Below are 140,267 nucleotides of genomic sequence, written 5' to 3' on the forward strand. Positions count from 1 at the left end.
GGTGTGCTGTGTGCTGTGTGCGGTGTGCTGTGTGCGGTGCCCGGTGTGCTGTGTGCTGTGTGCTGTGTGCTGTGTGCGGGGGACAGTGTGCGGTGTGCTGTGTGCTGTGTGCTGTGTGCTGTGTGCGGGGGACAGTGTGCGGTGTGCTGTGTGCGGGGGACAGTGTGCGGTGTGCTGTGTGCGGTGTGCGGTGCCCGGTGTGCGGTGTGCGGTGCGCGGGGGGCGGTCGCGGGGGTGCGGGGGGGCGGTCGGGGGGCGGTGGCGGGGCCATGCGGAGCGCGGGCTGAGCGCGGCGGCCGCCCCTCGCCATGAAGCGGCAGAACCTGCGCACGGCCGCGCTCATCCTCTGCATCTTCTCCTACCTGCTGGTGGGCGCCGCCGTCTTCGATGCGCTGGAGTCGGAGGCGGAGAGCGGCCGCAAGCGGCTGCTGGAGCAGAAGCGCGGGGAGCTGCGGAGGAAGTACCGCTTCTCCGCCGACGACTACCGGGAGCTGGAGCGGCTGGTGCTGCAGGCCGAGCCGCACCGCGCCGGCCGCCAGTGGAAGTTCGCCGGCTCCTTCTACTTCGCCATCACGGTCATCACAACCATCGGTGAGTGCGGGCAGCCCGGCCATCCCTCCATCCCCAACCCGCTGCACGCCGTGTCCCTCCATCCCCACATCCCGATACCCCGTGTCCCTCCATCCCCGTCTCCCATCTTCCTCTATCCCCACGCCCCTGCATCCCATATCCCTCCATTGCCACCTCCCTGCACCCCACCCTCCTCCATCCCCGCAGTACCCCCTCCAGTACCGCCGGGAGCTCCAGGACAGCCTGGGGGATGCCCACATGGCAGAGGCAGGTCTCCTCCTTGCAAGGCTTCCATCTCTTTAGACATCTCTTTAGCCCCCGCCCCGAGCTGACCCTGTGAGACCCCCAGTGCCCAGCGCTGGGGAAGGCAAGGCATGGGCAGGCTGGGGCCACCCCGGTGCCAGGGATGCTGCTGTGGCTGGGGCCACGAGACACGGTGTTGTCCCAGGGAGGCAGCACCTCGTGGAGCTTCTGCAGGAACCTTCGGGGCAGGCAGCTGCCCAAGCTGGCAGTGATGTGGGAGGGCAGAGGTGGGGACCACGTCTGCCCCTGCTCAGGGCTGTGTCCAGCGAGCCGAGCGAAGAGCTGGGCAAGAACTGTTGGCTTCTTTGCCAGCTCAAAACTCCAGAGGTTTGGCTGTGTGAGACCTGCTTCAGGGAGCCAAGAGAGCCACCAGCCACTGCCCCTTGTTCTACCTGCATGGGAACCTGCAGAGAGATGGGTGTCAGCTTGGAGGGGAATGATTGAATCACATGAAACTCCCACACAGACACATTCACCCACACTAGAGCCCAGTGCCTTCAATTTTGCAAGAGAATGAAACTAAATTGTTTGAGGGTTCCCTTAATTCTAGGTGAGATTAGCCACATGGGAGTTTAGCACTGTTTAATTAATCCATTTTGATTAATCCATGCACCCTGAGCATCCCATGGGGGTGGACAGGCTGGGATCCTGTGCTTTGCTTGTGCTGGGATTTCAGTCAGCAGATGTGTTTTGGAGGCAGGAATTCTGAGGCCAGATCCTGCCCTGCCACAGCCAGCAGCCACCTCCTCATCTGCAGGACAGGACTCAGCCTTACCAAAGGGCTTGGGATGTTTGAAACACCTCTGGTAGCTGAAAGCATCATCCCCCAGGACAAGGGCTGATGGGATCACTGCACCTTGTTACCAGAGGACAAGAGGTGGCAGAGGGGCAGGAACCCTGCAGGCCCTGCCTGGGGTCTCCATGTGTTCCCATGGGATGGGGGCCGTGCAGCTGGGAACACATGTGGCCAGCAAACAGCAGCGGGCTCAGGGCACAGTTCAGGTGAGGCCCCAGCAGGAGGGAAGGGTGAATGGCTTCAGCAAAAATCTCCATCACTGCCTGACAGGTTATAGCTTCATTTACATGATTTTCCTGTCAGCTGTGACAAACAATGGCTACGCTTCTCACACGCCCTGTGCGATAAATAATTGCAGCCCAGGTGCCATATTTCTGAAACACTGGCATGTCAGATCTCTTTATGTTGGGCTGTGCTCCAAATCTCAGTTTTAACGTTAATGTAGCTGTGTTTACTCTTTCTAATTCCCTTTGTCATTTTGAAAGCATCAGTCAAACGCTCTTTCAACAGTCTCTCAGGGTGTAACAACTGTTTTTCCACTTACTGCTCTTCTGGATCATTATATTTACCTCCTCATTGCTGTCATTGTATTATCTGGTAGCCTGGGATCTGGTAATTGCACTTGGTTATTAAGCTTGGATCTGACAGGGGTTTTTTGCCACTGCAGTCTCCCGTCTGCTCTGTATTCTGTGAAATGTGGCATGAAGGCATTAAGTTCATAATTTTTGATTGTGTGGGTTTGTGAACAGACAGAGCAATTAGAAGCTGGTGCCTTCCTGCCTGCTCACAGCTCAGAGCACAGCATGGTGCAGGATGCTGTCCTCAGCCCCTCAACCCTGTCCCAAGCAGGAGTTTCCTGGAGTGGGAGGTGTGTTCCAGAGCCCAGGATAACATGGTTATTCTCCTCTGGTCACCCCATCACTGTGTGCTGTCAGCTTCCACAAGAGTCCTGGGAACCCACTGGCAGCAAGGACAGAGGTGAAGCCAAGGCACAGCTTAGAGTAAGACAGAAATAAACAAGAGGGTTTCTTCTCCACGCAAAAGTCACACAAATTCCTGCAAAAACTGAAAATATAAGTAGCTGTTTGTGAAAGGCCCTGGCAGCAGCATGGGAAGGAGCCAGTGCTGTTCTGTGGGCACCTTCAGAAGGGAAGTTTCTGGCCCTGGTAGTTTCTTATAAAAGAAACTCAGAAGAAAGGCTTGGATGCCTTTGGATGCCTTTGGATGCTGTTACTCCCCATGCCACGTGACTCCCTGGCACTGAGTTTGTTACTCATCTGCTGAGGGCAGGGGCCACTGGTTTCTGTTAAGCTGCTGTAATTGAGGTGGGCACAGAATCACTGGAGTCTGGAAGATTGCAGCGAATACCTCGTTATGCCTCATGGTGTAATCGTGTGTGTCCTTGAGTCACAGCTCTGAAACTTGGACCAAGGTGGGGAAATTAAATCTCAGAAGGCATTCAAGGCAAACCTTGTCCTCCTTGAGCTCCTTGTCTGCGGGACAAGGTCTGACAGGGCTTCAATGGCATGAATACTCACTTCCCTGCATCTAAAACAGCACAACCCCTCCTCCCCAACAGTCTGGCCGTGATTTAGGTCTGAGTCTTGGTGACACTGGAGTAAATCCGGACTGGCTCTGCAGAAGTCCTCCCATACTTAGATGCTTCTGCAGGGACTGGCTCTATAACTCCTGTCCAACAAGGTCACACAGCGGGTGCTCATATAGCCGAGAGTCAAAGGTTCCTGTGACACTGGAGTGCTCAGGGGGAGCAGAAGCAGGTGCCAGGGGAGGTCTCAGTGCCCCTGGACAGTCCTGGCCGGGTGTGTTCCCTCCCACAGGGTGACCCTGGCACTGTTGTCTCAGCATCCTGTGGAACCCTCATCCTCCCTAAGGTTACCCTGCACACCTGGCACTGCACTGGCATAGCCTCTGAATTGTTTGTGAGCTGCAAGAGGCTTGTCCAGCTCTAGACCCCCGTCCAGCTCTAGGGCTCCTTGTGGCCTCTGCGACAAGCTTAGGGTCTGTCAGGAGGGGACCTTCTCTCTTTAGAGGCCAAGTGAGGTTCCACCTACATAAAAGTGCGATTTTATGGATGTGGCCTCACGTGGCCCCATTAGCACTGCCTGCAGATCTGTTACTGAGTCATTTCCCATTTTCCCTACTGCTCCTGTGGTCCCAGGGCAGCCTTGCTGGAAACCCTAGTGAGGGCTTGACACCACTTTTCCTCTTTCCTTCACAGGCTATGGACACGCTGCCCCGGGCACGGATGCCGGCAAAGTTTTCTGCATGTTCTACGCCATCCTGGGCATCCCCCTGACGCTGGTCATGTTCCAGAGCCTGGGGGAGCGCATGAACACCGTGGTGCGGCTGCTGCTCAAGAAAATCAAGAAGTGTCTGGGCATGAGGACAACCCATGTCTCCATGGAGAACATGGTCCTTGTGGGCTTTCTGTCCTGCATGGGCACCCTGTGCATCGGCGCCGCAGCCTTCTCTTACTTCGAGGGCTGGACTTTCTTTCATGCCTATTACTACTGCTTCATCACCTTGACCACTATTGGCTTTGGAGACTTTGTGGCTCTGCAGAAGAACGAGGCTCTGCAGAAGAAGCCCCCGTACGTGGCTTTCAGCTTCATGTACATCCTGGTGGGCCTGACCGTCATCGGCGCCTTCCTCAACCTGGTGGTGCTGCGGTTCCTGACGATGAACTCGGAGGACGAGCGGCGGGACGCCGAGGAGCGAGCGTCGCTGAGGAGAGCCCGGAACAACATCCACCTCAAGCCAAAAGAGGACAGCCGGAGCAGCAACGCCATTTTTCTCCCCGTGGAGGACAGGACGAGCCAGATGAACCTGATCCCGCTGGTCCAGGACGTGGAGAGGCAGCGGCGCCAGTCGGCCAACTCTGCGGCCGCGGTGCCCTCCTTCTGCACGTGCCTGTGCTACAGACCCCAGGTGTGCGGCAGCCCCGTGCCCTCCCACCCCGAGACCCTGAGCTGCCACACCAACCCCGTGTACTACAACTCCATCTCCTACAAAATCGACGAGGTGTCCCTGAGCACGCGGGGTCAGACCGGCTCTTCCCCAGGGAGCACTTTGTCATCCAACAGCCCTCGCTGCCGGCAGCACCCCCGGCTGCGCAGGAAATCCATCTAGGAGCGTGTGCCCAGCTGCACTCAGTGCTCGAGTCTTACCATGATGATAAATTAAGAACAGAGATGCCAGGTTCTTCTTACTCTCTCATTTCTTCTGTTCCTCTCCCCTTTCAGCTGGCAGCCAGCCCCACGCAGGGTCCAGCAGGAGCCTTTAAACCCTGTCTAGAAATAAGTACTCCTTTTTTTGCAGGCACCGAATGACACTGTCAGTTTTTATTTGCTTTTTCCTCCCAGGTAGGTTCAGGCATTTGGGTCTGGCAAGAGCCCCCCTGGTGTGAAGCCCGGCGAGCTGTAGGTTTGCTTTCCCACCTCCCTGCTCCCCAAAGGGTGCATTGCTGCTTTCCCACCCTGCCAAACCTTGGCTGTGGCTGCTGCCAGCACATGGCTCCTGCTCCGTGGGGTGGGTTGCACTTGCTGAGACTACCAAATCCAGGGCCCATGTGAGTGAGCCCTGCAGGGTTGGGGACCTTTAAGTTGTCCCCTGACACTGGGTGCAGGTAAGTCAGTGCCATGCAGTAGGTTTGCAGCTGGTGATGGGCAGGGGGGAATGGGCTCAGCACATGGGGATGGCTTCATGGAGCTGCATCTCCCAATCCTTTAGGCTGGCTCAGTGCTTCTGGAAGATGGAGGCCCATGCACTCACCCACTTGCCCATCAGCACACTGTACCTCTTACACCTTACTGCCACTGGGAGGTCCTGAGGTGGCTGATGGGATCTGTGTCCCACTCACAGGGGAAGCTGAACTCCTGCAGTCCAGTCCAGTCCAGTCCAGTCCAGCCCTCCTCTGCTGAGCCCACACTGTGCTAAGGGCAGCCCCAGGGAGAGCCTTCCTCAACCACACAAAGTCACTTGAAAAGGGCTTGCCTTGAGGAGACTTTTTTTTTAGCTAAAATCACCCCTCCCTTCCCCACCTTTCCTCCAGCTGGAAGCCCAGCAGGAGTGCCAGCTCCTCACCCCCTCACGGTCCCCACGAGCCCCTGGGTCTGTGTTTATTGCTGCTGGGATTACCTGAGGGGGCTGATCCCATCCCCACGTGCCCCCCACACCTGGGAGGCTCTTTCCAGCTGGTGGCCTTTGTCCATCCTGTCTCATCTGCAGGAAAGCAGGACTAGGCTCTGACAGCGGTAGGAGCCCTGTTTCACTTTTTTTTTCCCCAATGAAGGGACATTTTCACTACTGGCTCTATCTAAATACACTCTGAGGGGGTTTTTCTGAAGGAAAATCCACTTTTCTTGATGTGAAGGCACGGAGAGTGCCGGTGTTGGAAAGGTCTCAGGGCAGGCTTTGCTCTCTCCCCTTTTGTTCCGGGTGGCAGCTTAATAAAAGATGAATCCAGCTGGTGGTGGTTGGTTATTTGTCAGGAGGAGGAGGAGCAGAGGGATGTGTCCAAGCCCCAAACCCCAGAGACTGCAGTTCCCCCCAGGGGCCCAGCAACTGCCTCACTTTGCACCAGTGGCCCCAGATCTGGACCAGCTGGGTGAGCCTTGGTTTTAAAGAGAAAGGGGGTGGGGAAGCAGAAAGCAAGCTGTGAGCGTGTAAAACAGGCTTAAAAACGAGACTTTCATTGGCTTCTGATCTCCTCAGTGGTGCCACTTCATGCTGATCCCACCAGCTCAGCCCCTTTGTTGCCATCTCCCATCTCCCCCACCCTCCCCAAGGCTGTCAGCCCAAGGCTTGGCTGCAATGTGATGCCTTTGCCATCAGAGCTGGGCAGCAGATGGAAATCTCTCCCTCTTTCCCTGTTAAACCTGGGACACCTTCCCAGAGGACAAGATGGAGATGGCACCTCTCACCCTCATCCACCCTCATGGAAAGAGGCAGGTCTTGAGTTCCTGCCCAAAGCAGAGCCTGCACAGCATTGCCCTGGTGAAACCCACCTCTCACGGAGTTGGAAGCAGGAGAACATCCCCAGTGCAGAGGCTGAGCCAGCTTTGCACTCTCCCTCTGGATTCAGGCTGGCATTACCCGTGCTCAGGTCACAGAGCCCACCATGCACAGGCAGAGTGGGCAGAGGCAGCGGGGTTGTGCTGTGACATCTGCCCCGGGGAGGACAGTGCTGCTGAGGAGGTGATGGTGCAGAAAGTGGGGGACACACTTAGGGTTATTGCTGCTCCCATGTGGCCTGAGCTTCCAGGCAGCACTGCTGGGGAGCTTGGCTGCTCAGGGACCGCCTGAGCCCTGCTTTGGAAGCTGGTGATGGTCTGAGGGTGGGAGATGCTGTTCACCCCCAGGTGCCCCCAGACACTCTCACTGCTAAAGAAACTCTCCCCCTCCTCCCTCCACCACTGCTCCCTGGGGGCTGTAGCTGGGGCGGGTGAGAAGCTGCCCCTTGGTCCTGCCCCAATGACCAGCAGAGGGATGTGGAGGCACGAGAAAAACCTTTAAGAAAATTCCCCATGAACTATGACTTGTGATCCCTCATTGCTCCCATATGGGAAAAGGGCTTGTGCTGGCTCCCCAGGGAATGCTGCCTGTTCTCACCACCTCCTCACACAGATGCCTGCAGCAGAGCCCCCTAACACTTCCCACCCCAGGGCTGACAAAGGTCACCCAGGAGCAGGCAGCAGCTGCACACCCAGTGACATCCGAGGGTCTCCTTCCCCAGGGATCCCCAGGCTCCCCTGCACCCACACTCACTCAGTATTCCCAACAGCCTGGGGCAGGGGTACTTTCTTCTGCCAGCAGTCTTCACCTTCAGGGTTTCAAAATCACCCTTGAATGGCCAGGACTGGGCATGAAGGATCTTGGGAAGAAAACAGCAGGAGCAGAAGGCTTTGGACTGGGGTGGTGAGCGGAATACAGCTGGGAGCAAGCTGAGCTCTGTGTCTGGGGAGGCCCATGGCCCAATTTCATTCAGAAGTGTCACAGGGAAATGCAGGTTTGAAGCTGGGGCTGATTGAGGGAGCTGGAGTGAGGGCACTTCCACAAAGAGCACTGGCAAGGAGCCTGGGACAGAACCAGGACACACCAGGATGAGTTGCTCTCACTCCCCACAGGCACAAGAAGAAGGGAGGGCCCAGTTGAAATCAGGCTGAAGATCAGGGTGGTGGCAACAGAGAGGGCACAGACACTCCGCAAAAAAACCTCCAACACACCATAGGAAAAAAAAAGGTTTTATTATCACCATTATCAACGTTTTCATTAGCTTAACACTGAATTGTAAATCACTCAATCATTACATATTGTCTGAATAAAACCTACAGACAGGAAAAAAGTATAGCAGAATCCTCTCCTGACTACAGACGAGGGCCGGTGTCCCACCGGCGCTGCAGGGACGTGTCCCACCTTCCACCCAAGGCAGCCCACGCACCTCGCAAGCCCCTCACCCCGGGGCAAAGGCTGCCCAGCTCCATTGCCTGTGTTCCCTCCGGCTCCACGGAGATTACATCTCACCACACGATGTTAAAAAACCTCCAATAAGTTTTGGAGAGGGTTACCAGAGGCCGAAAAGAGGCAGATCAGCTGCCCCCACTCCTGCAGAAAGGCAAGAGGAGTGCAGTGCCCCTGCAAAGCTGTTGGGGTTTGTGAAGCGATTAATGAAGTAAAAAGGGTTAACCCATGAAAGCAGATTTCCCTATACTGGCCAGGCCCTGGCACGAGAGGAACAAGGCAGAGCACCTGCATGCTGGAGTGGGGAGGTGAGGGTGTGGATGGGCTGGGGGTGGCCCCATCCTCGAGCAGAGGCCAGCTCTGCTGGATCGCCCCGGGGCTCCCGGCGGGCAGCCTGGGAGGGACACGTCAGTGAAAGAGATGCCCTGGGCAGCTTCAGTCCCCTCGGGCTGGAATAAGGCCTTGTATGGAGAGGGAAGGGGGAACCCCTGAAGGGAGCAGAAGATGCTGGGGAAAGCAAAGGGAACCTGGAAGAAAGCTAGCTGGGAGCTCCCCTTCTCCCCGGGCAGCACAGGGGCAGATCCCGGTCTGTCCTCTCCCGGCTGTCAGTGTGGCACATCCCACCTGCCTGCGCCGTGCAGCCCCTGCAGAAGACCCCTTGCTCCTTCCAAGGATGGGAAAAGAAGGACCCCCTGTGGTTTGAATCTGGGACTGCCACGAAACGTGGGCAGGACACGGGCATCCCTGGTGGGTGGCAGGCCATGGCAGTGCTGCATGAGGGGGTCTTGGGGGAGGCACTGCATCCCCGGGATGCCCTTTGCTGTTTCCTGGTGCAGGGAACAGCCTGCAGGGAGCAGGAGAAAGGCATGCCCAGCGTGGTGAGGCTGTGGGATCGTGCCTTGGACTCGCTCTCCAAACCTCACTTTCCTTTGTTCCAAAGCCAAAAACAGCTCCAGGTTGAGGAGACGAAATCACCAAAGCAGAAACCAGTGTGCAGCACTGGGTAAGGAGCAACAGCCACAAAGAAAAAACTGTTGCGGGATTTCGAGCTCCAGGCTGGCTGTTAGTGGACCTGGAGCAGCTATCCCAATGTGTGATGCCCAAGCAACTACAAAAACCAACTCCTGGAGAGCCTGTGGGATGGCTTCAGCATCCTGGATCCTTCCCTCGGGTTGCTTCTGCCCCCATCCCGCTCAGGGAGTGGAGCTCACAGCTGTGCCCTCACGGCCTCTCTGCCAGACACAGCCCTTCCCTGCCCAGCATGGGGGTCTTGAGCCCACCTGAGGTGCCCAGCATAAATGCCAAGGCTGTCTGCTGACCTGGCTGAGCAGGGCTGAACAACACAGCTTTGGGTGCTGTTTTAGCTACAGGGATGTCACAAAGGGAAAGTCGATGGGTTGTTGCCTCTGTTTGCTGGTGCTCTGGAAAGGGCTGGTGCAGGGCCCTTCTGTTACAGCCTCTTAAGTGCAAAGAACCAAACGCTACAAGAAACTCTCCCTGGTTCCTCCCCTCTAAAAGAGTAAGAGCAGCTACCATGGGGGAGGAGGGCAGAGGGTGTCTACACTTTGAGAAGAGCCTGAGGTTCCCCAAGAATGACTGTGATGCTGCTGTCGTGGGTGAGCAGCTGGGGCTGGACGTGTGGCTGCTTGGTCACGGGGATGTGGCCACTGAGCAGAGGAGCCTGGCAGTGTGAGTGGAAAACTCGTCAGCCACGTTTTGAGAACACCTAATCACTTGCAAACTCCCTGGGGAATTAACTTGTTCTCAGACACACACCTTGGCTGGTGTGCACTGGGGTAAACATGAAAAGGCTCTCACTGATCATCCCCTTTTCTAAATGTTTGGCTCAAATTTGGTAGCTGCAATTTCATTTTAGATGCTCCCTCCAGGTTTCAATATGCCCTGGGCTCCTCTACTGACGGCGCTTTGCATTTACATCTTTCTCTCTCCTCAAAGCGTTTCACAAAAACCAGGAATTCTTCCATCATTCCTCCAGGCTCCCAGCACCACTGGGACTTGCTGCCTGCACAGCCAGCAGTCTGGCAGTCTTGAGAACAACACAGAGACCTGTCCTATGGGAAATGCTGCAAGGAATCCACAGGCAATGAACTGGGACACTGTTCTGAGGCTGTTTTATTCTGTGCACTGCACCAAGTCCAATATCCTGATCCTGCCACTTTGGAAAAATCTTCAGGTGAGCCCAGCACTAGCAAACTTGTGGAGAATGGCACAGAACTGTGCCTTTGTTACCCCCCAGTCCCCCGTGATCCTCTGCGAAGGTGCAATCTCTCTGCCTTGGGTGGAATTTTCTAACAAAATGGACAAACACCACCTATGAAATGGACAAAATAACCCACAAAGCCTTTAAAGAAGAGCAGCCCAACCTGCTGCTCTGAAAAAAACCTCCCTTTAGCTTGCCCCTGGTATCTCGAGGAAAATAGGCAGCTGTCAGGCAGAACTGATGTGGCCCCAGAGTGCAAAGGCTTTTTTGCTTTATCAGGGCTAAGGTGGCAGTGGGAACCATTCTCGTCGAGTTACAAACACTAGATAGCCTAAGAAAAACCAGGAGATTGAAACAGTCGTGAAGTTTATACTGAAACTATTTTTTAACCTCTGTATTATGAAGTCACCTACAGCTCTTTCATTCCTCACCTAAGAGAGATCTCATGTCGATGGGCACAGACACTCACAGAGAAGTCTATAGGATGAATATATCTCACAGGGCAACAGCCCAGTCTTTGTTTTTTACAGTCAAAGTTAATATGGATCTTTTTCGAAAGTGATGTCGTTGAGATTGAAGACAATTATAAACTGTATCAACAATATGTACTACAGCCTGCAAGTCACAATCTGTGCACACCAAATGGAATATATTATTGCTTGGTAGCCTATTAGACTTTCTTTATAAAAAGATTTTTATACAGAGTACAGGATTATGACAAAACTAGCTAAGTAGTTCTCATCTTGAAAATACAACATCAATTCTTTCAACAAAGTAGCTGAGAGTTAATGAATGATAACAAATACTTACTAATAATTTTATGGCCAGTTTGAACAGAATTTCTTATAGGACTCTTTTCTGGTGTTTATTTACATATGCCTCTTTTCTTTTGGAAAAAAGTTGATAAAATATAACAAGGAACATAGAAATCAAAAGAATGAGTAAACTTCATACCAAGAACATCAAACATTTCTGAAAACACTAAATTATGTTACCTGTTAAAAAACGTACATATCATTTTGTCTTTAAAGAAAAATATTCTTCCTGTTTTAAAATATTACCAACAGCATGTAATAAACTAACTTAAAATGAGTTTCATAAAAAAGTTGTCTTGCTGTCTAAACGTTACTAAACATGCTTAGGTTGAGATTCTGTTAACTGCCTCAACATCTTAAAAACAGCTCCTTTACAGGAACTTGTGATATTCATACTCCAGAAGACCTGCAAATTTAGAACAGTACATTGATAAAGGATCTGGTAGCTAGGAACAATAAATATATATTTTCATTCAAAGCAAATAATGCTGCAATGTCCTTTGAAACAACCCATGCCCAAGAAGTGGGGATGCACTCGACTGAACAATAAAGTCACCTGGCCCTTACCCTGCCCAAGGACACAAGTGCCCGCATGGCTCCGACTGCACGATGAGGACCCATGGATTGAACTGCAGACTGAGGACCTTGTGCTGGCTCTGTGCCACCCCAGCTGTGTTGGGGCAAAGGGAAAAAACCACCAAGAGACTGGGAAAATACCTTTTTTTTTTTTTTTCCTGAACAAACCAGGACCAGCCACGGTCACGGCTGCAAATTTTTGCTCAGAGCACAAAGAGGACAAAGCCACATGTGAGGCTGCTCTCCCTGTGTGCAGGGGATTCCCACTGGGGAGAGATTATTCTGCTCTCAGCATCAAGATTTGTTTTCCATGGGAATAGTAATGCAGGTAACATTTAGGGATTGGCTCTCCATGGTTTTTTTGGCCAGCAATCCTCCTATTACCATTACAACATAGTAGTTCATGCCCAACCCTGAGCTGGGCAGGCATTTATCTCTCCTCAGTCTCATCCCTCATCACGCTCACAGACCAAAAAATACTATAATGCCTTTTTTTCTTTTATTTAAGTCTCCTGCTCTTCCTCTCTCCCTTGTCTCTGACTAGAACTAACAGCAAGACTCAGGCACAGGAAAAGGCTCAGCCAGGACTTGCAAAGGGAACCAAAGTTGAGTTTCCAGTTGCTCATCACTCTGGCAAATGTCTGCTTTGTACACAACCAAGTCTGAGACTTGTCTTGGATGCTATAGTGGGAGTATTTAAATTGATGGATAACTAGAAGAGTTCTTTTTTTTACTACAATACGCCATGGTCAGTGCAGGAATCATGGGTATGAGCAAAGCAAGAATTTAGACTTTGGGGTACTATGCAACTCTCCTGGTCTCACTCTGTATCCCATGAGCACACTCAGGAGGGCCCCTGGGAGTCTGCTTTAAGAGGGAAGGTCACCTGCACTTGCCAGTTCAGTGGCTGTGCAGCGTGTGGCAGCCAGGGATGGCAACGCTCACTCACTGGGGAGAAACAGGACTGGGAAGTGAGTAAAACAAAAGCAAGAGCCACTGGACCACAGTCAACCACGTAAAAAATGCAGAAGAAAACAGGACAGAGCAGACTGTTAAACTGCCTCCGAATCACAGAACTGGAGACCTTAACAAAGATAACACAACCAGAACTGTAACTTCTGTGTTTTACCCTGACAGTGACCTTTTCCTGTGATTAAAACCAGACGGAAGATGGTCCTCAGTGCTATGGAGTCCTGTGGTAACTAAACTGATCATCACTGAGCCTGCAGAGCTTTTGGAGGGGCAGGATACAGAGACACGTCGTGTCTGCCAGGGAAACAGGAACTGAGCTTTTTGACAGACAGTCATTAAACAAAGTTTTCTGGGGGAATGTTTTTGGCATGTATAGTCTCCTACTCCCTGTTAAAGACTGCAAAAATGCTGCATTCATCTTCCTGGACACAGGAAACCCAGGATTAACTTAGCTCTTACTGGTAGATAATGTCCAAACTAAGTACCCATACAAAGGTTTCAGCATAACCTAAGACAGAAGCCCTGTTACTCAGCTGCCAGGTCTGGCATGTACCTGGAGCTCCCCACAGTCCTTTTAAAGTCATAGTTATTAAAAGATCCAGTGCTACAAACCACTAAATCTACCTTATCTATTCTAGTTCATACACATATTGTACAATATTGCCTAGTACTCACTACATACCAAGAGGAAAAGATGCTGACTTGAATTACAAGTAAATGTGCTTTTTTAAAAAAAATAAAAATAAGAGAGAGCGCCACAACATAGTTTGACCAGCATGCAACAAACTTTCTTCAGCTAATATATAGAAATTGTCTAATACAATTAGAAAAAATAATTAGTGAGAGGCCCGAGACATATTTGATCAAGGAAATAAGGAGATTTATCTGAAATGTTGAGGCTTTTGCCACTGAAGACTCAAAAAACTAGACATTCTATGTCCCTTGTCCTCCTTCCCTCTCCTTTATATTATATAATTTCTTATAGATTATTGTAAGGCCTATAATTTTTGCATCTATCATGTAATTTACCTCAAAATAATTTAAAATGCCATAGACAAGCTAGGACCAAAAGCAACTGCTTTTACCATCCACTCAACACTCATGCTTTTATTCTAACAAAGCTGAGGTCCACATGCAGAAATAAATGCTCAGTATTTCTCTATGACAGCTCAAGAATCTGCTCATTCCTACACGTGACATGGGACCTTCACTTTTAAATCACAAAGCAAAACATCTCCAAAAGCTTATTTATTCTGGGATAGCAGTCATCAAATCCTCATTAGGAACTAAGACAAAACCTAGCCAAAACAGAGCTATCAACAGAAAACCTTCGGAGGTTCTCTGTGATTTTGGGTAATTTCATTGTTGGGAGGATCTAGTGCACTTCCTCCAGCACCTGGCTCTGCTGGCAACAGCTGCCACAGCTCAGCAGCTCCAAGAATGTGCTTGACTGGATCTACAAGACTTGTTTACAGTCAGAGTTGCACTTTAATGAACAGAATATACACGCTGTGACCACCGTGTGTCACATTCCTCACTCACTACCTCTCTGTACTTCAGGGGTCACATCTCCTCTTGCAGGACACTTGACAATGTCTGTGTACTACTGACACTGCCTAAAGCTCCCCTCTCTCCACAGGGAAGGTTATGTGCTCTCCAGCATCTTCTTGTCAGATGACAAACTGAGGTTTCTTTATTCTGCACCCCCAGAAACCCCAATCTCCTCTCCCATGGCTGAACAAAACAGTCCTGTTTCAGGTCAGTCCACAGCACAACAGGAAGGGCAGCATCTCCAGCAGATATGTACCAGTACAAGGGAGACGGAGGCAAAGCAGGAGACAGAAGACATCATGACTGAAGGATGCACAGCAACAAGGTAAGGGGGTCAGTAAACTGCAGAACGTTGTATCTGACAATACAAAACATGTCAAGTTGCAACTCTGATGTTCAGCTCCCACTTCCAGTGGGGTTTTTTTCTGAGCAAAACTGCAGTTAATTATCCTGCTAAACTCGAACTCTGTTTAAACTGTCTGGTCTAAGTAGGTGCTACTTGTTCTCCCACCAAGTTTGCTTCATCAGCAGCGTCAGACACGTAATGCAGTAAAGACACTTGCTGGTAATTTGGCACAGTTTGAAAACACAGCTACGACAGTGTTACAGCTAACATGACTCAGTGACAGGGAACTGATTCTGAGGAAAGAGTTGCAGGTTTCTTTCTTTTTCTTCTTTTCAAAAAAAAAGACCTTATAAAACCCTAATGCTTCCTCCTAAACTTTCTGCTCCTGCTCTTTTCAGGCCAGATGTTGACCTCTGAATTTTTCGGGTACCTTCTCGTGAAAGAATCCGTATTAGAAATTTCTAATATGCACAGTTAAGAAAAACTCCTTCCTTACCCCCCCTCAAATTCTTTCAAACGCTGCAACTTTTCAGGGTTAATATTGATCTGAAACAAGGGTCCAAGAATGACAGTGAGAGAAGTGAAACAAGAGGTGTATGTCTAATTTGACAACTAGGACTCATGCCCCACGGCACCTCCTCCTCGGACGGAGAGGGCACAGTGCCCTCCCCCTCGTCTTCTGTCTAAGGTCACTGGTTTATCCTCCTCTTCCAGCTCCACAAGAACTGATTGAACATGCATTGCGCTTGAGGTCAGAGTTCCAGCAAACAAAACCTTTGACAGCATGTTTAAAAAACAAAAGCAGTTCCCCCTTCCTTACTCACTAAGACCTGTCACAGCAGGGTCCCACTGTGCTCTCCAGGGAAAGCTGTGAGGACTGACGCAGGAGCGGGCCTGTAGTGGGATCTACCATGGAGGAAGTTGGGAAGAGCTTGTACCAGCCGATTGCTAAAGTTGACAAATCCAGTTCTTCCAGGAGGACCCTGGCGACTCCCATGAAGTGCTTGCGCTCCATGCGCCCATAGTTTCCCCAGACTATCACCTTAGGAACAAGAAGGGGGAGCACAGTTAATCCTTCAACTGGCACACTTGCTTGGGAAGCACAAGTCTGACCAATCCTTTCTACTCATCCAACTTCTTGGAGCTTTACTGCAGCCCAAGAAGACCAGAAAAATTTACTATACCAACAGGTAACGTGAAGCTCTGGCTGATGATATTGCTGATTTTTTTAAGCACGTGTTTACAAATTCTAATGTTATCAGATACTTATTCCCCCATGGAAAAGAGGTAAATGTGCATGTGGATAAGACACCAATCTGCCATTCTACCTGCTGGGCAGGGACAGCACCTGCACAAAATATCCCTGGAGCTGCAGTCCAACACCTGCAGGTAAAACCTGTTCCTGGCACATGACAGGCCTTGGATACACCAAAAGGTGGCCTGGGGGGAAAGTGCAGGAAGAGCTCCTTATGTGGGAAAATAAACCAACAAAAAAAAAAAAAAGGTGGGCAACAGCTTGGGTCAAAAGCCAACAGTCTGAAGAAAAGAGCATGTTTTAACTTCTGCACTTGGAGCTTGTGGCACAGGGCAGATGGAGACGAGGCACAGCCACTCACCTGGAGGAAGGGCAGGAGCCCAGTGACACAGGGGACACGTGGGGTGGCACGAGGGGAAGCAGAACAGACGGCCGAGATCGGCTCGCAGACGCAGAGAAGGGCTAATGACAGAGCTGGCAGGCGAGCAGGGAAGGCTGAATCACACTTACGACATGATGGAGACCAGTGGGTGGAACAACAGATGCAGTGAGGGTCATGGAATTAGGCATGCTGGAGGCCTGCACGTGGGCAAGGGGCCCTACGTGGCTCCAGACAAAGGAGACGACTGACTCCAGAGCGAGTCCGTGTTCTGAAGAGGAGAGGATGAGTTGGGTGGGTTATGACAATGACCAGTGATCTCTGGCTAATCCTCACAACCTCCTTCCCACCACATTACAAATTTCTGTAAAATGAGGTAGGAGAGACAACGAATGTCAAGTAAAACACAAAAATTCACACTCTAGGCCAGCAGGAGATGGAGCAAGCCACTGCACAAAGTTGGTTTGGTGACATGGCAATCAGCAGAGAGCCAAGCTCCTCATTTTATTCTCTTGTGCTATCATTTTACTGCCTTTCCTGGCAGCAAGGCAGCAGGTAAGGAAATCCACGCAAGGCAAGAGCAGACCAAGCCAGGTTCTACCCCAGTTCAGTCAAAAATGTGCAGCCTCGTTGCATCAGGGGAAAATGCTTCTAATCAAGGTAGATGAGAAAGAAGTCACTAATGAGAAGGGTCCAGCAGGTTATCTGGCAATTCATATGCCAGTTGAGGTAAACAATAGAAACTCACAGATGAATTACATTAAGTATTACAAATGGATTTTAGTCAGGCTTTATTAGATGGAAATGATTTTTATATGAATCAACAATGCAAATCATTCTTTGCTCTGGAAACTGAGGTGAAAATATGAGTATGATAGAAAATGTATGGCAGTAACAGAAAAGAGGTTAGAAAAGGGTAGGATATGTGACTGGGTGATGGCCAAAGCAGAGTGTTCTGTATGTCTATAAACACAGAAGATAACCAATGCTGCAGATTGTTTAGCAGCTATAGGTACCGCCTATCTCCTAATTGGGTGGGGAAAAAAACCAATTAAAAAAACAAAAATCAACCTCTTCTTGGTAGGTATTCATGATAATTGGCAGAGGATGAAATAATCATCAGTTTGAGTGTGAAAAAAAAAGGGGTTCCTTTCCATTTGCTACGTTCAGATGGAGTGCATTTGGTTCAAGAAAAACATTGGCTTTTTCTCATCCCTGTTAATTATCCAGGTCCCTTGCCAGACTTATTATCTTCCCTAAGAGGTGGAAGAGAGAGATGGGCAGCCTTGAGATTTGCTCATCTTACCTGTAATACTTTGCCCTGGGGGCTCTCAGCAAACAGTAACACCTGATTGTACAAAGGGTCTAATGATTTGCGAGCCACTTTTGTCTTCTTTTTCGCGATGCACACGCCGTTCTCTAGCAGGTAAGCTTTGATGTAAGCAGCTGGAAAAAACAAACATGGTCAAATATGAAAACAAATCTTCATGCTCACTTTAGAAAAGACAGAGTGCCATGTCTCAGGTATTTCTGAAGAAGGCATTTACAGCAGGGAAAAGATTTGTTCAAGCAGCCTTTTTTTCAATGCTGCACACAGATTGCTTAGTCCTGCTGAAGCCCAGTGAAATTAAAATTTCTCCTATTCACAAGCATCACGGGAGGCTGGGGCTCAGGGAATTACTTTAGGAGATCAAAGCATACTACCTGGCAGTGTTTTGGAGCCGGGTTTTGGTGTCAGTCCTCGAGCCTGAATGATATCCACTTCTAGCTGCCCATTTCGCTCTTGCAAGCCAATTTCCACGTCCCCTAAACCAAAATGTCAAAATAAACAGAAGGCTTTTGAAACAATGTATCCCTGGGCTATTAAAATGTTTAAAAACAATCCTCATGTCCTGCCTGCTACAAGCTGCAAAAAACTGTATGTGCCTGATCTCCTCCTGTGTTACTCTGGAGCAGCTCTACAGTGATTCCAGCCCACACTTTCAAAAGCAAATTCGACTGCCAGCCCTCTAATATGGCTTTGGGGGCTCAGTCTCCTACTCTTTGTGGCAACAAGACTCTCACCTTTCCCAAACAAAAGCACCTAGGATTGCAGGCTGCTTTGGAAAATGCAATTATGGTGGATCATAAAATCCTTACAGAGCACGGTGGGCCTTAGAGAGAAAGAAAAACCCCAAGATGCACAGGATGCATTTTCAGGACTTTTGCTGTGTTTTTCTTAGTCTGTGCCTTTCAGAGCTGAGGGAGGAAAGTACAAAGCTGCTGCTCTCCTGCTAATGCCACATGTGCTACAGTCAGCAAAACCTTTCAGCCAAGCACACTTGATTTAACAGAGAAATGGAGCAGGACAGTGGTAGATCAGCAGACACTGGACACGTTATTAGTGGCCTGTAGGAGCGGTTCAAAACTAAATTAAAGCCACCCAACACTTTTGTGTTCCTTACCCATCGAGGTGGTGGCCAAGGTCTGACGCCCAACAAACTGTGCAGGGCCCATGCTCCCCAGGAAGTCACTGAACTGCCCAGCAGATGCCAGATGGACTCCACTGAAATTCAAGCTGCAAAAGAAAATTATTTTGGTAAGTGGTTAATTTGCATTTTAAAGCAACCCATTAATTAAAGAACCAGATTTCATACACCTTTGCAATGAATGGCATCGAGAGAAACCTTCTTCTCTTGCAAAAGTCATTGATTTCCACACAGTTTAGTTTCACAGAATCCATTCAAAATCTATTTCCTTGCACAGAAAAAAACAATAGTGTCTGAAGTCACCAACTGGTCAATGTTTGTTTAACTACAACTCATTGTAAAATCTCTGCCATCTCAGGCTCATATGCAGCCTGTCACCTCTTCTAGGTAGCAGATTCCTAGAGTAGCTTATGGGATCCTCTTGATCCCTGATTGACTCTTCCCAACCCTCATTTCTGGGGAGGAAATAATGCATCTAGAGCAGTGGTTAAAAGTGAGATGAGGGGGTGAGCATCAATCCCCTTGGGACTCAAGTCCCAATTACTTATCACATTTACATATCACATACACAGAGAGCAATACATCTCCTTTTTGACCAGAGGGTCCCATTTCCTACTGCTCAACACCAGAAGCATCCATCCCATCCCCTCTATGGTGTTCATACCTGCTTCCCAGCTAGTCACAAAAAGGACTGAACACTGTGCAAGGCTAAAGAGGCAACGTCCTCAAACCCCAGCAATATCTCTGCCGCAGTCATCGCAGCAAAACAAAAGCTGTTGGGAGGACAGAGCCTCCAAATCTAGTCACCAGGTACTGAGGCTGGTCCATGGCATGGCTACAGGTGCTGGTCACTGCACTTGGACATGTGTGAAGCAACACAAAAGCGTCAGACGCTGAGGCACTCTGATACCAACCAAGATTTACTCAGTTGCGCCCTGATTTACGCAGCTGTTTTCGAGGTTGTAGAAAAACTTGCTGCAAATGGTGAGGAGGCTCGAGGCCAGCATTTGACACCTACACTTGTCCTGCAGGCATCTGCCAGCCCATGACACAGCTGCTGAGACACACGTCAGGAGCTCTGTGCCGGGGTACCCACGCTGCCGCGCCGGGTGTTGCACTCTGCCTCCGGGGAAGCTGCTGCGTGCCAAAGCCAGGCACAATTACAAACCTCCTCCACTTTTCCAAACGTCCTTGGAGGGGGGCAATTACCCACGTAATGATGCAGCTCCCTGCTTCCCCAAATTCGTTTCTCAGGATGCTGTGAGGAGGCTGCACACTGGGTACAAGTGATGGCAGATCGGAGCCCTGCCTGCGGGGCGGGCTGGGGACCACAGGCTCTCACACAGCTGACTCAGCCACAAAGACTCACTGATGCCCCCCCTGCAAGCCAGTTACATTTTAAAAGACATTAAAAAGAAAAAAAAGAAATTATTTTTAAACCCCATTCAGCCGGCAGAATGTTAATTTCAGGTTAGGATTTCAGCTCTCATTAGCTATTTTCAGACCCGGTCTCAGCCCCACGAGAATATTTATTTATTCTGACAAGGAATTAGAAAGGCAGCACACACACCTCAGCATCTCGCCATGCATGGGCTGAAGAGAATGTGTCCCCAGCTCGTGTCCTCACGACAGGTTCACTGGGTGGCTCAGCCCCCCGTGACAGGGACACTGCATTAAATGGCCCGACTCTTCCACGGAGCACTGCACCTCCCTCTGTGCTGACCTGGCTCTTTGAGAAACCTGGTTACTGCTGCTACACAGGGAGCTGCTGAGCCATCAGCATGGAAAACCCTGCCCTTGAGCTCTTTATGAATGTCACCTCTGTGAAAAGGGAGGAAGGTGTCTCGGCATCCTGGCAGACAGGCTTGGAAGGGACGGGCTCTCCACTGGTGGATTTTCCCCCCTTCAGTGTTTTTTTACCCCACCTTCACTGTTTGTTGCATAAACACTCAGGGTGATATTTTGAGATACAACAGGAACAGCGGGATTTATTGTTGGCATTAATTGCAGAGAAGGTTTAACATTTTTCTTGTCTTTCAGTGTCACCAACTCCTCAGTGGCACAAGGTGCATCCCCAGTGCCAAGATCTGTCCCGGGAGCAGGGGTGGCACAGGGCCACACTTTGCTCCCTCTGGGTAGGGGACTCCTGCCCCACCACCCACCTGGCATCTGCTGGCCCTGCTGGGGCAGTCCTCTCTGTGGAGCAGCACCCTGGGCACAGGAGCTGGATTTGTGGCCAGGCTCCAAGATGAACTGTGCACAGAGAGAGAGAGAGAGAGAGACATCCCCAGGGCTGGTAAATCTGCAGGGACACAGGATGGGGGAGGCAGGGGAAGAGGGAGTCTGGAGCCAGGCAGTCTTTATCAGGCTCATGATTTGCCCATACAAGGAGGGAAGAAGAGAGCCCTGGTGCTCACGAGGACCAGCAACACTCAGTAAGCCTGCTGGCTCAGGCGTTTGGAGCTGCACACAGAGAGTCAAAAAAGGATGAAAACTAGCGCTTAGAGAACTCAAAATAGTTCAAGAGAAAGGAGACCTGACAGAGAAAGACATAAGATTCAGCAGGAGATGAATGGACCATCAGCCAGAAGGTAAATGTTTTCTTTATTTTTCTCAGCTCATGGAAGATAAATGGGGCCAGGGTCTCGCTCCTGCCCTGGGGAGTGTGTGACCTGAACAAGCACGTAAATAACAGGCTGGCAAGACAACTCACAACTGTTCAGGGAAATGTTCACTGCTGTGCTCAGAACAGATGCTCGGGCTAATTAACAAGATGCTGAGGACCAGGAGAGAGGAGGGGAGGCCTAAGATTGAGTGAAGCTGGGGGCTATGAGAGTGCACAGCACACCCAGAACCAGATTTCAGAGCCATTTTTCTCTGGGATGAACTCCAGTCACATTACTGCAGTGGGGACACAAAGCTGGGAGAAGACCACCCACAGAGATTTGGAATGCTGCAGGACAACAAAAAAGAAAAACTCTTCTGGCCCCTGGATCCTCAAAATAATTCATTAAACCTGTCACAGAAAACCACTTTTTACCTGCCGGGAGGGAGAATCACGTCAAAGGCCGATGCCAAGTATTTGTCTGCACTTTATACATGTGGGGAGAGAAGCCACCCGTGCTCTCACACACCAGCTCACCCCTCCTCTGGTCTGGTGGAAGGTGTCCCTGCCCATGGCAGCAGGGCTGGCACTAGGTGATATTTAAGGCCCCTTCCAACCCAAGCCATTCTGTGATGCTGTGAATGCTGTCAGCAAAGGCTCTGCCAGCAGCTGGGCAGCTCAGGAGAAACTCAAAGCACCTGCTAAGGGAGCAGCCTATGCTGCAGCCTTCATCAGTGATATAGAGAAAAACAGCAGGAGAGCATGAAGGAAAATGTTAAAAAGCACAGGAACAAGAGCTATTGGGCTAAAGGTGAACCAACAGCAACTGGAAGTGTTTACAGCAAAGCAAAGGTTGCTGTTAGCTCCACACAGATTCAGGAGTCAGAGGGCTGTGGATGACCTCAAAATGGTGAACACTCCTCAGAGCACACTACAGCCAGGGCTGGCCCACACAGACCCTCACAAGGAGCTGAGCCCTTGTGTTTGAATGAAGCTGCTGCTGGTTTGTAACTCTAAGGCTGATCCCAAGAGGAATGGCAAAGCCCATTTAGAAACACGGGCCAAGGTCAAGACTCCATCAGTCTGGATAACTGCCCTAGTTAATAGGTTTACTAGCACTATTTGAAACTCAGTATTAGGTTAGACAGTTAATGTTCCCTGCTGTTGTTATATTTGACTGGGAAAACGTACTGAATTAATTCTTTAATAGATTATGCCATTAGCTAGTGGGACTGGCTGCTTCATTGCACAGAGGCTGACCTTTTGGAGTGCTGCTTTATGAGACATTAGAAGAAGCAGCTCTAAATCAGGCTCCTTGGCTTTGACCAATTCCTGGACATATATTTGGGTATTGCCAATAACCCTGGAGTGGAAACAATTTCTGTCTGGAAAACTCATAAGCTACCTCCAAGAAAGCCATTGCTTCTCCCCTGAGAGGAGAGGGAAGAGGAAAATAAAATTGCAGAAATTTAGTACGAATGTGAATTAAAACCAGCAGGAACCATTTCGTTGCATCAACTAAATTTAGGATGCTCAAATCCAGCTCAGTGAGCTCTGTCTGTCAAGTGCTCAGAGAGAAGCTGGGATGCTGAGGTGAGGGGGATGTGTATAATGAGATTGGTGGGACAGACCTTCCCCATTCACTCACTTGCTTTTCCTGAAGCTAAAGCAGGGAGAAAAAGAGCTCCAAGGACCACTGTGACTTCTTCCAGCTTTTTAAACACAGCCCTGGTGCTTGTAAGAGCCCTCCCCTACCACACTGCCACACACCCAGAGGACTTTTCTTGCCTGACCTCTGATGAAACTGAGCCGTTCTGACCTGCCCTTGATTCAGCAACCAGCTCTCCAGCTGCATCACCACAGGCTGGATGTGCTGGCAAAGAGACATGCTCCTGAAGGGATCTGCCACAGGTGACAGTGCTGGCTCCACCCTGGGTGACAGCCAGCAGATGTGTTTCACACACACTGGAGCAATCCTGGAGAGCCCTTCCTTCCCATTGCCAAACATGCCTCTTCCTTAAGGGGAGAAATCACTATGACCCGGTTATCGAATTGTCTTTGCAATCTAAAGAGAAATGCTAAAAATAGCCAGAGGAATAAAGAGGGAGCATTTTTCAGCTGACTTGCAAATAGCAGCTGTCACAGCCAGCAGGGCCCTGGGGACAGGGGCTGCAGCAGGACCACCTCATGCTGCAAAGGGCTGCACACAGAGAAGATTAACAGGTGACACTCCTCAGCCTTTTGTCTAAAGGGCACAGATCCTCCCCTGAGCCAGGGCAGCACAGCCTTTGAACAGCAAAGAGAAATTAATTCTCTCTTCTCTGGCCCTTTGCTCTCACTAATCGTGATTCACGGGCTCTGCTTCGCCGCAGCGGAAGGAGGATGGGTTTAACGAAGTTAAAGATCGTGGGTTTGCTGGGGAATTGGTCCCAAGTTGAATGTGACTCGTTATTGACCTGAAGGCAGAGAGAGAGCACGGGGAGGTCAGTGATGCCTCCAGGGTGTCAAGGACAAATGACGGACATTTGGCTGGAGGATGCTCAGGTCCTGTCCCTCGGCTGTAGGTAAGGAGGCAGGGCAGGGACAGCAGAGAGACGACACTCTGGACACTATCGACCCTGGGATCTCCAAGCCCACCAATCCAGCAGAAACCTGCATGAACATTAACAGTGTTTGCACAGGTAGCAGCTCCCCCTAAGGCTCAGCACAGGCTGCAAACCCCATTTCAGCCACATGGCTAAAACAGCCATTTCTAAGCCTGAGCTGTCCCTGGCACAGCAGGCAGAGAGCACAGCTCCCTGCACACCACGCTGCAGGCACGGCAGCAGGGACACACCTTGGGACAGCAGGGACAGCAGCTCCCGCTGCAGCCGTGCAGACACCCACGAGAGGGAGACAAGACCCCGCAGGCAGCGCAGGCAGCAGCGCCCGGGCTGGCAGCTCCTGCCCGATCCCAAGGCCCACACACGGCCCCCAGGCAGAGCAGGTACCAACCACCACCCCGGCTTATGGCACAGATGGCCCAACACATAAAACATCTCTGTCTTTTGTGACACGTTTATATGCAGAACAAAACCGCGCCTTCACTCGATCTCAGGAGCCGTGTGCTCCGACTGGGGCTGAGATTGCCTGGACCTTCTTCTTTTAAACACAACACTCCTAATCCTGATCATTTAGGAAATCAGTGCAGCAGTCTCTGATGACTGTGCTCCCGCACTGCATGCTGTAGGTCAGGGCGTATGGATTCTCTCCTCTGTAGTGTAATTTAAGAGTGGTTTAAAGGCTCTTTGCCAGCCGCTTGCTTCTCTGCTCTTTCAAGGCAGCAGCATTTCCTGACCTACCCCTTGCAAAAAGATCCATGTCCTTCCTCTCCTCATGCAAAGCATCGTGCAGTCGCTTCCTTAACGGCACAGTAGCTGCTCTTTATCCATGACTGCAGGGAGGACCAGCTTTTCAGAGTCTGCCTGTAAACTGATCAGGATTTGAATGCCTAGATGGACAACACTGATTTCAATGCAAAATGCTATAAAGCAAATGCAGAGCAGCTGTGCTGATCCCTCTCACAGGGTGTGTGTGGCTCTGCACCATTAGCATGCGGAGTGTGCAACGGCACAGACACATCTCGGGAAAATGTATCATTAATTTCTTTTCCTGTCCGTGTGGAGTTTGTCTGACCTCTTTTCTAAATCTATTTTTAAATTGCCCCTGGGACTCTATATGCCAGGTATCCATTATGCTGTTGCAAGCATCTGCAGAATCAACTTGTCAAAATCTTGTAAAACTCTCAGGAAACATGGTACGAATGCATCTCCACAGGTCAGACAGTCCACATCCAGGTCCCAAGGCCAGAGCAGCCTTATTTACACCATCCATGACAGCTGCTTGTCTAACCTGTTCTTAAAATCCTTCCCTGAGAGTTTATTCCTGTGCTCTGCTTTTGCTTTTCCCTTCTGAATCTTCTTCCAGCCCTTTCTCTTTACATATCAGTCCTGAACACCATTTGTGAGTTACCAGTTCACAAGACAGACCAACATATTCCATTTCTTTTCCTCATGATACTGTACTTTTTAATTCTATCTCACAAGACTTTGAGACTGATCTTGATTGTACCAACTTGTAATGGCCACACACTGGCTGATGTGTCTGTGCAGAAGAAATGCAGAATGGATTCACTGCTCCCTTCACAGGCTGGCTGTAACACCTTTTTTTTTTCCAGAAGCTCTGTCAAGAGAAGAGAATTTCGTGTCCTCCCCCTTGGACAAAATCTCTATTCCTGCCTCTCTACTACACAAGTTGCACACCTTGACTCCTGCAGAGCTGCACTGCTCCACTGCTGTGGGTTCAGCCAGCTGGGGTGGTGGTGAAGCCAGACAGCTTCAACACAGCCAGCCCCTGGCACACCTAAACACAGCCATGCACCTGAGTGGTTTGACTTGCACAGCTGAACCAACAGATTGACTACACATCTACATCTAGCACAGAGCTAAAGTTCTCCAGCTCTGTCTCTAAAAACCAAGGGACAGCAACACACTCCTTCAGCCAGGAGCAATGGGGAGGGGGAAGTCTCCTCTGAGACTGATAACATACTTGACAGTTATTTTATTTGAGCATTAAAAAAAACCCATCAAAACTCCAATTTCAGGGAGCTGTAATGTTCTGTGTAACAATCACACTCATCCATATTGCATGTTAACGTCTTTTAAATCGCATCTTACACCCAGAGGCCAAGTAGAGATCTATCAGCTAAGGAGGAAGGCAGAACTTGTTCATGTCTGTTGCCCCGATCTTTAAAATATTTATGATGCACATGAGGAATTATTAATGGAACACGCATCGACTGCAGCCCCTCACCCTGTCAAAGTCGATGGGAATGCTGCAGGAGCCTTCACTTTGGCTCAGAAGGTTTTCCACGAGCATCTATCCCTGCAGGACCCAACCCCACCCTAACCCCTCCACTGACTGCACACCTCTCCTCTGCCAGGCAATATCTCTGTCTCTGCCTCTCAACAAGCTCTGCTCCTCTCCTGGCCACTCCACTTTTCTGTAACATTTTTAGCACTGTGACGTGCTGTCTTATGTGCTATAACACATTGTACTCTGCTCCCGTATCCGATTCCTTCTGCTGTATGAATTCTGCCACCGAAACAGTGCTATAAAAACTATGCAGTGAATTCTGTACAAAGACCTCCCCCATTCCCTTCCCCACCTTGCCAGGCGAGCTCCATTTTTAGCAATCACTAGTCATCTCAGACTCACTGAATAAAAGATAGCTACCTGTCTTCAGAGAGCAATTCTGTCTGTTCCCAAGAGGTTGCTGAAGGTGGGATACACAGCATTTACCGCTGCAACTACAGCTCTCAAGGTCACACCCTTTCCAAGCTGTGCTGGTCAAGCTTTACCAGCACAAAAGGATATGCTGTTGCTCAACAGGCTGATGAATTTCTTGATGTATTACAGAAACAATCTCTATTCCTTTCCTGGTTACCATCTCGAAAGGCATCGATTTCTTATAGCCTGAACTGTATTAACAATACCTTTCATTACATTTTTAAAAGGACTTGGATAAAAGAAGAGTCCCAAAGATAATCTGCTGTAAAAGAGTCTAGAAGTCCCCTGGCTTTGGCTGTCAAAGAAGAAACATTCCGTGAATAGCTGCAGTGAGAATTTGTTGAATGGTGTGTTTAGGAATCAGGTCTTTTGATCATTCTTGAATGGCAGTGGATAATTTTTGGTGAAGGAAAGTGAAGTTAGAAGCCAGGTCACTATTTCCTCCAGCTTCCTTGTACTTATTGCTCCACAGTGAAGCAGAGAAGGGCAGGCAGTTCTCCCAGCCTAAGTCCCAGCTTTGCTTCACACCAGCCCCATATGCCCAGTGGGAGAACTGGTACAAGCCTGCAGGAACAGCACGAGACAGGAGAAAGCTGAGGGGCTTAAGATTCCCATGCCAACAGCACACATGCCAGGCTGTCCTCTCCCTCCTGTCTTTGTCACAACAGGGCCTTCAGACAGGGCTCAGGTTGGTGCTGCCCTCCCCGTGGAAGAGAGAGATGATATGGCTGACAAGATGCCTCCTTGCTGGACAGGTACATTCATCTCAGATAGTACAAGAACAATCCTCTAAGGCCTTGCCAGTCACCCCCTGCTGTGCTTTTCTAAGGTAAAAATCACCTGAGCTCTCCATAACTTAATCATCTCAGCAGTAGCCAGCAAGAACAAAAACACTATGAGTACAACTCACTAGGCACTATGGCAGCTAGCAGGCTTTTGTTCCAGGTCCATTTTTGTCTTTCTGCTCCATTTTCAGACAGAAAAGTGGTTGGCAGGAGCAAGTTACACGCAAGTCCAGAATCTATTGCTCTCTGAATGCTGTACATGGTGTCGTGCAGCTGCAGCAAAACCCAGCCAAAACAAGATGTAGATCGTGCAAGAGCCAGGATGGAGCTGAGATCTCTGCTGAATCTCAGGGGGTTGTTTGTGAGTTATTCCTATATTCGGAATTGTATCCTTGCAGTAATCTTGGTGTCCTGAAACTACCCGATAGGAACTTGCTACAGCGCACAACTGTTCTCTCAAGCAAATTTTTAGATATATACTCACTGAAGAAAATACTCACTGCTGTAGAGATTTGTAACCAGTGCTAAGATTGGTCTGGATGAACTATGAATGGAAACATCTGTGTGTGTGTGAAAGCACAATCAACCTGTCGGCAGCAGATCTGTCCTTCAATGACAGGAGAAGGACAACCAGGTTAGATAGAGAGCACATCACTTCCACAGCCTGTCTGAGGGCAGACTGTAGCCATAAAAATCCCCCAAACAAGGGAACAAAAAGGTGTCAGTGCTGCTTGAGATCAAAAAGAGCAAGACCCCGAGGTGAAAGATCACTCTGAAATAGCAGGTAAGTCCTAGAAAGTGTAAGAAAAAAAACAGTCCAAGAACCAGTCTGTTGTGAAGAACAACTCAGCAGACACAGCAAGGGCTTGACAGATGGTGCTCCTGGTCCTCCCTGCAGCACACAATCCATCCTGGCTACAGCCCTGGATGCACGAGGCTTGGTGCCTGCATGGGGCGGTGAGAGCGGGAGCCAGTGAAACCCAGACAAGGGAATGACTGAAAACAGTTGTGTTTAGAATAAATAAATACCTACTTTCCCTTCCACAAAAACCTGCGTTGAGTTTTATTATACTAATTTCCTATGCTAGTGCAGAACCACTATGCAATGTAAAACCTGGGTAATAAGGTTGGTAAAAAATTACATGAAGCAGTGTGTTCACACTGTGAGCACTTACTGGCATGTTGTATGAGCTTAAATTCCAGGAGATGCATCTTTCATACCAGCTAATCTTCTATATACTTCATCTACAGGTAAAGGGATTATTTTGTTGAAGGAGGGCCTAGCATACCTGAGAGGTATACCCCTACATAATATGCTCTCCATAAAAAAAAACCAAACCAAAACAAAAAAACCCTGGATTTCATGTGCTCTGGTGTTCACATGAAATAAGCATTGCTTAAAATTATGCATTTCAGAAAATTCTTTGACTGTGATGCCTTGCACTGGCACAGAGCAGCTGTAGCAGCTGCAACAAACATGAAAGCAGTCAGTCAGCATCGCTTTCTAAAAGCATTTTGTGTGGCTGAGGGCAGGTATTGGGGCCTCCTGCAGCACAGATACACCAGATCTTTGCTTATTTCAGTGTGCCACCTTTGGAAGTTGTCCTTTTAGTCCTTAAATTGAAAGGGATTATAAAAACATACAGAAGTAGAGAAACAAGCCCTCTTGGAAGATGAGGCACTGAATCCATCTTCTTCCAGGTGCAAACACACCGAAGGGATGTTCAGGTGGGAAGAACCAGGGCAGGCTTGTCTTCCTGAAAACCAGACTTTCGACACTAACTGGTGAAAACTGTCTCTGACCTGGGAGTACCTGCATCAGTCAGAAACCCAGCTTTTATTAGAAAGAAAGTAAACTTGCCACAGCTAACCAAGATATATGACCCTTCATTTTGCCTCCCCGGGAAGACAGCTACAGCAAATGAGAGAGGTCAAGAGAAATCTGATTTAGGAGAACACATTTCTGTTCCTCAAAGCTATTCCCCAAACAATTCCATTCTTTGCTGCAGGAAAAGAAAGTAGAGAAACTCCCCTCCCACCATGTTTCAAGAGAATTGAGTCCTCTTAGTTCTTTGTATTCTCAGCCCTGTTTGCTTATCACTCGTGGCTCAGACAGATAGCTGCAATTCCCACCGGCTTCCCAGAAGAGATTAATTATCCCACCTAGGAACAAAGCATCCAGGAACCACTTAATCACACTTTTCAGAGAAGAGAAGAAACTATCCCATCCCTGGCAGAGGCGCTGGCAAGGATGTTCTGGCAGCGTTTCGAGGCTGGAATACCAAATGTTGGGCTTGTTCTAATAAAGACATTTGGACAGCAAGGCAGGGCTTCCCTTTCTCTGCTGAGCTGACAGCGACATGTCACCTGCCTTCAGGGTGAGGCAGCATTTGTACGGGTGCAATAGTTTGTTGGCAGAGATACTCTCCCCCCCAGGAAAGCCCAGTGAAAGCAGCCAGCATGTGCAATGACAGGACACAGACCATGCAAGGAATTAAACCCTTTCCCAGGAGGGGAAGCTGTGTAAACAGAAAAAGGAAAGAATTCTGCTCTGCATGAAGACAGATTCTTGCCCCGCATTGCCAAGGGACTGAACTTAATCACTAATCCCCTGCAACAAGTAGCAGAGGCAGAACTCCAAGCCACGGGACTGTACTGGTGTAGCAGGAATATTTCCCTGGAGACAGCAGCTCGCAGAAGAGATAAGGTACATCACAGCTTTGGAGTGACAAGATTGCTATCACAGCTTGTGCCTCATTACTATTTTGAACCTTCAGCACAGATCTATGATGCCTTTCCAGGATTAGCCTACTTCCAAAGCTAAAGAAAGTCTCTCTTAATTTACAGGCTGTTACTTATTTAACATCAGAATCACATTAATTGAGAGTGCCTTTGGACTATCCCAGCATTTTAGCTGTACAGTGTACTTGGAATACCACACAGGACTCCAGTGTACAGAGCAATGCCAAGTGTGAAACTTGGCCTGAACAGAGCACGTTTTAGGTATACAAACATTTTGTATACATCTAGAAGCACAGACTCTGATGGTATATTTTGCCTTCTTTTTTAAATACTGTGGGTTTTTTTGCTTCCAAACATTCCCATGAATGGTCATCTTAATAAAATTAATAAATCTCCATATATGGCCTCAAATAATGCAAATACAAAAACCAGAATTGGAGACAAGTCAGCTCCCAAAGTTCTGGCCTAAAGACTCCTGCTTTGCATTCTGGTATAAAGCCTAAATGCAACAAAGTGTGTCTTAACTTTTTACGGGGTCAAAAATGTTTTCTGCAACACGTTCTTTTAGGACATGAACTCAAATGAAATAAAATAAAGCTTGTTACCAAAGTATACACAGGCTTCTAAATATGTATTTTGATATGATTTTGCTATGTGCTATAATGCATTGTTACTCTGACCCTTTTCAGCACCTTGACACCTCCCCCTGCCCCAAACCAAAGGGCTATTTTGAAACAGAGGAAATGTATAACTATTGTGCAATATTAGAAACCACTGGCTTATAATTTATGACCAGTAATGAGCCTCAGCTATTCACCCTGAATCATTCTTCCAAAGGCAAAGTGGTTAAAAGTAATGGGTATCTGCTTCAGCCAGAATAATGAGGATACTAAAAAAAGTATATAAACAGCTAAAGGACGTGCCAGCTCTGCAGAGAGATCTGCTCTAATTGAACGGGCAGTACACCTGCAGCATAAGCAAGTCAGAAGAACACACCATCCATCATGCTGCAAGGAAATTAATAGGTGTAGGGACAGTGCATCCCACGAGTGATTACCCAGCTAGCTCCCTTTTGATGACTTACTTTCCCTCTGATCCATAGCTGTTCATGCTGTCCTCGATGGACTCGTGGCTGGCCTGGCGGACGGTCCTGCTGGGCATTTCCACAGCCAGCCCGGTCTCTGTGCTCCTCTGGATGGCTCCCTTCAGCCTCCGACCATCGCCATCTAGGAACACACGGGGAGAAAAGGCAGTCAGCCTCTATTCCTAGAGCCTTTTGCAATGACACAGCCAAGGAGAAGCAGAGAAGGTCTTTCAAAAGACCAGCCTGGCATCTGGCAGTACTTTGCTGTCAGACAGTGTTTCCTTACTCAGTCCTGCTTCTTCAGCAGCTCCCAGTCACATCTGGAACAGGCTCAGTGCTCCACCAAGCCAGGGCCCAGAAGATACTCAAAGCATACACTCCACCTTACCTGCTCCAACCATTTGTACCAAACAATTATCCATGGAGCAGGCATGCACTCCAGCTGGCTGCACACAGAGCTGCCCAGGCAGGGAATGCAGCAGTGGTAACCACGGGCACAGCTGAGGTGCACAGCCTGACCCTGCCTCAAAGCCTTTCCCAAATCCCCTGTTGCTGCCAACAAAGACTGGCAGGTGCTGGTGTTCATCAAAGGAGCAGAGGGGAGGAAAAGGCCAGGCAGCACCAGAGGTGCTGTGAAGGCAGCAGCCCTTCCAGACGGGCTACAGGGGAATAGTTGGGCACAGGCAAAATGTTCCCTGGTGGCACCAGAAAGCCACCAGCAGTGGAAAACCCTGGAGAGAACTATTCCCCTTGGTAGACGCCCTCAGCTACAGCATAAAGGGAATTAAGTAGGTTCTGGTTCCTCCTGGGTGCAGTCTTCAGAGGCTCAGCCCTCTGAAATTAACAGCTGCTATTTTCATCCTCCATCTCTAGCAGTCTGTTTCTCAGAACAAACCAAGTTATGTAATGAATATGTAATGAATACCATTACTATTAATTGCTGTAGCTGGTGTTAGGAAGCTCCAGATTTCATCCTACGTAGAGCACTCATCCTGAAACACATCTGCTACAAGTTTTCTGAACAAAGCAGAATTATCTAAATCCTCTAAAGATGCCTGGCCATTAATGTGGATTCAGGAAACAAACCTCTGGCCCACACTGCTCTCCCAAACCCACCAGCTGTTCAAGGACCACCCCTGGAGAAGAAATGGCCCAGCTACTGAGCCTAGAGAACTCAGGGTCCCCAGATATTAAATAAAACAAGTCTTTCACAGAATCACAGGCTGGGTAAGGTTAGATGGGACCACAGCGGGTCATCTGGTCCAACCTCCCTGGTCAAGCAGGATCATCTTAGACCACAGGATCGTGTCCAGATGGTTCTTGAATATCTCCAGTGACCAAGACTCCACAACTGCTCTGGGCAACCTGATCCAATGCTGGGTCACCCACACAGTAAAGAAGTTCTTCCTCATATTCAGGTAGAACTTCTTGGGTATCACTTTCCAAACTACTTTGGAAATACAGGGTATCTGTAAGAACCTGTCTAAAATACACAGAACTCTGTTATTTGTGTAGCAGTCTGCTTGACCTAAAATACTTTTCTTTAGATCTTGGTGTGAACAGGCACTTTCAGTAAGATACCAGAAATGCTTCCTACCCTACTTCTCAAATTATATCTACACTGAAATGCAAAGACAGAAATTCTCCTATAAATACAGCTATAAAGTACCTTTTCCTCTGGTATCATTAGGTTTCCAACTGGGTAAATGTGTTGGCCCCAGGGCTCTGCACCAGCTGCTGTCCCCACATATGGTGCAGCACGTGCATGCATGTCCCTATGGGCTAAGGGGATGGAATGTGCATGTTCTGGGTTAACATTAACTACAGTTTGTATTGTTTGTGTGCCCTGAGCAATTACAAAGCACATTGTATAAATCAGGAAGTCACACAAACATAAAACATATTTTTCATGTGCTTTCAAAACCCAGACCTTCAGGCAAGAGTAACAACATGGGCATCAACAAAAGCAAAGCCCTGTGAAATGGTTGTGCCTATTCCCCCAACCATTGCAGAGCAGCTCCCTCTGATGCACCTTCTAAAGCCTTGTGCAGCTCACTGGAGCCTCTGATGGGGTCTGTAGGTTCCTTTCTGGGAGCATCCCACAGCCTTGCGGGCACAATTGATGGTCCATTGAATTTGTCTCTCACATTCACCTCCACAAACAATCTTTTAGTCATCTGCACGTGCCCCCCCTTCACGTGTGCACTCAGAACACTCATCCTCCTGCCCCTCCAGGTCAGTCCTGCTGGTAGCCAGTGTCAGACAGCAAATGACACAAATGCAGGAAACAAATTTAAGATGCCCCGTTGCCCAGCTATGCAACATCTGCTTAAAAAAAAAAAATCTCTTATTTCCCCAATCTACCGAGACGTGCCTGGAGGCATTCCAACTTAAAGGACTATTCATCCACAGCTGGCAACAAATGAGAGGCTTGGGACAGAGCAAGGTTTTGGAACAATCCAAGGTGCTTGCTGCTTTCTACCAGCCATCTCCAGATTCAAAGCCAGGGGCTTAAAGCAGAAGGGCCCAAAACCAAGGGCAGCACCTGAGCACTGTGCCAGAGACGATTCAACTGGCATGGGGCAAGTTCAGTTTTTCACTGCTGGCTGTCTATGAGTGGGTGGTTTTCTAGCACACCTGATTGCTTTTACAGCTATGGCACATGGATATTCTTATTTAAAAAAAAAAAAAAAGTATAATGGAGAAACTCTGGAAGACAAGACAACAGGAACAGATGACAAGAATCCTTTGTTCCTCCCTCTTTTTCCTGAAATGCACAGCAACTCCTGCATCCATTATTCTGGAGAAAGGTTTCTTCAACCTTTCATCCCCCTGTAGTCTCTTTTTGCCACAAGTTTTCCTTTAGCAGAAGGGGAGAAATTTGTTTTGCCAAAAAGGCAAGGCCCCAAACCACTGCAGCCAGAGGCAAGACTGAAACATGGTAACAGATCAGCATAAGCCCCAGAGATGCCATCAGATGTAGATTCCTGAACTACCCACATAAACGCTTTTGTCAAACTTTTTTTTTTTTTTTTTTACACCCCTGAGCTGGGAGAGGAGGGCACATCAGGAGTAGCACACCTGGAAAGGGTCCATGCAGAAGGGAAAGAAATATGGACCAAGTAGCATCTTCAGGCCAAAAAATATTTCACAAGCAACAGTCACCTACCAGCAATCTTCTCTGGTCAGTGTGGAGCATCATATCGGGGCTGTGCCTCCTCCCTTACCTCAAATCTTTGTGCTCTGACACCTTTGCAAATCAGAGGGTAAATGAGATGCATCTACGTGGGTGTTGCCTGGCAAAATCATTTGTCTTAATTAGCTGGCAGTATCTGAACAAATAAGAGTAGTATTGACGTTTTCTGCAGCATCACCAGATTTATTCCCTGCACCTTTTCCAGTTCAGCAGTAAACAACAAAGGTTAAGCAGTCAATCAAGCCTGCAGTGCAACACATCACCGAAGAGCAGATTGTCCTTCGGGATGACCTTGGGAAGGAGAAATTTTTTGGTCAAAGATCCAGGATGAAGAGACACAGCACCTCGCTGATGCCAAGAGCCAGAAGGGCCCAGCAGTCATTTGCCAAGTTCTCAGTGTTGACAGGAGCTTAGATTTTGCTCCGTTCAGCCAAACAGTTTACATTTGGCTGGAGAAAATCTTCTACAGCACTATCCATTCCGGATCTGAAGATACCGAGAGATGAAGAATCTGCCATTTGCCTGCACAGTTTATTTTACTACCTGACATTTAGAGATGTGACTTAAGTTTGCCTGATTTCAGCTTTCACCCATCAGTTTTTTTAGTGCCCTTCTCCTCTGTGCTTTGTGTTCTCACCACAGAGACTTTTCTGCAGTGCAGTTGAGTTCTCTCTCAATCTTATTTTGACAAGTTAAACACACTGAGATCTTTATGTCTCTCATACTCTGGCTTTTTTTTTCTCCTGGCCTTGAGCCTTTTTTATGACCTCCCCAGGTTTTAAACGACCTTTTGAGAACTTGCACAGCAGAACCAGAGTCTGCATTTCAGTGTAGAAATGTGTACACAAGGTAAAAATCAGCTTGTACTCTCGTCTTCACTGCTTCTGCTGGCATGTCCCAAGGCCACATCAAGCTCTTGGTCACATCACACCTCACCTGGAGGCTGTGCAGTCTCTACCTGTCCTGCTGGTATGACCTTGTAGAACATTATATTAAGAAATATGTAAGCAAATTTCTCTTATTTGAAGAGAAAGCAAGCCGAACTCCAGACAGCTCTATACAGCTCTCCCACTCCCAATACATTCACCTCTAATGTGCATATTGCCTGTGAATTTAGTGAGGTTTAAGCTCATGCTTGCTCCAAATCAAATGAAAACACTGAACAGCACCAGGCCTTCAAAGGAGCCTCCTGCCTTTGAGGCTTTTCCTTGACAACTGCTTTTTGAAATGTGAAATGTAGTTTTAATCTATTTATCACGATCACATTTTTTAGGGTCACGTTGTTCTAGGACAAAACCCCTACATACTTATCACATTTACCCAGATACCTGCTTCTTCAAAAACTTGGGAGAAAAAAATTTTTTCACAAGACCCATTTTCCCTAAATTCTTTTTGACTGCTATTAATTATATTCCATCCTCTTGTTCATTATTAATTAGATCTTATTATCATGTTTCCCCTAATTCTGTCTGTGAGTGACATCAGACCAACTAAGCCAAAGTTCTCCTCCTGGTTCACTACTGGGTTGTGTGGAGGGCAAGGTGCCCTGTGCAGAGCAGAGCATCCTTTGGAGACTTCCCTTCCTTAACTAAACTTTCAGCTGTCAACCACACCGAGGGCAGCTCCTCTCAAGGCTGATGCCACCCCTGCAGCAGAACCAACTGCCAACTACAACTGTATTTGCCTTAAATCAAGGGGGAGGGAAACGTAAGAGTGGGATTGTCCCCTTCTCTCCCCCCACGGAAAGAGTCACCACTTCTGCCCACTCCAACACATGACTCTTGGAAGACCTTCCCCTCTGCTGCTGACAGGGCTCTCCATGCTCAGAGACCGTCAGGTCTTGAAAAATCTTCATGAGTTCTGCAATTGCTCATCACAAGGTCATGTTTATATAATTATTACTTCTACACAGAATTTCTCTACAGTGGTTGTTTATTAATGACATTCTGAGGGCAGCATGTCCCTCCCACTTATCTTACACTATCTCCACTCATCACTTCCTTTTCCCCACCCAGGTACTTGGTACCATTCTTCTCTTTTTCACTTTGTTTTCAATTTTCTCCTCCATGTTCGTGCAGTTCACTGGATCCTACCAGAACAAAATGAAACCAGCATGATGCATGTGCTCCAGACCCTCCCGTACTTTAGAATTAATTGATATTGATTTAACCCTGAGATTAGGAATTGACTGGATTTTTAACTCAATCAGCTTTGCTCCTAAATTACCCAGTTGCTTCCAAGCAGTGAACACAGTGGCGTGCAAAGCACGTGGCCATGTGGCACCAACAAAGGCCACCCAAAACATACCAAGGGTCTGGCCAAACAGCATGGTTAGCTTTTATCCCTTCCCAAACTTCACAGTGAGACACAAGGGGAAAAAAATCAGGAAGGGAAATCAGTTGGATGTTTACTTCCATTTGTTCCTATTGCAAAGCTTTGGAAAATATAACATTTCATATTTTCCAGGAAAGAATACTCCAAGCCTGAGCTTGGGAGACTGCATTCCTGCTGCTTTTCTTGCCCAAGCCAAGCAGTGTGCAGTGATTCCCATCTGTACGTGCTGCAGGGCATCGACCTGGGCAGACTCTGCTCTTTGCTTCACACCTGGGTTTCTCAGCATGTGGAAAGACAGAGAAACCTCCGAAATACAGACCTGCACTTATGAAACACGAAGAACTGACAACCCCAGCAAGGGAACACAGAAAAACCCATCTAGCAGAGTCAGTGCAGCCTTCAGAGCATGTTGCAGATCACACAGAAAGCAAAAGCAGAGACAGGACAGGACCTGAGTGCCTGCAGAGATCTGCCCTGAGCTGACTCCCCTGGGCTCACACTGAACCTGCCTGCTCTATCCTTGGCTCAAACAGACTCACAAACCCTTCCATCTTCCACAGCTACTAACTTCATTCTTAGGGTCAAAGAGTTGATTCTTTCTTCCTTCCCCATGAAGATCTGCCCCTGAAAAAAGATGACCCAGGTCAGTTTGGGGCTGAAAAACAAAGAAGGGAAAACACCAAACGCCCATCTTGATATTATCACCTGCTGAGATAAGGAAGAAGGTCCCCAGGTCAAACAGCTGGTCTTTGTCATGTCTGGGGGCAAAAAGCAGCAGTGGGAGCCTCAGCTCAGCACCCCACGAGACTGCTGAAGCACTGACCATTTTACCTCCTACTCATTTTCAGATACTGTGAGAAAAGAGCCAACACTTTCACTTCTCCACTTCAAACTTTGTTCCTAAAGGGTTTAAAAATAAAGAGTTGGGTTGTTTTTTTTTTCTGTTTAGTCAGATGCTGACTCCCTATGACACACACTAAGATTTGTGTGCCATGAATCAACTCCAACGTGAATAAAAGAATTCCATTGTTCAGCTTCACAGGGGGATAAAAAAAAAAAAAAAAAGGAAAAATCTCCCCACACAGGTGCATGTGCCAGGTTGGCACAGGTGTTGGATGTTCACGCAAGGCTGTGGGAGTGGGCAGCACAGGCCCTTGGACAGGGGCATCTCTGTTCAGAGCAAGCCATGCTGCTCTCCTAAAGGGGCTGCTGCTGCTGCAGAAAAAAAAAAAAAATATAAATACTGGATTGTCACTTCAGAATGCAGTTTAATGAGATGAACTCAATCTCATCATGCCCGGCAAGCTCTGACATCCTGCCAAGCATTCCCTACATCAACATCCTAATGGAGTGTGAATTATGAGCACCTAAAGAGAGGCAGTTTGTACTGTGCTCCAGAACATGCCAGGCTATCATCACAGCCTGAGTAATCCACCAGAATGACAGAAAATGGCTGGGGATAAGCAGGGGCACTAATCAGGCTGTTTGCTTCATTCCCCTTGTCCCAGTTTCAGACACCAATAAAATCACACCCTTTCTTTCCAAATTAAGCACAGAATCTTCTGTGGGATAGAAAAAAAAAAAAAAAGTGTTTCAACATGTCAATTCTTAATCTGTGCAGCTTAAGTACATTCACAGGGTTAGAAAAGTTCAATTGACTCTTCTTGTGACAGCCAGAAAACAGTAAAATTCACAACTATCTGCATTGCTGTTACAGCTACCAACCCCAGCTGAATGCAGAGCAGGACCAGGACACCCAGTCTGCATGGGCAGCCTATGAAGATGCCAGTGGGACAGCACTGAATTCCCACTGTAGCACAGTCACCAACATGTCCCACTGCTCCTGGGCCACAAAAAACCCCATTCTCTCATCCCAGAGTTCAACCTGGCCTGTCCTCACCCACACCAACAGTGGTGACACTCATGTGGACGTCAAACCATCTCCCCCTGAACCCAGAATTTTTTGTTCTTCCCCTTCACCATTAGAAGAGGACCAAAAATCATTCACAGGGTTATTTTTATTATGCTGGCACCTGGCAGCAGCCTCCAAGGCTGCCTTCCCTTCCTTCCGTCACAATCCAGCCCAGATCCCAACTCCTCAACCCCTTTAAACCAGCGCTGTCTCCTCCAAGCTGGTCTGAGCTGCAGTTTGGTTTTAAATCCAGCTGTATTTAAGCAAGTCTCCACCCCCAGTAGATGTTACCACCTCTTGGAGCTTGGCTGGGTACTGGTAAAGCATCAGTTTTGCTTCCTTTCTTCACAGGCTCCACTTTCATATTTTAAATGAGGAAAATGTGGTATATTTTTTCTGCTCCTTTTGAGGTTAAAACCAAATAGTTCCCATGGTACTATTTTTAATTTTGACCTTTTTGACAATTCATCTACATAAAAAAAAAAATTCAATGGTCAAATTTTTTTGTTTAAAAACGTCTAAAGAAAAAGTTCTGCAACAAACATCTAGCCAGGAAAATCACTTTGAGATTTTTTTTTCCCTCCATCAACAAAAGAGAGAAAGCAAACAGCCAAAAGGTAAACACATAATATTCCACTGTCAGGGACTTTCAAACAGTTTCTGACTACCATAAAAAATTGTTTAGCTTTTCACTATAAAAAAGTTACAGTACCATAACACTAACAAAAATGTTCATTTCTTTCAAGTATTTCATGGGAACTACTTTGCAGCTAGATCCAGCTCTTCAGAATTCTTTCCATGTCTCTATTTTGTTTGCAGCAGCAGGATCCAAATAGCTTCATCTGATGGCTGCTCTGCATTTTTATTTTTATAAGGAGTGGAACACACTGCCCCTTTCTCTTCCCCCAATCTGCCAGGCTTTGCAGGAGAATCTGATTAAGTGAAGTGTCCACATCCATCCAGAAAATTCACTGCTGTAACATTTCTCCAGCAGCCCAGCAATGAAACCTGAGCAGACCTGCCCTGTCTGCAGCCCAGGTCTCCAGGGACAGACAGGCACAGAACTGGTGATGCTGCACCAGTTTTCCCTGGAATGGCCACATGTCTGGGACAGACACACATCCCAGGTTCTTCATCTTCTGCTGCTTTTGTGCCTGGGCAACTGGTGATGATTTAAACATATAATCTTACTATGATATTTATAAGGCAATTAACCACATATATATATATATATACACCCACACACTGAGACTGTACAGCAAGGAGTGGATTCAATGTTTCTGCTTCTTGGATTTTGTGGTTTAAGCCTCACCAAGAGTTTAACTGCACTCTGCCATCTGCCCACCTGCAAGGCCCAGGGGTCTGCAGCCTGAGTACAGACACCAAATCAAGGAAAGTGTAGCTGATGTACTCAGAGAAGAGGTACATTTGGCACAGCAATAGCAATTAATGTATTTAAACTACTACACTGTAATATTTATTCCCTAGAAAGCAGAGGGAAATGCCAGACAGCACCAACAACCAGCAGTGGTTTACATGTTCTCAGCTCCAGACTCTTAGAACTTTGCCAGCTATGAAGGCATCAGGAAAATATGGAAGTAGAAAGGTGGGGGACTGGTTTGTCTGCTGGGGCCATCCCAGGGCTTTCTTCTTGTTAATTCACAAGGTCAACTGGAGGTTGAACCGACTCATGTCCCTGTGGCTGGAAGTCCTCCAGCTAACCAATAAAAGGAGTGAAGGCCAGGTGAGGATGTCTACTTAATTACAAGTGAGTTGAACCAGAGCACTCTGATGTTCTAATTCTACCATCCATCTCATGCTATTAATAACTCTGAGGGTGTTGCTTAAGTCCAGGTTGTGAAATATGAATGAGCCCGAGCTGCAGAAAACCTCTCAATTTAGAAAAGGATCACAAAAATGAGGTGAATTCACAAAAATAAATCAACTGGACAGAGCCATTGTAGAGGAGGATGGCATGAGATGAAAGAGCTGCTCTGCCTACACTTGGCTGTGTCCTTCCTGAGCCTGTGCAACCCGCCTGCTCACAGACTGTACCTCCTGGCAAAGTACTCAATAACTCCTGGGAAGCAAGCAGTGGGCAAAATAACTTCAGCAGCCTGTTTGCAAGCTGTGCTCTCCTGTTGCAGAAGAGGATTCAGGTCATGAGCCTCCTGAAGCCACCAAAACTTCTCTGAGGAGCTGACACACCTTTCCATCCCCTGGATGCTCAGCTCCAGGGGTTTGCTTTCACTCAAAGGTTAATTTTAAGCTGAGATTATATATCAGACCTTTTTTTCCAAAGGCACTAGTTTGTGTCTTTCTACTCTCTGCCATCTTTTCCAGTTTTTAGAGTCTGCACATCTTGCACTTCTCTCCCAAATTTGGCTCAAACTAGAAAGTACACGCGACATAGTAATGATGGGGAAAGGGTCAGGACAGAGGCTTAAGTATTGAAGAAATATTTGCCTCCCTGAAATTCACAGCTAAGGCAAGCAAAATTTAGTTTTGGTACTGACAAAATTCAGAGGGTAGGAACTGACAAGGCCATATTTATTAATGAGATTTTTCCATTTTCTTCTGTCCCACGGACGCTCTTTTAGGAGCGAGCGGCTTTGTTGGGACCACGTGTGTGTGAGCACAGAGAGCAACAGTTTTGGCACAGTGAGTGAGTCATGCAACCTTTTGTTCACTCGTTATAAACACAATTAAAAATACAGCCACATTTCCCTAACAGGCACAAAGCCACAGAACCCTGGAGTCATTCATAAACTAGAATCATGGTGCAGAATCACGCTTAGAATAGCATTTGATTTGTGTTTAGCTTGGGTTGTAATTACTTCATCATATTTTCCTTAAGGAAATGAATGATCAAATTCACAAGGAGTTGACTTTAATTACACACACTGCCTAATAACTTGTGTCCATTTGGAAGCAATTATTTCATCCACTGTGGAAGCAGAGAGGGGGAGCCGATGGTCTGGTTTCCAGAGAAGTCAAACAATTTCAGGCACTCGGTTCCTAATTCCAGAAAATTTCACAGATGCTACAACTACGTGTGTCAGGCTTCACCAAAGGTGCTTTCATGAAATACCTGTAGCAAATGTTAAAGGAAGCAAGCCAGCATGTCTTTCCCCTCTAATTCTACACATTGCTTTGCCTCACCCAGAAACATCCTTTGACAGGCCATGAAGTGCCTGTTGTACCAGGCAACTACTGCATCCCACTACAGCTGCACTAAAGGGACCATTTTCTTCCCAAGTGGTACAAAGAACAGTACAAACATCTCTGCTTGTAGCACACCTGGGGTGAGCCCAGAGGGTGGCTGCATTTCCAAAAAGCAGCCTGGGGAAGAGCCTGGCTCAAAAGCTCTTCAGGTCCATGAACATGAGCTCTGCTTTTGCAAATGTCTCCATTGCACTCATACTGGTTCTCACACAGATCCCTTTCCAGGACCAAGGTTCTGTTTGAATGGAGTGAAAAGGGAGCACTCTGCCCTTCATGACCATGGTAATTTGGCTGCAAACATCTCTGGACAGCTGCTAGAGAGGGTCAGGCTTCAGTGCCCAGAAGCAGGACAGGAGCAACAGTTGCTTATGATGTGAAGTGATTCATGGTGACTAAGAAATCAAAGTGAGTTTGTCTCATTGCAAACAATTCTGCCAATCATACATCATAAATGTCTTCAAATGGTGACAAGTCGAGCCGTTACACATGGAAAACACCATCCAATACCAAAAAGAGAGGCACTGAAATTTAACTAGCAGACACCTAAGAAAAAAAAAAAAAATTCAAGCAAAATTTTCACAGCCCAAACCCCAAGGAGACACATGCAAACTCATCTGAGTGACACACTCTCCCACAGACGAACATGGCAGACACATATCTGCCTCCTACATCTGCTTCCTGCATGCACAAAAGCAGCACTCAGATATAAAAGCATCCCAGGTTATTTGAAGCCCATTGGGAAATTCAGCTCACCGTTTGTCTAAGCAGAGTATTGAGCTTCCAATAAAGGGAAAAAAAAAGCCCTTTGGCCAGAGCTGAAAAACAGACATAGTGTGTTCATCTCTGCTGAAATATACTGCAGAATGTGGGAAACCAACCAAAATATCATGCCTGGCTGCAGATTACTGAGGATTAGAGAAAAAAAAGCCATCAATGCAGTAGATTAATACATTTTCGGAACAATACCAAAATCCACTTTTCTCAATTACCAACCACTAGAAGCAGGAAGAATCAGTCCTTTGTGAAGAAGAGACATGCCACAGTGTTCAGTATTGTACTGAATGGAGTTTGTGTTAATCACTCAAGGGGTAACACAGCCACCAGCACAGCGTTGTGAGAAGAGATGGCTGTTTGCAGCACGGCTGCCCCGTGACGTGGGCATGGCAGAAAGTTCACCAAAATCCCATGATTTGTGCCACATGTTTCTAAATACATTTTGGAGAGGGAGCAAGGATAGAGCACCCTGCTGATCTGTCTCTACTATGAGAGCAGAAAAGAGAACAGATGAAGAAATTGTGATACAGCCAGCATCAGTCTTGCAGGCAACTCTGCCAGCTCAGGGAGATCAAACACGCATTAAAGAGCAGTGTGTGTATTTAGGAGTGAAAAATAGTTTTAATGTAACTACAAAAAAAAAACAAAAAAAACAAAAAAAACAAAAAACCACGTTTGACGGGAATCTCTTTACAAAATGTGCAGGCAAAGACTGTTCAACAGTAAAGACACAAGGTCAGGAGAGGACAACGTGCTTATGAAGCACCTGTCTGCGTCACTCGCTGCCTTCTTATTCCTGCAGGTAACTGTCTTGCTTCTGTTCTCACATTTAACAATGGGGCTGAAAGAAGGAGGTCTTGGGATTTCTCGAGATGGTACTGGCAAGGTCAGAGAAGTACAATCCCCTTCCATCACTGAGTGTGCTCCAGTTTCACTCTGGGTAACCGTGCCAGCGATGGGTGTGTGAACAGCCACCCACCCCACTTCACCAGAGCAAGGGAGGGGCATTTCAACACAAAAAACGTAGGGAGGTAGGACACACAATTTGGAAAGTAAACTTGAGAGTGAGACCCTCAGCCTCAATCCATTCACAGTCCCTGATCCCACGTCAAAATTACAAATTGAGCTCAGGAGTGAAATAACGTCCTTTCCTCCTCCTCCTGCTGCCTGCAGAGACAGGAGTTCAGGGCTCTGTTTCCTTGGCAACAAAAAAGAGCATCACAACAGCCTCCTCGCTAGCAAACAACACACCAAAATGTGTCATTTTTTTCTCTCTGGTGTCTTTTATCACTAGGGAATAAGTCTGAACTGAGAAGTCTCCACTCAGCAAGAATGGAAATAGATATCCATTATTGCTATTTAAAATGTAAGTCTCTTTTCTTTGGAGCCTTTAAGCTTGTCCAAAGGCAGGTAGCGAGTAAGGGATTTTCATTTATTAAGTTAAGCAAAAAAAGCCTCCCCCCCCCCCAAAAAAAAAAAAAAAAAAAAAAAAATCAACCTTGCTGAAGTTCACCTTTGAAGACAAATTATAGAACTTGAGGAGTTTGGGTTAAAAAAAAAATGCAGCTTATGAATTTAAGATCTGCATTTTAGATTCTGTTAATATTCACTTTTGAAAAGCATTAGAAATGAAGATTACAAATTTAATAATGTAACACATGGGAGGAATTTATCCTCCTCCCCATATAAAAAGGCAATTTGCTCTTGCCTATAAATTGACTTTCTATTACTGTCATTAAACCAGCATAATGTGCTAAAATTAGGGTCTGCCCCACCACAGCTCTGTGGCAACCCACAGCCAAGAATTTAGCAGATATTCTCATGAGGCGAGAGGGGCAGCAGCACTGCCCCCTGCCCAGGGGTGGGTATGTCCTCACTGCAGGACTTTGGGGTGCTGCTGGACACTAAAAAGGGCTCAAAAAGCAACTGGGTGAAATCACTGAGAAAAAAAAAAAAGTCAGGCAGCACCTCAAGAAATCTGGGCAGCAATCACTTGCTGGGTTATGAGGTGGGTACTCATAAAAGTCACCAAACTCGTGACTGGCTGAAGTGGGACTTCCATCTCCCATTCAGCTGTGCATTACTCAGGGATGGGGTAAGCCCAGACTGTTGGTGCTCAGGTCAGGCTGGTATCTTGTCCCAGCACTCACCTCCTTCATGAGTTTCCTCCACAGTCTCGGACTCTCGCCATCTCCCTGTCTCCAAATACCTCAGCAAACATGAAAACCTCTTACTCCTTCCATTTTGCCTACACATTAATTATATCATTTGCCTTTTTTTTTTTTTGAACCTGTTTCACCCATACTTTATGCAGTTGGGAGACTTGTTCACATCTCAGCTTCTTCTAGAAGAAATCTGAGCAACCAGCACTGAGGGACTGAGTTGATAGCATCTGTCCATGGTTCTTGCCCTTCCTTTGCTCATGAACTGCCCTGAATTTTAGAAGAAAAGCAGTTGGTATTTGTTCACAATTACCAAAGACTATCATTGGTCACTGCACCCCCCCAGCAGGTGCTCTGTAACCCAGGGAGCAGGTTGATGTGACAGGCCAGCACGGGGCCTTCAGCCCTGCTGCCTGGCTCTGAGGAGATGTGCTCCTTGCTCCACAACAGCTCAGTTCCTAAGACAGCTGGGTGACTCTCAGTCAGCTGAAAAACCTCCCATTTACCAAAACATTCACTCGAAGGAGCTTAATGGTTTGAAATGAACATGAAAGGGACTTGTGATAATCAAAGCGAATCCATTTGCAAGTCTGACACACGCACAGAAAGCACTTTGCAGCCTCCACCAAAGCCTGGTTTAGTCTCCCTGCTGAAGCAATTTCTAGGTCATAACGTGTGCAGATGTTTGGAGGTCTGTGCTTTGTCCTTGGCCTAATTTGGAGAAAGACATTATGTTTTGCTTCTGCTCCGACTGCACATTTCAGAGAAACTCTAAGGCCACACTTGATTTTGAAGTCACTACTAAATTTTACTCTTCTGGATCCATGAATGACTAGTACTCCTCTTTGTATCCTGTAAGCCATATTCCTGATTGAATTGTCCTCCTGTTGTATCCATTCTCCTTAGAAATTCCACTTTATGAAGCATGACTTGGCCCTTATGCAATGTTTGTCTTCTTCATGTATTTTCTGCTACAGATATGTGACTTTTCCCCCTGTGTTTTACTGTCATATAGAACAGCTTTCCCTTTCAATAGTCACAGCTGCTTAATGAATTTAAAGTGTGACATTTTGTTTTCCACGGTGAGGTGTAAGAGAAATGTAAACCATCACTGTGAGATGAACTAGAAAACAGAGAGGGTAGCAAGCCCTTTCCATCAGCCAGCCATAGCCCTCTCAACAGCACCCACCACACCCTGCAAGGCTCAGTCTTACTCAATTCATTGACAAACTTCACTAAACAAACCAAAATGTCAACTTTAGGAAGTATATACAGGCTTCTATACACAATAGAGTTTCACAAGCCCCAGAGAGTTTCTCTCATGTCTGAGACTCAATGTGCTATCCCACCCAGCTACTCGGATGCTTTGCTCAAACAACAGTCCCACAATCCAAGGGGAGTTAAAGCCTCAAAAGACTTTCCAGAGCACTGCACAAATTCCTCTGATGTCGCCCACACGGGAGGCTACAAATTGGCACCAGTAGTTGTCAACATTTTGTTTTGATCTTTCGGCAAACAAATCCACCCTCTGAAATGTTTGCAGGATGCTGAGATAAAAAGAAGTAATGAATAAACCCCAAAGAAGTTTGAAGGGTTTATTTTTACCAAGTAATCAATACCTTCTGGCAGTCTTCCTCCAGCTCTAATAATACCAGTGAGGACAGTGACCCTTGGCAGGTTTTGTACACTGCTCTGCAAACATTATCTAATTAACCATCACAATCCACTCCTGGAAAAAAGAAAGCATGATATGAAGTTCTTCTACAGCAAGAAGACAAGAGAGAGGACGAGAGTTGGGAAGGGATACTGATGGACAGAAAAAGGTTAAAGTTTACGAGCTCCAGCCCTTGCACATCCAATCTCACCACACTCTCCCTCCGGGACCAGCTCCAGGGAAATGGTGTGTTTTTCACACAATCTGTGAGAGTCTTAGTGCAACTCTTGGTTTCACTGTGCTGTGATAAAGTCCAAGTCAACTCATTAATAAATCAAGTGACAATAAAGCAGTTGGAGGGAGATGAATTATTGAACTCAAACAATTTAGTGCTCAGAGACAAAACTAAATCTATATGCTGGGAGCTACTGAACAGGGAGCCTGATTTTCCTCAGAACAGCTTTGCTGACACGCTGCAGACTGACAGTCCAGTCCACTTGGACCACAGTTCAGGTGGAAGTTCTCACAGTATTTCAGTGGGGTACCTGCTATTTTGATGTTGATCATTAATGTTTAAGATTGGAGACAAATCTCAGGTCATCAAGGCAATCAGGAAAGCATCTCAGGGGATGCTCACCTTGACCTAAGCCAAGTCTAAGAATCAGGTCTAAAACCAGAGTCAGCATATGTGTAGATACAAATTGAGTTCCAGAGTGTTTCAAACAAACTATTTTCTACTACTTTGGGGCAGCCATTACAGAGTCACAATATTTAGTCAACCTTTTCCTTCTACAGTCATTAATAATGCACCATTTAACTACCGGTTTGTCATTTACTCTCCTAATCCTTTTCAAACCTTTGTGCTTATTTTCACATCTTTTTTCAATCCTGCTCTATGTGTCTTGCTAATTACACTCCTTACCTGTCGTAGGCTGTTTCCACAGACACGTTGAGCCAAGGTTTGATCACTTGGTGGGTATGTGGCCAATGAACCCTTTACTATTGCGACATTTAAAATATGAACAGGGGTGTATTTAATTATCTGGACAGCTGCTTGTAACTCTAGGAAGGAAGGGTGAATGACCATTTAATGATGTACTCAAGAAACAAGGTTTCTAACCTTGTAAAAAAGAACAATGAAAAAGGTGGGAAAATGCCTACGGTTTCCATCTTCTCAAAATAAGGAATTTTGCTTCCTTGGCAGACAGTACTGTTTTCAAAGGACTGTTATTTGCAATTTTGTTGCATCCTGAGCCAACCATTCCTGCCAGTCTCAGGAGACTCTCCATCTCCCAAAGTCAGCACACCAGGCCAGCAAAAGCAAGGTCACATCCAAATAACAGATGCCAAAAGCCAGTAACAGATGAACAAGATAGAGCAGAGATTACCTGAAAACTTTAGGACAATGGAATTATTCATGGCCAAGAGGAAGAGAAGAGGCACTGTGATGCATGTGGGAAGGAAGGAACCACGGGAAGTAGATGGCTGACCAAGATGGACCAGGTCTGAGAGGCACCCAGAGCACTGGAAATCTCAGCCCAAAGGCACACATCCACAGAATCACTGCCAGCAACAAGCCTGACTACACAACTTGGCACAGGGCCAATGCCATCCTGAACACTTCCTCTCTCAAATCTCAGTTTCCATTTCACTTCCATAACCATGTTCTGACCAATCAAGCCGGGGATGCAAACCTTAAACCCGCACGAGCTGGAGAGAGCAACCAACTCATTCACCCCAGTTAACAGAGGCTGGAGAGGACCAGTTATAGGTCACCATTCAGTATCTTCTAAGATGGTAGGAGGTAATGAACACTTCCTTCTCTTCCGTGCCCATCTCCTCGGGCATGGCTACCAGCCCACCCTGAGGAAAGCACGCAAGGCTCAGAGGGGAGCGGAACTCGATGCGCTTGGTGCACCTTGGAGAGTTCTGTCTAGGCACAGTTTGTCACAGCCATTGAAGCCAAAATGTTCAGCTAAAACAAGTGAAGGACCAAATACCTCCCCTCAAAAAAATCAGCACCACGCAGGAAGGTTGTGCAGCTTCCACTTGCCGAGAAAAATGCCGTGGACACTGTAATCCCCAAATATACTCACGTTGTGTAACCCCACTAGAGCAGCAGCTCCTAATTAATTTAGTGTGTGGATAAGTCCTCAAACACCTTTTGCTATCAGTAAGACCTGCTGAAAGTGATGAAGAGGAATCATTATGCATAACACCCGCAAGAACTTGCTGTAAACACATTTGGCAGCACGGGGAGGTTCCTTTATGGCATAATCCATTTTTATATGCACCTAATATTTTCAGGTTTTCAACTGATTGTCAAGAGTGTTTGTAGAGGCTGTTAATGAATCTCACTGCTAAAAGCAGTTACAATTCTGTAGCTATTAATACAACGTGACATCAGTTATATCAGCTTCCGAATGAATCACAGTTGCAAACTTGTAGGTGTTCGATAGCTGTTGTCACATTGAAATGGAGCATTGTTAAATATACTCCAAGTCTGTCCTAGTTTTGCAGCTCTTTCCCCCTTTCTGCACTGCAGCCTTAGTGGACTGAACACTTGCAGGTCTGAAGAAATCAGCACAGGAATGTCAAGGGGAAAAAACAGGTTGACTGTTAGACCACTTGGATCAGCAAGTTTTAAAATGTTCACTTTTGACTGCAATTTCCTCTCAAATCTGATGAATACAAGAGCTTACAAGAGCAGGTCACTAAACCTTTTACAGTGTCTAACCCTTGTAAGATGTACTCATACCAAGCTTTTCTTCCCCTCCTTGCAAACTGAAATAAAAGGCTGAGAATTTTTCCTGACACAGTAATTTAGCATTAAAGCCAAATGCAGTTTCCAAACCATTTACTGAGCATCAGAGGCCAAATTCTGCTTTAACCTGCATTATTGACCCTCACAGAACACGTCTGTATTGGTCAACTTGTGTGTAAAAGTGCATTCTGGACAAAACAGAGAAATCTGGGAAGTTATTAACGAATATTTTGGTCAGCAAAACATTTTCAGACCATCACGGTGTCACTGTTTCAGGATTCAATCCCCCCCACCAACATATTTCACACAGGTAATACCCTGTGCAGGTGATCTTTGGAAACCCAGCTTTAGGGATCCAGGGAAAGGTGTTATAGAAATAAACAGCTTTCTAGATTTCAGGAAATTAAAAAGAATTATGGCCTGAAATAAGACTTCCTGATTTTTTACAGCCAATCTGTCCTACAAGCTTGCTGCCTCTCTGCAGCAGACGGCTGCAGTGAACAGGCTGTGAAAACAGTCACATTCACCAACTAAAATGGACTGTGGATAATTTGCCTGGTATTATTCCTAGAGCAGCAAGCCAGATTTTGCCTCAACCAGCCATGGAATATTTCATAGAGTGCCTAAGTAGGTAAGCCAGGCAGTACTGAGACAGAAATAGAAAAACATTGAAATAGGAGCAACACGCTGCCAGGTTTAGGGGCACTTGGCTTGGACTGGGTCTTGGGAAAAACTGAGTTTAGGACATAGCAGAGTCTCCTGTGCAGGAGCAGTAAAAGTGTTTCCAGGAGCAGTAAAAGTGTCTCTGCAGAGACAGAGCAGCCAGGCCACAGGAACAGACCTACTCCTGTTACTAGGCAGAAGCCAGGAATTCAGTGAAAACAGATGAAAAACAAGTTTATAGAAAGATAACTTGGGATTTTGGCATGACTCAAAGCAGAGCCCTGGGCAAAATAGGAGAGTTGAGAATTGTTTTGAAACGGTGCAGAAGTGGGTCCTGAGGAGCAGATATGATTGAAAAAACAAGTTCTGCTCCTTCCCCTTGCCTCAACCTGTACGTTCTCAAGCCTCACATTCACCCTCTCAGACCCTTTATGTGAAACACTTTAGACCAGATGTGAAGATCACAAGCTCTGAGTTTCATCATACATGGTCCCTTCATGCTACAGTAACACTGTGTGAGAAATAGTCCTGTCATGCACCCACAGACCTCAACTGAACATCCACAGCTTATGCTGTGGACATGGTTACTGCAGAGGTAGCAGCAGAAACTGAAATATTTTCAGGCACACCCAAACCATTGAGGAGAGCCATGGATGAAACCAGGAGGAGAGCCATGGATGAAACTCTACCCAAAAGCATCAGGCTGCTGTCCAAAACCAGCCCCGTGGCCAGCAGTGCCCAGAGCAGCTGATGGCTCCTACAAAGGAAGGGCAGGAGGGAGCAGATGGACATCAGCAACACACTCCCTGGGCTGAAAGGATCAGACCCAGGACACGACAGGAGTGCCTTCCCAAATTGAGCCATCTCAGAGCTGTCCAAAGATCTGCATGATAAGTGTGCAGGTACCTCTGAGGCCAGGTATGACCATCCGAGAGGGGAAAATACTCTCCCAGTGCAGCAGAATGCAAAACCAGGTGCTTTGGAGCTGAATGATGTGAGAGTTGCTCTGCTAAAAGAAGGAATACCTGCCTTACTTAAGGCACCCAAAAGCCTGGAAGGAGCATTTCTTCCACCTTCAGCCCCAAGACTATGAGCAGTCCCTGAAGAAACCCAGACAATCAGTAGCAGAGTGTTCCTGAAGGCCCCAGATGGAGCAAGGAAGTGCAGGGACGGCAGCATGTGCTGACGCCGCAGTACGGGAACGGTGTCATGGGATGCTGACGTTGCCATGGAAATGTCCTCGTACCACGTAACATTTTGACACTGTCTGTTCTCTGAGCAGCAGCACCAGCGGGGCAGCCTGCAAAGCCTCTGTGAAACGGCTGCTCGAGTTTTGCCACGGTCGTCCCTGCACCCGGCAGCCAATTCAAACTGTCTGGGCATTGGAGTTTGACCAATCTGGCAGCTCCGCTTCCTAAAGTGCACGAGGAAGCTTTTAACAGAAACTGTTCCATAAATCACCCTGATTTAGCAGGCACTGTCTGCCAGGCTGAGCGCTGCCCTGCACGCCCACTTTCGACACTGCCTGCCCCGCTTTCCACACCAGAGTTTTCAGCGTTCCCTCCCCAGCTTCCCTGAATTCCCAGAATCCCGGGGGGAGTCTGCTCCTCTGCTCCAGATGGCTTTGCACGACCAGAGCAGCAGTGTCAGCCCCACACTTGCAGGGCTGTGGGGTGATTTTCTGAACTGTTGAAAGCAGGTACAGCCCCAAAGCCCATTCACTTTCAACAAATGCCAGAGATCAAAAAACTCACAGGCATTTTTGAAAAAGCCCTACTTTGCACATTTAATATTTAAAACAGGCACTGACTCTTCTAAAAACTATGCTCATGGCACAAAGCTTGGTTTTATCCCAAGGCACATCAGGTAATGCTATCTTTCCTGTTTACTCACATTGAAACAAAAATCTCAAATCTGGAGGGGGTGCAACTGTAGACTATGTGATCCATAAAGGCAGATGCGTGGGGATAAACCCACACAAAAATGTCTGGGTTTTTGACAAACACACCAAATCCACCACTGAAATGTAACACTGGGCTGCAAGAGCAACTCCTGTAATTCCTTATAGTTTGGGGGAACTGGGGGAAAGGAGAATACTGACAAGCTTCAAGAGTCAGTCTGGAGCTGTCTAGCTTTATTGTAAATTTAATTCAAGTTACTATAAAGGTGGAGGGGCTCTGCAGAACTGCTGCAGAGCAGTTGCTCTAATCCCACCAGCCACTGGTGAGGTCTCACAGCAGGGCTTCAGCCACAGGGATGGCAGCACAACCCTAATGAAGGGACAAGGAAAGCTACTGGGTCTGAGTTGTCATGATACTGCCATCCAGAAATGAATCGACTACAACAGCTGGAATTCCAACTGCCATCAGAAAGGAAAAGCCTTCTTTTTTTTTTCCCCTGACAATCTGATTAAAACACAAATATGGATATAAAGCAGCCAGCTTAAAAATCTTGAATCAAGTTTTCCTAAGTTTTCACTAGTGCTGTGATGTCACACATTACATACAAGAAAGGAAAGGTAAATAGTAAAAATAAAACAAAAAAACCCCACCCACCCACACAATCCTCCCAGGATGCTGAGAAGTGCTAAACGAGGAGCTGGATTTACAACAACAACAACAAAAAAAAAAATCTTAATCTTCTTAGACATCTTGGCTGCAACACAATTTACATGTTTTCTATCCACATGGCAGGATACATTCCCTGCTAAGTGTAAATATGCATACTGCTGGTGGGCAGCTGGCAAAAGTCCCACACCACTGGGAAGCTGTCACCACTGGGAAATGTCAGCCTCATGCAGAGTGCCCAGGGAGCTGAGTGAGGGGAGGCTGTGCCCACACTGCTGTCTCCTGGTGACGCTGCTGCTCCCTCACCAAGGCGGGTCATTCTGCAGGTCTGGCCCCACCAACAGCTGAGCTGTTGCACCCAAGAGGTTGGCCAGCTCCAGAGAGGGACACAACCATGTGTTCCCTGGGGAGGGAGACTATAGCCTCTTAAATCTGATCTGTCACCAGTGTGAAGTACCATTAACCACAATTATCTTCACTGCAGCTACTAAGGGTGAGTGACACCTCGGCAGTGCCTCGACTCCAGCACTGCAGAATGAGGCGATGAGAAGGTGCCTGAGAAAACAGGGCACTCCAGCTGCACTGAAAGCAAAGGTTTTCAAGGATGCTGCACTTTGCCCATGGATCCTCAGTTACAGAGGATCTCCGGCTGCCAAAATCATCCACAAACAGGGCACTATTCCTGAAGCCCAAAAGATAAAGCACATTTTTATCCCAGCTCTCAATCCCACAAACATCCCAGCATCACGGGCCTTGCTAAACAACAGATAGAGAATTCAGACCTATACCAATGGGATCAAACAGCTCAACCCTCCAAACCAATGCAAGAAAATTCACTAAAGGCACATGTAACTTCAGAGCACTGGAAAAAAAAAAAATCAAAGGCACAAATGCCAGAAAGGGACTGAGTAGCCAGGGAGCAGCTGTGCAGAGAATGATCTGGAAAGAAGCAGGGATCATACCCCAGTTCTGAGTTAGGAGTGGTGAAACTCTTGCAAAAGCACTGTATTTACAAGAATACTGCACACAAAGTGTAGGAGACAGTTCCTCCTCCCTGCTGGGGGCCAGAGAGCAGCCACACTGCCCACGCTGCTCCTCCTGCACCATCCTGGGGACACCAACGAGGCCAACACGGCGCTTGGGAAACTGCTCCATGCAAGAAGAAACTATCAACCAGGTTTCTGTGGTCCAAAATGCAAAAGGAGGGAGAGGGGTGCCAGGCACTCATTGTTGTTTTTACAGTCACTTCCTGGCTTGGGATTATCGGCTCAGGGAAGAACAGTTTTGTGATGTGAAGAGCTGCAGTGACCAACTGCCTCCCATGTTGCTGGGAACAATACAATAGCAATCTGCCTAATTTCCACACAGATTTAAACTGAATTTTAGGGTAAACTCTCCTTCTAATTAGGAATAGATTAGTTACTTGGGGAACAGATACAAATGACTCCTCAGAACCCTTTCTACCTCTACATTTGTAAGAGTAAGGACACAGACAATAGCATAAATTCCTCTTAGTCATAAAACAGTTTTGAGAAAAATGTGACATTTACCTCTGTACACACTGTTCTCTGCAAATTGTTGAGCATTCAAACACCTTAGACTGGCTTCTGCAAGGCTGTATGAGTTCTTTGTGTATTGGACAAAGGTGATATAACACCCTGATTGCATGAAGCTGGAACAGTATCCATCTCAGTGATTTAACTGTCTGGATTTGGTTAAAAGGTAGGGTTGCAGAGATTTGCTGTACTCCCGTGGGAAGTTAGGCTGTACCAGGGCTTCCCAGTCTTTACATGTGTGCTGTTTTGCAAAAGCAAAGCCAAAAATATAACTCAAATGCAGATTTCAAGGCAAGAATGGTTTGACAGCAAAAGCAGAGAATGCCTAATTTGTGTGTGTCATCAGCAGATGATTTAAGCAGTGGCACCACTGACGGATCATTGTGTTGCAGAATCTCTATCGTGACACATGTTGCCATACAGTGTAGCATTCTCCCAGAAAATAAAACCAACCCTCAGGGGAACGTCATTTGGATAGATGGATATTCAAACTGTGTTGAACACTTCCTTAGAGGAGCAGAAATCCTTATTCAAATATGTTAATGGTGCTTCACAACAGATGTCTGTGGGGAAGAGGAGGAGACAACAAGGGTGAGAAGTCTTGTAGGAGCCAGGTCTCACTGCCCCAATAAAACACATCAGCAACTTGCAGACTGCATCCTAAATTAAATTGTTCACATTTCTAATCTAACTTAAGGTAATCATATATGAGCAGATAGTGCTTCAGAAAATAATTGCACAGATAAATTATTCCTCAAAACAACTACTCCAGTCAAACTTAATTCTTCCCTACACAAAGCAGATACACTTTCTGTCAAACAGAAATGTTGAAGCAAAGTAGTTACAGCGTTTCACAACTTGTCCTGATGTAGGAATCTGACAGAGTAAAGATAATTTTTTTAGTCTGAAGAACAGAGTGCTTTTGAATTAATAAATGTTGCATTAGAATTAACTGCATATAAAATAGAAGCAGTAAGGAAACAGTGTCTCCTAGATAGAATGCTTTCCAGGGACAGGCTCTTCTATTTGGAAATCAGTAGACAGCAAAATGAGAGAGAGCTATCCTTTCCCTGGGGTTGGCAGTGGTCACCTACAACCTGCCCTCACCAACTCCTGCCCACGTGGCTGGAGCCCAGCACCATCTCCTGAACACCTCTAACGCCCGTCAGGCTGGGCACAGTCACCTCCGAGGGAAGGAGACAGCACTGTGCTTTCCATGACAGCAAGTGTGCTGCAAAAGCAGGCTGAGGGGACAGCACAGAGCCACCATCACAACCTGTGACCTCATCCACGTCCCCTCTCCCCTGTAAATCCACACCCAGATGATCACCAAAGAAATGCTTACGCAGCACTTCGTGGCACAGTGCTTGAGATCCCGGACTAGCTGTTCCCCCTCTTCTCCCAGCCTTACATCATTGTTTAAAACAATTCCTCAGCCAACACCCAGCACGGGGCACAGGTGGAGGCTCCAGGTTGGGGCATGCAGGACAGCTCTGCGGGACAGCCCACGGGAGACAGGAGCGGGGAGCAGCTGGTGGCCTGGGAGGGCTGCCCGGCACGCTGAGCACTGACCGATGTCACGTCACCCTCCCCTGCGCTCTCCCATCTGTCCAACCCTCCCCATCTGTTGGGTTCTGCCACAGACCGTCAGCGCCCTGGGACTCGCGCTGACATTTTGCTTCGCTTTTCTACAGGCGCAGCATGAACTTGGCCGGGGACCACAGCTCTCACGTGCTGCCACAACACCACAAACAAGGACAAGGTTTCAAACCCCTCGATCCTAGTGCTGACTCATGACAGGGTTCCTGCTCTGCCCCACTCTCACAGGGCCACAGGAGAAGACAAAACCCGCCATCTGTAACTGCAGTGCCCTGGTCACACACAGAGCAGCAGGCCCAGGGAGCTGTCTCCAGTGCACAGGGCAGGGAAGGGACAGCACAGTTTGTTCAGCTCTGCCCCGACCAGGTGCATCTGTGGTGTAAGAATCAGTCACTGTATTTAGGATTTGGATTAACCTGTAACTGGGTCTGAGACCACCAATTTCTGCAGGTATTATCAGCAGAATCTTCTTCCAGGCCGCTGGTCCCTTTCATACACCTCCCTCTGATGAAAGACTGATTTGACAGCAGCTCTTCTAAAACTGTTCTCATTTTTCATTTCAAGTTAATTCATTCACGAAACAAACACGTTTACCTAGAGCCAGAAAGTGCCCAGCAGGGAGAGAGGCATTTCTTTCAGTCACTAGGATAACCCACGGCCAAGGATGTGCTCCTTACTGTGCAAGGAGGGGGGAAAAGCCCTGGATTTTGCTGCCTCCTGCACCAGCCAAGAGAGCTGGCACCCCTGGGGTAATGCATCATCAGGTGAGCTCTGGGGTCTCTGTCTTTGCAGGGTTACAGGGTTGAACTGTCACTTCATTTGTAAAAGATTGATAAGAAAAACAGCTAACATTGCAGGTGTACAGCTAATTTCCCTTGTTCCCTATGTTTCCCATGTGAGCATGGTTACCCACCTAACAAACAACTAACAAAACCAGTTAGAGGCTGACCGAGCTTCAGAGGTAACTTCAGATGAAGCAAAACCAGACTAAACATCAAAAGGACTTCGCATGCTTGATCTGCATTTAAAAAAAAACACATACAAATGGACTAGTAAAGACTTGAATCATCATTTTCTTTAAAAATATGTACCCCAATGCAGTGCTGCAACTGAGAAATATCCATGGCAACATGAAAACACATATAAGAGCTCTCTCTATTTAATAACTTCGTGACACCCTAATGTTTTAAATTATAGAGAAGGCCAGTATTTAAAATTATAGAGAAGTTCAACAGATAAAACCCAAACAAGAGTACTCTAAACTAATCTAAGTGTCCACAGCATGTTCTCCCACCCCAATGTTTTAAATGTTTTTATCAATCCATTAAATTAATATTTCACATACTTTCTCTTTAAAGAATTGATCGTAACACAGGGGCCCTGCCAGTACTTGATAGTGTGTGAAAGCAGCAGCCTGGGCTGAATATTTATCTCTAATTCAACTCTTTCCTGAATTAGCAGCTGACACAAGGAAGGCTTACTGTCAGTATCTAGGAGACATTTTGACTTTGGAAACCATTTTCTCTCTGCCAGACACTTGGTTCCAGCTGGCTGAGACACGATTTGATTCTGCTGTGTTGCTGCCAGGGCAAGAGGTCTGCCCAGCTGGACAGTCCTTGTGCTGGGGTCGTGATCCAGGGGACCCTTACACGTCCCTCACAGCTGTTCTGTACCTTCTGCTTCCCGATGGCAGCAGCCCTGCCCTTCACACCTGGGTGTGTAAGGAACAGGAGTTTCCCCTTGTGCAGATGTTCATACTGGATCTGGATTCCAGGCAGCTGCATTTGCAATGTGACCAATGGCTACAGTCCCAAACATCCAAATCTGCATCCCTATCAAGGCATGCATCAGATGCCTTTTGCCAGTACAAACAGGTGTCCTTCCTGGGAAAACCAAGATGCAGGATCAAAGGTGCTGGTGCATTACTGTGTCTTACCCACTTAAGCCACAGCACAGCTGGAGCACACATCCAGACCTGAGAACTGCTCCTGGATCCTGCAGTTTAGGCACAGAGGCTTAAGGAAACTCCATTCCCTCTAGTGATTTTTGGCATTTCCCTACCTTTGCTTCTTTAGGTGTAGTCCTTGTCCTCTGTAGTACACGGGGTCCTTGGCTGGATGCCCTCACCTCCTCAGAGCTGAGGACTGCTTCTGGCTTCCCAACTTCCAGCAGGTCCACCACCATTACACCAACTGTCCTGCTACTCAAACCACCTCCTTTCCCCTGCCCAAAGCTTGCTCCTTTTTCATGTGCAGCTCCAAGTCAGTTGGCATTGCTCTCTACCAAATCCTCACTTTTTGTTCCACTTTAGCCAGCTTTCCAAACTCTGTGTTCTGCACAAGGAGCAAGTTGGTTCTCCTCCACACCAGCAAACACATTCCCATTAACCTTAAGGATGCCCTTCACCTCGGACTGGGCTGGGCTCTGCTAAGGCCACTGTCAGCAAAGAGGGATTTCATACACCCCAGTCCCTCAGTTTTAGTTGTGAGCTGCACCCAGGACTCACCAGCTGCCTACAAGGCAGGTGCCCACAGTCATCATGGATCCTCAACAGTCTGTTGTTAACCCACATGCACTTGGCAGTTCAGTCCTCAGCAGTTTGGTCCCTTCCAACATGTTCCCACGGGAGTACCAGCATCCTGAATGGTTGATTCCAGCCAAGACCAAGAGTGTGGCAGGTCCACAGGACAGCTAAGATTTTGTTCACACTGTTAGAAGAGGTATTCTAAAAATGTGCCCACAAAGAGTGCATGATTGATTTTTACCTCCTTAGTCCACCACTCCACAACTGAAATGGAAGATAGACATTTACATAAGTAAAATCAACAATTATTCTGATAATAACTGCAGCTTAAAAGTCCTTGACTTCACTGACATTGCTGGGGACCTCCGTGGAGCAAGGACAGTGGCACTCAGCCAGCAGGAAGGGCAGCAGCATTACCCTGCTGAGATCAAGAGAGTTATTAACCCAGAGTCCTTCCACTGCTGAGTGCAGATGGTCACTTCAGCTATTTCAAAGCCCCACTGCAACTTCCTGGCGAACAGAGCTCAAGTGTTTGCATGGCTGAGGAACAAAAAGGGTATCAGAACATTAGAGTGCAAGTCCACATCCATCTCTGGAGAGACAGGCACACGGCCCCATGTGCCACAGGACACATCTGAATCTCCATGACCCTCACGCTCTGGAAATATTCAAATGGGATCCTGTTTCTTGCTCCAAGTCCCGTTGCTTTCCCCTGCCTACGCTGTCTGCCTGCTTCTGCACACTAAGACATCATCTGCACCTGGTTCATTGCCCAGAACTCAGCCCAGACACACTGGAGGAAGAGATGAGGAAGATGAGAAGAGTCTTCTTGCCTAGTGTCCAGCAGGTAAAGAAAAACAAAAGCAAAGAAAAACAAAAGGACTTTGGCAGAAAATGAAATACTCCATAAGTACAGTAACAATAGATTGTACATTTTTCAAAAGCAGAGCCATTTTTCCAGAATTAAAGGGGGAAACACTGGAACCCAGAGGTATCATTAGCACCGCTCAGATACGGCCAGACATGTTTCCACATTGCCAGGGCCCTCAGCACTTCTGTAAATTTCCTTTTACACTCCTTTGATACGACCCTCCCATAGTAACTTCAGTGAAACACCTGAAGAATTTTTATTGTTTGTAGATTTAAGCTCTCATTAGGCTGTTCTCCTATTTCAGAGGAAAATGTCAAGTTTCCTTTAAGCTTGCCATTTATCAGCTCCTCTCCTTTTTCTGTAGGATGACTATTCCATTAAAGACGTGGTCCTCAGCCTGAGACAAAATGGATGATGTGTCTGTTTGAAATAGGATTGTTTACTTTGTCAATGCTCCTGGGATCAATTTCATTTTTTTCCCCACCATCTCCTATGGAGAACATCTTGCCAAGTGCAGTATTCATCTCCCTGAATGAGCTATCAAGATCCATTTTTTTTTTTTAGAGAAATCATGCTGCAACCCAAACTGGTCAGAACCTCCCACAGTTTCAGGACCATGCACGGGTACGAATAACACAGAACCTTATCTGGCACAATTTCAGTATTTCTTTCACAATTTCTCAAGAAAATAGATGCCGTGAAAGAGAAAATTATACGCTTGTAGTTTTAACACCAGAAATAGAAAGCGGCGCACGTTCTCCCTCGCTGGATGCTCAGACGTGTCTGAACACCCTCTCACAGGCACAAAATACAGGAGCAACACTGCAACATCCCCGTTGCACTGAACCCACCCCGAGCAGCTTCACCAGCGAGACAACTCACAGGCGAGATCCGCTAATAAGCTGCTGGCAAATGAGATCTTAATTGTAGATTTATTTAATTCAGAGACAAGCGCTCGTGTTGCATTAAGAGCAGCCTATTAACATTCATGCGTGAGCATCCACTAAGTGTGAACAGATACAATTCAGCGCAAAACCGCATTTCTAAGCGCTGGAAGAGGGAGTAATCACCTAAACCATCACCCTGCTCTGAGCGGGAGGGGCCAGCCACCAGGGAACGAAACGCTGTTCCAGGCATTGTGTCGGGTTCTCGTACTCAAGCATGTCTCACTATCAATCATTTCTGAAGCAACAGCGCCGAGACTTCCCAAAGCTCCCATTATTGTCTTGTACACTCCCCAGCATTCAAACCAAATAGGAAGTGCAAAAAAAAAATCAGCAGAATTTTGAGACAAAAAAATTCAGAAGCTACATCTGTTGGAGGATACAGTGTTCTGCCTGACACCCCTGCACGATGCTGATGACAAGTCTAGGTTAATCACACAGATGATGATTTGATCCTTACGTCAACTCCTTTAAAAACAACAACGTTACAGGTGTAGCAGCCAGGGGGCTGATGTATTCCTGCCGGCACCTGCACTTCTTGGGATGAGCCACTAGACAAAGGAGCACGCCGGCATTTTGAAGGATGCGACCATGACAGCATCAAAATATACCTTAGTTACCAACTTTCATTATTTGCCCCTCACAAGATTCACTTATAGGTTCAGTCTCTGGGACAGTGTGTACTGGGGAAAACACCCCTCAATGGCCAGTGAGCCACCGGCAATGGACAAAGCGCTCACCGACCGCTCTCCATCCACTCCCGTACACGCCCTCCCTACCCACGGCTGTGCTGCCCTCTACTCCTGGCACCTTCTCCAGCACCCACTGCCCTTCCTCTCCCATTCAACCCAATTCCTTTTTACTATGCCCTACCAATGCCCCTCTTTTGGAAGCCTGGTCTCATTTTATGACTACTGCCAACTCTTTGAGGCCAGAAGGGTCTTTCTGACATGGGGAAAAAAATAAATAATAATAATAAAAAAATCACTGCATCTGTTCTGAAAGGCTTTTGTTTTGGGATTTACTTCGCCCCCATTTAAACTGAATCCCTTTATTCCTCTCTCCAAAGGCAGCATGGTGTACAGTGCTAACAACCCCTCGGCCCCAGAGCTCACGATGTATAAATCAGGGTGGACACACCACCCAGCAGAAGGGACGCCTCTTCCCCGAGCGCTGCCCTTCATTCGCACAGAGGATGGAGCATGAGCCGCTCCATTTGCAAACACCCTGGGCTCCTTATCGATCAGAAGCAGGAGCGCGTTTCGCCGCCGGAGCGCATCCCCAGTTTTAACCTCCGCAGGAACACACTGCCCTGCACCAAGCCCGGCACCCTGCGCACACACCCGGCCAGGCTGAGCCCCCTCCGGGCGGCCGAGGGACCCCCGGCACCCCAGCGGGGCCGGGGACAGCGCCCGACAGGGCGCACACCCGGGGATGGGCACAGGGACACCGGGAACCACCGACCCCCGCGCCCCCATACCCGCATCCTCCTCGTCGAAGCTGTTCATGCAGGGGAAGTAGATGGCGAGGGCCTCGAAGGATGCGGAGAGGCTGAGTCGGCTCTGCGAGCGCTCCATGAAGAGCCCCTGTCCGGGGGCGCCGCCGGGGGTCTCGCCCGCGGCCGCGGGCGGCTTGGCGAGCTTGGCCGCCCCATTCTTCACTCGGAGCACGGCCCGCGGCGTCTTGGCGGCGGCGGGGCCGCGCTGAGGCGGCGGGCGAGGCGAGGCGGGAGCGCGGAGCGGAGCGAGCGCAGCCACCTGCTGCCCGCCGGCTCTGGGCGCCGCCGCCGCCCCCCGCCCGCCCCGGCAGCGCCGCCGCCAATGCTGAGGGAGGGGCGGGCCCGCCGCGCTCCCCGCCCGCCCCGGGGGAACCGGACCGGCCGAGCCTCCCCCGCCCGGGGAGAGCCCAGGGGCTCTGGTCGCCCCGAGGGGCTCTGCTCGCCCTGCCCCGGCCGCGGAGGGTCCGTCACGTCCCTGTCACAGAGGCAGTGCCGCTGTAGGTTTGCCTGTCGTTTGATCTGAGACTGACTGGGAAGTAACCAGACGGAGCGCGGCTCTGGAGTTGATCTCACTCAATTAATTATTTCTTGCTGTTTACGTTGAGGGAATGTTGCAGGCTGAAGCCCCGAAGAACCAGGCAAAGTATAAACACAGAGTGAAAGCCTTTCTCTTCCCCAAGTCCTCACTGTCTAAGTAGCCAAGACAAAGAACAGAAGGCAGGACAATTTTTCTTACACAAATTCAGGGTATGAAGCATGGGAGTTTAGCTTGGCTTGTCCCAACACTGCATGAGGAAAGTCTCCCTTCGAGCTAGGAACTGAATGCAGATTTCCTGCCTTAATCTCAAGACTACTGTCTCAAACAGCGATGAACAACCTTGAGGCTTTAAGGAGGTTTCTTTCAAAAGAGGGGGAAGATAAGCAACACCAATAGGATTGAAGGCACAGCCCCATAGACACCGATGCCGGGACAAGGATGGCCCCAGAGAGCAGAGCCCGCAGCAACAGGGAGGGGGATCCATCTCTCCCATTTGTAAAGGGATGTTTCAGTCATTGCCTCTGTCAGAGGTCCCTCTGTCTCCCCAGGTAAGCTGTTCACAACAGCATTTAACTCCATGCATTAAACTCTCTCCTTTCCTCCACCCACATCCCTAAAGTCATCATCACCCACCAACAGAACAGTCATTTCCAAGGTACCTCTCTCAGACACCAGAAAAAAAACCCTCCCCAAAATATAAAAGCCAGTGTTTGGATGTATCCAAGCTCCCAGGGGGAAAGCATATAAACCAGGGTGTTTTCCTTGGTGGATTACATTAAATGGAAGGCAGCTGCCTGTGGTAGCTCAGCATTAAGCCCATTTTGCAACACAGTGCAACAAAACTGGGGTGGGGTGACACAGGATGTGTTTTCCAACAGCAGCTTGGTCTGCCCAGCAAGGTTACTGTCCCCTCAGGGCACAAAAGGAGGATGTTCCTCATGTGCTTGGTCTGTCCACCCATCATGATAACCAAATGCCATCCCACTGAACACATGAAGCCACAGACCTATTTGTGCTATTCCAAAAATGCAGATTACAGCCCAGCATCTCTGTAAGATAAACTGTGGCTAAAACTACTATATACTGAGTGCTGCAGAACAAGAGCCTGAAGTGAAAAAGTGTTTTCCCTCTCTAGTACTTGGGCCCAGCTACAGACAACCAGAAGACAAGCAGACTGGGCCTCCTGGGTCAGGCATTCCCAGTGATCTGCTCAACCCCACTTGAGCTTTAAAGCTGTGATTGGCCCAGAGATCTCCAACTTTCAAACACTGCTTTTTTTTACTTCCGTGCACAGTAAGCAACATAAGAATTATAGCCCATAATATTACCTGCAGTCTTCTCTCAAACAGTTAATAAATCAATACATTAAAACTCTTCTAATCTGCTAAAAAACCTACCAGAGCTGTATAATTTTTGTGGCTGCCAGTATCAGGAAGCAAGAGCAGGGAAGGGATGCCAGGAAGAACCTGGAATGACCCCATGCCATGGGAGGTAGAGCAAGGCAGGGGGGGAATGGGGTCCAGTAAACACACCAACTGCAAGGCCATCTGTGAAAAGCCAAACAGCAGTTTAAGAGCAGATCTCTAAGACAGACTCACCTACAGCACAGCCCAGGCACAAACTGAAGGCCCCTGGGGTTGGAGGTTTAATAGAGCTCCTGGCTGAAGGTGTGAATGCGAGCCCCAGATTAGGCTTGTTGGGGCAATTAAGGCCAATTAGTGCACTCCTGGCCCTGGCATCCAGAGTCTTCATTACCAGTGATGCATCCAGAATGGCAGAGGTCATATGAATATCATATGCCAAGCTGAGTTTGCAGGGCTTCCCAATAGAAAATACGGTATTTAATTCAAAATCTAATCAAAATTTACTCTGGAGTTAGTGAGTTATATGAATTACTTCATCAAAGCTAGGCCAGGCAGGCAGTAAAGCAGAAGGAACAGAATGAACTTATTACAGACAATGATGACTCCAGGTCTGAGTTTTGAAAGGCAGGGGAATCAGTGAGGAATGTATTACCATATGTTTAAGATGAGATTTCAATAGCACCAATCAAGGCATTAGCAACAGCTATAGGGACAAATCTAAGTGCATTAAAGCTGTTAAGTCAACTCCTATCTACCAGTCCTGCCAGCACATTTGATCAGAGGAGCAAGAGGCATCTGTGAATCAAACTCTGCTTCCAGGTTGCCAGGCACAGGATCTACCTAAAATTGCTGAGAGCTGCTTTCTTTTCATTTAAAAAATGCAAGGAAAAACTTAAATGGGGAATAGAAATTTAATCTCAACTTCGTGCTGTGGTCATCTAAATGTCTCTTGTTTCCCTACATCTCGAAAGCACAGTGATGGCAGACACTGTGGGTTGGAGAGCAGATCTGTTCCCACAACACTCTTCTCTGTCCTTTGTTTTCTTCACCAGCACACCAGGACTGGAGACCCTTCTGCTTTTAGTGCTTTGAGATCTACCTTTGACGTGCTGAGGAAGACTATCATCACCCCCACATCGCCTCTGTGCACCTTTCTCCGTGCTCATCCATATTCCAGCTTCCTCTCAGACAGTGTGAACCCCTTGTACCTGCACAGCTCAGCACCACTTGGAGGTCACATCCCCTCAAGGCTCCTTTTGTGCAGTTTGTTCCAGGCTGTGTCCCACCTCCCTCTTTACCATAGCTGTGGGATCAACCATGCTCAAGTCCTCCCCTGCTCCTCTCTGCCACAGAGGGTCTTGGGCTGAGTGCTCTCAGCATCATCCCTTGCCTTTGGTGTCATCTGCCTCTCGTTTGCCTGCTACATTTTGCTCCTCAGGGCAGGGACAGATCTGTGTCCTGCAGGGCTCTTTGATTGTTGGTTGGGCCAGAACATCCTAAACTAAAACCATCTGCCTTAAAGTGAGACAAAATGCATTGACAGCTGGAAATCAAAGGGACAGTTAAAGGCATAATGCCCTCCAGATGCCTGGAGGAAACTGTTTATTTTGGCTGCCTGTTTAAGGGAAATACGAATTTGCAGTGAAGCTGGAAATTGTTAGTCTGTAAGTGTTCTTCTTCACTGATCAACATAGACAGAAAGATCCTTGGGAGGGACTCAGAGAAGTGAAGATAAGCAAGGAGGAGGGTTCCTGTGATGTTGTAAATAAGATGGGAGTGCAATTGGGAACGAATAAACTCAAAGATTTAGTACCTCCAGAACAGCACGTCTGCGGCTGCTCTGGTGGAAGTGGTTAATTGATTGTTTCCCCAGTGAAGCAGGCTCTGACTGATTGAACCATGGAAAGCTCTCATAGATTTTTCCTGCTGGCTCTTTCTCTTCCCACTAGTCACGTAGCTTATATTTTTGCCTTCACTCTTAGGTGTCTGGATCAGCCTAGGAAGTTAGCCTTTATATACTGGAGCAAGGATATGCTGCCCTCTCCCTCTTGTACTCCCTACCGTTCTGTGTGTTCCTGTTTGGAAATAAAACCAAACTACCTGATTTGTGTGTGTTTCTCTTTCTGCTCTGTCTGCCCACTGCTTGCTCAAAACAGAGTCCACGTGCTGGGAGCTCAAATGCAGCAGGGAAAAAAGCCCTGCTAGTGAGAACACATCTCGTGCATAAATCTGCTCAGGGTAAATACAGCAAGGGTGAAGAGCTGATCTCCTCCCTGTCTCATAGGACCCCTTCCCTGAGTGAAGCCAGGCAGTTCATAGCTGGCAGTACACGACTTTATCATCCCTGTTCTCCAGGGCTCTAGTTGATTCCCTTACAAGTTCCTCTTGGTCGTTCTGGGCAGGCTGGAGGGCAGGATGTGAGATGTGCTGAGCATGGATACACAGAACCAGGGAATAAACACCACAGGAGGGCCGTGGTCTTGTGGCATTGCATCAACATGGGGTGATGCTCAGAGATACTGGCTCACGTGCCCAACCACACCAAGCACCACAGGTTCACTGGGCTTGGTTGTTGTACACTTACAAAGCAAGACACATTTTAAGTTATTTAATATTTCTTGCTATTTGTGTTGAGGGAATGTTGCAGGCTGAAGCCCCGAAGAACCAGTCACAGTATAAACACAGAGTGAAAGCCTTTCTCTTCCCCAAGTCCTCACTGTCTAAGTAGCCAAGACAAAGAACAGAAGGCAGGACAATTTTTCTTACACAAGTTCAGGGTATGAAGCATGGGAGTTTAGCTTGGCTCGTCCAACACTGCATAAGGAAAGTCTCCCTTCGAGCTAGGAACTGAATGCAGATTTCCTGCCTTAATCTCAAGACTACCTTCTGCTTTTCACTAATAATAGAAGCAATATTCTAACCTTAGAAAAATTAAATTTTAAGCCAGACAGACTTTTACAACATCCTGTGTTGGTTGGGATCCAGGCAAGCCAGGAGTGCTCTGGTCCCTGCATAGCCCAACCACATCCATGCCCTGGAGCTACACTGTGTGCAGTGTCAGGTCACAGTGCTCTGCCTTTACTCAAACCTGAAACCCCATCTAGAAGCTGATATCCTGTTGTTTTAAGTCACATCTCTCCTACACCCTCTTTAGCTATCAAAACCAAGCCCACAAAGGTGCTAAAGGACTAGTGAGACAGAGCTGAGAGGATGAGTAATGAGACGCTGAGCTGTCAGCCCTGGGTCCCTTGCTAGCCTTGCTTTTTCTCACATTTGTGTAGCCAGCATTTTCCTGAGTCCAGAGAACTCAAGGCTTCACAGCACATGCTGCACTCTGGCTTTACTGTTGGCATCTACTAAAACTGGATGGGTTCAGCCCATATTCAGTGGCTTCCAGCCTCTGGGAGCAGGAGTGTGGGAATGGGCTTGGCACTGCCGTGGGGTATAACTCAGCAGACCATCTTCTGCTCCACTGTGTCCTCCCAAATATTGGGTTTGGGGTCAGGCTCTTTTCATTTCAGCCAGCCAGGATGGGTAAATGGATGTTAAATCAGGCTGATTCTTTTCTGATGACTGAAATATGAACCCAGACTGATGAAGTGCAGGGTAGTGGTGATTTGCAGACATGTTTTCTGTTGCAATATTCAGTCATGAGCAAAAGGAAAGAGAAAGTACCTGCACGAGAAAGTGCTGTTAAGAGCAAGTACTTGCTTACCCACTTCCCTGATTTATCATAAAACACACCAGATCCCCAGGGGCTGTGCTATTCCCCAGCTCTCCAGGCTGGGAAATGCTAGGCACAGTGAGGGAAAGCTTGAGAGATCTGGGGAAAAGAGAATGGAAGATCAAAAGCAAGAAGAAGGCTAAAAATGCTGAAGTGTGGGAGGCACAAAAGGAGCAGGAAAGGACTGGGGAGTTTAACCAGTCAAAAGAAGTTTTGCAGCCAGAGGCAAGTTTAAGAGAGCTGCAGAAATGGACTTGGGCACATCCTATGGCCTGGAGAAAAAGAGGCACAAAGTAGGAGCTCACATACATGAACAGTCCATCTAGCTCCTCTGAAAGGATTCACAAGAGAAAAGCCCACCTGGAAACTCCATCAAGAGTCATGAGCATCAATGTATGAAAGCACCAGGTTGACAGGCCACCCATGACAGAGGGTGCAGCTCAGGCAGGTGGGTGTGTGTCCTGCATGGGTGTGAAAACACAGGGGCTGCTTTGGAAACCTGCACTGTGGTTTCTTCATTCTACAAAACACTCAGTGCTGCAGGCATTTTGTGGCAAATATCCCAAGGGTTTGGGAGCGGGGTCCAGCAGATTGTGGCAGAATGAAAGGATGGAGCTGTGCAGACAAACCACTCCCTTCAGTCTTTTCATTCATACCCACTCGTGGCGTTGGCATTGCCACAACAGAGGCAATGCTGGGGATGACAGGTGGAATTTAGTGCGTTTGAATTTTAATCAGCAATTATTGTTAAACACAATAATGCGTCAAGTGGTGGGTAATTTAGCTCCAATTCCAAAAATACAGACTCATCCACTCCAGCTCTAAATGTCCAATCTCTTTGCTCCAAGCAGACTAGCATATAGAAATGTATGAATGATAACCAAGCAAAGTAATGATGGCTGGAGAATTAAGATGGCTCGGAACCATCCAGCCAAATTACATATTAATAGTATGGCAGCCATCCCAGGCCATGCTTGGAGAGACTCAGACTTACTTCTCTCACTGACACTCAAAGGGCTGTGTCTCCATCTGATTCCCCTGTGCACTCACACAGACATATGTTTGTGTCTGTGAAAGGAGAGGAAATGTTTAAATTCTGTTGTAATGTCAATATTCAGTGCCAAGACCGGCAAGTTCTGCTACCTGTGCGACTGGAGCAGTTCCTGGAAGGAATACAGAAAAGAGAATCAGAGACATCTCATCTTTCTGATATTCTGAGTTTGATAATGTAAAGTTAAGTTTTTTAGCTCATCTAGTTCCACCTCCCTGCCATGAGCAGGGACACCTTTCTCTAGACATCTCAGCATCCCTGTTTCCCTGCAGGAGTGGCCCATCGGGGCCAAAGTCAGTGGCTTTCAGACTAATGGCCCCTTTGCACACACACACTCTCAGCCTGGGAGGCAACAGGTTTGTGAAATATCTCTTTTAAATGAGTCTGCTGAGTCTGTAATAAGAAGAGGACAGAAATAATCCTGTCTGTGGCTTCCCACAGATGGGCTTTAGCACTTGTAAAAGTTGTAGCAAATGGATTTGCTCCGGCCTCAGATAGACACTGACAGATTTATAGGAGGAGGTGATGTGGCTGCAGCACAACTGCAGCTTGGGGGGAGAAATCCCTGCAGGCCCTTGTGGGTACCTCAGACGTGTTGCCATCCTGTGCCTGTGCTGAGGCTGGGCTCAGTCAAAAGGGTTTTTGTGTCCTGCAGTGCTGGGCAAGGCACTAGAAGCCAATGGAGAAGGGGAAAAATGCTTTCTCTTCATCTCAAAAGCCAACAACAGTTTGGCAAAACGTGTTTGTATGTTTATGGTGCTGCCACAAAAGCCACTTTCACCCTTTCTCTTGGTCTGCCTTGCGTTTTCCCTCCCTTCTTCCTCCAGGCTGCGATAACCATGTCCCAAAATGAAGGGAAGATTCACTTGTCTGCAGTTAGCAGAGGGGCTAAATTTGTTGTACATTATGCACATTCTTCACGATGCAGCATTTTTTGCTGAACTTGAGAGGAATAATGTTACATAAGAAGCCCCGAACAGATTGTCTAAGAACACTACACAAGACAAATAATTGGAAGCTGTGACTCAAACTGTGTAACTACAAACTGAAGGCAAGACCAGTTTTTTATCAACCAAGTGATAACACAAGTTTTATCATAATACCCTCAACGTTGCATCAGCTTGAAAATAAACAGAGATCTCAATAGCCTGCTGTAGTTATCACCAGCAAACTCACATTTAGCTTCACAACTCCATTCTGTCTGCTGACATAACCAGTCCCCAAACCAAAAATAATGTGCTCTACCTTTCAAAATGCCTTATCTATATATGCTATCAACAGACTGCTCCTTCAAGTGTTGTAACTCCTCTCTTAAATCTCTAAGTATAGAAAACTATAGGAGGAAATGAAGGGGATTCTGTACTGGGAAGAATGTGTATCTTCTGGAAGTTTAAAATTAAAGCAGCATATGATAAAATTCACTACAAGCATGTCTTGGAAATATATTTTTATATTGATTGGTTTAGTACTCTCAGAGTTATTATATTTCTTATCTTCTGCCTATAAAGATATACTGGAAGTACCAGTGAAAATCCAGATAATGTTTTCATGTTTTTACAGACACTATATTTCACACCAAGTACTGGAATATATCACTGCATTTCTTATCTCACTAGTCTTGTTTTTATTCCCCTCTTCACATTTAATTTCAAGTCTTTTTTTTTACATTTGCAGCCTCATGAAATCATTCACCTTTGTCAATCTGTTTGAGGCCATGGTTGCCAGCATTCCCACTGCAATTCAGGCTGGGTTTTCATGCTTTTTGCCAAGGAGAATTCTTCAAGTTCATCCAGATTGCTTTCAATCTTCAAAATATTAGGCCCACTCATTCAAATACTTAGTAAAAGTACTGTAAAACAGTTTACCATATTTTACTTTTGCTGCCAAAAAGCCTCCCTCACTTCAGAGTTCAGCTATTAAAGTGTTTATCATCATTGCCCGAAAACCTGCCCTTTTTTACTTCAATTCTTGTCATTAAAGGCTTGATCTCACAAAGGTTCTGTGCTCAGTTGCCTTGACTCCAGTGCAAAACATCTTCAGTTTGCCCCTGACAAAATGGAGTTGCAGCAGTGATTCAGGACTGCCGAGAAACTGCTTCAATAAAGCAGGACACTTGTCATATGAAAGGAAATATGGTTTGAATGCATCTCAGGGGTCAATAAATCTGCTGCTGGCTGGCTGGAGAGATAACTACCTTGTCTTACAAGGTCCAAGATTGCTTTTAGTTTGTTTCAATAAAATTGTGGGGGATGTAGAAATATGGTCAGGAGGCATTCACTGCTGCTGATGGATCAGCACAGACTGTACCAGCTCCTCGTGGGATCCCTGAGGGACTGGGGGGACAGTGCAATCCCCAGCCTGGAGGTTCGGGTTTAGGGTTTTTTTTAGTTTTGTAAACACCGTGTTAGTTTCCTTCACTCCTGTCTCTCTAAAATTCCCATCACTAAAGGACACAGGGATTTTGTTTATCCAGCAGCACCTGCCCAAGGTCTTAGTGCACTGATGACACATTCCTCAGCATTTGCACAACCTCACTGGGGGAGTCCAGTGGGTCGAATCCGCTTCCATTTTTTCATGAACAAAGGGCCGAATTTAATTCGTATGTTTTGTGATCACAAGTTTCAGCTCTGGCAGAGATGTACCCTGGTCACGCAGCCCCAGGAGATCTCCTGTTTCCCAGGGCAGTTGGGACTGTGCTCTGTTCCCAGCACCACTGACTGCTCCACTTTTACCTGGAGCACAGATGTGCTCTGTCTCCAGCAGATGCATTGCTGCCCTGGGGCAGATCACTTATTGGAGCAGATGCTGATTCTTGCTTTTCATGGCAAACTACACGTGATGCTGCAGCCCTGGACAGACTCTGGAGGAGGTGCTCCCCCTGCACACGCTTCCCCCAGTCCCCAGCTGATGGCTCTGCAGGCATCTGCCCAGCTTCCCTGTGCCAGGGGCTCTACTTCCTAACAAAGGCACTTTCCATAATGCCAGAGAGTGTTAGAGTGGCCTACACGTGCAAGTATTTGAAGGAAATGTGAAATACTGACATATAAAGACATGTTTGGGTAACTGATGACCAGGCTTAAGGCCAGAACCGTGAATTCCCTGCAACCTCTCCTACAGTGGGTTTTGCAGCAGAAACCTGTGCACCCTGTGAGCTGTACCCCAGCTCAGGGGGGGGTTGCTCCCATCACAGGGTGCTGCAGCACTCAGCCCTGCTGTCCCCACCTCGCTGGGATGGGATCCTGGCACGGGCAGTGTGGGAGCTCTCCTGTCCCCAGGTGCCTGCCCTGGGTGTTATGTGCATTGATCCAGTGGAAGAGCCTGCCCAGTTCTTCCTCAAGCAGGAGACACAGGCAGGGGTTGTCTGAACACCTCTAAGGCATCTGCTCTTGTCACATCTTGGGTTCTCTTTGTCCCTCTCCAGTGCACAACTTTATCCTGGAGGGTGGTCCTTGATGGGAGGAGGAGCAGCTCCTCACTGATGTCAGGGTTTCCCTGATTTTGCCAGGTTTGCCCATGTTTTAGTTATCCCTGGGTCACCTCCCTGCTCTTCTCTGTCCACTCACAAGGAGCCAGAGGAGAGCACTGCTGTACCAGCACTGCCCCAGTGGGATGTCTGAGGGGCACTGCTCCTCTTGGCTGCCAGTCGGAGAAAAATCTGGAAACTGGATCCATCTCCAAGAGACTTTGATTTTTTTAATTTGCTTTCTGCTTGATTTAGCTATTTTCTGAAACAATCTCAGCAGTGAAAAGCCTTTTCAGAATAGAACAGGAAGATTTTCTTTCTTCTGAAAACGCTGAAACAAGATGTTTTGATTCTGCCAGATTTTTTGTTTGTTTGTTTCATTTCAAAACAAAATTCCAGTGAAACGCAGTCAGTTTTCTGAAGCACTTTGATTTTGATGGGCCCATGTCTCTGCTGGCTTAGATATTTTCCCGGCTATCTGCATTTGGGAGAAGCGGGAGGGAAGGCAGAGCAGATGTCACACCATGCTTTGCAGAGCTGGAGATCTGGCACCCATCCGACAAACAGCCTCAGGAAGAGTGGGAACATGGTGTGGGTGCAGCTGGGGCTCGGCAAGGGACAAGCTGAGGAAGAGGGAGAGTCATGGAAACCTTTCTGATGACAGGGCCATGTAAACCACTGCTGGCCTGGCTCTGGTGCCAACCTCTGCTCCTGATTTCCAAGGGACCTCAAGCAAATGTCTGTGGCTCTGTGACCTGTAAAGGAGGCAATAACAGAGTGACCCTTTGGGCCACTGTGTCTACTGAGGATTTAGGCTTTTTAGGGCTGCAACACCCTTTTTAGGGCTGCAAACCCCCTCTAAGATCACTGAGCCCAACCTTTAACCCAGCACTGCCAACCCCACCACTGAACCATGTCCCCAAGTGCCACATCTGCATGTTTTTTGCATCCCTCCAGGGATGGTGACTCAACATAACTTTTGTGTTGTTATTTTGAACACCACAGCCCTCATCTAGGCTGTGGGCTCTTTACTGTGTGCAAAGCAAGCAAGAGCAGTAATTCCCTGGACCTGTGAATTTTCGTTAAGACAGGCAGTGGCAGAAGAATTTAAATGCACATCCCAGCATTCTGTCGACACAAAAAGAAATCCAGGCTTTGCAAAGTCAAAGAGAAGCAATTTTGCCCTCCTGGGAGCTACAAAATAGGTTGGGATGCCAAAAATAACCTGTTACTAGTTATAGATGCTCCAGCTCTTTTACTGAGACATGAAAACTTGAGCTGGGTTTAATACAAGACACTTGTTTGGTGTCACTGTGACCTTCTGCAGATTTCCCACCCCAGCTTTAACCAAGTTACAAACAAATCCACCCTGTCACTTCATTGCTTTATTCTTGCACAAAGCTCCCTCAGTGAGATTCAACTCATTTTTGTAATGCCTTCGTTTTCTTCATGAATGCATTTGCATGAAAACCTGGTCCCCAAATAGTCGGTCCAGGTTGTCAGGAAACAGAGAGGAGGTCAGGCACCAGTTCTCAGAAGAACCCAAGTGAAGTGGGAGCTCTCACGGGTGGTTTTGGGGCTTGGGGTTGCTGCCCCCATCAATTTAGGGTCAGAGACCCAGCTGGCTTGGGATGTTTAACAGTTTCACACCTGCATTGAGAGAGCAGCAAGTCATGCCAAATGCTGAGAGAAAATATTTGGCCCTCCTAAGAGAGTTATGGCCCAAGGATTTTTCTATGGGAAATTATCTAAACCACAAATCAAGCTGGCAAGTTCCTGCTCTAGAGACCATTCTGTTGGACACAGGGAAATCATTTGAGCAGGGCCACAGAGGTGGTCTCCCCCTGGGGGCACTCAGGTGCCCATAGTGCTGGGTCTCAGGGTGCTGGAGTGACTCAGGGAGCACCCACACAGAGTCTTGCAGCCAGTTCCAAGCTCAGCTCTTCTCACCCTGTGCCCAGTCCCACCAGCAGCAAACAAATGTGTCAAAAGCCTGATTCAGTCCCACCAGAGTCTGCCTGAGCCAAGCCAGGCTGGAGCATCCGTGTGTCCCTCTATCCCAGGTCACCCCTGACACTGAGTGTGGTGCCTCCACAGCCCCATCCCCAAGCACACACAGATCCTCCTGTGCAAGCACAGGGAACACCCCAAGCTCTTCCCAGGGAAGAGGATATCGGAGGCAGGAGATGAAGGGAGGCTGGGGTGAGATGTGGAGGTTGGTCCTTCTCCTCCCCACCTTTCTCATTCCAGCTATTACGTATTTCTTGTGCTCCTTTCTAGTCTCAGGAGTGCCAGACCCTGCTCTGTGTTTTAGAGAAACCAGGAGCTGGGCAAGAGGCAGGATTTTAGCTGGGAATGGGATGGCTTGGAGGAAAGGTCAACAGCCTGATATTCAGGGCTCACATCTCCTGCTCCCTCTGCTCTCGCTCCTGCAGCGCCCAAGCAGAGGGCAGAGGAGAGGCAGCAAAGAGGGTCACTGGAACAGAGATAAGCAAAGGATAATCTTTCAGGCAAAAATTCATCATTTAAAGCCAAAGCAGAGAAGCAATTTTGCAGCTAGCACAGCATTAAACAGTTGGGCTAAACCACTTCAGCAGCAAGCAGGTGTCTCAGGGCTCAGAAAACCCATCCATCCATGGCCACAGGGTGATTATCCTGCATAGCTCAGATGTTTCCAAGACCAGAAGGCCAAATTCCTTGCTGTAGCCACTGCTTTTATTGATTTATTTATTTGCACAAAGTACCAGTGATGTCTCTGGAGGATGCCTGCAGTGGTACAACCCCTGCCTGAGGAACAGATGCTCCTGGAGGATCATTTCCATTTGCAAGACCTCAGATCAAGAGAGCAAACATGAGCCATTCGTGCTGCCTTCGCCCCAGCCTCCCCTTCCCCATCATCAGCTCTGCCCTGCCCTTACCATGGCCAGAGCTGCTGTATTGTTTCAGTGCCAAAGCATGAGAGAACAGGTTTAGTCTGTCTTGGTTTGCCTGGTGTGTTCAGGCAGAGCTCTGGCTTTGTCCAGGTCATGCTGGAGGTGGCACAGAACCCTCCAAGGAGGGTGGGAAGGCCCAGGGGCTGGTTAGTGTTGCAGTCTGGCACTCAGCACAGTCATGAACTTCCTGAAGCCAGAGAAGGAGAGTGGAGCACTTCAGTAGGTAAAGCCCTGGGTGAGGTTTGGAAGAGTGCAAGGGGTTTGTGAAGTGCAAAGCCAGACCCTGCTCTGTCTCAGTGCTACTGCAAGCACCTCAGCTCCCCTCCCAGCTGCAGACTGAGCTGAGCCTGCCCCAGCCCATGGAGATCAGGGAGAGGGAGGTGGCACTGGGGGCACTGCCCTGCCTGTACCAGGATGTCTCCATCACGGGGTACCACAGCTCTGGGGCCATGTGGCAACCAGGAATCATCTTTCCTTTCCTCCACCACCTGGGAGTTCCACAGGCAGCAGGCAGGTCAGTGCTGGGGCAGCCTGCTCGTCTGCTCTGAAACCCAGGTGAGGAGGAGGAGGAGGAGGAGGAGAAGGAGAGCTCAGAGCTGCCCAGAGGAGCTGCTGCTGCTGTTGCCGTTGGCAAGCTGTCCCCTCCACACCTCGCTGCAGAGCTCTGACGTCAGACGCCTCTGACAACTTTGCTGTCAGTCAAAAGCCTTTTCACAAACAGACAGTGACAGTTTGCAGTGCAACCACCAGTCCTCGCTGGCTTCTTTCCCTTCTTTCTTTTTTAAGCACATGGATTTAAATTTTAAATTGCTGATCCATTACTGGCCTCCTGAGCAAACGAACCTTCCCATGGTCCCTAGTGCTGTGTCGTCTCCTCTGCCTGCTCTCCACCTGCTGCCACAGCCCTCAGGACCAACCCTGACCCCAGGAGTCTCCCTGCAGCGAGCAAGAGCACAAATCCTTGGCTCCACAAACACCATGAAGCTCTCAGGAGCCAGGAATGTGGGCCATGGCAATTGGAAAAAATCCTCCATCTCCTGGGGCTGGTCGTGTTTAGCAGGTGGTTGAGACCCTTCAAAGGCTCATTTCACCCCTTCCCCTCCCATTTATCTTTGTTTCCTTTTCTTCCTTTCCTCCTTGCAGGAGGAAGCAAGGCTGGTCCCTGCTTTGATCTTGGGTCCTCCAGCCTGAGGCTCTGAGAGAAGACAGAGATCACACTGGGGTTTAGGTGCCTGCACAGGGAGGCAGCTGGCCAGTACCCTTTTCTCCTTTATCCTGAGCTGTGCTGGATCCTAGGAAGTGTAATATTTGTTTGTACATGTCAGTAAATCCCCCCTGTGCTACAGGAGGTCACCTTCCCTAATCTACGATGTCCAATTGCGTAAGTGAGATACTGAACAAATAGCTTAAATTTAATCTGTGTTTGCTTCCATCTCAAGCATGGCAAATCAATTCCTGGGCAAGCACAGCTTTGGTGCAGGGCTGGGAACGCACACTGGTCATGGTAACCTCCCAAAGAGCAAAAAAATATGAGACAAATAAACCAAGTGATGCTTTCCTGCCTGTTGCAGCACCTCTCCCTGTCAAACATCAGTCCAGGGCTGGAGTTTCGATGCCTTCAGCAGAGGCCAAGACTTGCTGTGTCCAGGTGAGGTCCTGGGACAAAGGACAATGCTCTGGGTCTCAGCAGGTGGGTGCAGTTTTGAGCAGCCTCGTGTCCGTGTTATGAGGCACCAGCTCTCATTTTCCCTGAAACCCTCCCAGCCCATCCAGCACCAACAGGAGCATCTCCCTCTGGCAGATTAAAGACAGGAGAGGAAGCCACAGGACAAGGGGCAACAGGGCTGCAGCAGGGCTTGGAAGGTGTCCTGGTAACACCGTGGGCGAGAGGAGGCAGAGAGGGATCCAGTTCTCTTGTTTCCCTCCCCAGTCATTTTTCTTTGGTTCATTAATGACCTTTCATTCAACAGCAGAGATATTAATAGGATGCTTCAATTCCACATGTCCCTATCTCCCCTCCCTGCTCCCCCTCTCTTCACACTTTCTGGCACTCTAACAGTTTCCTTCACATTAATTAAAACAAATAACAAGCTTATACATCTCATCAGGGTAATTCAGAAACTAAACACATCAGCCATCTATTTGACCCAATCACTGCAGATGGAGCAAAACCAGCTCTTTCCTCTCTGCCACAGTTTCTCCCTCTCCCTGTTGGAATAAGGATGTGCTTTAAATGTCCATCCTCAGCCAGACACCGTGGTGGGTAGGAAATGCTGTGCCTCTGAGCACCCACTGCATCCTGCCTGCTCTGCTGGTGTCAAGCCCATGTCACGAGCTGTCACTGTCCTGTGCATGGCACGGATGTCCCAGGTGCTCTGAACCCTGGTGAGCACTGCCCCACTCCCTCCAGCAGCTCAGGGCTGCAGCTACCCCAGCTCTGCAGCCACTTACTGCCTCTGGCTTCCATTTCCCAGGCTCAGGGAGGGATAAACAGTCCCTGGCATGCTGTGGTTTGGAGCTGGCCCTTAAGTGCAGCCTCCTGCTGAGCCCCTCTGCATTCTGGGCTGCAGCTCAGCCCTTCACAAAGCAAACACAGCACCGGTCTAGTGCTGCTTACAGCTTATTTCAGGCACCAAAATTCAGGAGCAAACTCATGTTGCCTGTTCCCTGAGTAGTCTTTGTGTGGGATCCCATCAGGCAGTGGGAGGGGACCAGCACAGGGGTGTCTGGGGGCTCACACCACTCCTGGGGATGGGAAATAATTCTGCACATGGATCCCAAGCAGCTGGGGTTTGTGTGGGCAGGAAAATGCCTCCATGGCTCCAAGCCTGGCACTACCAGGAGGCAACAAGAGTGGCCAGCATGGGTTTCCAAGGGAAAGACAACAGAAATGAGGTGAGGAGGAGCACATACTCCTCTTTTCAGGGCTGCAAGGAAGCACCAAATCTCTGCCCCTAGAGGCAGCCAGGGAGAGGAGACTGCTGCCCACCCCACAGAGCTTCTTCTGTACATGGAAAGAGTTAGCTTCAAATCTCCTAATTTACCCTGAGTTCTTCTCTTTAATAGTATTCATAGTGGGAGCCATCTGGACCTGGTACTTTATTAGCTTCGAATAATTCAGCTGCTTTGTTAATCTCATCCCATTTCATAGGGTTCATTCCAGTTTCCTCACGGTGCAACCCGGGACAGGGCACTGCTGCTGCCCTCGCTCTCCTGGCTGACAACTGTCCCATCACCCAGAGACAGGGGCAGCCACCTCTCTGCAGGCCTTGTCCCTCCAAACATGGCCCCACAGATTTCTTTAATGTCTCTGACTCTCTTAGCAGGCAGTTGAAGGCTGCTAAATCCACTGGGGTTCCCCCCTGGCAACTGGGGACTGCAGCGAGTCCCTGTGGCCCCTCACAAAACCTCCCAAACCCCTGGTAGGGGCAGAACTTCGTACTCCCCAATGGCCCAGCCTTCCAGTCCCACATCCCGTATCAAGGGACCTCCTCAGCCTCCCAGGAGCCCAGTAAGCATCACTGCTCCTCAGCCACAGCAGCCACGTGCTGCCCCAAACTCTGGCCTTGTTACAAAGCCATAATTGAGCTCTTATCATCCTGAATGATTAAGTTGCCCTCTATTGAGAGAAACTAATTTGCCAGCAAATTTTCTTCTGCTCTGCCTGTAGCTCTGTACCACTAAGTGGTCGTCAGGCTGGTGCTGAGCTTCCCGAGAATGTACAGAGAGACGAATCTTATGGACATTGTGATCCCCTCCTCTCCCTCTCCATCTCCCCTCTTCGCCCTCCTCTCCCTCTCCATCTCCCTTCTTCACCCTCCTCTCCCTCTCCATCTCCCTTCTTCCCTCTCCCTTTACTTCTCCTCTCCTCTCCACTGGAGAAATAGCAGGAACCACGTGAATGAGATCATCTGCTCCAAAATTACTCACAGTGAATTAATCACCCAGAGCAGCAGCAACTGCAGTGGGAGTGAGCAGGGGTCACTGGGAAGGAGCTGGTGGCTCAGGCAGGGGAGGCAGCCCCACGGCAGGGATGGTGCTGGAGGAAGGGGCCCTCGCTCTTCCTTGGCTGCTGCCGAGCTGGTGCTGGTGGAAGACGTGCTGTGGCAGGAGTGTGCAGAGCAGAGAGGGCACAGCAGCGTGCACAGGAGAGCATGGGGAGTGCCAGGAGGTGTGCAAGGTGGCAGTGCATCCCTGCACATGTCATATTGCAGGGAAACAGCACCAAGTACCTGGGAGCTAACATGGAGCCTGCTGTGTCCTGATGCAGAGCCTGGCTGCAGCCTCAGTGGGACCATTTCCCACTAGGGAGCCTCATCTGCTGGCTCCCTCCACACAGAGCCAGCACTCTGCACCACGGGGAGCAGGTTAAGGCTGATAGAGGAGTGCAGCTGCCAGAAAACATCACATTACTTCCCTCTGTCACCATAAATTAGAAGTGCTCATCCTGCCAAGATTGCCAGGCTTCTCCCCAAAAAGGAAGCCAGCCCTGAACTAGCTGAATATTTTCCTGCCCATTTCCTTCCTGCTGCCTGGAAGAGCAGTGGGCATGGGCTGGGAGGATGGTGCTGCCCTGGAAGGATGCTGCAGGCCAGACCAGCTGGCCCAGGGGTAGCAGCCAGTGTTTGAGAAGCTGTTGGACAGAAAGAGGCCTTTTCCTGGATCGGTCTGCAGCGGCAGGTGACCAGAGCCACGGTGGCAAGGACACTTTCAATGTCCACACTGGTCCTCGAATCACATTTAACACAAATGCCCATGGTGCCCGTGATGCTCTCAGAAATGCAGCTCCCTGGTACCCACCTCAGCTTTCCCTCCTCCTCTCCAAAGAGAAAGTGCAAAGGTGAAAAGGTCTTTGGGACCAGGCGCCAGCTGGAATTGCCCAGACTGAGCCAACTTAGGAAACCATGTGAATCCCAGCAGGAATAAAGTAATTGTGTTGGGCTGGAAAGGGCAAAGCAGCAAATGGAGATGGGGAGAGCGAGCCATTACAGAGCAGTGGGTGAGCCAGCAGCACCTCAGCATGGGGTGACAGGGAACAGACTGTGTCTCCTGCTGCCCTGTCAGCTGTGGCCGTGCCCAGCCCTGGTGGGTCCTGGCAGCCTGCATGGGAGCTGTGCCCATGGGGAGGGGGCACAGATCCGGCCCAGAGACACAGCAGAGAAGTGTTCCTGGTGCTGTGGATCCGACCTGCACACACCTCAGTGTGTGCTTGGTGTTTTGCTCCCTGTCTCAGACTGCTCCGTCCTCCTCCCAGCTCCCGGCCTCTGTGGTTTGTTTAATGACATGGGATCTATATCCATGTTCACCTGGCATGCACCTGCATTCCTGGCAGATTAAATGATGTTCATGTGCTCAGGTCCAGTGACAGGAATGAGTTATTTCCCACAGAGGACCTCAAAGCACTTTGCATCTGTCATCCCACTCACAGAGGTGCAGAGACATGAGTGGGTTTGTTCAATGTCACCCAGTGAGATGAGCACTCACCCCTCAGTGATGGCACTGGGGACGAGCTGCAGGGATCTGCTGGATGGGGAAACAGAGACCAGCACTGTCTGCATCAAGCCTGGGACACTTTTTGTGCTTCCCCAAGTACTTTTGCAGAGAGTGTTGTTTTAGTAACATGACATTGCCCATCACACAGCCAGAGAGGGATGCCACGCTGCTGCTGGGCACAGCCAGCTCCATCCATCTCTGGGCTCAGCTCAGGGTCCCAGAGTTGGCTGCCAGCTGCAAAAAGCCACTTAATTGGAGACATCAACGGGGAAAAGTGTTTGTCCCTGCTCCTGCCCCCTCCCCTACAGCAATGATGCTCACTCCAAACCAAACCTTTGTCTTGCACAGATACATCCCTTGCACACCAAGACGTGATGTCGGTGATTTTGGATTAATTTGTCAGGTGGAAGATGGGTAGATGTGGACCCAGTCTCAGGGGTGAGCACCCTGCAGCCCCCAGATCCCCTGCTGCCACCCCCCCCCAAAGCCACCAGGGCATCAAGGCACCAGTAGAGCCTCGTACAGTGCATTAATGCCCACCCATTACCCCACTGGAGGAGCTGGGCTGGGGCCCCACAAGCTCCAAGATAACCAAGTGAATGTTTCCGTGGTGTGTTAATGCCGGGATCAGTTCAGAACAGGGATGCTCAGACATGCACTGAGTGTGCCTGTAGAACAGGAGGGCTCCCAGTGAGGGAGGGGGGGTGTGCTCAGGGCTTCTTTGGGGTTTTAAGAATACCAGGGAAATTAGTTTGGGGTTTTTTTGTTGTTTTGTGTTTTTTGGGGTTTTTTTTTGCTTTTGGTGCTGTCTGAAGAATTGCATGCCTTAATGAAATGCCAGTGTGTGAGCTCTAAGCCATCAGCAGCCCAGATAAGGTCCAAATCCATTTTGTTCATGTTTTGCCTGTTTCGGAGAATCCAAACTATTTTTTGGGGATTTATGCCCATCACAAAATCAAGCTCCTGTCCCAAAACAGCCATAAGAAGGTAGGGCTGAAAATACAGAGGTTTAATAAAAACTTGTGGAGTAATTTGGCTCTTAATCCCAAACACAATCTCTCCCCTCAAATAACTGCAGTCTCTGCAAGATTAAATTCTCCCTACGTATTGTTTTTAAGTCTGATACCTTCTATCAAGCTTAGCTGGGTTTTAAGTTCTTAAATCATGGCTCTGTAATTGCACATCTTATTCAGTTTGTCATGCAAAGAGTTCCCAAGGAAGCTTTTATAAAGATTTCTTCATATCTGGCAGTAGGGTGTGACACATGTCTGTATGTTGAAGCTGCACAGTGCAGGGAATGCAAGAGGTTGATGTTTTTGAAAAGCAAGAGGAGACTGTGGCTCGTGTTCTCATTTTACCACAGAGCAGCAGGTCCCAGAAAAATCAGGACAACTGCAAACTGTTGTTGAACTGAGTGCTTCATAAATGGTGGGGAACGTGTTCCTGAGGCAGCAAGGGCTTGGGGAAAGGCAGGACTAGTCACCCCCTTTGCCCTGAGCTTCCTTTTCTGCCAATAATTAGCAAAATCCCAATTCACAATGGATAACAGAACAGAAGTTTTAAGCGTGGGCTACAAGAAGAAACAGGCAGTGATGAAAAGAGGCCTGAAACTCAGGAGACCTGGTGCAGCACCAGACCCTCCCAGATGACCTCCAGCAAGTCCTTTGATCCTGGAAACACCAATAAGGAAGGAGCTGTCCCTCTCCCCTGCTCTCACCATCCTGAACTGCAGCCCTCAGGGTTGCATCCGCTCCGGATGATGGTCCCCATCCAGCTGGAGCTGTGGAGCAAAGGACACAGGGCTTGTGGGGTGGGATGTCCACACTGCCTTTCTTTTTTGGGCTTCCTTAGGCCAGGAATGCACAGTGCTCCCTTCCCAGGGCTCAGAAAATATCCCTCAGCTTTATTGCAGTTTGCCTGGACAAAAGCAGGATCCTGCAAAGGACCGGCTGTGTTGGTTCTGTCCGTGCAAAGGTCTCCAAAATACCTGCTTCACCTGCATCCCTGGGACTTGCTGGAGAGATGCCCTGAAAACTGTGCCACTGCAACAGGCAGGTCCTGTCTGCATCTCGCTCACTCAGCAAAACGTCACTGCCTGGTTATATTTAAGTCCTCAGCTTGAATATCATTGTCGTAACCTCCCCTGCGATCTGCCTGGGCAGTGTCGTAATTAATAGTGCCCTTGCTCAGAGTACAAGTGGAACATGTGATGGCTCAGCGAGCTATAAATCACGACAGAGTTTCCATCTGGTCCAGCATCTATTTATACCTCACCAGCCCCAATTAACTTTGAAACTTGGGGCTGGTGATTAAGGAGAAAAATTGTTCTTGAAAAGCGTGATGGGATGCGCGGCCCTATGGATGGGAAGGAGGAGATGGTGGTGGCTGCTCACTTCTCTGCAAAGGGAGCTGCATAGCCCAGTGCTCCAGAGGATGCTGAAATGCAGCTCACAAGACCAGGCTGGCCTTTGAATCAGTTCAACAGCAGCTGTGAGATCCCCCGGGAGACACAGAATTTCAGGGCTGACAGTAAGTCCTGGAGCCTGACACACGTTCCCTACAGCCGGCCCAGGCACTGGCAGCCATGGCTCTGGTCCTACATCTCAGCCAAGGCCAGTGGCTCCAGTGGGCCAAGGGGGTGGTAGAGCAGGTCCAGCAGCACCAAGCAAAATGAACTCTTTGGAAAAGCAACTACAGGTGCTGGGACCAGGCTCTGTGGGGTGAGGGTCTCCTCCATGAAGGAGCCTGGTCCACCAGGCTGATTGCACTTCACCATCAATCACAGCAGGTCACCCCCTGTATTGAGACTGGGGAACTGAAGCACAGCATGAGCCAGCCAAGGAACCCAGCAGAGTCCTGAGAAAATGGCACATAATCATCCTGTGTGCATCCAGGTCCCTTCAACAGGGGCGCAAAACTGAGCTAGGAGAGTTTGGCCCAGCCTGAGAAAGCTCCTCAGCAAAGACTCTGGCACTGCCTCCCTCAGAAAGCTTGGAGGTTTTCACCCTGGTTTAGAGCCCAGCAGAACCACTTCCCTGATGTGTCAGCCCAGCATCAAGCCCACAGCTGCCAGCCACTGACTTAGAGAGCACAGCCTGGCCTGGTGCCTGACAGCCCTGGAGCTCCTGGAGAAGTCTGAATTCAGCAGCTATGGATGCAAAAACTTACCTTGGGCCTGGCACAGGGTATAACATGGCCCAGTGCACCAAGTCCAGCAGAGCTACTGTGGGCTCTGCATGAGCTGGGACACAGCAGTGAGGGATGGTGCAAAGTGTAAGTGTTCCCAGCTCCACAGGGCAGTACAGTGGCTGGGAAGGGTGCAGCAGGCACACTGGGGACTATATCTCTCTCTCCATCCATGCTGGATCAAAGGCCCAGCAACGGGCACAGTGCAGAGATGCTGTGCTGTTGCCTTCCGAAAAAGTCAAAATCTGCTCCTGGTTCTTCAGTACCCACCTCCCCCAGCCCTGACTCCCTCACGTTTCTCATCTCTTTTGCTCTGGCAGCACTCTCACTCCTGGAGTCCTGGCCAGCTCCCAGCTCAGGTAATTACACGCTGTCCTCTGCTATTTGAACAGGATATTTGTTCTCTTGGTTTCCTGCCCTCCACGCCTGTGCAGTGCTGCAGGCAGCCTGTCACCCTGGGCCAGCCTATTTCCCTGGCAAAGGCACTCATCCCAGGGTGTCCAGCTCCAGCACTAAGTGGGCATTTTGTAAACATGGGATTATGTAAATGCCCTCCCCAGGGAGGCCAGGTGGGCTGTAGGACCTCCTGGGCCTGGCACAGTGCCCTGTACAGGTGTGGAACTCCAGCAGAATCCACATCCCCACCCTGGCAGAACAAAATTCAGCCTGGAACATTAGCTGAGAGATCTCCCAGTCACCCAGGCCCCTCTTTAAAAGGCTGTTTGTGGCTCACACCATGTCACCTGTTCTTGTTTGCTGTAAACTTTCCTTTCTGTTTACATTAACCACTGACAGACGTGATCTGCAGCATGTCCAGCCTGGCAGGCCGGGTACCCACCTGGCAGGAGGGTAAGAGAAAAGGGCTTGAGGTACATCTGCCCTGCTTTAAAACCCACCAGGAGATCATGAACAGAGCAGGAGCATGGAGCCCTTTGCCAGCACTGCAGGAGCTCTGCTGAGGCAGGGCTGGGGATTCTCCACCTGTCTCTGGGCTTGTTCCCACCATGCTCCCAAGTGCGGGTGGATCACCATGCTGCAGCTTTCTCCATGGCAAGAGGAACAAGCTCTAGGGAGGAAAAAGTCCTACTTTTTAGCAAATCAGCTCTATTCCTGTGCTTTATTCAACTCTCTGCAAAGGAACCTCGAAGAAAGTTGGCAACAGTTTACTTTTTTTCTTTAGAGTTTCTAGAGTAGGGACGTCTCGTTAGCTAAAAGCTGCAGGGAGAAAGAAGAAAATTCTTAGAGGAAAAAGTGGAGCACAGTTCTGTTCCCTGAGAGTGGAGGGGAAATGCCCTGGATGGTGGAACTCAGCCCTACTCTCCAAGAAGCACCTTTCTCAGTGCTACCTGACTGCTGCACAGCCTGCTAAGCTCACCCTGCCCTTGAGCAGGAAGGAACCAATTTTGCTGGCCAGGCTGGGCTTGACATTCCAACTTCTTGATACGAGGAGTCCTGAGGCTCAATCCCTTCTGCTTTGTTGTGTGCACACAGAGCAGTGCAGCAGGTTATCAGCCCCGTGCAGCTGCACTGGAGTCCCAGTTTGCAGAGGGTCAGGCAAGGGGCAATCCTACAGCTGCCAGCTCCTTCTGCCCAGCTTCTGCCGACTGTGGCACAGCTCTGGGCTTTGCTGGAGCTGTCACGGTGCTGCAGCTGGTTACTGTGGAACACCAGAGAATAGGAGCTGCATTAGAAAGCCACGTTTTCCTTCCTGGGAAGGAACTCAGTAGTAAGCACTTGGAGAAGACTGGCATTCTTTTTTATGCAAAGTCTCTGGATTTGAGCTGGGTGGCAGACAGGTGCCAAGCAGCCTGGGAGCTGAGAGAGATGCCTGGCACAGGTTTGCTCTGTGTGCAGCAGTGATAACCCAGAGCAGCTTCTCTCCGCTGCCGGTCTCAGCCTCCCGAGTGATGGGAGTGCTCCAAGAGGATGATTAGGCTGGGCCTGCTATTTTCTCACTCGGTTCCCACGAGCCTTCCTCATTCTGGTGCTCACAGACTCCGCTGGCTCACGGCTTTCCTGTGCTCAGGACTGCTTGGAGATATTATTATCCCAAGGGCTGAGTCCTGGGGCAGGCAGAGCAGATGGCTGTCTCCAACAGCAAGAAGATTGGGAGAGGAAAGGGAGAGGGTGGGGAAGAGTAAAATCTTTGACACCCTTAGTGTTCGTCAATAATTGTTTCCTCTTAAAATGGCAAATTCCTCCAGTTCCATGGGAGTTGTACCAGGAAAGAAGGCAATGGACCACATGTGGTAGACAGGCCCTATAGAAAACAAACACCAATTCCGGGTTTTCTTGTGCGTCTGTGGGAGGGATCAGTGTGCATTCCCTGGCCATGCTGCGGATGGAAGGCAGCCTCAGTCCTGCAGCCTCCCATGGAGAAACCAGAGGTGTCTGAGCTGCAGAAGAGGAACAAGGTCAGCAGAGGAACTGGCAGGTTGACAGACCCTGTGCCGGCAGAAGACTTGGGCTCCAAACCTCCTGGAGCAAACCAAGGTGTGAGGGGTCACACCTGCACGTGCTCCACCACCCCAGCACAGCACGGAGTCAGTGTGTCACCCTGAGCTGCCTCCTCCTCCTCGTTATGGAGGTTTCCTCAGACTTCTGACCGTGAGGAAGCCACTGGAGCCGTTTTGCCCCGTGGAGATGGTGGTTGTGAGTGCTGGGTGCTGGGCAGACTGAGCAGCCCCAGCCCTAGGACACGCCGGGGGCCTGCAGGAGGCTGTGCAGCCCACCCACCTCATGTCACAGCCCCTGCGTGGGGTGGCATTTGCTCCCGGCCTCCTTCTCCTGGCGCTGATTCGAAGCCTTGCTTGGCAGAGCAGCTCCACGCTCAGGCTGTGCCTGGGGATGGCTGGTGGCAGATGGTGTGTGTGTGGTGGCGAGGCAGTGCCACGTCACAAGCTCTCTGAGACATTTGGCCAGGCTTCCTGACAGCCACGTCCCACCACCCAGGAGTTCAGCTTCCTGGCAAAGCCAGCTCTCCCCTCCTGAGGAGCGCTCCTCTCCCTGTCTCTGGGCAGAGCCAACACCAAACACTTTATCTTTGCTTCCTCCCAGGCAGGAGGCTCGTTGGCTGGCAGGGCTCCTCCTGCCCAGGACCAGAGAGATCTGACACACAGCTGAACAGGGAGCACTGGTCCCTGCCAGTCTGGACCACCCCCATCTGCTGCATCACATCCTAAACTGCACTCTCTGTTCCCTCTGGCGAGGAATATCTTATTCCCATGTTTTTGGATAAGACCCAGCACAAGCAAACCATAACTGATGGTAGATATGACAAATAATGATGATCACGGGAATAGTGGCATCACTGGTGCTTCAGGGTTTCTTCTGATTTCTTCCATTATTCAGATATATGTGCAGAGAAGACCACGGAGGTTTGGTCATAGAAAGAGAAGTGGGCAGATAAAGAGGCATCAAAGGGCTTTATTATGAAGGACAGTAACAGCAGTCCTCTGACAACGAGAAGAGTGTAACAGCCTGGGCAGTCTGAGTTCACCTGCTTAGGAGCCCACACTGTGCTTTGGTTGATGGAGGCTTGGCTGCTTCCTGCCTACCCTGGGACTTCCCCAGGACTGAGGTGCAAACTGACGGCTTTGTTGGATGACTGTGGTTTGATAAAGCTGTAACAGGTCCTGATTTGGGCTCCTACGGTCACAGACAAGCTTCAGAAGAGCAAGACTGCAGCCTGTCCTTCTCCCCTCCCTGCCTGCTTTTAGATGGCATTAAGCATCAGCTAAAGCCCCTGCCTGGCAGTCCTGACTACTGACAGCTCTTCGACTGGCACTGCTGCCTCCTGGGAAGAGGCTTTATCCCTCTGCCTGCAGCTCTGGCTGCAGAGATGAACTCTTTGAGCATTCCCATCAGAATAAAGGAGAGGATCATCTGAGACCTGGGCCCATTTGCAGTACAGGCTCAGAACAGCCAGAGAAGTAGATGACAGGATTTGATGGAGTCCAGGATATGGCCCCTGACAGGGGTGTAGATTTGCCTCTATTCTTACTCAAAGGTCATTAAATTAAGATTTCATGAGACCCCACACTGTTATAAATGTGGCTGAGCTCATTTCCCTCACGGGGCAGTGATTTATCTCACAGCCTTGATAAAATGACTAAGCTAAAAATGTCACCCAGTATCACTGACTTGTAAGTAAGGTAGAAGGAGCAGGAGAAGGACACGATGGATTTTCCTACCAAGGGAGGCATTAATAAATGGTTTCTTCCTGATGTTCTCATTAGTTCTCTCTCATTCATCCTCAGGAGCTGCCAAGCACAAATGACACCACCATTCTGCACCAGAATGGGGGGCAGATGCCCCCATGCTACCTTCCTGCCTCCAAAACCCCATTTCTATCTCACCCTGCTTAGTAGCTGATATATTCAATGGGAAGGAAGCAAGAGATCACAGTACTTCAAGAAACCTTATACTATCACATCCAGCCTTGTTTTCTGAAATGTTTTATACCTTCTGGTAGGAATAGTTTGGAGGAGGCAAGTGGCAACACCACAGTTCTCCAACACAACCCTTTCTCCCTCCTCATCCAACAGTGCAACAGGTCACACAAAAACGAGGTGCTGGATTCATTTCCCTTCCTTTCTGCCTGTGAGGGGGTTTCAGACTCCTCTACTTCCTTTGAATCTAATCAAGAATATCTTTTTTTGCTTGAATCCTTACTCCCAGGAATGAATGCCAAAAAATTAGTGCTGTTGCTTAGTTGTGACTGATCATGAATCACATTAAATTGCTTCTGTTCCTTTATTGGACATGCTGGCTGGTTCCTGGTATGTGTTATTAAATTACTGCTCTGACAGTGAAGAAAAAGCAACTGATTGGCAAGTGAGTGCTGAAGGAAAGAGGCAGGTTTGGGAATATCACAGGTTTTGTTTCTAAAACACTTTTATGTGGAAGGAACACGAGCCACACTTGAGGCATTTTCTCTGTCTTTACTCTTAGTGAGCTGTTCACAACTCCCCTGTGTCGACTGCAGGATCAGAACACTCCTGAATGTTACAGCAAAGCAATTCAATGAAGGGAGAAACAGTGGACACAGAACAGCATAGGTGTGTATAGAAACTTGCAGCATTGCAGCTTGCTGAGGAAAGACACTAAACCACAAATGAGGAACAGGAAAAGAAAAGCAACTTGACATTGTACCTTTATTCACACGTGCAGATCCCATGATTACCCTGGCTTGACGAGAGCAGGAATACTTGTCTTCTGCTCTTCCATATTGTTACTCTGAGGAGCTTATTAACACTGAAGTGTTGGCTTTTCCATCTCACTTTGCTTCCCTGAGCAGTGTTGCTGTACCCTGCTTTAAGGTAACAACAAAAAAAAAAGCAAGACCAACTTTGGGATGTAGAAGCTCTTCCTTAGGTCCATCTGTATAGATTCCTTATTTCCTCACACCATCACAGCTACAATATAAGGCCTAAAGAAGGGCATATATATATATATGCTCAGTTAGCCTGCTGAAGGACATCCTCTGTCCTGCACCAAGTTTGCCTCCCCTTTGTCTGCAGCTGATGGGTGCAGTCTGAGTGCTCTGGGACATCTAGTGGCTGTAGCACTTGTAGTTCAGGGCTTACAGCAATATTGTGGTTCTTCCTCCAAGAAAACTGGCAAACTGATGTAAAACAAAAAGGCACGCTCTGTCTCTATTCCTGGGGCTAAAACGACTTCATTCCTTAACATATTTACATTTGCAAGATGTTTAGGTATGCATTTGTGGTGGTTTTGTTATTCCTTTGCATCTCCATCTCACCCAGCTTCGGGAGCCATCTTCTGCTATTTTCATTTTATCATTTCTTTACCACAGTTGCTTCTTTATTAAGGGCTTTCTGTGTTCCAAGGCAGCTGGCATTAGCACAGATAATTGGATAATGTTTTGGCAATCCAAGAGTGAATGTGTTAACATGTTCCCATTTGCTGCCTGGGCCCTTGGCTGAGCTGTGAGAATTCAATAAATGAATCAGGCCTGAAATAAAGATGATTTGCAGAACCAGGCAGATCTTTGATATGAATAAGGAACTCGCAGTTGGGATTTTCAAGAAAGCCTCAGGCTGTAATGGGCCTCAGTCTTTATTCTGTAGGATTCATCTTAGGCAAGAACCTAAAGGAGTCAAAGAAGAAGCAGCACTCCCGGTGTGTTTTTCTGAACCTGGATAGTCTCCAATGAGCTGTAGTATCCTGGCCAGTGATCTGGTGACAGTTGATGGCTTTCTGGGAATTTGAGAAAAAAACCATCTATGTCTTCTATTCAGCCTTCAATTCAGCCTGTTCCTTTCCATCCCTGATGATACCTATTAACCCTGGGCAGAGGAAAGAGTGTACCTCAGCCCAAGGGATTGCCAGGCTACCAGGAGAAAGGATACGGAGCTGAAAGGAGCTTTGTAACCGTGGAGAGCTTTTCTAACTCGTGTTTGTGTCTGTGCTGCTCTGAAAAGGTGACCTGAGGCACAGCTGAAAGTCCAGCAAAAGGCCCACACCAAAGCCTTTGGGCAGCCAGCTGGGAATCTCCTGCAGTGAATCCAAGCCTGCAACATCAAACTAACTCCATTATAAACTCCTTTGTGTCCTGTTCTCTCCAGAGTACATTCTCTGATGGGTTATATTTCACTTCATCTACACAAATGATAAGAGGAGGATCAGTTTTCCCTGATTCTTCTCTAGGAATCCTGCTGAAGAAACTCAGGTGGCCACTGACTGTTTTCTTACTCTGTTCTTGGAATATGGGACTAACCCACACCGCTGGGAGAAAGGGGGTCATGATGTCAAGGGGTTTGTTAAAAGGTGGGTGTCAAAAGTGACTCATTTGGAGAGTTTCCCCTGGAGTCAAGGGACAGTTTAAACAGCTTCTGAAAAAGCACAAGTGAGTCTGCAGAAAGCTGATTTGCAGACCAACTTCTGGCCATCTCAGCTGCCCACCATTGCTCACATCAAGAGGTCAGCACGAAGGAACTTTTCGGTTACAGTGTTGTTCACTCGTACCCGGGATACAAATATGGTCTGTGCTTGGAAATCATATTGTGGTTTCCCCGTGCTCGTCACTGGATAAGCCTCGTAGCTAAAGTGAATCTTGATTTTATATTCTGTTTTTTGTTTTGCCAGATCAGACTGTCTTACGGCTCAGCAGGGAAATGACATTTTGTTTTGTTAATACCCACAGACAGAATTCGAGGTTTCCCTGAAAGGCTTTAAGCTTTGTGAAAAAGTAGATCAAATCTAGTAACATATTGAATGTGGTTACTGAGATTTCAGGAAAAGCAGTGTGATGAAATGTCCTTACTTTGCCCTTGGGAGAAATGGTACCTTCATTATAACGAAACAGCTTTTTCATATGGAAATAGCAGGTGGCAGGAGTAAAAACAGACTTTCATTTCCAGAGAAACAGACGGAACAATTCCAGTAAAAGTGGAATAGCAGAGCTAGATTGGAATGGTTGGCAGTTTTATTCTGCAAAAATATTCTCCTTCTGCTGTGATGGAAGTGAGAGAAGGTGTCACCCCTTACCCTCTGTGTTTATCAGTCGCCTCAGTACAGCTCAGGTACAAATGTCTGCTTTAAGGACCAGAGTTTTAATATAAATTAGGAAGAAACCTAGTTCAGCTTGTTTGGGAAAGCTCTCCAAAGTCCATCCCAGAGCTGCACAGAAACTTCCAGGGAGAAAAAGCAATTAAGAGCAGTGGATATAGAAAATAATCCTTAGAGCCAGTGTCAGACAAAACCGAACTCAGAGCTCTCGGAGCTGTGATTTATTAATCCTTTTATCAGGTCTCTGCCGTTCGCTGAGTTATTTTCCAGCTCTGAATGCTGGTAAGCATTTCCTTAGAAGCTGTGGACTGTCAAACTATTAATGGTCTAGTGGTAGGTGCTTACTAAGAAAAGACACCTTGAACCACAAACCAGAATAAGAACAGATATCCAGCTGGAGCTGTGCTACTTCAGAGCTCTCACCCTGACTCATCTGAGAAAAATCAAGTTTTTGAGAGTCAATTACACGGGGAGATGGAGGAACAGTCATCCCCTCCTCTGCAATTGATTCATTGCACACTGGAATTTGAGATTTGGGGCAGAAATCGTTGTCCTATTTAGGAGCAGATAAAACTCCACCCTATGCCATCAATTCTTTTTTAAAAGTCAGGGTTTCCACAGGATGAAGGTTAAATATTTCATGCATTTATACTAATTATAAAGGAACTCTTTGGAGCTCCAGGCAGCTTGCACAGTTCTTTAAGCTTCAGATCTTAGTCCTTTGGACAGATCTTGTTTAAAAGGAGAAAAGCAAACACTAAAAACCCAGGTTGGACTTTGAAGTGTGCCCTGAAACAGATCTCTGTTGCTGTGAGAGGAGCTGCCTTTCCCTGGAGACATCCAGAGAAAACGTCATGCCAGGCTCCCCTTTGTGTTATACCAAAGAAGGAGCTCCACCACTCCATGTATTAAGGAGAGATTTCTCCCACATTTGCCATAAAGGGCCTGGACTTGCCTAAGTTGATCTCACCAAACCCCAAAGGGATCCATCCTTCTGCCAAATGGAGGTTTCTCCTCTGGATGTGTCTCTCCCCATGAAGAATTCCAGCTGACCTGCACCTGGCCAAGGGGTGAAACATTATCAAAATTTTAGCAGACCCAGCTGTGATTACCACAGGGAGGATTATTTCTTCCATAGCTACTTTTCTGGCAGAAATCCCACTTCAAAGGCACCTGGAAGATAGCTGGTTGTGAGAAAGCTGGAGCTCTGCAGGGCCCAGGCAGCCGAGCCTTGGAACCGACACCGGCTGGGAAGCTCTGCACAGCAGACTGGTATTAAATACCAAGAGAGAAAAGAATGAGAAAGCAGGAAATGGAACACTATTGGTATTTCCTAAAGATCAGAGTTTCCTATAACATGAATGCTTGCCATGCAATTTCAAAATTTGCCATTTCGAGACATTTGCCTTTCTTTAGGGCTTGTCAGAAACAGCTAATAAATAAAGCTCAGGGTTTGGGAAGCCACCTCTTCAAACCTCTCTTCACATGCTGCTTCGAAACTGGATTTCCTTCAGGTCACTGAGCTGGCAGCTTTGAAGGATTTGCTGTGTGTTCCTTGGCTTAAATTTTTCTTAGGCATTACCTGGCATCAGATGTACACAACAGCTCTACAGGTCTCAGCAGCTACAAAATTTACAGCAATATATTCTGTTCCATTTCTGCTTGGTTTTTTTTTTTTCACTGCCACTTTTTATGAGCAGAACATAAATTACCTGAGTTTTATTCATGACCCAGAGTTCAGTGCATTTCCACAGAAATAGCATTCTCTGTTTTGGACACTACTGCCAAAATCGCATTCCTGGAGATGAATTCCTATCCCATCCAAGACATTTGTTCCAACCATATTTCCCATCATACTATTTTATACTATTTAGGTCATTTATATTTTCATTCTCCCACAGTTACTTCTTATAAGTTCCCTTGCAATTATGCTCTTAACTCTCTAAAGTAACCTTCAGACCTTTGAACACCTTCAAATTAAAACAGCCATTTGACTTCGATCCAAATTGCATCTAATGGAGAAGCTTCACTAAACCACTTGCATTCCTTGGACAGAAGGAAGAACTGAAAGATGCCCAAACAAAGCATTATTTAGTCTAGCATTTAGCTGGCAGGGACCATGAGGAAAACCTGCTGCTCGTTGCTTTAATTAAAGTTAATAATAGTTCTATCCTATGGAATATGCTTATCCCCAATCCCAGTTTGGTTGAAAATTTAATTCTAACTAAGCTAATTTGAGTTTTAACTTCATCACAGCAGTCTGTAATGCCACAAGCAGCTTACATACCGAGAAAATACAAGACAGACAAGAAATGCAGAGATTTTTCCCTTGGAGCTTTTCTTTTATTTCATATTGCAGAAATATTAATGGAAAAAAAAATATTTTTCCTTTTTTGTGTCCCTTGTTGCTTCCTTACAAGTCTACTTCTTATCTCCACCATGTACAGTTCAAAGTACACCACAACCAGCACTGACAAATGATGGAATTCTTAATATACTGATGAGACTTCTGGTAGACATCCATCCCAGCCCTCAGCTCCAGCAGAGCAGCCATAACCACTACGCCAGTTCCATTTGGGATCCATCACCTAATCCATTATTTAGTTATTCATGAGATCCAGCTCTAGAACAACTGAAATGTCCAGGTTGTGCACTCTCACACATAGAGCTGAACATGGAGAAAATGAGTACCAGGAGATTCAAGAAATAAAACACACTTAGAAGGTGAAGGTCACATCTTGAGAGTGTGACGGAAGGGTAACACCTTCCCTTTTCATTCAGAGACAGGCTACAGGGAGACATCAGCTGCAGGGACAGCGATCGTGCAGTGCCATCAACTGTTTGCTTCTGGTACCCACAGCAGCTGAGACTTTGCTTTCAACAAAAAATTACCTCCAAAAAAATCGCAAAAATCGAGCAACTCATCAGGATTGTATTTCTGAATGAAGGTTTATCAGTTGAAATCCAGTATTTTAGTACAAATCTCAGGTTCGCTTTTCCTGCGCCAGGAGCTGCACACCTGAGGGCAGGTACGTGCCGCTGAGAGCAGCGATGGAAGCAGCTCAAGCTCTTGTGCCATCTGCTGGAAACAGCTTCTTCGGGCGTTGCTGCTCACACGGGGAGCAGAGCCAGCCCTCCCTGTTTGGCAACTGGCATCTCTGACAAAGAGCTTGTTCCACCTCTTTTAACTGCTATTGATGTTAAGTAAACTTAGTGCTAGAGAAGAGTTTTGGAGCCTGAAATCCTCTGTAGTGAAGCAGTTGCAAAAGACAGGAACAAACTGTCCTTGCAGCCCCAGCTGCCTGCAGAGAGGCTGCTTCCAAAGGTGAAGCCTGTGATGTACCCAGGAAAGAACTCGGGTCTCACAGTCCTTGTAACCAGGGGACTCCATCTCATCCATGGGCTGCCTCCTCCGAGCAGAATAGTGCGATTTCCTCTCTCGTGAATTTATTCTACATGAAGCTGCAGCTCACTGTGAGTGCACCAAGTGCTCTCAGTGCAGCTGTTCAGCACTCCCTGGAGCAATAAGGTTAATGCTGACCAGCTGCTAAAGCCCAAATTCCAATTGCACCTCACACTTATTTACTTGAAATGCGGCTCTTTGGGAAAACACAGAGCAGTGCTGCTGGAGAGCCTGGCAGGCTGGTCTCTCTGTTGGGCTTGTTTTCTCAGGGATCGAGCCTGTCCCTGAGGTAGAGGCTGTTCTTGCACAGAATTTTGGGTCTCCTGTCTCAGATCCTTTGAGCCAATGTGCACTTCCTCCTCTGAGAGGGGACACTTTGAACCACTCACTGCTGTTGCAACGTGTGTCAGAGCTGAGGTTTGGTGCTGGTTCCAGCCTTCACCCGTCTGTGCCTGGAAGAACTGCAGGGTGCACTGCCTATCTCTTCCAGGTACACAAGGACTGGGAAGACCCCAGGGCAGGAAGAGCTCGGGGAGGAATGACCTGTATCTTTAACACAGTTATGTCTCAGTGGCCCCTGCCCCAGCAGGGACTCAGGCACAGGAGCTCTGTGAAAGCAGAGGGTGGTACTTCACCTCTGTCACTACACAGCCTGGAATTGTCCTACCTGGATATTGAGATGGAAAGTGCACAGTTCAAAAATACCAGTTGAGAAGGATTGCAAGTATGTCAGCAGTGATGACTGGAATTTGAACTGGGCTGATTGAAGGAGCAGTATGAAGAGAGCTGGGTGCACCTCGCTGAAGTAGGAGGCACGAGCTGTGACAACATGGGCAGAGAGGTGAGGAGATTGGGGGAGGTACAGCAGCAGACAAATGAACAGGTGTCAACAGCACACCTCTACAAACAGAGCATGATATACAGATACACGTATAGGAGTGTTGAAAACAAGTAATTCTGCCGTGAATCAGCACTCACAAGGCCTCAGCAAGAACACTGGGAACGGCCCAGACAGAAACTGGGAAGATCAGGGGGAAAAAACAAGTTTCGTCTAGAAAAGAAGAAAGAGAGCGATGACAATAACTGATGGAGCTGAATTGGTGGTTGCAGCTTAAGATAACTTGTGGGTGCCAAGTAATTTTCCTTCTGACTTTCCAAAGTAATTAACCTTTGGACCAAGACTAAGCAGGAAGCTAATGAAGTCCTTCCATCACTGAAAAGGAATCTGACAGTCACTTTGATGGGCCCGGGACTGTATCTGAAAGCAGAAGAGAAAATTGGACTCTGGGACGCTGTAATTGAACCGAGCGCCTTCAGCCCCAATAATAACACTTTGACAAGTGCTGCTGCCATAAACTTGAGACATGGGAGCAGAGCACGGGGTTGTGTGTCCTGTCACTTCTTATCCAAAAGGATTATACGGATTACAAAACTGAACTCTTTTCCTTGGATTCCTTCTTGAAGACCAAGCCAGACTTTTCCTCATGCCCCAAAAATGCTTTCTCTCCCCATTCCTCTAGAAAATGTCGCTTATTACAGTTGCATAAAATTTATGTAGCCGATAAGGATCTCATTTTTTTCAGTGAAAACATGCAGCTTGAGTTGTAGGGAGGAGCCGCTACTAAAGCACCATTTCAAGGTGATCTCGCAATTCAAAGCATTTGTGAAATTTTAACTTCCATGAGGGCACACAGATCCTCCTGTGCTCCTCCCTTTGGAATGGGCTGCCCGGGGAGGTGTTGGAATCACTGTCCCTGGAGGCGTTTGAGGCAAGACTGGATGTGGCGCTGAGTTGACAAAGTGGTGTTGGGTCGTGGGTTGGTCCCCTATGACTTTTAGAGGTCTTTTCCAACCTGACTGAACCCATGATTCTAATTTAAAAGAAAAAATAAAAAAAAAATAAAAAATAATAATAATAATAAAAAACCCAAACAGTGAGAAAAGGCAAGAAAATCACGAAATCTGGTTCTCTTGTTGCTGGTACTGGGTAACACTGAGTTGACAACGTGGTGTTGGGTCGTGGGTTGGTCCCCTATCACTTTAGAGGACTTTTCCAACCTAACTGAAACCGTGATTCTTATAAAACCAACCAACCAACAAAAAAACCAAAAAAAAAAAAAAAACCAAAAAAAAACCACCAGTGAGAAACGGCAAGAGAATCACGAAATCTGGTTCTTTTGTTGCTGGCACTGGGTGACACTGAGTTGACAAGGCAGTGTTGGGTCATGGGTCGGACTCCTGTGACTTTAGAGGTCTTTTCCAGCCTAACCGATCCCTCGATTCTTATCCCCAAAAAAAAAAACCCCACCAGCGGCAAACGGCAAGAAAACCGGGAACTCCGGCTCTTTTGCCGCCGGAGAAGCCGCCGCACTCCCAAACAACCCAGCGCCGCTCCCACCCCGGCGCTTCCCGCGGCGCTCGGAGGAGACAAAGAGCCCACAACTCCCGAGGTGTGCCCGGCTCACACAGGGCTCCACTGCCCTCTCTCTGTGTGTGTGTGTGTATTTGTGTGTTTATGTATTTGTGTTGTCCCGGCCTTCACTCCCCTCACCCCCCTGAGGGGAGCCCACACGGGCCCACCCCGTCTCCATGGCAACCGGGGCCCGCCGTGGCGGGCGGGCGGGCGGTGCCCGCTGTGGTGGCGGCGGCGGCGGCGGCGGAAGGGGCGGTCGCGGCGGCGGCGGCGGAAGCGGGGCCGAGCCCTCAGGGCGGGTGTGTGTGAGTGAGAGAGAGAGAGACAGACAGAGAGAGAGAGAGAGGGTGTGAGCGTGTGCGGAGCGTGTCCGTGCGAGCGGCCGCCGCGCCCGTTCGCCCTCCTCCCCGTGCGATCGCAGCGCGCCGCCCAGGTGAGAGGGCTGCGGCGGGAGAGTCCTCACACCGCCGTGCCTCCCCCCGGGTAACGGTGTGGCCATTGCTCGGCGGCCGCTGCCGGGCCCCTTGCGGGCGGTGCCGCCCCTTCGCTGCCCCGCCCCGGTGAGTCACTCGGGGCCCCGGGGCGCGGCCGCGCTCACCTGGGCAAGGCCCGCGCTCCCACAGGGGGGGGGTGAGAGGGAAAAACCGGGCCGAGGTGAGATCCAGGCCGAGGTGAGATCCAGGGGTGGGTGCGAGCGGCCCGCGGTGGGGCTGAAGGTGATGGCAGCGGTGCTTCCCTTCCCTATAGGAGGCAGCAGAAATTATTTTATCGTCGTCGTCGTTATTATTATTGTTATCCCAGTTTTTCACTGTTGCTTTTTTCCCCAGCTTGGGAATAGGGTGGTATTTGGGAATAAGAGGCCTCTCCAGAATGGAAAGGGGGTTGCTCCCAAGCGGGTGCCGGCCCACAGAAAGGCCGGGCAGCGGCCCCGAGCTCACGGGCTTTGTTCGAGGTAGGTGCAGTCATCCCGGTGGATGATGGAGTGACAGCGGCACACGGCCGCTGGGTTGGTGTAAGGTCGCGAGATGAATTGGCTGCCTTCAGGTGGGTTGCTTATTAACGGTTAAAATACCTTTTTCCGGCGGTGGGAAAGCAAAAAGCACATCGTGCAGCACCGTAAAAAAAACTGAATTCCTGTGGGGAAATACTGGAGGCTTTGAGAATGTCATTAAGGTTTTGTGACTTCAGCGGCAGGAGGAATATTTGTGTCTTCACCCAGGACACCTTAGTCAGAAATTTGAGTACTTTTTTATGAAAAGAGAGCTTACTTTTATTTCAGAGTAACAACGAGCTGTGATCTGGTCTAGAAAAGACAACAAGAATGCGAGTGCCTTTTTCTCCCTTCGTATTAAAGGACTGCAAAAATATCCCCAGTATCATATTTTGTTTATTAAATTGGTACCAATAAAGTGATAGACTCCTTGCACAGATGGGCCTGGTGCAGTTTTCTCAACCCCATTATGTCAGTACCGCATGTTCTGATCTCTGCTATTTTGATGTTGAGTCTTTTTATTTTTTCCTGAGCAGGCCTGTGCCAGTATGCAGCTTTTTGTGCTGCATGTGAATAAACTCAGATGAGGAGGAGTTCAGTAAATAATTATTTGGTTAATGAGGTAAAAGCTCGTACTCTGATCCGTGTGGTATCCTAATACCAGCAGTGTGTCTGTTATATGGCCACACTTCTTGCCCCACCCTGTAATACAAATACTGGCAGTTTATTATTAACAAAAGTGATTTACCTGTGATATGAATACATTAGTTTGGCATGAACTTTATGCCTGGGGGAAGATTTTTCGGGCTAACTCACTATTTCCACCTGGACCCTAGCCAAAAACAGTTCTGCTAGTTTGAACAAAAAGGTGTTACCATGTGAGTGTGTTGTGCTGTGGAAGTGCCAGCGTGTCTCCACCTGAGTGAGGGCCATAGGCAGGGAGCAGAGCTCAGCTTTTCAGCCTGGCATTGGGAAGAAGAAGGCTCCTGTCACTAGATTGAAGGTATCAGTACAGTATCAGTGTTCCCACGTTATTGGTACTGGTCACAGACATTTTGTAATTCTCTGTGGAGATGGAAAACCATTGGTTTTCATTTTATTCAATAATTGTATTGGTCAGATTTAGAAAGCAACAGGTAATGATGGCAGATGACCAGAGCAGGTTGAGGCATGGTTTTACAGACTGTTAATTTTACCTGAGCATTTGCATAAAGATGTCAGCTGAAGGCCAGGGTAGATGCAGAGGAGGCCAAAGTTATGTGCTGCATGAGGTCAGCAAGAATATCACAGCTGGGAAATTATTTTCTTTTTTTCCCTCATTATGTTTGCAGGATATTATCCTGATCTTGCTATACCCAAGCTTCTGACAGTTGTGTGAGATTTTACTGTTCAGATCTTACCAGACCCATTCATTTTCTAATCAGTTACTTAGCAATCCATGATAGCCTTTGAGGGAACCAAACAGAGAAACACAAGTAATGACATCAAATGCCTGATACTGCAGTAAAGCAAGGAAGGTTTCTTGCACTGCATGGAAAGAGTTGATTGATTTCCTGTAAAGAATAAATGTTGGGGGCAGTGTTTTCTTGACAGGGAATGGCATCCCCATCATGCAGATACTTGTGTCAGCATGTGTGTGCCTGAGTTATGGAGAAAGAGTTTCCATTTGTGTTAGAAACAGTGTCTCCAAAGCTCTTACTCTCTGTAGTTATAGAACTCTAGTTTGAAATACAACTCACCTCACATTAATGTTTAATTTCAGAATGAATTGCCCATTCAGAAATCAAATCCAGGTACGTTCACATATTGTTGGAATCTTGAGCTGCAAATTCTGTACCAGTCTGCTGCTTTTCCTGTTAGAATTTGAAAGGAGCTTGTGCCTGGGCAGCAGGACTGCCTCCCGTTCCACCCAGTCTGGTTCCACATTCCTTTCTCACAGTGGAACATGTGGGTCTATTAACCTGCATCTCTACTCGACCCAGTGGGGACCAGTATGTCAAACCCATGCCCACCCTGATTTCTCACCAGTATTTTACAAAGGGGAAGTGTTTGTCTGATAGAGTCTCGTGCTTGCTATGGAGAGGAAAACAGCACCCAAAAATCGATGGCTTAATTAGCATGAGAAGAACAGGTCATCAGGAGCAGCAGACTTCAGACCAACGTAAGCTTATTAGTATTGTCCTGTCAGTTCAATATGTTATATAAGGCAGAATTTTTTTCAGTGCCAGTTTTCATTTCATTTCTGCAGACTTTAAACACAGTTAGTTGTGATCCGTTCTGGCTTTGCCCTAAACGGCCCATCGGAATGGGAAACAATGCAGGCTACAGAGCAGATGGTAAGGTGTAGTTCTCAAGATCCTGCAGCCTTCTGAAGAACAGTAGCTGGATGTTTTACTCCTCAGCTGGTACTGGGATGTGAACATCCCTTTCTGTGTGTCCATCCACTCGTGAAAGATCCGCGGGTGTCCTGACTCCAGGGGCTGTTCCAGGGTGGTCACACCATCCCCTTCTCCCTGCATCTTCCACTGAAAGATTCAGGCAGCTACAAACTAATGAGTTTTACAGGTTCTGACCTTTACCTTTGATGCTCTGTGGTATATTTCAGTCTTCTCCACACAGGTGTAAAGCTTTTCCAGGGTGGGAGTAAGCACTTGTAACTTGTGGTGCCTGCATACACGCTCTTCTGTGTTTGTAAGAGAGATTGAAAGAGCTCTGGGCTACAGGGGAGATAGAGAAAAAGAATAACAAAAAAATTGCATTCTAAGTGTGGGACTTAGTGTGATTCAAATTTCTGGCAGCTGGTACTGCTGGCTGTGGCAGCTGGGTAGTGGTTGGTATTCCTTATTTGTGAACAGTGGCCAGCCACTTCTTTTTGGAGGGCTACTAAGCTGTGGCTTAACAGATTCTTAAGAAGACAGCGTCTTAAGAATTTGAAATGTGTTAATGCATCTAATATCAGAATCTTCTGCTTAGGACAGGGAACTTTCAGGACTCCTCCATGGCTGTGATCTGCACGTCTCTGCACCTTTTCCCATCTTCCCCTTTTTTCCCCTTGATGCCATGGCATGGCTGCATTAGTGCTAGAATAGATCATTCCTGTCAGCCTCCCGTTCATCACCTTTGTGTGTTTTGCTCCTAGCTGCAGGTAACCTTTGGTAGATGGCTTCTGTGTGTGGCCTAGGAGTATTTTTAGCTCTAGGCTTTGCTTGTCTCAGACTGTGGCACACTGATCCATTGTTAGAGCGTGGCTTTCATCTCCTCTCTGGGAGGGACCAGTTATGACTGATAGTTGCTTCTTTGCCTTTTCAAACATCACTCCTTTCCTTGTATCTTTTTTCCTTCTGGCAAACACTTCCCTCTTTTGGAGCTCAAGCCAGCATAGCTCTGCAAAGCTCTCTCCAAGCTTCTAACAAGGTAAGCAATGGAGAATCAAATGAGGATTTTAAGTGTTTCTTTATGCAGCACCCTGGGGAGGAAATAATGGTAGGCTTACTGTCAATAGCAGATATTTTGGTGTGGGCAATGCTTTTCTTACTGCATTTAAATTCTGTGAAATCCATATTATTGAATAATACTTTGTGTTTCATAGCAGACCTACTAACAGTACAGATATGAAGATGAATTAACTAAACTCGAGTCCTTGTATACTGAATTCTTATGTCAAAACTAAGCCAGTGAAGTTCTGAGGAGCTCCATCTTCAGTGATTGGTTCGAGTTACATTTAAGATGTGCATAAATTGGATACATTGCTGAGGAACGTTGCTTCATGAGAAACAACATTCTGATCTTTGTGCTGCTATTTCACTTGTATAATTGATATGTTAAACTGGTTTCTGAATCTCTTTTATCCACTAGGTCTTTGTGCCCCTGCAGTTCCCTCTGTGATTTCCTTCATGTGTCCTTGTATGAACCCATTGACTGCTGTGAACTGTCTTGCATCTAAATATAAATATGTCAGTGAGCTTGATAAAACAAACTCTGCGCCCTTTCAAAACTAAGCTCCGTGTTGTTTGTGAATGGAATTCTGCACAGATGACTTGTCTGCAGATTAGACCACTATTGGCAAAGTGCAGATCAAAGATAAAACTGACTTTTCAATGGCAGAATGTAAACTCTCTTGGAGCTACTTGCCTCTGGACTTCAACAAGCAGGCTGCTTCCACGTAATAATCACATTTCATAAGAAGAGGATGAGAAGATAAGATGCTTGCAGTAGAAATACTTCTAGAAGCTGTGCAGGCAGTGAGGAAACTAGAACTGCTCTGAAACTGTTTTGTTTAAATGTCTGGTTGTTTAAAGTTGGCCCTTGCAATGTAAAACACATTCTTCAGGTGTACTTTGCTCATGTTCAGTTGTTACTGAGTGGGTAGAGAAATGCCACTCACAAATTACTTCCTGCCTTGAGCACACAGTCTGCAATTACTGCTGAGTTAAGGGAGTGGTTTATGAGGTTTGATAGACTGAACAGGGAAATGTGGGATGGGTTCTCTCAGTGGGAAGGGGTCTGATGATTCCTTGGTCTTGGTCTGCATTGTTACTGTGATAGGCTTCAGAGCAGAGAGAAAAAGTGAACATCACTAATCACACTCTTACCCCTTTTCAGTCAGGAGCTATCCTTTTGGTAAGCCCGTGGAAGCCAATGATATTAGAGCATATCCTCATGGCAAAAGAAGAGAGAACTCTTTATCGGTGAAGAGAGAACCAGATTAACCTCCAGAACCTGTCACACTGCTGCCCAAAGTCACTCTGGCTTGTTGAGGGCTTCCACCTGAAGTGTGTGTGTCACCTTTCAATAGATCCCAAGATCCACTAGTTTAAACCCAGTATTTGCAATGGGACTGAACTGCAGCCCAGCTTTACTTACCAGTCTGCAAGAGGTCCCTTTCCAGGAGGCTGGGTTGAGCATTCCATATCCTTACCTTGAGTGCCTTACGTGGCTGGATGCAGTAGGATCTACAGAGGATCGAAGGCAAGCAGGAGTGAGTTAGACTTGCAGATATAGAGCAGGTACATTTGGTTGCTGGTTTTACTTCAGGAGCTTTCATGTGAAATAACAATGTTTGACATGATATCTTGGGTGATTTATTTTTTTTTGGAGTATCTTCAGCTGGAGGGATGGAATGTGCTCATCTTAAAATAATTTTGTAGCTGGGGCTTGTCCTTGGCAGTATGAGCAGTGTATGAAACTGCTCAAACACACAGGGGGAATTTGGGTCTGCATCTCATTGTCCTGGTTCAGGATTTAGTACAAGGGACTGGTTTTCCTGTATAAGAGTGTGGTAGGTGATACTTGGAGTAAAATACAAGCTGAGCAGTGTGTGCAAAATGTTCTCCATCAGAAGCTGTCAGACTGGAATCTCTGAGGGTGAGAGCCAGGGAAAAGGCTACAGCAATGGCTTTCAGCCTGTTGGTCCTTTCTAATAGGGCTGTAGATGCTTCTCTGATGAACAGAAGCCTATGAAGGCAACTGTAAATTTACTGTTCTTGTTTGCTTTTTATTTTTCTTCTAGAAGTTTTTGTAGGCTGTTAGGTCTCAGCCTTAAAACTTACCTGGGCAGTGAAAGTCCTGATTAGGATTTAGAGAGTAGGAGAGGGTAATTATTGCTCAGTACTGATGAGAATAACAGTTCTGGGTCTGTCCAAAAGTGAATTTGCAAACCTACAGAAATTCTGCAGATGAATTCGGGGTGTGTTGGAGTTTGTGAGGTATCAGGGTCTGCTTTGCTTTGATAAAGGCAAATAAACTTGTTTAATTTCTCCTGGGAGCCAGGCCCTAGGTGGTGTATGGAGTGTGAGGCTGGTGGCTCAGTGGCTGAGTTAACTGTGTGTTAGCATTGTGGGGTAGGAGTAAGCAACACTCGAGCTGCCTCACTAACACCTTCCTTACTCACTTCATCTTTCATTGCTTAAGCTCTTCAGTGGCCTTGTGGTCATGTGATGTGTTTTTCTTGGCTCCACTTGCTAAACTGCATTATCAGAAATGATAAACAAATTGTTTCCGTATAAGCAATTTGTTTTGTGGTAGTGACCATCATGTGAGCCACGTCCCATTCAGATTTTATGAACATCAGTATTATTTAAAAGGTCCTGAAAGCCTGAGGCTGCAGCCCCCCTAGCTGTGTAGAGTGATCCATTATGTGTACGTTGATGCATGTGTAAAAAAAGCTGTATTTTCTGGCAGAACAGTATAAATATGCTTTCCATAGTTGCCAACAGCTACAGTTTTACTGGGTATGGTTTATGTAAACCCACAGAAACACCTCCTGTAGCTTGCCAAAGCTCTTCAGTGTCAGGAGGAGCTGTCCAGTGCTTCAGTGCTCCTAAGTAGTTGCTGTTGTTTAGCAGTGGAGGGAAACAAAACCAAAACAAAAAAAACACATACAAACAAAAACAAAAAAAAAAAAAAAAAAAACCATCAAAAAAAAAAACAAAAACAAAAACAAAACTGGTTGTTTCAGGGTCAGAACAGTGGATCAGTGTCTCCCAAATTGAGCTGTGGCCAGCATAGGAAACGGATTCATATAGGGCTGTGCTTAATGACTTTTGCTGCATTTTGAAGAATGATGCATTCATCTCTTTGGGATTGTGATTAGTCATACATAGAAGTTATACATGTTTGGCAAAAGGTCCAGTAATTTTTTAAAAGGAAACCCTCTGTATTACTCTGTTAGAATTTATAGATTTCCCTCTTGTTAGTGACTGTAAGATCTGCTTCACCCTTCAGCATGAACTTCCACAGTGTGGACAACCAGGAGACACTTTTCTCTCTTTTTATTCCCCGCTGATTGCAGGAGAGCCATGGATAAAAGCGAGTTGGTGCAGAAAGCCAAGCTGGCCGAGCAGGCCGAGCGTTACGATGACATGGCTGCTGCTATGAAGGCTGTCACTGAGCAGGGCCATGAACTGTCCAACGAAGAAAGGAACCTCCTCTCCGTGGCCTACAAGAACGTGGTCGGTGCCCGTCGCTCGTCCTGGCGGGTGATCTCCAGCATTGAACAGAAAACAGAGAGGAACGAGAAGAAACAGCAGATGGGAAGAGAATATCGTGAGAAAATCGAGGCTGAATTGCAGGATATCTGCAATGATGTTCTGGTAATAATCCAACAGCAAAAATAACAGTAGTTAGTACTGCAGCATTTTTCAGAGAGGCTTAAGGAATCTTAGGATTGCTGTCGACACTGCAGCACCTTAGCAGGGGAATAATTTTGCATAGCTACGTACTTGGATCCCATTCCAGCTTCTAAGGCATCTAGCTTTTTTCTTGGGGAATTTGCTATAAAAGAGCATATTTTTTTAGCAGAAAAAAGCAAACAAGGCCACATTGAAGACCCTTGGCTGCTGGTTGGGGGGTGGTTCACCATGAAAACAAATTTAGATCTGGGGTACTGGCATGAGTCCTGCTAAAAGGCTGACCATTTAAATTCTTCTGTTAATGAATGCTGACATCCTGAGGCTTGCTTAGTACCTTTTTGGAATAGAGAAGGTCTGTAGTTCTTCCCCCAAACTGGTTTTGCTCTTCCTTTTATTGCTGTTCAGGTTGTGTGAGATCAGTCAGGAGCAGCTGCTGTCAGTGCAGTCAGTCTGTACATCTCTTTCTGAGTTCACGTGTGCTGACTGTGCCACTGCTGAGCTTTTCAGCTGGAGCTGCAGATAGAATCTATTTCTTGTGGATAATTTCACAGCTCTACATAGAATTCAGGTCTGTGGCAGCAGAAGTGACCAGATGTGCTGATGTCCAGCTGCTGCTTTATTAGTTTGGCTGTGGACATGGGTTTGCATCAGTATATTTTTAAGGAAAATCTTTGCAGTTGTAAGCCCTGGTAGTCATTAGATTCTGCAGGAGGGAATGGTGGGTGGCCTCAACAGAGCAGGTTTTCAGCTGTCCTGAGATTAGGTTACAAGTAATTTCTCTTTTTTTTTTTAAAGTGTAGACAACAGTAGGCAAAGTGATTAACACACGAGTCTGCGTAAGTCATGACATAAGTCATTGTTCATGTTTGAACAGTTCATGCTCACCATTGTAACGAAGGCTCTGTTTCAGACATTATTTTTATAGCTTGGATTTAAAAAAAAGGGTGATGTTTCCTTTCTCAGGAACTCCTGGATAAATACCTTATTGTCAACGCCACGCAGCCAGAAAGCAAGGTCTTCTATTTGAAAATGAAAGGTGATTACTACAGATACCTCTCAGAGGTGGCATCTGGGGACAATAAGCAAAGTAAGTAGAAATGAAATCTCTCATTCTGGGGGCCAAGCAGAATCAAGTGTAAAAAATACTTGTGTTCTTTCCCCCTAACGTGGAGTGTTTATTTCTTTTCACTACTGCTCTGTAGTGTTCAAGATGGATGCAGTGCAAGTCACTTTTAGAGAAAGACTTCACTGAAATTAATAGAAGTTACTGACAGATGTTCATCAATTCAGTCAAATTCTGCTTGCAGCCCCTGACCACAGTAGCTGATTTTCAGGCATATATGGCAGTATAAAATCCTTTTCCTGGAGAATGGTTTTGTTGGTTTTTTTTTCTTCATGGAAAATCCTTTGATCTCTTGTTTAAACTATGAATTTGGCTCAAGTCTGCACTGTTTGCAAACTTCCTGCATGCAGATGTGGGTTATTGGGTTTGTGGGTCCTAAACCAGTTAATTCTGAAATGGTAAAGCAGTGCTGGACTCTGCTGAACTCCTGGTGAGTTCAGACAAGGAGTCCATGTCTTGTAAACTTAATTTTATGCCAGTATGGAACTTATTGTTACTCATTAGCCAGGAAGGGACTGTTGGCTCTCCTCTGAAACCCCAACCTGAAATACAAAGTTCATGCCCTAGAGGTGCAGTAGTCTAGATACCTCTTCTTTCCCATATGGTTTTGTCTGGATTTATTATTGATAATTTAACACCAGAACACTTTGACTTAGGTAGAGTTTGTGTCCATCCAGATTGGTTGGAATTTCTGTTGAATAAATGTTATTTTAAGTCTCTACTGAACTGCTGAACTTAATTTCTCTGTGTCAGAGCTTTAGCTTAGCACATGTTTCTGCCTTCATAATTCTACCAGTGGAGAGCTTCTACATCTGCAAACACTGAAAGAAGCATCTGTGCATGTGTGACTGTCTGAATTTCTGGTGGCACAGAGAAGAGAATCCCTTTCCCCGTGAAGTACAGAGATGTGCTGTGCATTAATATGGTTGTAATTACTTCTTGCAGCAACGGTAGCAAACTCTCAGCAAGCTTACCAGGAGGCATTTGAGATTAGCAAGAAGGAGATGCAGCCAACACACCCCATCCGACTCGGTTTGGCTTTAAATTTCTCTGTGTTCTACTACGAGATACTAAATTCCCCTGAAAAGGCCTGTAACCTGGCAAAGACGGTAAGCACACTCTCCATGTCACCAGTACTTGTGGAGGCTGAGGGCATAATTGCAGTGGTTGCAGTAGCACTTTGTAAATGATTATGCTTTTTCATATCAAATTGTTTAAAAATGCTATCGTTAAACTGCTGTCATTTTAGTATATGTTCAGGTGAGTTGGTTTGCTGGTCTGGCTTAGCTTTAGGTCAAACTAATTTGCTACTGCAGCTGTTCCAGTGACAGGGAAGACAAAATGCCTCTTCTTAATGTCCACCTAATTCTCTTAGAATGTGTTTGTTTGAAAACACTTGAATTAATTTAGCATTTCTAAAGTGAAATGTTTATTTAAATTTGAACACTTAGCAAATGCAGGTGAAGTGTTGTCTGTGTTTCCATCTTTGTAACCCTGAATGTCCTTGTGTATCCACGTGCATGTGTGCCCCTCTCTCCAGAGACCAAAATAAACTTATATGGTGGGTTGTGCCAAACAAATAATGAATCCTTTTTTTCTTGGCCTTCTCTCTAAAATAGGATTAGAACCTTCTAAGTGGAGCTTTTTGTGTCTGTGAAAATTCTCTGGTAGTAGCTCGAATAGCATGGCATTAGGTGAATCTTAGTGTTCTTAATACACACTTCAGTAAGACTTTGTAACAAGAAGTGATGTTATGCTGTAAAATGCTGCTGCTGTTCCTGCTTGTTTTTTATAGTTAAAATTCTTACATATGTTTGAAACCTGAAAGAAGAAATAGCACTTATTCCTGGCTCTCAGACTTGCAGCATTGATTTTCACGGGTCACAGATGGATGGGAAGAATGGCTTTGTTAATGTCTAGTGGAACATACCTGATTTCCTCTGCTGTTTTGAAAAGAAATTGAAAACCTTCCACCCCACTGTCAAAAATCCCTGTCTTCCATTTTCTTGCCAAGTTACTCATGTACAGTATATATGTAAGTGTAATGGTGCCTTTGTCTTTCACTGCCAATTTAAACCAGTGAGACCTTCCTTTTTAATGGAAGTGTTGCTTTTAGGTGTTGTTCTTAAACCTGACTTCAAGCTATGTGAATCATTTTTCAGCGTGACACAGAGTGCTCTTGCCTCTTCAGTATTTGGTGTCGAATGGTAGTGAAGTTGTTCTGGGCTTTAATCTGGACACCCCTGAAGATTTCTGTTTTCCTCTGGCTGTCTGGTGCTCAGTTTGGTTTACATTTCTTCTTGTGGTGGGAAAAGAAAAATACTGGAAGCTTTTGTCACAGAATTTGAATAGTAATGTGCCAGATTTGTAAGCAGTTCAGAGAGCAGAGTGTGAAAGTGCTGTCTTGCATGTTTTCAGGCGTTTGATGAAGCGATAGCAGAGCTGGACACGCTGAATGAAGAGTCTTACAAAGACAGCACTCTGATCATGCAGCTGCTTAGGGACAACCTCACTGTAAGTACCGTGGGGCAAACCACTGCACTCTGGGCTGCTGCACTCCCTGAAGCTGTTCTGTGCCATTCCAGGCCTTTTCTGAGCTGGTAACTGCATGTGATCACTGCTGTTTGTAACCAGACCGGCCAGACTTGCTTGTTCAGACCAGAAATCACTTGTTAACCACTGTAACAAACTCAATTTTTTTTTTTGTAACACGAAGTGAAGCTTGTTCTCAACAGCCAGTTTTATGTGTATGTTGCCAGCTTGTGCTGGTTTCTTCCTTGTTATCCTCACTCATGTAACAGTTTGTTATTCTTTAGCTTTGCTGTTCAGTTCAGTTCTGTATTGCTCTTAGCTGAGAAAATTACACAACTAATTATGCTGTCTTCCCCTTCCTGACTGTTGTAGTTACCTGTGTGCTTTCAGCACAAACACGTATTTGTATTTTCTTACAGCTATGGACGTCGGAAAACCAGGGAGACGAGGGGGACGCTGGGGAGGGAGAGAACTAACGGCTGTCACGCTTCACTCTGTGTTCAATGTCACCCCATATCCTACACATAATCCCTTTGTGCGACAAGCAAAAAGAATAGTACAGCGACTGTCACAACCTCAACGTAGCAAAAACTGTCTGTGGGGTAAAACCGGTTGGTTGGTGTTGTGTGTACCCAGAGCGGAGGTCGGTTATTCCAATGGCATTCCCAACTTTCCTATGATGAACATTTCCAGTTCCGATTACCGTGTTTATATTTTTAACTGAACACTGTGATAACGGGTTTTGTGATCGCAAATTGACTTTGCAAAACTCTTTATTGGTAGAAAAGTAGACATCAATTATGTAACTCTGGCGGGCTTAATCTGGCACCAAAATAGTCGAAGTACAATTCTGTTGTAAAGTTGTACAGAAAGTTATAGAGATTCTATTGTGACGCTGGGGCATGGAAGGAAAACAATCCAATGTATGGCATTCCAGTTAGGGACACTGCTATGAGGTAGTTGAACAGGCACACTCTGTAGACATTTGTAACCGAGTCTGAGGCACCGCTTTCAGTCCAAAGCTCACTTTGTCAATCCTGTCTTTCTGGGGATGGGGTTTGTTTTGGGGAGGAGGGTAATGGGGGAGTTAGCAGCTTGATTTCCAAACTCTTTACACTGGCAGATAACTGGGATTTGACTTCTAAAAGTGCTTTCATGCTCATACGACATGCATGACTAAGCCCCTTCCCACAGCAATAACTTACCTAGTTACTACACCTTAGATATTCTTCAGTAGTGAGAATTCTTGGTTCGCTGCCATGGACTTGCAATAGGAAAAGATTCAATTTTTTGAATGGCCTTATTAGTTTGGATGATACCATGAAGTGATCTGCCACTTTAGCATTACTTTACTCTTAGATGAGTCAAAATCTCCATGGTATTCCCATTTTGAATTTATCCTGAAAACCTCTTAGGTAATCCACTGAGCCATCTTTTAAGTTCACTTTATAGAAATTTTTCTCCCATTGGACTCTGTTCATCCTTGACCCTCTCACCTGTTTAAACTCCATTAAAGCAATTTTGGACTCCCACATATGCGTCATCCTTTCTTTGGTTATGGGTGATGTCAGGATGGTGGCTGAGGCCTGAGCCTCACCGAGGACAGGTTTCTTCCTTGGATGTTTGAGAGCTGCCAGTGCTGTTGCAGCCTTCAGCTCTCGTCTGCCACTTTTTGATTCTACCAGGATCTGGCTCAAATATTCAGGATTTCCCATCTCGTACTGGAATGCAGACCTACACATCTGTAACACTTGTACCTTGTAATATTTGAGCTCCAAACGTCCTCACCTGGCCACGTTTCAAACATGTCCCATTAAACAAAACCTAATAAGAATTGCGTGAATAATGCAGTGGAAAAGATTAGGAATAGTCACCTATCAGTCCCTCGGTATCATCCCCTGCCTTCACATTCCACTTAGGTATAGCATCCATCTGTTTGTCCATCTGTCTGCTGAAGAGAATTTCATGCACTGATTTTAAAACTCCCCTCTACTAGCTGAACAAATTGTGCAGTTAATACTTGGCGCTTGATAAATGCAGTAGTGAATGTGGAACCGAGCCTGTCTGTATATCTGGTAGCTCTTTTCGCTTTGTTTTTACTGACCAGTATTCTGCCTAAAGTTTGCTTCTGTGACGGTTATATTGCCTAGCACACACGTGGTTGTGAGAATAGTATAGCAAAAAAAGAAATACCTGGTTATTGATGTACTAGATTCGTGTATGTCTTTTAAACAGTTCTAGTTTCACCTTACACAAAATAATCAGGAAAGTGTAAAAGAATTCAAAAGTGGATAATAAAAAAAAATTTTATCAGTTGGTTGTGTCTGTCGTCTGTGGCAGTGGCAAAACCTGTGGTAGTAAAATCACCACTTGTATTAAATTCTCAGTTTGGGGACTGTGTGAGTTGATTCATGGTTTCCAAATACTAAATTACTCATTCCTTTGCCAGGAGGCTTCCCCACACACTCTCCCAGAAAACACTGGTTCTCTTCTTTTTTTGTTGAGGTCATACTTGTAATATATTGTCATTGCAGGGCTTAAATGCAACTCTAAATAACTCCTTAACTTGTCATGAGTCATTACATACTGTATGGTTGAGCACACTGTAAAAGGAGAAAAGTCTGTTGGTTACATTTGGAGGTTTCTCCAGGAATCTTTCAATGCCCACTCCAGTACAGGGCTGGCCTCACCTCTGCACACCCAGCTCTGCTGGGCTCAGCCCATGGTGTCCAAAAGCAGCACTGGGAGAGGAAAATAGGTGGAGGAGTATTCCTGGACATAAGAGCCCTTGAAGGGATGGGTGGCAGCAGCCAGGCAGCCTAAAAGCACCGAGGAGGTTGGTCCTTCCTGCTCCCACGGCCTCCTGCTCCTGCAGTGGGGCAGCACAGAAGTGTGCACGGTGCAAAATGTTACTGGGCTGCTTCTGATTGACCACTACAAAGGCATTAGGTCAAAATCTAAGCAGCTGCTGATGGAGCAGTGCTCAGCCCTGTGCCATGGCTCTACATGGTGGTCCCTCTGATTATTGTTTGTAATTTTCCAGCCTTTATGGACATACCTGCTCTTCATTGATTCTATAGTGTACACTAACTGCCAGTCTGACTCATGCTGATGGCATTGTCAGCTCGGAGAAGAAAAATCCTGTGTTCTGCAAGCTGATCCTGTTCAAAGACCACTTCTGCCTCAGTCCTTTCACATAACTTCTCCCATCCTTACTCTTCCTTTTCAGGAAATCATGAACCAAGGAGCCTGGTCTGCGGCAATTATGAGTTGAGGGAACATCTCAATTTTTCAATTAATTTTGTTGTTTTGGGGGAAGGACACTCCCACTGGCCCAGCCACAGTAAGAGTCCATGTGCACTCTACATGTTTAACTCATCTAATCGCTGCTGCTGTGGCTTCTCATTCCTGGCACCGGTGCTCGTCTGACCTTTGAGGGAGTCAGCTTAGTGTGGGAAACCACCAGAAGGCTCTGGTGAATGTAAGGGTTGTCCTGATTGCCCCGCTGCTGACCTTCCGAGGGGCTGGGCTAGGCTGGAGCTGGGTGCTGGGGAGCCGCTGTCAGGGGCTCAAGGTTCCAGTGTGCTGTCACCCAATGTTTCAGCAGCACAGTTACATCCATCTCTGTGGATGAAAGCGCCCTTACAGCACTCTGTGTGTGCCACACAGACAAAAGGTGATGGCAGAGGCCAGGTCCCGTATCCCATATCCCGTGGGTCTCTGTTGGCTGCTGAGCGAGCTTGCTGTGGAGTCGGGAGTGTGCGAGTGCCCAGCGATGGAGGGTTTGTACCGAGGCTCCTGCCTCGATTCCTTAACTTCAGGGAATTCCACACCAGAACGTGCATGTGATTCCTAAAGCTGCGTGGGTGGGACACACACGCTGTTAAGCGCTGTCAGTGTTCCAGGGCGACACGCAGCGCAACCCCCGTGCCCTTCGTTTGGGAAGACCCGGGAAGTGCTGGAGCTGCGATTCGCAAAAAGGAGGAGATGCAACCGCTGAACCCTTGAGCCCCTCAGCTCCGCGGGATGGGGACACGGGGGGTCACCCCCGCTCCCGGGATGCCCGCCGGGATGCCCGCACCGCCCCGCAGCGGGGAGGGGAGGGCGGGGCGGGGCCGGTCCTGGCGGAGGGCGGGGGTCCCGTCCCGCCCCCGGGGCCCCGCGGAAGAGGCGGGCGGGTCCCGCGGCAGCAGCGCCCGGAGCGGAGCTGCAGCCCCAGCGCTCGGCGTGAGTGCGGGGCCGGGACCCTCCGGCCGCCGGGGCGGCTGCTGCGGGGCGGGGGTGGCCGGGGGTCCCGCCGAGCCCCGCGCTCCTCCGCCGCCTCGTCCCTTCCCGGCCCGGCCGTGCGAGCTCCCCCCTGGCCCCCGCCGGGCAATCCCCGCGCGTTGTGCCGCCTCTGCCCGGCCCGACCCCGCTCGGCGTTCCCCGCTCCGCCACCTTCTCCCCGCCTGGTCCCCCTTCCCTCCCTGCCCCGCTGGCTGCGGAGGGCACTGGGTTTGCTCTGTTACCCTGTCCTTGTTTTGGGGGGTCCTGGGAGGCGCATCTGGGCTGTGCCAGGAGCGGGGCTGTGTCACGGAGCCGGTTCTCGATGCACCTCTCCTATGAGTGTGTGTGTGTGCGCGTGTGTTTATTTTGGGTATCTGTAGGTTTCTAAACAAACGTCTCAAGTCTTTTGAGCTTTCAGGTAAGAGCCCCAAAGGTGGGTTTATAAGCTTTTAGGGCAGGAGATGCAATTCTGTGTTCCCAGGCAGTACCTTGGGTGTCTCAGGCAGTGACTCTCATCTCCACACACAACTTTATACCCAGCTGAAACCAGGCAGAGATTGAGCATCAGTTTTCCTGCTTGCTCCAGGGACTTTAGCTGAGAAACTGGGAAGGGCTGGCTAAAACCCTGTGCTTGCCTTAGTGATGATGGAGCTGGTTGCAGGGAGTGGTGTGGGCTGCAGGTCTGTTCCCGGGCATGGAAGCAAACACACACTCCTTCTGTCTGCTGTGGCTGGAGGGAGCTGTTAAGGAGTAAAAAGTCTCTGGTGAGAAGGGCTGTTTACCTTCTGAGGAATTAAACTCCATTTTATTTCTCTTGGGGTTTGAGTGCTGAGAGGAGCAAGTCTCTGTGTGTGGTGTGTTGTGTTCCCAGGGTGTGCAAGAGCTGTGATGTGCAGGTCATCCCAGCTTGGCTCTTGCACCAACACTGAAATGTGCTGAAAAATTTCAGGTTGGCAACTTCCATCGGGCATTGCTTTTCCTACCACTGCTGGTGGGAAGGGGAGGGCGTGGCTGTGGTTGCTGTAGGGGATCTGAAACCTGCACCCTGCAGCCTCGGGTGTGTCTCCCTCTGCAGCTGAGCTCCGTGGGTGACCATGAATGCCAGTGGCCCTGGCTATCCCTTGGCCTCTCTCTACGTGGGGGACCTGCACCCGGACGTGACTGAAGCCATGCTCTACGAGAAGTTCTCACCCGCCGGGCCCATCATGTCCATCCGAGTGTGTCGCGACGTTGCCACGCGCCGGTCACTGGGCTACGCCTACATCAACTTCCAGCAGCCTGTGGATGGTCTGTTCCCTGGGACACAACTCTGAGGAACGGCCTCACAGCGGGGGCTTGGGCTGTGTGAGAGGTGGGAGGGTGGGCAGTGCAAGAGGAAGGACCTGAGTGGAGGCATCAGCTGCTGGGGCTTGGGCAATATTCCACTACTTTGAGTTTTGGTTGCAACTAATGGAATGAGTGGGACCCATCCCGCTCCAGTCTCTTCTTAGGGACTGGGAAAGGATGTGTCAGCTGGGCTTTGGGCTTAGAGGAGAGGAAGATGACTTTCAAGAGTCACCCCCCTCTGTGAGCTGTGGAGATGCCCCTCCCTGGGGCAGCCTCTGGCTCACAGTGTTGGGCCCTTGCCACGATGCTGAGCTGCAACTGAAAGGTGTTCCATGCTGAAGTGAGGCAGCAGTGATGGGAAGGTGTTTGGTTAGTTGCTCTGGAGACAAAAATCCTTATTGGGTAAATTAGTTGGGCATCTGCCAAACTGGAGTTTGCAGTGAAATGGATGATCCTGTAGGAGTCAAGCATGCTTTGGAGAGGAAACAACCCAATTAATTAGGAAGGAGTGGTGTGGCTGGAGGGGAGGGAAGGAGAGCATGGGCTTCCCTGGGAGGCAGAGCTGCCCATCTCATTTAGGTTAACAAGCTCCTCTACAGCAGTATCCCTGATTCCTGTGCCCACCTCAGCTGCTGCAGGATGTGAAGGTGAAGGGGATCTGTCTCTGTTACTCTCCTCTCCCCCCATTCTTTGCCAGCTGAGCGAGCCCTGGACACCATGAACTTCGAGGTGATCAAAGGCCGACCCATCCGCATCATGTGGTCCCAGCGGGACCCTGGGCTCAGGAAGTCAGGGATTGGAAACATCTTCATCAAGAACCTGGACGACTCCATTGATAACAAAGCCCTGTATGACACATTCTCTGCCTTTGGGAACATCCTGTCATGCAAGGTACACATTCCCAGGGGCCCTGCAGGAGAGGGCTTGCTGCAGAGCTGCCCCTGCTCTCAGCAGTGTGTTCCAGCCACCTGGAATTCACTTTCTCATTTCACTTCCCACAACATCTCCTCTAAATTCCCACCTGCTTTGAAGCCAAAAAGCCTTGCTATGCTTCCCCTCAGAATAGGCACTTTCCCCCACCCCACCTTCTTCCCAGAGATGTCCTGTGCCATCCTGTCCAAGTGCATCAATGGTATGGGGGGCTTGGGGAGCCATAAACTCCTGGGTATCATTTGTGGATCTGGCCCTGGGATCTCCTGCCTCCCTGACCTGCTGCAAACACCCCAACACAGCTGAGCCTCAATGGGAGCAGGGCATCAGGGAGGGGAAAAGCCCCTGGAAAATGAGAATGGGTTTTCCTGTGACTTACTCATATGCAAACATGGAGAAAAACAGTGTCTGCCTCTTGGGTTTTTTGGTTGCTTTTTTTTCCCCTTCCCCCCCTGCTCTGCATTTGCAGGTGGTTTGTGATGAGAACGGATCCCGTGGCTATGGCTTTGTCCACTTTGAGACTCAGGAGGCAGCGACTCGGGCCATCCGGACCATGAATGGGATGTTGCTCAATGACCGGAAGGTGTAAGTGCAGGAGAGAAGAGTCTCTCCTGGGCTTTGCATTGGCTCTGCTCCTCCCTTGCCTTGGTGCACCCGTGGGAGCAAATGCCCGCCCTGCTCAGCTGCTGTTGTGCTTTCTGTGCTGCTTTCTGTGTTTTCCCCATGTGCTTTCTGTGCTGCTTTCTGTGTTTTCCTCATTTCCCCTCCCTGCTGGGCACAGCAGCTCCACTGCTCTCCAGGAGTGAGTCACTCACGGTCGGTTCTGGTGGAAGTGTGATAGTGGTTTGGAGCTCTTCCCGATGGTGGGGAAGGAGTCCAACCCCAGGCTGGGTTTTATTGCTGAGGCAGTGTAATAAGTGCCCACAAAGCAGGGCTGGTCCTTGATCTCAGCTGTTGGCATCAGATAATCTGGGCAGGAAGAGGTTTTGTTGTTCAGCTCTTGCTTGCATTGCATCACTTCGTTCTTTACTTCCCACATAGGCAAGCAGATGCCCAGAGGGCTTGGGAATAACTTGGAGGAGGAGAGCTGGCACTTGGTGCCATCCTTTGGGGTCTTTTGATGTCTGCTGGGATGACATCCCTACTTTTGGTAGTGCCAAGGGGTAGGGGAAAACCCGAGTGGGACATGCTGAAGTTGCTGATTGTGAAACACATGGTGGGTTTGTGGGTGAGCAAAGCATGGCCTGAGGTGATGGAGTCTCTCTTGGCCTGCAATGAGACAGATGTTCCTGTGTCCATCTTCGCTCTGCAGGGGACATGGAGGTTCTCAGGTCCTCTCCTTCCCTCCTGCAGGTTTGTTGGCCACTTCAAATCCCGCAAGGAGCGTGAGGCAGAGATTGGGGCGAAGGTGGTGGAGTTCACCAACGTCTACATCAAAAACTTTGGGGATGACATGGACGACGACAGACTGCGGGAAATATTCTCCAAGTTTGGTGAGTTGTTGAAGGAAAGTATCCTCATCTAAAAGACTGGAGTTGGGGCAACTGGAAAGTGAGCTGGGGACAGTGCTTGGCTGAAATAGCAGGCCCTTCTCTCAGAGGGATCTGACTTGTTCAAACATCCCCCCATCAAAGGACTGCAGTCACTTCAGTTGCCAGGATGTTACATGTGCTTTCCTGCTGTGATGGAGGATAACTTGTACTAGGTGCTCTCTTGAAAAAAGTAACTTTTTTCTTTCTTAGGTAACAAAGGTCAACTTTTATTTTTGTTTTGATTGGTTTCAAGATAATTAAAAAAAACCCCTATGTGCTGGCTGGTTATAGCCTGGGGATAAGAGATGTTGAGTCTGAATTTAAAAGGCTTTTCAGTTTAATCTGTTACTAGAGGATGCCTCTTGTGATGAGGTTTACTGTTGTTCCAACCCGTGGACCGTACTGTCCGTGCTTGGTCAGCGTCATCCCAGGTAACTTGTGGATATCCTTCACAGAAACCCAATATATGTGCTCCTGTATAAAGGTGATGAGAATTCTGGCCAAAGGAGCTCAGTGCACTGGCTGGAGAGGCTGAAAAGCCAAGGGCAGTGAGAGCAGCCCCCAGAATGGGAGGGACTGCCCTCGCCAACACGCAGCCTCCTGTCCCTGCCTCCCGGGGGTCCCACTGTTGTCCTCCTGCTGGGCTCTTCTGCTGCCATGGCCACCCAGTCTCCTTGCTGGGCTGGCATCTCATGGTGGCTCCTGAGCATGGTGCCACATGCCAGCAGCACCCCCTCGGTGGGCACCCTTCAGGTTGTTCTTTCCTTCCCTGTTGCAGGAAAGACGTTGAGTGTCAAGGTCATGATGGACAGCGCCGGCCGCTCCAAGGGCTTCGGGTTTGTCAACTTTGAGAAGCACGAAGAAGCCCAGAAGGCAAGAGGCTCCTCGCTTCCCTCTTGGCCCTGGGCTTGTTGCCTGCTGATGTTCCCAGCTGTCCTCAGGGGGAACCTCACTGGCTTTGTGCTCTCCTGGGTGCTGGCACTGGGTACCAGGACCTGGCAAGAGGGAGCAGGTCTCTCTGTGTTGGGCTGCACTGGGGTGGTGGGCGAAGAGTAGAGCTGTGGCCACTTGCTTCCCGCTGAGCCCAGAGCCCTTCTCTGCACTGCAGGCGGTGGCTGACATGAACGGGAAGGAGATCAACGGGCGGATGGTGTACGTGGGCAGAGCCCAGAAGCGGCTGGAGCGTCAGAGCGAGCTCAAGAGGAAGTTTGAGCAGATCAAGCAGGAGCGAGTGAGCAGGTACCAGGTAAGGGGAGAGCAGGATGCTCCATCCTGCAGGTCTGCAGCAGGGATATGCCCGGGGCATCCAGGGACATTCTTGGCTTGGGGACAGCACAGGGCTCTCCAAAACAGATGAGTGTGCTGGGGCCCTCCTGCAATTATAAACCTGCACAGGGGTCCACTCACTGCCTGGGAATGTCCTGGGAGGCAATATCAGGAAAGAGGAGAAAGATCTAAACCCAGGATGGTGTAGACAGGTGAACAAATGCTCCTGCTCATTTGCAGAAATGAAAATATTAGCCTGGGAATGAGGCAGCTTCCTGAGGTCCTGGAGCAGCTTCACAGTGATGGTCTGGGTGCCCTCATCACTTGGGGTGTCTGTACTGCATGTGGAGCACACACACACTCCAGCCCCTCTCCATGTCAGTGCTCCTGCAGGGATGTCTCTGTGGGATGTCCCACCCTCTGGCTGAGCTGCTGGTGAAACACAGAGCCAGCTTGACAAGCTGCTGTAAATTTTGGGATCCCAAGCTGCTTTTTTGACCTGTTTGCAGGGGGTCAACCTGTATGTGAAGAACTTGGATGATGGGATAGATGATGAGAAGCTGAGGAAGGAGTTCTCCCCCTATGGCACCATCACCAGTGCCAAGGTGAGGCACTGGGTCTCCCAGGGTCAGATGGTGTGCTCAGCCCTTGGAAATGGATTGGGGTTATCATCCTATTGAATTACATCTCCCTGCTGGTGGCTTGTATCTCAAGTGTCAATCTTTTCATCAAGACTGGTGTCAGGCTTCTCTTGAAGACTATCCAGTTGGGTGCAGAGGGTGGTCTGACTTTAAGGTCAGCTAACTGTAGCCTACCAGGGAGAGATGTTGCCTGGCCCTTGGCAGGATAGAGTGTCTCACTGATCCCCATCCTTTGCTGACTCCTGCAGCATCAAGCACTGGAGCATTGCTGGCCTGTGGGCTGGGCACAGACCCTCCCCCCTGGACAGTCACAGGCTCCAGATCTCTGACTGGTCCAGACTCTGCCATCTTCATTTCCAAAACCTACTGGTTTTCCTTGATCAAATCTTCCCCTTCCCCAGGGAAACCTCTCTGTTGGAGAGGTGCAGCCCCATCCATCCCACCCTGGATGTGGGGGCTGCAATGGGCTGCCTGTGGCTGGAGGCTCCCACTCCTCCCTGCACCATGCTCTGTGGGTACTGCAGCAATCTGTGGACTTAACTGTCTTGTTCTAATCCAATTTTAGGTGATGACAGATGGTGGCCACAGCAAAGGGTTTGGATTTGTGTGCTTTTCCTCCCCAGAAGAGGCTACCAAGGCTGTGACAGAGATGAATGGAAGGATTGTCAGCACTAAGCCTCTCTATGTTGCGCTCGCTCAAAGGAAAGAGGAGCGGAAAGCAATCCTCACCAACCAGTACATGCAGAGACTGGCAACCATGAGGGCCCTGCCTGGCCCTCTCCTGGGCTCCTTCCAGACCCCTGCAGGGTACTTCTTCCCCCCCATCCCCCAGGTGAGTCCTGCTACCCAGGGGCAGCCTTGCACGGGGACCCAAGTTTGTTCTGGGTGGGGGTAGCAGTGGGGCTGAGGAGCAGAGTTGGATTGTGCAGAGTTGGATTGTGCAGCTCTGGGCACATGCCCATGTGGGACCATGGGATCAGTGCCGAGTTTCCATGTGTCGGAGGGATGTGGGTGTTCCAGGCAATGGGCTGAGGATTTAGTAGCTACTGCTGCCCCTCAGAGGAGGGAATCAAAGGGCAGGTTTGGTGGGAGGGTGTGAGCATGGAGAACAAGTCTGCTGATGAAACCAGGGGAGGGAGAAGGGTTACAGGGGTGCAAAAGCTCCTGGGAAGGAGAAAAGCGGAGCTGCTGGAGAACCTACTGGCAGCAGGGCTGGAGGTTGGTCTTTAGAGCATTCTGGCATGCTGCAAGGGCATGGTTTTGGCTTGTCTGTCTGTGTGCAGCAGCCACCATGAGGCTCTAGGTTAGTTCTAGCTCAGCTCCCCAGTCACCTCGGATAATGTGTTCTCCTTTCCCAGCCACAAGCCAGAGCTGCCTTCTACGGCCCCAGCCCCGTTGTCCCAGTCCGCCCCTCCACTCGCTGGAGTGCTCAGCCCCCCCGGCCTCCCTGTGAGTCACCCTGTCTCTCCCTGGGGGCTCTCAGCACCAGCTGGGCTGGGTCAGGGACTGAAGGTTCTCTAAAAGCAGCACAAAGCCTGTAGCCATGGGGAGTTGTCCTGCAGAAGTGTTCAGGAGTCACGGTGATGGGCACGGGGTGATGAGATGTCAGTGGTGACACTAGAGATGCTCTTGAGCTTTCCCTGGCCACAGTCACCACCCCCACCCCCCCACCCCATGTCTCCTTCCATGCCTGTGCTACCAAGAAGCTTTATTACTTATATATAAAAGGTTTTATCATGTGTCTGCTCCATCTCTGCAGCAGTGTATCCTGAAGCCACCCCCATCCTGAGGGCTGCCGTGCCGCCCCGGCGCCTGCTGTCCAACATCAGCACCACCAGACAGGCCTCCACCCAGGTGCCCCGGGTGCTCCCCCAGGCCCAGAGAATGGGTGAGTGGGGAAGGACCCGGCTGGGACATCGCAGCAGTGGCAAAGGTGCTTGCTGTGAGCTCAGGTCTCCTGTGAGGATGGATCAGTCTGTGGGATTGCTCGTGGAGGGGTCTGATGGTGCCCCTGGGTGTGGTGGGCCTGGAGCAGTGCCTGTAGTGAAAAAGTGTGTGACTTTTGGGGAAGGTTGTGGTCTTCCAGGTAGTGGGTCAGGTCTCTGATATGCCCATTGGTTTTGTTGGCTGCTGCTCCTTGAACATGTTCACTAAAGCAGATGCTGATGCAGCTGTGGCAGCTGGGCTTAGTACTTGGACCAAGGTGGAGGGTGGGAAAGGACCTCTGGGGAAGAGGCAGGTCTTCCAGGCTCTGGATGAACTGCTGCCAAGGCTAAGCCTCCAATAAAACACAAGTGTTAGACACATTTGGAGCTGGGAAACCAGACCTTGCTGGCATCCCCAGTGCCTTGCTGTTCTGGGGCTGTCCCTGTGTCCCAGGGTGTCCCCTCCACAAAGGACCATCTGCTGGGGCATCATCTGCCTGCAGCCTTCCCAGCTTCATGAGATTTAGCCCAAGGTCATCCTTGGCACTGAGTGCCTTATTGCTGAAGTGAGCAGGGGGACCAGGAGGGCTGTTTGTGGCTCCTCCTCCCTCCTGTTGCCATTGTCCCCTTGTTCCTCTGCCCTTGCATCCCTGCAGGAGGGGAACCAGGGTGAGCTGGGGTCTTGCAGCCCACCCTTCTCAGTGCTGTTCCCATCCTCTGGCTTCTGATGCAGATGGGTGTTTCTGGAGGAGAGAACTATAAACTATAAACTCTCCTGCCCTCTGCTCAACACCCCAGCCAGCAGGGTGACACTGCCCTGCCTGTCCTGGAGAAGCTCTCTTTGACCTGGGGGCTGCTTTCAGCCCATAGGGGATTTTTCAGGCCCTCTGGATGAGCACATTGCCCTTGTGGCTTCAGCCTCCGTGGCACAGGCATGTGTTTAAGGGCTCTGCTTTGCAAATGCTCTCGTCCCCGTTGCAGCCAACATCGGGACGCAGACGGTCAGCACTCGGGGCGCCTCCTCCTCCTCCTCCCTGCCACGGGGTGCCTACAAGTACTCCTCAGCCGTCAGGAACGTGCCCATGGGGCACCTGCCACCCGTGGTGCCCCCACAGGTAAGAGCTCTGCAGCCACCACACTGTGACAGTCCTGGTCCTGCTCTGTGATGACACAGCTGCTGATCCCAGGCAGCCCCGTGGCTCCGTGTCTGGTGCTATGGGAACCTTTCCCGGGGGCTGCTGGAGTGACTGAGGCTGTGGATCTGGTAGCCACACAGCTGTGATGCCTGGCTCCAGCTTTCCTGCAAGCTGGTGTTTGGATACAAACAGACAGAGCCAGAGCCTCCATCAGCATCTCGGGAGGGTGAAATGCCCCGTGGCATTCAGGATCCAGCAGTGTTCCTGAAAGCCAGGTAACTTGTGCATCATTCCAGCCTTTGGTTGCTGCTCTTCCCTGTTTTTTCTCCAGGTAGTAGAACCTGCTGTGTGTGTCCAGGGGCAGGAGCCACTGACAGCATCCATGCTTGCAGCAGCCCCTCCTCAGGAGCAGAAGCAAATGATCGGTGGGTGTCACGGCTGCTCTGCTGGAGTAGGTCCAGCTGTGGGGCTGTGAGGGCACGTGTGCTTGCATGCACCAGGGGAGACCCAACTGCTGGGAGAAGCTGCAAGGCCTGTGGGATTGCTCTGGTATTGCACTGCTTTAAAAAGATAACCATAAATTCAGTCTGTGGTGGAACTGGATGGAAGCAACAAAGCCACTCCCTGTCTGTGTGAGCTGGCTGGCAGTGAGACAGTGTCTGGCAAAGCTTGGCAGAGAGACAGAGCTCCATCCATCCTGCCTGTGCTGCCAGGCCGTGCCAAGGTGGTTGTGGTTCCCCTGGGCTCTGAGGCATTGCTGCTCTTGTGCACTGATGAACGGCTTGGTGGCTGTAGGGGTTAAGGTCAGCTCTGCCACACAGCCCTTGGGCTTCAAGTGTCCCATGGTGGAGTGGGCAGTGCCCTGGCACGGGAGGGCATTGCTTGTCCTGCTGCAGGGAGGTGCCCTGCTCCATCTGCCCCATGGGCTTGGCCTGGCCAAAGCACAGCAGGTCACAGACTGGCTCTTCCCTCCCCAGGAGGAAACTGCTCCTGCAGAAGTTGGCACCTCCACCTGCATGTTGATGGGCAGGTGTGGGCAGCATCCCTGTCCCACTGCCCTGCTGTCCCACTGCCCTGCTCCCAGTGCAGGTGCCTGCTGCTGACCTCACCCAGCAGCTTCCTGCTGCTGTGACTTGCTGGAGTAGGTTTGCTTGTGAGCAGTGTGACTTTTCCACCACCATCACCACCCTTGTATCCCTTTTCAGTTGAGAAGGCAGGAGGGCTTGCACTGCGTTTGAAAAACTGGGAGGGCTTGCACAGTGCTGATGTCCTTCCTGGTGTTTGGAGCAGGTGAGCGCCTCTACCCTCTGGTCTACTCGATGCATCCCTTGCTGGCTGGCAAGATCACTGGGATGCTGCTGGAGATAGACAACTCTGAGCTGCTGCTGCTCATGGAGTCCCCTGACTCCCTGCACTCCAAGGTAGGAGTCACTTGGTGCCCAAACACATCCCTTTCCCGAGGGCTGACTCCCTGCTGCTGCAAGGAAGGGTGACCCCAGCCCAGGAGAGGGGCCCAGGCCGTGGATTGCCAGGGGAAGAGCAAGGAGCTGCTGGTTTTATTTTCAAGTGAAGAAGGAGCTCCAGGTTGATGTCCCCACACCCAGTGTCACCCACCTTCAGCAAAAGGAGAAACTTGGAGCAGATCCCTGAAAGCACAGGCCAAGCTCTGAGGGAGGTTTGGAGGTTACTGGGAAGTAAGAGGTGGAAAAGCAGGTTGGGTGTTGCTCCCTGGCAGGAGACAGGGAGATGCTCTTTCCTGAGAATAGAAAGCAGATAAATGTTGCCTCTCTGCAGTGTTTATTCAGTTTCCTCCTTAACCCTGTTGAATATTTAGCTTTGGTTCCAGTTGCAGTGAATTGATTGCATCTTCTTGGAGGCAGGATCCACTTTCACCCTTGCACTGATTTTTTTTTTTTTTTTATTATTATTATTTTTTATTTTGGAGGAGTCTGGGCTCTGCTGGGTGGTGTCAGGCAGCTTTACCTGCAGAGAAGCCCCAGAATTTCCTAAGGGAAGAGACAGGAAATGTCTTTGGGCTGATCAGTCTCCTGCAGAAGCAGCAGACTTGGATTTTATAATTATAATTTAAGTCCTTTACCTCTTGGAAGTGGTTCTGTGCAGAGACCGAGTTGGGACCTGGAATACTGAATTCCTGGTGCTGTGCACTCCTCCACTGGAGCAACTCATCTTCCCCTTCCTTGTGTTCTCTACTGTAAGGTCGAGGAGGCAGTTGCTGTTCTCCAAGCACACGAGGCCACAGAGACCTCCCATAAGGGCAGTGCCTTCCTGCAGTGACTCCAGGTGGGTCTGGGAGCTGTGTGTGGTGTGCTCGAGGTCTTTGGTTTCTCACTCTGAAACTGGGGATTGAGTTTCTCATCCAGACCAAGTAAAGTTTGATGAGTAACAAAAGTATCTTTGACTGTAATGTTCCATTTCTTAAACCCTCTTAAACCCTCCGTTTTCCAGACTTAGTCCAGCTGCAGAGATCTTGTTCTGTGTGGATTTTTTCTGTGTTGATGAGGGCAATGACTGTGCAACCAGAAAGGAAGATGGAAAAGGACCTTGCTTTTCTGTGGGTCTAGTGGGGACCAGCACAATCTTTCCTGGGACTTTTTTTTTTGTTTTTTAAAATCAGAATCTTGGCAGTAAATACCCTATAAAATATCCTTTGTGGGCTTTATCAGGAGAGCTGGTCCTGCTGCTGCATCTGGGACAGACACATTAACAAGCAATTGAGGCTCTCATGTGCCCTTATCTTTGAAGGTGGTATTTTCTTGACTTGTGGTATAAATGAAATTGTGTGTAATCTGAGTTCAGGTGAATTTCATCTTGTCTGGTTGAAATTCTTCTTTTAGCATTTGAAAACTCTGTTTGGGGGGTTCTCTGTTTCTTGTAGGCTCTGGGACTGAGAGTGAGCCCTAAGAATGTTGCCTTTGAAGAACAGGAGCAGCAACCCCACCATGCTGTTGGAATTATACCTGTACAGAGACCCTGGCTTGTCTTCAGTGCCCCATCCTATTGTTTGTATGTGTTATAAACCTTGTAGAATTGCTTCCTTCTGCACCTGTAAAAATCCCCACATTAAATCTCTTCTCACCACTGAAAGCAACCTGTGAAATGTAGTGTGGAACCCAGCCTGGGTCAGTTGCCCAGGAAATAGCTGCTGATGAATCATCATTTTAGGGAATTTATTGGGTTATGTAGTTTTACTTGTTCATGTAGTTGACACTAATAAAGAACTGATGCTTTCACCCTTAAGCATGGGTTAGTTCCCTTGGCTGAAGGACAGCCAGTGCTTTGTTTCAGGCAGGTGGAGGGATGGATTTGGGTCAGGCTGTAGTAATTAGTGTTTGAAGTTTGTGATGCTGGTGGGGTGGCAGTCCTGAGAGCTGACAGAAGGTTCTTTCTGATTCTTAGGAGGATGGGTTTAAGCAAATTTCATATAATCTACCTGGATTTTATCCTCTCTAGATAGCTGTTTTAAACTTCCTCTTAGAAGGTGTCATCTTCCTGTGGTTCTCCTTTTGTAATGGACCTTGTACTCCTGCAGGACTGGCCCTGAATGTCTTCTGCTGGTCACATGGGGGCTGTGTGTGTGTCTGTGGTGCACAAGATCCAGCTTTTGAGGTATTGTGCAGTAACTGTAAATCAAAAGCTGCTTCTCCAATGTGTGTTCCTGACCAGTGGTGTCAAGGAGTCACTGAAGGGCCTGAAACCACATTGTGTCCCACTGGGATGCTCCCTGCTCACAGTTGTAGCTGGAACCTGTTATTGCTGTGTTCTGCTCTCTGTGTTGCTGTCATCATCCTGGCCTTAATCCTCTGCTCTTCCTAGTTAAGGAAGGCATTTCAGTCCCCAGAAGCTCCTTGGTGCTTGAGGCTGGCGATGCACTGACCTCATTTGACTGCTTCCTTGAGCTGGCAGGAGCAGAACACCTCCACCAGCACCACCCACCCTCTTTCTGTGCAGCTTGTGTACTGCTGGTGGTGTCTCAATCTTCCTTCTGTGCTGTATCATACTCTCACTTCAGCTCCCTGCTGAGTCACCCCTCCTACCTCTTGTTTCCCTTCCAGCATTTTAATAGAACCGTTTACACATTTGCTCCTGCTCGACTGGGACTCTGCCCTGGGGCTTCTCATCATTCCTTTTTCTCACCTTCATTTTGTCAATTCTTCCTCTGACCTCCTTCAATATTTATTTTCCTCTTAGTGGATTCCTCAGCCTGAACTGTGTGCTGTTTAGATATCTTCTCCTCAGTGAGATGCTTATGAAGGACTTTAATTAGCTTAATATACCCGACCTTCATTTGAGTTGTTATTTCTCTCGAAGTGTAACTGGCTGGAAGCTTTTTCTGCTTTGTCTCTAGAGGAAAAATGTTTATTTGCATGAGTGTAATGCATGTAAGGAGCTGGAATAGGCCTGTACAGGTAAACTTCATTCTGCTGTTGGTTAGGTTGGCTGCAGCCTCTTTTCAGGTGTGCTTGTGACAACACCTACAGTGCCAGATGGCTGGGCTGGGTGAATGCTCTGTAAAGCCAGAGGGAATGCAGAGTGGGGGCCAGGAACACAGGAATGTTGGAATAGCCTAAGAAAGGACCTGAAAAAGGAGCAGGGTCTTGAAATTTTTTATCAGCAAAAGGTGAAGTTGGCACTTGGATCCCTGGTGGTACTGGAAAGTTTTCAGAATAGCTCCCTGGCTGCACTCCTGGGGAAGTCTGAGGCTTTAGGGAGTTAGGGCAGGAGCAGCAATGCAAATATGAGTCTGGAGGTTCCAGTCTGGAACAGCTGCTGTGAAAGGGGCAGATGGTGTGTCCCTGTGACAAACCCTCTCCAGCTGCTCCTGTGGACAGCACTCCCTTTGCTCACCAGGGCAGTGTCCTGCATGAACAGCAGCACCATGGCTGGAACAGGAGAGTCAGGAGCAGAAGTGACCCCCCCCAGCTTGCAGTGGTGTCTTGTTGCTGTGCTTGACCTTTGCCTGCCTGGTGATATTGCTGGGGAAAGCCCTGGAGATGAGGCACAAACAGCACTGATGTTGCTGTGAGGGGAAGGAGGGTGAATGCTGCTGCTGCTGCAGGGAGCTGCAGTTGAACAGGGCAGGTATCTGTCCTCAGAGAACAGCAGGGCTCTTACAAGGACTGCTCTTGACTAGGTGAAGCCAGTCCTGCTCCTGGATTCTGTGACCTTCCTCTGCTCCTCTGTGTGCTGCTGTGTGCTTCCCCACCCTGGAAGCCATCCCACCTCTGAGGAGCCTGGGCAGATGCTGGCTGAGGGATCAATGGAGCTGTCTCACTTGGAAGCAGGAGTGGAGTGAATGGAGCCATTTGTGGCCCTCAGGGAGGAGTTGTTTCAAGCCCTGGTCCATTACAGCTGATGGAGTACAGCCCTGGGACCTACAAAAAGCTATTTAATGTCAGGCTAAGGGAAGAAGTCTTTGTCTTTAATGGCATTAGAGGGATTGTCTGCTCTCTAAATTCAATTTGGTGCAGTACCTGTCTCAAACACTGACTGCTGGGAGAAGCAAGGTGGGAAACTAAGATACCTGAACCCTGACTTCAGGGCTGGCTTCTGTATCTCCTGGCCTTTATTGTGAGGTGGATCAGGTCTAGCATTGTCCAGCATCTGGACTTACTAGCTGAAGCAGTGTGCAAGTGAAAAATGGTTGGAAACCCTAATGCAGTGCTGTGCTTCCCACTGGCATGTCCTTCCCAGCCCCAGTGTCCCTGGAGCTATAGGTTTTCTTGTTCTGAGCCCTAACTTTAATGGCCACTAAGAGCTGAGGCCACTGTCTGAAAGAGCAGGGCCCTGTGCAGTGCTTGAAGTGCTCTAACAAAAAGGGGGGACAGTGTGAAGTGGTTAAACAAGTGTTTCAGTTCCCCTATACCCTCCATCCCATAAAAAACACAGCTCTAAACTGAAAATAAACATGGCTTTAATGGTTTTAACAGTTCACAGAGTAACTCCAACTATCTCTTTACCTACCATTTTAAATCAGTGCCATCAATACCAGATCAGGAGAAGACCAAAAAGCATAAACATGCATTGAAGTAGTAAGCCAGACCTCAGCTGGGATGTTACTGAAAATTCTCCTCCCTGTAACACCCCACAGCAACTGCTCCAAAAGGCACAGAGGAGCTAAAGTGGTTTTTTTTTAAAAAAAAGACAAAAAACCATTGCAAAATTCCCAAGCACCCAGAATCTGTAATAGTGCACAGTGTAACAAGGCAGGGTTAACTTGCTGCTGTTTTCTTAAATGTGCAGAATAACTAAAGAAAGCTGCTACTGTAAACATCTGCCCAGCCACACTAAGCAGCAGAACCCAGCTGAGGGCCAGCAGGCATCAAGGGGGCGAGGGAACAAGCTCAGCCCTGTGCAAGTAACTGTGCCCCCGTTACAAGAAGGGTATGTGGTGCTCTGGCAACTACAGCAGTTCTTGCAGCCACCTTATTTCAGTAATAGCAGCACAAATGCAGCAAAACTGTCACCTGAATAAGGACAAAAAACCCTCTGTTTGCAGCTCTTCAGAAAGAACAGCCACTTCACATGCATCTCAGCCAGCATGGAAAGAGTCCCTGAGGCCAATAGTTACAGGCAAGTTGACTTCAACCAGGGAAGGGCATTAAAACTATGCATGATCTTAGAGCCAGATTAATAGAGTTTGATACAGATTGTGTCTTAACATTCCTTATGCTGGTACAGAACCTCTTAGATCTCAGCAGCAGTGGAAGATAGATTTCAATACCGATCCTGCATCAAGATTGGTCCCTGTAACAACATCAGAAGGGAAAAAGCTTTCTCCTGCAGTGGAAAACAAAGCTTTCCTTGTTGCTTGGTTACCCTAGGCTCTGTTCAGTTCTTGAAGTAATCTCAGTGCAGCTGTGTTCTTTGGTTCAGTTTTCAACAAGCTCTTGATATCAGCAATACTTGATTTGTAATCCTAGAAAGAGAGGATTTTTTAAGGGTTAGTGTGTTAAAAATGCAGTTTAAGGCTGGAGAACAGAGGCAGGAACAGAGGCAAAGGCAACACAGGTAAGCCTGTGACTCCCTCTCTATAACTAATCAAGCCCTGGCATTGATGTAGCTGTTCTAAAACATGCTTAAACTAGGGCTGAGAAGATAATTTCATGACTCAGGTGGGTTCTGAGTCCAAGACCAATGCACTGCATAGTCCAGCGCTGCCTCCAGAATTTCTCAGGAGACACAAAAAGATAAAGCTCAACACAACACACAGCTGCTTTCAGCATCTCTAGGAAAGGGACCTGATGTGGAAAAACTCATGAGATCCAAATACTGATGTGAAAGAAAATGCCCTCTCAGCCCATACAGGTCTCAGCTACCTGTTGGCAGATGTTGTCTAGCACAGAAACAAGTTCTAAAGGACACCTATGGCTCTGATTATGCACAACCAGGCATCTAGTCCTAGCCTAAAACCCTTCAAAAACTCCTCACTTACCTTCAGTTCTTTAAATGCTTGAGCACGCCTGTAGAGTGCCTTCACGTTCTTAGGATCTAACTTCAGAGCTTCTGTGCAGTCCTGTGCTGCCTCCTTGTATTGCTTCAGGGTCAGGTAACAGAGAGCTCTGCAAAACAGATACCTGGTTAGAGATCTCTGGCTGAAAACAGCACCTACTGCTGCAGCATACAGAGCAGGTCCCAGTGGAGCACAAAGCTGGGCTCCAAAACCAGCCTTGATTCTCACACGTTATGTCATCTTACTTCTTGAGCCCAAGTTTATTTCAGTTAAAAGGAGGAGAAAAGAAAGGAAATGGTTTTTCGATTTAAAGAGGAAAAAAAAAAAGGAGGATGTTTAGAGCAACCTGCTCTGAAGCTAAAGACCCTGAAGCTAAAGAACCTGCACTTTGAGGATGCAGGTTCCTGTCTATACCAGTGCAGCATATGTTCTGCTTGCTGCAACTGCCTTAGAAGTACTCTAAGTACAGTACTTTGTGGTTTGTAGGACAACACAGGCCACTCAGAATACCCCAGTCCTGGCAGACAAAGCATTAAAGGGAGTAGGCCCTTCACTGTCTCCAAGGGTTTTGCAGTACCTGATCAAAGAATGTTACACAACAGGGGAGACTGCACTTGGGGTGGATGTGTGTAGGTGGTTTTGTTTTATTTGTTAGTTTGGGTGCAAACGTTAGACAGCTCTGCCAGAAGTACCACAGTGACCTTTATAAAGGGCCAAGAAGTACTTGGGCAAAGAGCTGAGCAGTACCTGTTGGTGTAAGTTGCACATTCCTGGTTGAGCTTTAAGCTCTCAGTGTACTTCTCAACTGCTCTTTTATGGTTTCCTTTCTTTACAAGTTCATTTCCTTCTTCCTTCAGAGTTCGAGCTCTCTCCATGCCAGCAGCAGTCTGGTCTGGAAACAGTGTGGAAGGATACAGAACACTGTAAAACCAACAAGAACATCACAGCATCCCAGAAATCACAAATACCCCCATACCAGAGATGAGACACCAAGGGGACCAGAATCAATGAAAAGGCTGTGGCCTGGGCTGGGTCTCTCCAGGCTGCAGCCCCAGCTGCAGACACACCGAGCAGGTGTGGCAGCTGCCTTGTTCATCACCCTTGTGAGCTGCAGGGCTCTGTGCCCAGCCCAAGGGCATGCTCCCACCTGGTTTTCCCCGTGGTGCAGTTGCAGGAGGAGTGTTTGCCCCAGAGGCTCCAGGAGAAGGAACGCTCCACCTTGTCTGGGCAGAAACAGGCACTGTGGGGATTGGCGGCAGCTTCTGACGCCAGTTCACACCATCCTTCTCCAGCAGGGCTTTAGTCATCCTGGAAGAGATGCTCCCAGTCACCCTGGCTGTTGGCTGGATGGGCCACACAGTAGCCAGCAGGGTCACTTTTAATCCAGTTTGTGTACCAAGGACAGCACCTCTCCCCTGATCTTTTTACATGCATCTCAACTAGGTTCCTTCTACAGGCAGGACATTTATGAAAAGATCTTCTTTGTGTCAACAGGGCTAAAAATATCACAGGACAAGGGCTGGGGCTGTCAGTGCTCAGGTGAGCAAGAGACATGCATTTCTCTCCTCAGTCTGGCAAGCCATGAACAGAAACAGAAAGCACCAGGAAGAGAACAGGACTACAGCAGCCTGTAAATGCAGTCAGCATTGAGATGCTTAAAGGATAGGGCACTAGAGCTTGTATTTTACTATTTCCCTTAGACCAGACACTGAGCAAAGCAGAAACAGTCCCAGAGAAATCAGCCAGCATCTTGAAAGGACCTATGGGCTCAGGCAGGCAGAGGGAGCATGGCCAGGCCTTGCTTTGCTCAAGCTGGGGCCCAGCTTGCTCCTGACAGCGCTGCAGGGATGCAGCAAGGCTGGCGGCAGCGTTACCTGTTGACTCCATCGTGCGCCGCCTGCACGGAGCAGTCCACCTGCAGCGCGGTCTTGTAGTCCACGTAGGCCAGCGCGTACCTCTCCAGAGCCTCGTAAGCCGCCGCCCGCCTCAGGAGGGGCTTGATCCCGAACGGGACCAGCTCGAGGGCGCTGCGGCAGAGGGGGCACAGCGGGGTGAGCCAGGGCGGCTCCGGGGCGGCCGCACAAGCGGGCCGGGGGAGCAGCCGAGCGCCCTCCGGCCCGCCGGTGACCCCGGCCCCGCTCACCTGGAGCAATCGGCCACGCACAGGCTGCAGGCGCCGTCCTTGAGGTGGCAGGCGGCGCGGTTGGCGAGCAGCACGCTGCGCTCCTCGGCGGCGGCATCCCCTGCGCGGGAGAGCCGGGATCCAGCGGGGATCCAGCGGGGATCCAGCCGGGATCCGCCCGCCCGCCCCCCGCCCCGGGACGCGCCCGTACCTGACGCCTCCAGCTGCTGCAGCGCCCGCGTGTAGAGCGCGGCGGCCGGGCCGTACTGCCCGCGGCGGAACTCCTCGTTGCCGGCCCGGCGCAGCGCACCGGGGGACGCGGCCATCGCGCCCGGGAAGCCGCGCCCTCGGCGGGCCGGGGCGGGCGCTCCCCGCGGCATCCGGCGGCGGGCGGAAGCGGCGGCGGGGCGGGGAGCCATGGAGCGGGGAGGGGGAGCCGTGGAGCGGTGAGGGACCGAGCGCCGCGATCGCCGAGTCGCCGACATGGAGACGGTGCAGCTGCGGAACCCGCGCCGGTAAGCGAGGGGCGCGTCCCCGCCGGGGATGCTCCGGCCTGGGGAGCGGGGGGAGCGGGGCCGCTCCGAGCCGGCCGGAGGGGCGCCGGGGGTCGGTGGCTTCGCCCCGAGCGGCGCCGGCAAGTGCTGGGACAGCACCGAGCGCAGGTGGTGGGGGAATGGCTCAAGCTGCAGAGCCGGGGAGAAGGCGGCGGCTGCGGGCGCTCGCAGCGGTACCGCGGCTGTGCCGGGGTTGTGCCCACCTGTCCCGACGGAGCCCCGGTCGCTCGTTTTTCCCTCTCGTCTCTGTCCGGGTGAGTTCCGTGCGGGTCCGCTGGCGCCGGGGCCGTGCCCAGCTCGGTGCCCTGCCCTGGCACCTCCGCCGTCCCGCCGGGCCCGGAGCATCCCGGGGTTTGGGCTGAGCTCCATGAGCCGCCTATCTCGGAGCGCCAGGCAGGGCCGGGCTGCGGAGGGAGAGCTGGAGATCGGCGGCAGCTCGAATGAAGTGTCCCCGTCGGAATCCTATCAGCGGCTGGCAGCTGGGGCCCGGGGAATCGGCGGCGAACAAAGGAAGCTGCGGGCGCTGCTCCTCAGCGAGATTGGCTCGGTTCGTTAAACGGACAGCGATGTATCGTCTGTTAAAAGCAAAAACTGGGTTTTATTCTGTAATTGCATATGCCGGTGCTTAGCTGGCAGGTGATTCAGATTAGATCTGAATAACAACAAAGGTGAGGTTGGGTTTGTGCTGCTGTTATATCCGCGTTGTATAAACATCCAGGAGGAAGGCGGCGTGTGCCCGACAGCAGCGAGTGCTCTGCATGAGCCAGACAGCACAAAGTAATTCGGCTCCTGGCCTATAGCAGAAATTAGGTTGTTTGCTGCAGGCACGGTGGTTGTCTGGTTATTGTGCCTGGGTATGTTAAAAGCCTTTTTTCCCCCTTTTATGCTGATAGAATTTAGGCCTCAACTTCAGCAAGAGGGGTCTGCCTCTCACATCCCCACTTTTTGGGCTCTTTGGAAATGGTGGCTTATGTGGTTGCTGATGGATATATTAATTTCATCTCCCCCCTTTTCCCACACCTTCTTCCCTCCCTGTTTTCACAAGGGCAAGTAACATTCTGTTTAATGCTTATCTGTGCAGGGAAGCTAGTGACTACTTTCAGTATTTCACCACTTCCTGAGTCTGCTTCTATATAATGTTTCCTTTGCTTCAGGAAGCCATTGTATGTGCTCCATGCCCGAGCTGCTCCTCCTGTGTGGCTTTTGTACATGAATGTAGTAGCCAGGGATCAATGAGCGGTTTCTCACTCTGCTTCTGAAGAAATTGGGGAAAAAAGTTATATATTTAGTTTAAAAATTAGTATGCCTGTGACTGGACTCTTGATATTTAACAGTAGGGGTTCGAGCTTTCAGGACTAATTTACAGTTGCGGGTGTTCTCACGTATTTCACTTTAAACACTGATCACTGTGAGACCAGGCAGTGCTAAAAGCTCTGAGACTCATAAGTTTCTGTGTTTCAAAAACTCATATGAGCCGGTTTGGGGAGATTGGAGGGGGTTTTGTCGTGTGTTTTATTGTTGTTTGGGATATTTTAATTTTTTTTTTTTAGTTGGTGTGAAAATGAAAGAGCTTGTTTGTGGGCAGTTGAATACTGTATCATTGACAATACAATACTTAGTTTTCAGAACTTTTTGTTATGTTTCAGAAGGTTTGGTGAACAGCTTTCCCTGTGGACAGAAACAAATATGATTGATCTTGTTGCTTTGTGTATGGAATCTCCCTAAAAGCTGTACCAGGGGAGAGGGGGGCCAAGTGCAGGATCACATCACATGGCATGTTTTTTTTTCCCCACGAAGTATTTCAACTGACTCATATTAGCAATACATTTAAGAGGCATGGCTTTAAGATACTGCAGTAGTCAGATACAGTTTCCTTTTTCTTTTTTCCTGATAGAATTTTCCTAGTATGTATCCAGGCCCACAAAGTTAAGATCTGAACTTTTGATGTTAAAAATGTACAGGTGAGACCAGTGTTTCCTCTTGCTCTCCCAACAAATGTATTCCACCCATACTCTTGAGCATCAGGGAAGATGATGTTCCCTTTTGCTTGGCCTTGGTAGGTATCCTTTCATTCCAGATATTGAAATTTAGCAGATATGTTCAATAGCTGTTAGACTCTGCTGTACTGTGCTGGGATGTGACCACCAGCACAGAGATCCTGGAATGCATTTCTATCAAGATGAGCTGTAGAACATTCTGTTCTTTTGTAATTCCCAGTCCATTTTTGCTGTTGGATGCTAATAATATTCACTCTTCTTGTCAGGTGAAATAAACTTACTTGATAATCAATTTACTTCATACCAAGCCTTTTGTACGTTTGAGTTGTGCTGTTTATTCTTCTGTTTCAGCAAAGCCCAAACTGCCATAAAATTAAATGCCATAATTTCTCTCTTCTTGCCCGTACAGGCAGCTGAAGAAGTTGGATGAAGACAGTTTAACCAAACAACCTGAAGAAGTGTTTGATGTACTGGAGAAGCTTGGAGAAGGGTACGTGCTCTGTTCCAGTGGGCCCAATGTACATGTCTCTGAGGACAAATCTCTGTAATGGGGATGTGTTCAGTGGTCTCTGCTGTTTCATTTTTGTTGTGAGCCTATTTCTGCAAAGGTATGTACTAACATAGTGACAGTGTTTGGTTAGTAACAGAATAAAGAATTTGTTTCCCAAGAGTGTGATATCTTAATCCAAACAGTAGCTTATGGCTCAGCAGTAGGGAGTTGAAGCATTGTTGAAAAATGCCAGCCTGGAGTTGATTGAACCCTGTGGGAACTCAAGAGGTTTTTGTAGTTTATCCTGGGTACCTCTTGTGGAAGATCTGCCTGGTGGAAGTGAACTTCAGCAGCATTGTGCCACTTGGTGAGGCAGAGCAGCATGGGAACAGTCAGTGACTGGCATGTTTGCTGCCTTAAGCAGTTCATGTCGAAAAACTGAGTTATAAATCTGCCTGGCTGCTGTATGAAAGAAGCTGCAAATACGAATGATAATATCTGACCAGGGCTGTAGTTCTTACTGGTGCTCAGATTGTACTGTATGCTGGAAAGAGAGAATTTTATTTGTTGGATTTGTGCAAAAGGCCATTCCAAAGCTATTGTCAATGTCACGATGGTTGGCTCTTTTCTCACGGTCTCAGTGTGCTGTGACTTATTTGTATTGCAGTGTTTAGAAACTACCAGAGTGATTATTTATGTTAAAATACAAAATATTTTTAACAGAAGGATACGTTTTCCTTGATGGTTACACTTGCAAAAAGCAAAGCCATAATATTTGCATTTTTAAAATGTTAGTGCATTTCAGTGTTTGTTTCATGTTTTGTTTCCTAGCTCCTATGGCAGTGTGTTCAAAGCCATTCATAAAGAAACGGGTCAGGTTGTTGCAATTAAACAAGTTCCTGTGGAATCTGACCTGCAAGAAATTATAAAAGAAATATCCATAATGCAGCAATGTGACAGGTAAGTGTGTGCTGCAAAACCCATCACTGGGATGTGAGGAAAAGTGTTGCCTGTGATCTGGCACTTCATCGAATAAAAGCCGTGATGTTGCCTTAAATGTTTTTTGAAAGGCCGGACTTGAACAATCAAGTTACCTCGTATCAGCTGAGTCATGTTAACTGAGCGTTTGGGTAGTGCAAAGGTAAGACAACAAAAATTCAGCTTGCAACGAGAGAGCACTCAGTCGAATAACCCTGCACTTGCTGCCAGCCCCGAGCCGAGCGTGTGAGCGGTTGCTGCGGTTCTGCCCGTGCACCGTCGCTTGTCGAGCAGTGGTAACTTGATTGTGTGCTAAACAGCAGCTCCTGCCTCCACAGGGGGGGATGGCTTCTAAACAGGACGTAGAAAACTCTTAGAAGAAGGGTTTTTTTGGTTTTGTTTTTAAGGAGCACGTGGATGGGAGCCACTAACGCATGACTGCTCTTGCATGTGCACGACCTACGTGCCGTCACCTGCTCGGGTGGCAGGACTGTCCTTCCCGGCTGTTTTCTGCCTGTGCAGGCTCCAGTGCAGGACCAGCTGATCTGAGCATCCCCAGAATAACTTGCTGGCAGCTCTGCTGATGGGCTGATGGTTGGCTCTCTGGGCTGTCTTTGCATGTTTTTGTGGGAAAAGATGCTGCAGTGACTTGGCTAATGAAGAGCTTGTGGGTAGGGAAGACCTTCTCAAAGTGTGCCCAAGGCTGAAGGTTTAAAATGCATTCATTTCTTCTGGTGTCATGAATCTGGCTTTAAGAAACACTACTTTGAAGGACTTGAGGCATGGAAAGCCATTTAAAATAAATTACATGAGCAGTATAAAACTGTGGTCCCACTCGCTCTTATTGCACTCCACTCTCCCTGTTTGTAAATGCAGGTGACTGGGGGCAGACAGCAAAACTTAACTTGAATAGAAATTTCTTGTGAAAAATTTTACTGTGTAACTTGGACAGCATTACTAGGTGTCTCTTAAATTAAATATTAATATCTTAAGGCCTAAAATGAGACCTTACAGTTGTGAACAGCAGAGGGAGTGAATCACTGGAGCATCACGTTTTCTGTGCAAGCATAATGGGACACTGCAGTGTGACTGACCTGCTAGTTTTTGGTTTTTCATTAGAAAATGTTCAGCAGAGAGTAGATTAAACACACTTTTGTTCCTTAGCTCCATTCCCATAAAATCAGGGACATTCTTTCTGTTAGTTTCAGCTTTACCTTTTCCAGAGAACAGATGGTTTCTCAGACCAATGTACTTTACTAGGTTGTTTGGTTTTTTGTGCAGCCAAATAGCTCACAGAGAGACAGTTGTACTGAGATCTTAAAATATATCCTGGGCTAAACTGTAGAAACAAATAGGTGCGTGTAGCTATGGGGGAATGTTCCTTTCAATGAACATGATAGCTGTTTCCCAACAAATTGTGGACTTTATTTAATGTTTCCATTTGGTGCCAAATGCTCTGCAGCAGCTTTACCAGGGACTGCTGTGGCACGTTTCCCATTCCCTTGTCCTGCCTTCCTGCTTGCCCCAGCACTGACCCTGTTGTAACCCTGTCCAGGGGGTTAAACCAGACTGAAGGCTAATCACTCCTCATTTCCGCAGGATTTGTTGTCTGACAGTTTAGCTCCCTGAAGTGACTTACTGGCAGGTCATATGAGCAGTGGGAACAGACTTGGCAGGACTGTGGTAGCCCTGTGTGGGTTCAGGGTAGTTTGGAACACTTTTGATCAGGATTTTGGTGGCATTTCAGCGCTGAGTTTCTAAAACATCCTTAGGGGTTCAGCAGTGTGTATTGTGCTTATTCAGTGATGCTGGTTACTGGTATTTGACCCTTTGTTTTCTTCTTTCTTTCACATTTCGTAGTCCTCATGTGGTGAAATATTATGGCAGCTATTTTAAGAACACGGACCTGTGGATAGTGATGGAATACTGCGGCGCTGGATCCGTGTCTGACATTATTCGGTTACGAAACAAAACTGTACGTCCTCTCTCCTTTGAATGTGTGGATGGGAAGTGTGGGTGTCCAGCAGCTCAAGGAAATTCTTACAGTGTTCAATGCCTGACAACCATTTGCCATAACTTCAGGTGCAGGTCCCTTGTTCCTCTGAAACTGAGAAAGGGTGATTCCATTAATTGAGTTTTGGTTATCTGGATAATTTAATCAGAGGAGCAGATTTGGGTGTGTTGGCTTTCCTGAAAAGCCAGACTGATTCCAAGTAAGACTCTACTCTACCCTACTTTGGTTATTGCAGGGTAGGAATTACAAGTTGGGAAAGGGTTATGGTATGTGAAATGTGGTAGGTGTGTATGTGTATGCTGATTATAATCTAATTTGCTACACAATGCTGTCAGTCACAAACTAATTCCCCATTAGTGTCACCTCCTTTAGTGAAGGCAATTAAATGGCAATTAGTGAATCTCAGTAACATACAGACCAAAGCACTACAGTGCTGTGTCTCAGCACTGCCAGGTTGGCAGCAACTCTTCTCTTCTTTAGCTCACAGAGGAGGAAATTGCTACAATAGTGCAGTCGACACTGAAAGGACTCGAGTACCTGCATTTTATGAGGAAAATACACAGGGACATCAAAGCTGGAAATATATTGCTAAACACAGAGGGACATGCTAAACTTGCAGACTTTGGAGTGGCAGGACAGCTTACAGTGAGTAAAACCAAGATGTTTGTGTGCATTTCAGTTTGTCTTTTTAATCTGTCTGTGAGTGTGATGGGCTTGTGGAGACTGAGAAACTGTTCATAGCTGTTGTTTAGCACTTCACATCAGCATAATGAGATTGTAAACTAGTGACAGACTAGAGCAGAGCTTGCTCTGTGGAAGCTGTTATACCTGAGTAATGGCTTACAATAGCATTTGCTGTTTTCTTCGGGATATTTTTAACTCCTGTGAGGACATTTCAATTCCTCTTTGCAGCCCTCCATATCCCAGTCCTGCTGAGCCTAATAATATGTGTGCATGCAAGATAATTAGGGTGATAATTCACTAATGAGTGTTTGTGGCTAATACAGTTGCCACTGTCTGGTTCTTTATCCTTCTCTTCTTCTCAGGACACCATGGCAAAGCGGAACACAGTTATAGGGACCCCATTTTGGATGGCTCCAGAAGTGATTCAGGAAATTGGGTATAATTGTGTTGCAGACATCTGGTCTCTGGGAATCACTGCAATAGAAATGGCTGAAGGCAAGCCACCATATGCAGATATTCATCCCATGAGGGTAAGGACTGTGGCCTCTTAAAATGTGTTGCTATATGGAAAGGGTTTGCTGTTGCAGCTGGCTGAGTAACATACCAACCTGCCATTTGCTTTTAATTTAGTGCAAGTTGTTTGTTTTCTGCCAGTTTTTTGTAGTGTTGGTTAAACGAAAAACAGGTCTTTGTCAAGAAGAATCTGCATGGGAAGAAAAAAAAATCACAATCCTCTTCTGTTAAGACAGAGCTGAAGCTCAGTGTTGGGTATGAAGAAACATATTTTCAGCTGGATTATCCAAAGTGTTTGTTGTTTTTTTTTAATGCAAGCACAATTTTTTAAGATTTGAAGTTAGCATATTCATGCCTTTTGGGGCACATAATGGCTCAGCCAGATGGAAGCACCTAGTGAGAAAAGTCTGTTTTCTTGCTACTCGATCCCTCTGAGCAGATTCATGTGTAATATTGGCACGAACTCTTCAGAAGCAGCAAACGTGGCAATGTCCATCATCCTTTAGTGCCAGTGTGTGTTTGGGTGTGTTTATATTGTGTCGTTGGAACGTTTTAAGCTTTGTTTGGAATTCCAGGATATTCCTCTGTTTTCAGGCGATTTTCATGATTCCCACCAACCCCCCCCCAACGTTCCGCAAACCAGAGCTCTGGTCAGACAGTTTCACTGACTTTGTGAAACAGTGTCTTGTGAAGAGCCCGGAGCAACGTGCCACTGCAACACAACTGCTGCAGGTCTGCCTTTTCTTACTAGAACATAAGCTCTAGAGAAGCCTTGCCAGGGTAGGCAGTGCTGTGTGGCTGTTGGGATGTTTGGTTTCCTTTCTCGCTGCTCCTGTTCACTACAGGTTTTACTTTTTAATATCTCAGTTTTAAAAAACTCACACTCAACTTCAGCTTTTCACTTCTTCTCTGAGAACCAGTCTAACTTCAACTTCCTTTGTCTTCTCTGGGTTGTTTTTGTTGTTTTGGCTTTTGGAGTTTGATGTTGGTTTTGTTTGGGTTTGTTTTACTTTCAAATTCTCACCAGCACTGCCAAGAAACTTAAAACACTAAACAGGGGAGGCTAAATGAAAGTGGTTGCTCAGAATGGTCTAGGCATGGAAATGGTCTGTGTAACTGGTTCTTGACAGCTAAGCTGCTAAGGAGAGAAGTAAGCAGAGTTGTGGAGGGGGGAATGAGCCCAAGGTCTCACAGCAGCAGGGCCCTTGCAGCATGATCTCTTTGGAGGGTGGGATGTCTCCTTCCTGTGCCAAACACAAGTACTGGATTGTCATTTCAGTCATGTTTCGAGTTAAACCTCAATTTAATTTGAAGTAGGCCACAGTAATAGCCTTTTACTGTTACGCCTTGCTTCGGATGCAGTGCTTATTTGTTTTTAAAATACTTCTCAGCATCCATTTGTTAAAAGTGCCAAAGGAGTCTCAATCCTGCGAGACCTGATTAACGAAGCGATGGACATCAAGCTGAAACGTCAGGAGGCTCAGCAGCGTGAACTGGATCAAGAGGATGAAGAAAACTCAGTGAGTATTTAATAGTAACACTGTACAAAGTCCAAACTCTTGCTGCTTTCATAAGGCTTAGCTGCTCTGGTTTTTTGGTTTTGCAATATTTTGTTCAATTGCCAGTGGATTTGACTTAGTTCTGGAGTTTTCTGCTTTGTGACTGTTTAACCTGGTGCTTGGTCCCTGCTCAAGCTATATTTGGGTGGGATAGGCAGCATCTGTGGCTTACTGTCCACCTTATAGACCTGTGATTGAGTAGGGCTACAAAGACCTGTATGCAGAAGACTTGATACATTTTCCCAGTTGGATTATATTATTTATGTAGTAGTGAGAATTTTTCATTGTGGATTCAGGTCTTAGACTGCTCTGCTAGTATAAAATGATGATATCATCTGTGATGCACTATGATATAAGTATGTTGTGTTGTTTTACTATTGTTGTGCTTTAGAACCTCCCTTATAGAAACTTTCTTCTACACAAGAGCAACCGACAGAAGCCTGAGGTGAGGGCATGGGAAGTGTTCA

General features: G+C 48.1%; 6 protein-coding genes across 10 annotated transcripts in view; 4 read left to right on the forward strand and 2 right to left on the reverse strand.

Annotated features, from left to right (window-relative positions):
- Positions 1–304: 304 nt before the first annotated feature.
- KCNK15 (potassium two pore domain channel subfamily K member 15) lies at positions 305–8,026 on the forward strand. Of its 2 annotated transcripts, XR_003528146.1 has the most exons (3): positions 305–591; positions 3,909–7,697; positions 7,816–8,026. XR_003528146.1 is itself a non-coding variant. In XM_027645968.1 (2 exons), exons 1-2 carry the CDS (start codon positions 309–311, stop codon positions 4,817–4,819), a joined length of 1,194 nt encoding a protein of 397 aa, XP_027501769.1. In that variant the 5' UTR covers positions 305–308; the 3' UTR covers positions 4,820–8,026. The 2 variants fall into 2 exon arrangements, 1 of the variants encoding a protein (XP_027501769.1); XM_027645968.1 differs by having other exon boundaries at positions 3,909–8,026.
- A 5,437-nt stretch (positions 8,027–13,463) lies between these two features.
- RIMS4 (regulating synaptic membrane exocytosis 4) lies at positions 13,464–61,754 on the reverse strand. The gene is made up of 6 exons (XM_027645969.1): positions 61,502–61,754; positions 31,277–31,418; positions 18,709–18,821; positions 17,969–18,070; positions 17,571–17,710; positions 13,464–15,672 (listed from the first exon to the last, which is right to left on the reverse strand). Exons 1-6 carry the CDS (start codon positions 61,596–61,598, stop codon positions 15,454–15,456), a joined length of 813 nt encoding a protein of 270 aa, XP_027501770.1. The 5' UTR covers positions 61,599–61,754; the 3' UTR covers positions 13,464–15,453.
- Positions 61,755–86,135: 24,381 nt separating this feature from the next.
- On the forward strand, positions 86,136–110,711 carry YWHAB (tyrosine 3-monooxygenase/tryptophan 5-monooxygenase activation protein beta). Of its 3 annotated transcripts, none has more exons than XM_027646356.1 (7): positions 86,136–86,146; positions 96,959–97,053; positions 104,402–104,702; positions 105,705–105,828; positions 106,810–106,973; positions 108,283–108,378; positions 108,816–110,711. In XM_027646356.1, exons 3-7 carry the CDS (start codon positions 104,409–104,411, stop codon positions 108,870–108,872), a joined length of 735 nt encoding a protein of 244 aa, XP_027502157.1. In that variant the 5' UTR covers positions 86,136–86,146; positions 96,959–97,053; positions 104,402–104,408; the 3' UTR covers positions 108,873–110,711. The 3 variants fall into 3 exon arrangements, with proteins under 3 accessions (XP_027502157.1, XP_027502158.1, XP_027502156.1); XM_027646357.1 differs by lacking the exon at positions 86,136–86,146 and adding an exon at positions 96,692–96,735; XM_027646355.1 differs by lacking the exon at positions 86,136–86,146 and having other exon boundaries at positions 96,884–97,053.
- A 3,045-nt stretch (positions 110,712–113,756) lies between these two features.
- PABPC1L (poly(A) binding protein cytoplasmic 1 like) lies at positions 113,757–124,607 on the forward strand. The gene is made up of 15 exons (XM_027646358.1): positions 113,757–113,949; positions 114,686–114,879; positions 115,388–115,503; positions 116,272–116,411; positions 117,229–117,323; positions 117,559–117,696; positions 118,226–118,321; positions 118,923–119,189; positions 119,716–119,806; positions 120,120–120,245; positions 121,264–121,397; positions 121,750–121,843; positions 122,709–122,839; positions 123,636–123,719; positions 124,315–124,607. Exons 1-14 carry the CDS (start codon positions 113,757–113,759, stop codon positions 123,711–123,713), a joined length of 1,893 nt encoding a protein of 630 aa, XP_027502159.1. The 3' UTR covers positions 123,714–123,719; positions 124,315–124,607.
- A 2,726-nt stretch (positions 124,608–127,333) lies between these two features.
- On the reverse strand, positions 127,334–131,530 carry TOMM34 (translocase of outer mitochondrial membrane 34). The gene is made up of 7 exons (XM_027646362.1): positions 131,223–131,530; positions 131,033–131,132; positions 130,764–130,916; positions 130,037–130,197; positions 129,637–129,781; positions 128,872–128,998; positions 127,334–128,355 (listed from the first exon to the last, which is right to left on the reverse strand). The coding sequence occupies exons 1-7, from the start codon at positions 131,494–131,496 to the stop codon at positions 128,257–128,259; spliced, it is 1,059 nt and encodes a 352-aa protein (XP_027502163.1). The 5' UTR covers positions 131,497–131,530; the 3' UTR covers positions 127,334–128,256.
- Positions 131,383–140,267, forward strand: part of STK4 (serine/threonine kinase 4) — a 46,348-nt gene continuing 37,463 nt past the window's right edge. The window contains exons 1-8 of one of the 2 annotated variants that reach the window (XM_027646359.1): positions 131,383–131,526; positions 133,972–134,052; positions 134,884–135,012; positions 136,891–137,005; positions 137,525–137,689; positions 138,091–138,258; positions 138,836–138,973; positions 139,633–139,761. In XM_027646359.1, the coding sequence (XP_027502160.1) occupies positions 131,495–131,526; positions 133,972–134,052; positions 134,884–135,012; positions 136,891–137,005; positions 137,525–137,689; positions 138,091–138,258; positions 138,836–138,973; positions 139,633–139,761 (957 nt within the window). In that variant the 5' untranslated portion in view covers positions 131,383–131,494. Of the gene's footprint in view, positions 131,527–132,120; positions 132,234–133,971; positions 134,053–134,883; positions 135,013–136,890; positions 137,006–137,524; positions 137,690–138,090; positions 138,259–138,835; positions 138,974–139,632; positions 139,762–140,267 lie in introns of those variants that run through there. The other variant, XM_027646360.1, reaches the window with a different exon arrangement.

Source organism: Corapipo altera, unplaced genomic scaffold (assembly GCF_003945725.1).
Source record: "Corapipo altera isolate COAL_440 unplaced genomic scaffold, ASM394572v1 64, whole genome shotgun sequence".
Lineage (NCBI taxonomy): Eukaryota > Metazoa > Chordata > Aves > Passeriformes > Pipridae > Corapipo > Corapipo altera.

Excerpts from the sequence above, each read along its gene's own strand:
- KCNK15 (XM_027645968.1), top strand. The coding sequence starts at position 309 with ATGAAGCGGCAGAACCTGCGCACGGCCGCGCTCATCCTCTGCATCTTC. Across the intron at positions 592-3,908 it reads CACGGTCATCACAACCATCG|GCTATGGACACGCTGCCCCG; the intron begins GTGAGTGCGGGC and ends TTTCCTTCACAG.
- RIMS4 (XM_027645969.1), bottom strand. The coding sequence starts at position 61,598 with ATGGAGCGCTCGCAGAGCCGACTCAGCCTCTCCGCATCCTTCGAGGCC. Across the intron at positions 18,071-18,708 it reads CTTGGCCACCACCTCGATGG|GGGACGTGGAAATTGGCTTG; the intron begins GTAAGGAACACA and ends ATTTTGGTTTAG. Across the intron at positions 17,711-17,968 it reads CGGCTCCAAAACACTGCCAG|CTGCTTACATCAAAGCTTAC; the intron begins GTAGTATGCTTT and ends TGTTTTTTCCAG.
- YWHAB (XM_027646356.1), top strand. The coding sequence starts at position 104,409 with ATGGATAAAAGCGAGTTGGTGCAGAAAGCCAAGCTGGCCGAGCAGGCC. Across the intron at positions 105,829-106,809 it reads ATCTGGGGACAATAAGCAAA|CAACGGTAGCAAACTCTCAG; the intron begins GTAAGTAGAAAT and ends TACTTCTTGCAG. Across the intron at positions 106,974-108,282 it reads CCTGTAACCTGGCAAAGACG|GCGTTTGATGAAGCGATAGC; the intron begins GTAAGCACACTC and ends GCATGTTTTCAG.
- PABPC1L (XM_027646358.1), top strand. The coding sequence starts at position 113,757 with ATGAATGCCAGTGGCCCTGGCTATCCCTTGGCCTCTCTCTACGTGGGG. Across the intron at positions 117,324-117,558 it reads AGCACGAAGAAGCCCAGAAG|GCGGTGGCTGACATGAACGG; the intron begins GCAAGAGGCTCC and ends TCTGCACTGCAG. Across the intron at positions 120,246-121,263 it reads CCCCCAGGCCCAGAGAATGG|CCAACATCGGGACGCAGACG; the intron begins GTGAGTGGGGAA and ends TCCCCGTTGCAG.
- TOMM34 (XM_027646362.1), bottom strand. The coding sequence starts at position 131,496 with ATGTCGGCGACTCGGCGATCGCGGCGCTCGGTCCCTCACCGCTCCACG. Across the intron at positions 130,198-130,763 it reads GCGCACGATGGAGTCAACAG|GATGACTAAAGCCCTGCTGG; the intron begins GTAACGCTGCCG and ends CATCTCTTCCAG. Across the intron at positions 128,999-129,636 it reads TGTGCAACTTACACCAACAG|AGCTCTCTGTTACCTGACCC; the intron begins GTACTGCTCAGC and ends TCTGTTTTGCAG.